At 33.8% G+C, this 121,896-nt stretch overlaps 1 protein-coding gene and 2 pseudogenes across 1 annotated transcript; all 3 read right to left on the bottom strand.

Moving 5' to 3' along the window:
• The window catches only part of LOC139707798 (primary cilium assembly protein FAM149B1-like), a 9,864-nt pseudogene extending 7,691 nt beyond the window's left edge, over positions 1–2,173 (bottom strand).
• Positions 2,174–20,962: 18,789 nt separating this feature from the next.
• LOC114082217 (primary cilium assembly protein FAM149B1-like) lies at positions 20,963–23,308 on the bottom strand (annotated as a pseudogene).
• Positions 23,309–35,766: 12,458 nt separating this feature from the next.
• Cfh (complement factor H) lies at positions 35,767–121,152 on the bottom strand. Its single transcript, XM_071600201.1, has 22 exons — positions 120,970–121,152; positions 102,771–102,956; positions 102,175–102,280; positions 99,582–99,658; positions 98,006–98,197; positions 95,102–95,272; positions 90,759–90,932; positions 84,674–84,868; positions 84,084–84,257; positions 62,899–63,081; positions 61,437–61,613; positions 56,100–56,276; positions 55,157–55,339; positions 54,873–55,052; positions 52,259–52,435; positions 47,112–47,294; positions 46,512–46,721; positions 45,638–45,811; positions 44,781–44,957; positions 43,459–43,635; positions 40,290–40,472; positions 35,767–36,018 (listed from the first exon to the last, which is right to left on the bottom strand). The coding sequence occupies exons 1-22, from the start codon at positions 121,025–121,027 to the stop codon at positions 35,810–35,812; spliced, it is 3,723 nt and encodes a 1,240-aa protein (XP_071456302.1). The 5' UTR covers positions 121,028–121,152; the 3' UTR covers positions 35,767–35,809.
• Positions 121,153–121,896: the final 744 nt, after the last annotated feature.

Here is a 121,896-nt window from a genome sequence, read left to right on the forward strand (position 1 = left end):
GTTTACGTCTCCTGGCAGACTGCACTTTATATGACAGACATGATGTACCAAGCTCCAAGGCTCAGTTTGGCCAATTTCGGGTTGAAAAGATGGTACTGCACCCAGGCCTCATGAGTAGCTTGTCATCAAGATCTAGGAGCTTGTCAATTAGGTAGAGATTTCTTGGCGGTAGAGGCATCCCAAGTAGCCTATCTGGAGGCTGCTGATGGTTAGGCTCATCCACCACTGCACTTCGGGCTCGAGTGGAATCACCATGGGGTTTCATTTGCCTTTGTGGCCCCACAGGGCTCAGGTGTTCCACTTCACTTGTGCCAATTGGTGGCAGCAGATTATTTTGCCTCAGGGGTATTGGTGAGCTTTTCGCGAGCCAGTCAACTGCCAAAGGGACTTGTGATCCTCTGAGGATTTCTTCCACAGTTCTTGGTGTTCCAGTGCGTAAGTGGCTTGTGCTGATTGGAGGAAGGGTACTTGGTGAGGGATTACGTCTCCTGGCAGACTGCACTTTATGTGACAGACATGATGTACCAAGCTCCAAGGCTCGGTTTGGCCAATTTCAGGTTGAAAAGATGGTACTGCACCCAGGCCTCATAAGTAGCTTGTCATCAAGATCTAGGTGCTTGTCAATTAGGTAGAGACTTCTTGGCTGTAGAGGCATCCCAAGGAGCCTCTCTGGAGGCTGCTGATGGTTAGGCTCATCCACCACTGCACTTCAGGCTCGACTTCAATCACCATGGGGTTTCATTTGCCTATGTGGCCCCACAGGGCACAGGTGTTCCACTTCACTTGTGCCAATAGGTGGCAGCAGATTATTTCGCCTCAGGGGTATTGGTGAGCTATAGGCTAGCCAGTCACCTGCCAAAGGGACTTGTGATCCTCTGAGGATTTCTTCCACAGTTCTTGGTGTTCCAGTGCGTAAGTGGCTTGTGCTGATTGGAGGAAGGGTACGTGGTGAGGGATTACGTCTCCTGGCAGACTGCACGTTATGTGACAGAAATGATGTACCAAGCTCCAAGGCTCAGTTTGGCCAATTTTGGGTTGAAAAGATGGTACTGCACCCAGGCGTCATGAGTAGCTTGTCATCAAGATCTAGGAGCTTGTCAATTAGGTAGAGACTTCTTGGCTGTAGAGGCATCCCAAGGAGCCTATCTGGAGGCTGCTGATGGTTAGGCTCATCCACCACTGCACTTCGGGCTGGACTGGAATCACCATGGGGTTTCATTTGCCTTTGTGGCCCCAAAGGGCTCAGGTGTTCCATTTCACTAGTGCCAGTAGGTGGCAGCAGATTATTTCGCCTCAGGCGTATTGGTGAGCTAGAGGCTATCCAGTCACCTGCCAAAGGGACTTGTGATCCTCTGAGGATTTCTTCCACAGGTCTTGGTGTTCCAGTGCGTAAGTGGCTTGTGCTGATTGGAGGAAGGGTACGTGGTGAGGGATTACGTCTCCTGGCAGACTGCACGTTATGTGACAGACATGATGTACCAAGATCCAAGTCTCGGTTTGGCCAATTTCGGGTTGAAAAGATGGTACTGCACCCAGGCCTCATCAGTAGCTTGTCATCGAGATCTACGAGCTTGTCAATTAGGTAGAGACTTCTTGGCTGTAGAGGCATCCCAAGGAGCCTATCTGGAGGCTGCTGATGGTTAGGCTCATCCACCACTGCACTTCAGGCTCGACTTCAATCACCATGGGGTTTCATTTGCCTTTGTGGCCCCACAGGGCTCAGGTGTTCCATTTCACTAGTGGCAATATGTGGCAGCAGATTATTTCGCCTCAGGGTTATTGGTGAGCTAGAGGAGAGCCAGTCAACTGCCAAAGGGACTTGTGATCCTCTGAGGATTTCTTCCACAGGTCTTGGTGTTCCAGTGCGTAAGTGGCTTGTGCTGATTGGAGGAAGGGTACGTGGTGGAGGATTACGTCTCCTGGCACACTGCACTTTATATGACAGACATGATGTACCAAGCTCCAATTCTCAGTTTGGCCAATTTCGGGTTGAAAAGATGGTACTGCACCCAGGCCTCATGAGTATCTTGTCATCAAGATCTAGGAGCTTGTCAATTAGGTAGAGATTTCTTGGCTGTAGAGGCATCCCAAGGAGCCTATCTTGAGGCTGCTGATGGTTAGGCTCATCCACCACTGCACTTCGGGCTCGACTGGAATCACCATGGGGTTTCATTTGCCTTTGTGGCCCCACAGGGCTCAGGTGTTCCACTTCACTTGTGCCAATAGGTGGCAGCAGATTATTTCACCTCAGGTGTATTGGTGAGCTAGAGGCTAGCCAGTCAACTGCCAGAGGGACCCTCTGAGGATTTCTTCCATCGGTCTTGCTGTTCCACTTTCGGTTTTGTTTGGCGTCATCTTGTTGGGTTGTATTATAGTAGAAATACAGGATCAGAAATTAGTAAAATACAAACTGAAAGAGTGTTAAGTAAATTGTTAGAGGAAGGAGGCATCTCAGTAAAATGAAGAACAGTCAGGGCATACGTTGATACAGTACAAAAATGTAGCCCATGGCTTTTTAAGGCGGAGTTGTTAAATATATCACAATGGAACCATCATGGTGAAGATTTAAAAAGAATAAAAAAGAAAAGCCCAGGGACTCTTCCAGGTGGCACATTGCCATTGTGGACGTTCGTATCTTGTTTGCTAAGTCCCAAGCCTTCAGTTCAGACAATGGTAGAGGAAGGAGAAGACATTGATTCAAGTAAAAGAGAAGGTCTCTCAATTTAGTCAGACAGAGGAAAAGATTTAAGTATAGAGAACGCCTCTCAAGCTTGTCAGACAGACAAAGAAAATGTAAAACAGAAAAAGCCATAAGGGGCAAAGTTACAACAGGAGACTGCTACTAACACCTTTCTATCACCAGAGGGTGTAAGTGTCCAACCAACAGCACCACCTCTACAGGAGACTGCTACTAACACCTTTCTATCACCAGAGGATGTAAATGTCCAACTAACAAGGCCACCTCCATATGCTGGGAGGCCCCCAACCCCTGCAGTTGATAGTTGGGATCCTGAGACAAGATCTCAAATATTAACATGCCCTGTATTTGAGGCAGGAGGGCAGCGAGTTTACCATGTTTTAAATTTCAAAACAGTGAAGCAGCTAAAAGAGGCTGTAACAACATATGGTCCTCAAGCACCCTTCACTGTAAGCATGGTTGAATCCATTAACAACTTGAACATGACGCCAGCAGATTGGGCTAATATGTGTAAAGCTGTGCTAAATGGAGGACAATACCTGTTATGGAAGGTTGCCAATGAGGAATTTTTCAAGGAGACGGCTAGGTGAAATGCAGCAGCTGGTTATCCTCAGAGAAATCTAGATATGTTGTTAGGAAAGGGACCTTATGAGGATCAGCAGCAACAAATTGCGTATGATCCTGGTGTATATGCACAAATTGCTGTAGATGTAATTAAGGCATGGAAGACTTTACAAGGACATGGAGGTTTACAAGGTCAATTATCTAAGGTAATACAAGGAGCTAATGAACCTTATGCTGAATTTGTAGATAGGCTTATTCAAACAGCTACCAGAGTTTTTGGAAATACAGAACAAGCAATGCCATTACTAAAACAACTGGCTTATGAGCAAGCGAATCGTTGGTGCAGAGATATCATTAGACCATGGAAAAATGAAGATTTAAACACATATATTAAATTATGTAGAGATATTAATGAACAAGGGCAAATTGTGGCAGCTGCAGTAAAACAGGCTTTAGATGCCAGGCCAAGAACATGCTACAGTTGTGAACAAACAGGACATTTTAAAAGGAATTGCCCCATAGGAGGAGGGTTTAACAAAACTAGGTATCAAAGGAGTAGAATACCAGGTATTTGCCCACGATGCCATAGAGGGAGACATTGGGCTAATGAATGCCGTTCTCAAACCACCATAGAGGGTACTCCATTATCAAAAAACGAACAAGGACCAGGTGTTTATCCACGATATCATGGAGAAAGGCATCGGGCTCCATTGCCAAAAAATGGACGGGGGGCCCAATGCTCCGGGTCCCAAAACCACAAATATACGGAGCACTGGAGGAACCCAGCAACCCCATCAGGGTAGTGCCCAGGACACATTGTCCTTCAGATCCCTCATCAGACAAACCAGAGGGAGTGGAGGGTTGGACATCTGCGCCTCCGCCAGAGCAGTACTAACTCCAGAAATGGGAGTTCAAATCATTCCCACAGGGGTAAAAGGACCTCTTCCCAAAGGAACAGTAGGCTTATTATTGGGACGCAGCTCTTCTACTCTAAAAGGACTTATGATAAGTCCTGGGTAATTGATCCCGATTATGAAGGTGAAATAAAAATTATAGCCAGTTCTCCAAAGGGTATATCAGTAATTTCACCAGGAGATAGAATAGCACAGTTACTAATAATACCCAGCCTACATGATAAATTTTCCAGTCGTGCTGTAGAAAGAGGTTCCAAGGGATTAGGCTCCACAGGTGTAGATTGGGCTATGCTTTCTTTAAATTTAGATTCTCGCCCCATGCTAAAACTAAATATTCAAGGACATGAATTTAATGGACTATTGGATACAGGCGCAGACCTTAGCATCATCTCTCGTCAAGAGTGGCCAAAACATTGGCCATTACAACAAGCCACTCAAACGCTTCGAGGTCTAGGAGTGGCGACTAATCCCCATAGAAGTGCAATGGTATTAGATTGGAAGGATCCTGAAGGATGTGAAGGAACTATACAGCCATATGTATTGGATCATCTTCCCATAAATTTATGGGGACAAGATGTCCTAGATCAATTAGGTTTGACATTAACAAAATGCACCCACTCTTATGGCTAGACAAGATTTTAGAAAAGGAAAAAGATTAGAAAAACAAGAACAAGGTATAGCAGCACCAATACAAATAGATCAAGGAACAGACAGACATGGGTTGGATTTTCAGAAAGTGCCACTGAGACATTAAAAATTACTTGGAAATCAGAAAGACCAGTATGGGTTCCTCAGTGGCCCCTGACTAAAGAAAAGATACAAGCAGCCCATGACCTGGTCAAACAACAATTAGCGGAAGGACATATACAACCTTCTGTATCTCCCCATAATACTCCCATTTTTGTCATCAAAAAGAATTCTGGTAAATGGAGATTATTGCAAGATTTAAGAGCCATTAATAATGAGATGGTTATTATGGGACCTGCTCAATCAGGGATTCCTCAATTGTCTGCTTTGCCAAAAACCTGTTATGTTTTAGTTATAGATATTAAAGATTTTTTTTTTCAATTCCAATTCATCCTGAGGATAGTCCACGTTTTGCATTTACTATCCCTGCACTGAATCATGAAGGTCCTGATCAGAGATATGAATGGAAAGTACTCCCTCAAGGGATGGCTAACAGCCCAACTATGTGTCAAATTTATGTTAACAAAGCAATCCAGCCACTTAGAAATCAAAATCCTGAACTACAAATATTTCACTATATGGGTGATGTATTATTAGCACACAAAGATAAAAACACATTGCTAGAATGTTATGCCACACTTACAAACTTATTAAAAAATTATAATCTAGAGATAGCAATAGATAAAGTACAATTAAATTTTCCAATTAATTATTTAGGAGTTCTATTATCCTCAACCATGGTCCATCCACCAAAAATTCAAATACGAGTAGATCAACTCAAATCACTTAATGACTTTCAAAAGTTATTAGGAGACATAAATTGGATAAGGCCTTATCTAGGTATACCAACAGGAGAGTTGGGACCTTTATTTGATATCCTAAAAGGTCCATCAGATCCAAATTCACCCTGAATGTTAACGCCTGAAGCAAGAAAGGCATTAAAAATCATTTAAACATGTATGGAAAATATGCATTTGGATAGAATTGATATAAGTTTGCCTTTATTATTTATTGTACTACCAACAAAAAATATTCCTACAGGAGTATTTTGGCAAGAAGGTCCATTATTATGGATACATTTATCTTATTCTCCTAACACTATTCTTACTAGGTATCCTGAGGCTGTAGGACAATTAATACTCAAAGGAATAAAAGCAGCAAAGGGAGTGTTTGGAATTTCTCCCAATAAAATTATTAGTCCATATACTATGAATCAAATTGATGAGTTAGCTAATGAGTTAAATACTTGGGCAATAATCATGTGCAAATCTAATGTTTCATTTGATAACCACTTACCATCTAATCCTTTATTGTCTTTTTGGTCATCGCATCCTGTAATTTTTCCAAAAATGACAAGAAAAACACCTATCATGAATGCTCCAAATATATTCACTGATGGATCAAATAATGGTACAGCAGCAATAGTTACACCTGATCAAACTTTTACATTTTTAGTACCCAAACAATCAGCTCAAAAGGTAGAGCTTAATGCAGTATTACAAGCTTTTGTGATGTTTAAAGATTCTGTATTTAATTTATTTTCCGATAGTCAGTATATAGTTAACGCTGGTAGAAGATGCTGGTAGGATTTCCCCTTCCTCTACTGTTTTCTCTTTGCTTTCCACTGTACAAAGTCTAATCTGGGACAGAAAAGATCCATTCTTTATAGGACATATCAGGGCACATACAGGATTGCCTGGAGCCCTTAGTTTGGGCAATGATTTAGCAGATAAAACTACACATGACATACATATTTTCTCTACACTAGAAGAAGCTATAAATTTTCATAAAAAGTTCCATGTCAATGCTAATACTTTACAAAAGCGTTTTAAAATAACTAAGGAACAAGCTAGACAAATAATAAAACAATGTCAAAATTGTGTGACCTTTTTACCACAAGTTAATCTTGGAGTCAATCCTAGAGGATTGATACCTAACCATATTTGGCAGATGGACGTCACACACTTGCCAGAATTTGGAAAATTAAAATATTTGCATGTTACAGTTGATACTTCTTCTGGATTTTTGATGGGCTCCCTTCATGCCGGAGAAAAAACTAGATGTTATAGCTCATTGCTTACAAAATTTTGCCACTGTGGGTGTTCCAAAACAGTTAAAAACAGATAATGCCCCTGGTTATACTTCTACTTCTTTTAAACAATTTTGCTCAACATTTGGCATTACTCATATAACTGGAATCCCATACAATCCACAGGGACAAGGCATAGTTGAAAGAGCTCATCAAGCTATTAAAATGTACTTATTAAAGCAAAAAGAAGGAATTGGGAAGGGGTATATATTCCCCATAGATAAACTTAAAATAACCCTTTTTACTCTAAACTTTTTAAATTTCGATTCATCAGGACTTAGTGCTGCGGAAAGGCATATGTGTCCAAAAAATATGCATAAGCCCAAGGTACTTTGGAAGGATATTCTAACAGGACAATGGAAAGGTCCTGACCCAGTAATTGTCTGGAGTCGGGGGTCTGTTTGTGTGTTTCCACAGGGAGAACAGCAGCCGATTTGGATTCCAGAGAGATTAACCAAGGTCCTGACCCAGTGATTGTCTGGAGTCGGGGGTCTGTTTATGTGTTTCCACAGGGAGAACAGCAGCCGATTTGGATTCCAGAAAGAATAACTAAAGCGATTTCTACAGACCAAAAAGAAGATGATTTGGCTCAAATCCATAACAACTGATATCCAAAACTCCAGTTTGGCTATTCTTACATCTGCAACAGAACCAGGATGCTTTTTTCAATATCTATTTTATTATTGCCATTTGCCATATCATGAAGTTCTATTTTGTTTTTTGAGCTCTTACAGACCTAGGTTAATGTTTTGCTGATCAGTTCTATTTTTTTTGACTATAGAGTTTTTAAACATTGCAATGGAGATTTCACCTGTAAAAAGTTATAAGGCCTTTACTATAATGTTATGTGTTGTATGTATTATATTATGTGTGCACACTTGTGTTTTGTGTTATATGTTTGAATGTACGTATGTCCATATATCATATATGATGAGTGCTCATGATAAAATGGATCCAAATATTTTTTTTCACGTGATTTATATGGTTTAATTTAAATTGGGTAAACAACTGTTGAGGATTGTTTTAATATGTAAACAAAAAAGAAGGTTAACAGATCTGTTTGTTTACTTTCACCTTTCCTTTTCATTATATTTAATAATTCTCTTAAAGACAATGTAAATTGTTAAGAAAATTGTTTTCTTTTAGTGCCTTCTGTAATGTTACATAATTTTTTCTTTAGCCATTATTGCCAGAATTCCTATCTTCATCCCAGTGCTGGTGAAGTCAAAGATAAAACCAATCTACAGCTTCTGCAATAGCCATCACTGAACTGCTTGTAGAACTTGCCTGGACACATTGTGTACTCACCTGTATGCATTGTGAACTATCTGTTGGTGCAGCAACTTGTGGTAGTGTTGGGGTATTTTTGCTGATGATGTCATCGGTGGTACAATTTTTCCAAAAGGAGCCGTCAATTGGCTTGGTGTATCTTCCTCCCTTCTGCTTGTCATGATCGTCCAGCTAAAATTTGGGGGCCAACAGAGGTGAGGCAAAGAACCTCACCCCCCCGCTGGTACAAAGACCCCTCCACAGGTGTGGCTGTATACTGGACCGGTAGTCAGTGACGGGTAAGATCCAATTGCAATGGTACCAACCTAACAGGTAAGGACCATATGTACTATTGGACAACCTAAGGCAGGCACGGTCCCTAAGCCACATGCTTGTTGTTTAAACAGAGAGGGGGAGATGTTGAGAGCCACAGCCGAAGGGGCCCCAGCAAACTTCCAGCTGCCAGCAAACTTCCAGCTGCTGGCTGATGATTGGCTCACAGCGGCCCCAGCAACATCTAGCTGATTGGCTCCTCTGCGATGATGCTCATTGGGCTGTTTCCCTGCCCTTTCAGACCACGGAGCTGCTCATTGGGGGACTTTTTTGGCTCCGCCCACGTGACCCAGCCAATCGGCCTCAAGAGCAGGAGGATTGTGGGAGGTGGAGAGAAGCTTATGTTAGAGAGAGAGGCTTGTGGGAAGCCGGTGGTGGCAGTTGAGGCTCTGAGGGTTTTTCCTGAGAGGCTGTTTTGTTTGGCGTGTGTGGTTCTAAAAATAAAGTTAGTTTCTTTTGACAAGTGGCTCCTGATTGTGCCCAGCCAGACTGCGGTTTCTTCCCGTAGTTGGCTTGAGTGCACCCACTGCAGAGGGAAATGCCTGCTGGGGATATAAGAACTTTGATATCTCACTTTAACTTTTCTCAAAACCCTGTCCTCATTATTAAATTGGCATTAATTGGCTTTGGGGATGGGAACTGAACTTTCAGTCATAAATTTTGGCACCCCAGAGGGGACTTTAGAGGAGTCCCCACTCTGCCTTCTTGGGGAAGCCTAGCAGTTGAAACAACTGCAAGCAGAGGATGAACTTTTTGGGAGCTGACTACTGAAAAGTTAGGAGATTTGAAAAATGCCTGGTGCCTGGGGTCAGACCAAACCAGAGGAACTAATCCTGTAAGTAAAAGGTGGGACTAAGGGACTCCCAGTATCTGCCAAAGCCATTTTGCTTTGGGGAACTCCCTCTTCCTTACCTGCACTTTAAGGATTACTCCACCTCTGTCTACTTAAAAAAAGGGACAATGAATGCAGTAATGTGTTGATATTATAGATTGTTTCTTGGGGATGATCTTGGCTGAATGTGTATCTAAAAGATGATTTTTTTATTGTAACAATCTGGTATCTGAATGGGTTTCTAAAGCATTGCACAATCTTGCAGTTAAAAGTTGGGTTTAAGTAATTGTTTAGTTTGTGATTTCATGCTAGAAAACTTAAATACTTAGGATGGAAAATTAAAGAACTCTACTTCCAAGTTGGCAAGTAACTCCCAATCATTTAGTTTTATTTTTTCATCAATTTTTGAACTGGGTAGCCTGAAAAGATTTCACTGGGTATACCAGTACATTAACTTGGGCAAGGATAATAAATTATGATATGATATCTGTTCCCCTCAGTGTGTAAGATTCAGGGAAAAAAAAGTGTTAAATTAAAACATTGGTCTGGCTTATTGAAATGACATTAATTAGCAACAGTCTTGGGAATTTTCAAAGCTTAATTTTGGATATACATGGTAGTGTGTGGTTCTCTTTTAAAATTTTTTCAGGTGATTTAATGTAACTTAATACTACTTTAGGAACTTTAGAACAAAGAAAGTAGCTTAATGATCCTGAAGGAACTTCTTCTGATGGTGGCTTTTATATTATCAAGAAAGATCCTATTTTTAGTTTTGTGTGAGCAAGTTTTTCTAGTGTAGAAAGATATAAAGATATAAAATTTTGAGAATTGCATCTTAAACTTGTATCATAATTTTCAACATCCAAACCTGAAAATTGAGACTTATAGTTAAAATGCCTTAGGCATGAGGTTTCTGCTCAGAATTCCAGTTTTCCCAGTTCCTTCCAGACCTCAGCCAGGACTTAAGTTGATATGCAAATAGAAGAAAAATCTTGGACTCACTGAGAAAAAAGAATCAAGAGAAAAATTTGGGCTGATCAAAGTACATACCCCCTTCCCTCTTCAAGACCTAAGGCAGATAAAAACTGACTCTATTGGAAAGTTAGGAGATATGCCAGATTGCCTGGGATTGGATCTATCCAAAGGAGCTAATCCTGTAAGTAAAAGGGAAACTGAGGGACTCCCAGCAGCTGCCAAAGCCATTTTCGCTTTGGGGAAATTCCTCATTCCTTCCCTGCACTGTAAGGATTACTCCACCTGAATGCAGTAAAGTCAGTCACACTGAGACCCTTGATTTTACACCTATAGTTGCCCCTATGTGAGAACATCTGGTCCACTCGTGGGGAAATCTATGGTGCCACTGATGTAGAAGTCATAATTAAATGGGAGTTAAAAACCTGGAGAGATTTTTCTCTTATCTGGTCTGTCTGTTTTGATTTTTTATTATAACAATCTGGTATCTAAATGAGTTTGAAGCATTGCATAATCTTGCAGTTAAAAGTTGGGGTTAGGTAATTGTTTAGTTTGTGATTTCAGATAATTCATGCCAGAGAACTTAAATACTTAGGATAGAAGATTAAAAGAACTCTACTTCCAAGTTGGCAAGTAACTCCCAATCATTTAGTATTATTTTTTTTTTTCATCAATTTTGAACTGGGTAGCCTGAAAAGATTTCACTAGGTGTACCAGTGCATTAATTTGGGCAAGGATAGTAAATTATACGGTATCTGTGTACATATGTTTTTTTTTTTTTTTTTTTCCCCTCAGTGTGTAAGATTTAGGAAAAAATGTTGAATTGGAACGTTGCTCTGGCTTATTGAAATAACATTGAATAGCAACAGTCTTGGAAATTTTTAAAAGCTTAATTTTAGATATACATGGTAGTGTGTGGTTCTTTTTAATTTTTTTTTCAGGTGATTTAATGTAACTTAATACTACTTTAGGAACTTAAGAACAAAGAAAGTGGTTTAATGATCCTGAAAAAATTTCTTCTGTGGTAGCTTTTATATTATTAAGATCCTATTTTCAGTTTTGTGTGAGCAAGTTTTTCTAGTGTAGGGAAGATATAAAGGTATGAAATTTTGTAAATTGTATTTTAAACTTGTATCATAATTTTCAACATCCAAACCTGAAAATTGTGACTTATGGTTAAAATGCCTTAGGCATGAGGTTTCTGCTCAGAATTCCAGTTTTCCCAGTTCCTTCCAGACCTCAGCCAGGACTTAAATTGATATGCAAATAGAAGAAGCCTGGAGCACTCAGTAGGAGACAGATCTGAGGCCCAAGAAAAAAAAAAGAGTAAAAGTGTCTTTTTATGGGAACTCAAACTAGATTAAACCAAAGAGTAAATTGTATGGCATTTACTAATTACTGGCCGGTCAGTTTTTTCTAGGACTTTTGCCTTTTCTTAGATTCTGTATTTTTTTTGAGCTCATGATTTTGATCCTATAGACAAGTTAATGTTTTTCTGATAAATTCTATTTTTGATCAGCTGGAGTTTTTTTTTTTTTTTAAACATTGCAATGAGATTTCACCTGAGAAAGCTACAAGGCCTTTACTATTGTGTTGTGTTACACTTGTGTTACATGTTGTATGTCAGTATGTCTGTATGTGTGTATGTCCATATATCATGCAGTGATATGACAATTGACAGATGAGCGCTTATGAAAAATTTAAAAAAAAAATGGATCCAAATATCTTTGATTCACGTGATTCAAATGGCTCAATTTAAATAACTAGATAAAAAAAGAGGTCTTAAATTAAGCTTATAAGTTTTTCTAGGTGTTCAAAAAAGGCCCTAATGAAATGTTAAATCTGCTTAAATTCAAAAATTTACAAGTATTGTTTCAAAATGTGAACAGAAGGAGGTTAACAGATAAAAAAAGAGAAACTAGAAGGTTCTATGTATGGATTTAATAGAGGGAAAATGTGTTTCTGGATAAGAGTCTATATGATTAAGTAATTAAGAGGGTTTAAGTAAATGATATAAAGAAGGTCTGTGTAAGTTGCTTATAAGTGTAAGTTTTTGAGCAAGTAATCTTAAAGAAATTAAACAGCTGGTTAAACAAGTGCTGGTGTTTTCGAGAATTGTGCTATGTTATTTCTTTAAAAGCTAAACTTGGTTAATATAAAAACATCAATGTAATTGGTGCTATTAATGTGTTCATATCGTCCAGGTATACAAGTCTGTAAGGTAGAAGCTTTAGAAAGAGCATTATATCAAGCTGTGTTCTAAAGTTGTATGGTAATTTTAGGCTTAAAAAAGAAAAACATGTTGGAGATTTATTTATATCATTTGTGTTCTGTAACTGAACTTGTTATCAATAAGTTATGTAAAGTTCCATGTTACTTTTTACACTGAGATACAATTTAAATGTATTTTTAAGTTAATGAGAGCCTAATCTATGTAAAGGTTTTATTGCAAAACACGAAAGTACTTTGCTACTTTTCTACAAAATGTTAAAAGCTTTCAGCTTTTCTTTAATTCATGTTTTAGGTGTGATATTATATTGTGTTAGCTAATATTCATGTAAACTTCAACAACAATTTATGTCGGCTTTATAAAATGATGTCTAAAAAGCAAAGATCAGCTTCAGAGCTACAGTATTTAAGATTCATGAAGAGCCCCGCCTTACCTGAGATAAGGCTCTATGTCCCATCTCACTACATGTGAAAGTGACTATGAAAGAAGTAGGCCAGATTTCAGTACATTTAAAGTTGTGTCCAAAAGTTGGTTTTTGTCAAAATTACTAGGATCTCAAACAGGGGATTATAATGTATAACTCTGCCAAAATTCAAGGTAGCTATTACATGAACTAAATATGTTTTTACTCTTGTAATTTTATCTTGTAGTTTTCTTATAAATGGCTTAAAGTTTGCCTGTTAATGTTTTGCAGAGGTACTGATTTAAGAACACACAACCTGGGTTAATTTAAGATAATGAGTTATCACCTACAGGATAGAGAGATAGACATTAAAGCCCAGTACTCTTAATATAAGGCTGTTGAAACTTATTTGCTAGATGTTTAAGATTAAGTTTTAAAATTAGTTAAATTAAAAGGGCCAAGAAAACCAATATTTGGCTCTTGCCCTCTGAGTCAGTCTGAATCAGGGAATAGGGGACTTCTCCGAAGAGCTTTGCAACTCTGGGCCACATAACCTCCCGATCAGGGAGATTAATGAGACCAGTGGAGGTCAGAAAGCCAATCAGTGCATTTGCTGTGAAGAGGAGGTCATCAAAGAAGGGAGACATCCCTGATTCTTCCAAGGGAAGCCACATGGTCAAGCAAGGCTTGGACCCATCCTAGGGCAAATGGCACTAGCAGAACTGAGAAGCTGCTGTAAGTTCCCCGAGGACTCCCAGGGAAACTCAGCTGACTGTTAACAATAGATAGAAACAAAAGTCAGTTTGACTTGCTTCATCTTAAACACTTAGCAAAGACAGTCAAAGCCAAAACACAGCTATTCCTGGGCATTTTAAATAATAGTTAAATGTAACTTCCATAAATAAGTAAACTGGAGGCTGCAAAAGAGATTTTCAGACAGGAATGCCTGATAACTATCAAAAGGAACTGCCAGAGTAGTTTTTAGTTTAAGACCTTTATTTCTAACCTACACAGGTAGGCTTAATGTTTGCTAGTATGGTTATCCAGCCCTAAGTAACAGAATTAAAGATTTCTCTATTAGACACAGAGGTCATACTAGTAAAAGGATTTTGCAAGATCAGATGACATTAAATTATTAAACTGTATCATAAGGGAAAGGACACCTGTAACCCTAAAAGTTAAATGTTGTGTTTACATCCCTGACATTTCTGGCAATGTGACAAAGATCCTTAAAGATTTACATGCTCAGACAGAAGCCATGTCCTCAGCAACTTTGTCATGGAAACAATATCTTAGCTCCTGGTTCTCTGGTACTTCCTGGTGGAAAACATTGTTAGTCTTTGTCTTTGCCATCATACTCATTGGCATATTCCTGTGCTGTGACATTTATTGCTGCATCAGTGTGGTTCCAGTGCTAATGAATTCTTGTTTCTCTTATAGACTACCTATCACTCGAATGGCCCTCCAGCCTATTACTTCTCAATTGGACTTTTATCATGGACACTCGATAGACCCTATTTTTAAAGGGGGACTCCAAACTGCTTGCCCCACACCGTCCCTTTTCAGCCTGAAGAAGCCAGAAAGATCCTCTTCGCCCCCCTTCCTTACAGCAGTAAGGAGTTCCCAAATTAGAGGGGGGAATGAAGCCAGATTTAAAACTAGGTAGTCAGTGTAGTTAGGTAAATGGGGTCTAATACCAAATGAAATCTAAAATGGAGGCCATGCTGAGAATGATTCCAGGAAAAGCAGGACAACTCATGGAATGTTAATGAAGTCCTGAAAAGGCCCTAGGCCAAAGTCCATCCCAAAGGAATGTTAATGAAACCCAGGAAACAGCCCCAACAGATTTGGAGATAGCCCATCACAGAGAAGTGATAATCCCATCCCAAAAGGTGGTAATTAAGCCCACCTGTGTCCCACCCCTCGGGCCTTCCAACCTACATTCCATCACCAAAACTATAAAAGGGGGAAACAACCGCACTTCCATGGATTCCACCTCTTGGGTCCCCTTCTTCCTCCGGGAGAAGTCTTTTCTGCTGTCCTTTAATAAACTTCTAATTTCTACTCTGACCTTGCCTCATCGTGTGCTTTTCTGGTGTTATTCTTCAACATCGGGGAAGCAAGGACTCTTCACCCGGTCAACAGCGGTAACAAAATCATTCAACAGACCTTACAGATTTAAGACAGGATGGAGGACCCCAAGGGTTATTTAAGCCTGAGTTAATTCCAATCCATCTCTTGAGTAGTCAGCATGGGGGCAGGGACTAAGCAAGCTCAGGCAACCTATGGGCTCCATGGGGCCTCCTGGAAGTCAGGCTGGCCTCCTGGCTTCCCTCCTTGACTCCCCTGGGGGCAGTGCTGTGAAGACACACACCACCAACTGTGAACTCAAATCATGAATGCCAAACATATAAATGGGAAGAGTTTTTGTATTTAGAAAAATATGATTTGGAACATGATCTGCCCATGTTGCCTTTAAATTCCCCAGGGGGCCACATGACTTTATTCTCAGCATCCTTTTCCTCCTTTCTTCTGCTCCCAAAGCCTTGGGTTCAGAGAAGAGAAAGCAGCTGCCTGGAGGTAACAGGCTCCCATGATAACTAAGCAGAAAGGGAACAGAAGTGAGAAACAGAGCATGTTCCGTTTCCTGATGTCTGCTGGTGATTTATTTTAGAACCTCTACAAGTGATCTTGTGCTTATTTTTAAGCTTGTATCCATGGGTAAAATATAAATGTGGTCTAGGCTTAAATTCTGAATGGCGTTCTGTATGTGAACACAAGGGATAACATATTGAAGAAAGACTACAAGGCCAAAGCTATTTCCTTGATTTTGATAATCATTTATTATAATAATATGAATTACTTATGTAATGTAAATCTCCACTTTTTTTTTTAACAGAGCGATCACAAACTGTGCCTTGTTTAAAATAAGCAATCTTCATTATGTGTATTTTCTTACACATGATACTTGAAGCAAAACAGTGAAGAGGAATCTAGACAATTGATTTTCCAAATAATTTGCCAGGATCTTTGGGTATAATTTTTTTCTTCTCCTGATGAGAAAGTGCACATACTTGCAATTTAGTCTATTTGAGCATAGCTTTTTTTCTTCCCTTAAACTGATCATAAGCATATGGGAGTGGGATTCAATTTGGTACAAGCTGTTGATTTATATTGAACACTCAAAAAAAAGTAAGGTATCAAAAAAAAATTGTAAACTAACCAGTGATGCACTAAAATGTATTGAAAGTTGGATAAATTATGCAAAATCATTCTGATGTGGGGCTTATGGGAAAAAATAGGGTCATGGTTAATTTTGTTTAGTGTCTACAGTTATACAGTTTTCAGGTAACAGATTTAAGAAACTTATAGAAAAAAATAAATTCACACAGTGGCAGTAAGATAATTATTATCATGTCTGTCATGTCAGGACACTTACTATCTTGGGGTTTGTTATTTTTGGAAACACACAATTAGGCATAGCATATTTAGAGCTCTATACCTGTAAGAAAGATCTTGAACATATATTGAACATAAACTTGAAATGTTAAGTTTTTTAAATGATATAATTAACAATTTGTTCTATCTGTCCATAAAATGGGCTTCTGAGAAATCAAGTGGTATACTTTAAAGAAACAATCAAGAATTTAGAGACCAGAGTTTCATTTCCATGCTTATGATTTCAGGGAAGCAGTCACACACCTGATGCTTATTCTCTTGTGAATGGGCTAGACTATGGAAGGAGAGTGCTTCTAGTTCTGGGTGGTCTGACTAGAACAAGGGACAGGTGGGTCCTAGATTCTTTGTCACATCCATTCCATCTGTCCTGGGTACCTTCCCACCCTTCTCACCTGGATTCCATTGCCCTATGTCTTCTTGGTCATCCTTTTTCTGCTTAAGACAGCCAGGCCTCAGAGTTCATAATATTTTCTACTGCATGCTCTCCTTCTTGCAAAGTATTGTGAGTTTTATAGCTTGCTGTTTAGTTTCACCTCCATTAAATTACCCACATCCTGTTCAATCAAACTTCATTTTCAACTAGTAATAAAAAGTACTCAGATACAATCTGAATAAGAGATGCACGTGGTTCTTAAAATTTAGTGTATATTGCAAGCATCACCCAGATTACCTGTTGAAAATTCACATTTGGATCCTGCTCCTGGAGCTTTTTAGTGTCTTTTTGGGGGGCGGGGATTATAGATGGAAATTGGTTGTGATTTTATATAGATAGTAAAATAATGTACAATAAAATTCTGTGTGATTTTACTCCATAGCCTGTTTTTGGTCTCTTGTGGAGAGTGAGAGCTATATGGATTGAACGTGCTTTCCATGTGTTGGAAGCTTCATCCTCAAGGCAGTGACATTGGAAGGTGGACCCGAACAGGAAGTGATTATAGTCCATGCTAACTTCAGCCTAGTGCATGGATCAATTCAGATTGTAAAAGGCCTTGCAAGGGCCTACATACTCTGTCTCTTGCTCTCATACTCTTGCCCTTTGCCTTCTGCCATGGGATGGATGACACAGCACAATAGCTCTTGCCACACACATGGGCCTCTGCATTTTAGACTTCCCAGTCTCTGATATCATCAGAAATAAATTCCTTTTCTTTATGAATGACACAGACTATGATCATCTACTGTAGTGACACAGAACAGACTAGGACAGGGACCTATTTACCTGTAGGATAATTCACTGGTACATTTTTTTTGGAGTTTCACAGATGACAACTCACTTTGGAATATTTAGAATTCATGAATTGAAAAAGAAAAGGGGGGATCATAATAGAGAAAAAGGAAAATAAATGAATTCTAAAAGTATAAAGATCTTTGAGTAGAACAGAAATTTTGCTTCATCATAACATCTTATCTGAAGGAATGTTTTTAAAGAATTATAAAAGCATGGGGCTGGGGATGCGGCTCAGGTGGTAGCGTGCTCGCCTGGCATGCGTGCGGCCTGGGTTGGATCCTCAGCACCACATACAAAGATGTTGTGTCCGCTGAAAACTAAAAATAAATATTAAAAAAAAAAATTCTCTCTCTCTCTCTCTCTCTCTCTCTCTCTCTCTCTCTCTCTCTCTCAAAAAAAAAAGTATTATAAAAGCAAATCTTCCTTAGTAATTCCACACATAAAAGGGTTTTACGATTTTTAATTATTAGTTACTGTTGATTTCTTTAATTCTCCTCATATCCTCATTTACATGGCTTATAATGCTCTGCTTATTTAATTAGCAATGTTGTGAAATTCCTTTGACCTATTACTCAAGTGTATAGTACTAGGTGCTTATGAATGTCGACTTTCTGGGCCCACTGCTGACCTAACTTATTTGTCTGTTTTAAAGTTTGAGAAGTTCCTTGGACTTTATCATGAAAAACCAGCCTCTACCACAGAGTAAAGCCTGTCCAAGGAAGGGACATGACCTTTGTCCTTGGAAAAACCCACAGAGCACTCCTAGGCACATTCCCACCCTGCTAAGTTGTTTATCTACAAATAACAGGAGAGATCTGCTGCGCCAGGTGTCCCTGACTCAGTCAGGCTGGGTGGAGATCCATAGCAACCCCCTAGCAGCCACCAATCAGCATGAGACAGGGAAATACCTGGGATGACAGATGACCCTCCCAGTAGTTTATGGTAGTTGATAACCTGTTGGGAAACCATGTAGTTCAGCACGTACACCCCTCTTGGCTTAAACCAATCAGTTCAAACGAATACCCCTTTTGTACTGACCAATCACCCCTATCCAACTTGTTCCTGCCAGTGAATGTGCTAATCATGTTTTAGAGTTGTTATTTGATTTTCCCGTGGTGTGTGATGATTTGCTATGATGTATGTGAAGTCCCTGCCCTCTCCAAAGAATGTATAAAAATGCTGCAAATCCTGGGCTCGGGGCCTCTCAGCGTCACCAGTTGCTGTGAGTGCATGCGGAGGACCGAGCTAGCTTGCAATAAACACCTCTTTGCTGCTTACATGGATCTTGGGTCTCTGGTAGTCTTAGGGGGTCCCGAATTCGAGCATAACAATCACACTGGAGCTCATTTCTATTTTTTTCCCCTTATGAAATAGGTAAAACTGATTCTTAACAGTTTTGAAAGATAGCTGTGTTATTTTGGTTTGAGTTTATTGTATTGTTTTTGTTTGAAGAAAAGGTCAAACAGGATTTTGCTGAAATGGATTAAGTCTGTACGTAATATTTAAAAATAAAATTAATTTTTCTAACTTTTGAATTCAGAGTTGATAAAAACAAAGAAACTTAGGTGAAATTGAAGGTATTGATGAAATTGAAGTAAATGTTTCTTTACAAGAAGAGCTATTAGATTTTTCAAGTCTTCTAAAATGTAATTACATTCTGAGATGGATGTGTTTCAAGTTCAGACATCTCTTGCCTATCCAATGAAGGATGAGGAAATATCCACACTGCCTCACACTCCCACCTCCTGGTTTTGTTTCTTCAAAACAGTTTTTTATAGTGCAAGTTTTCTAATGTTCACATTCCATTATATGATCATAATTTCAATCATTGTGTAAGCTTATTTGTATATCTAGATGTATGATTGTCACATTTGTTGTACTTAATCATAGTATGTCCCATCCTGAGATTTAATTTGGAGTCATTTCTTCAATACAAATATTTCACTAAATATTTTTATTCTCTTCCCAAGCATAGTATAGTGAGTATTGTTTCCTCTAACTTGAATGCTAGAGAAGGTAGGCTGCCTTTATACTGGAAAACCAGTGGTGTAGGTATGTAATTCTTTTGTTGCTCTTTGTTTAACAAAGTTATATATAAGACTGCATTTTAAGCATTGATTATTTCCTTCAAGAAAACTCAGATCACTCTGATTTTCACACCCTTTCTTTGCTGACTGTACATTATGTTCTTTTTTAAAGAAGTTTACTTTCTTTTCCAGATGTCTTAGTTTTATTATCAATTTTTCATCGTGTATAACACGTTATAAGTTGGTGAAGATTCTATTTTTTTTTCAGTTTGTGAGTACAAGCAAGTTAACAAATACTCTTTTAATTGTATTAAAAATGTAATTCAGTGCAAGTTGTTTGAAGTGTCTGTCCTCATGTGATAAAGTATTACGTTGATATAATTAGTCACCTCAAATTATGATTTTGAATTTATCCACTCTGAAAATTAACAATAAGATCTAACACTGGTAATGATAATTAAGGTAAGTTCAATGAAATTTAAATACATTTAAGCCATAGTTAAAACCACTACTGTATTTATGAGTACCCTCAGGAAAACATTCATGGTAAAATCTGAAGTATGCCAAGGTTCTTTTCTTCTGCTGTTAGGATATGTTTATATTGCATCAATTTCTTAGTCCAAGTTTCTTAGATTCTTAAGGAATTTGTTCTTTGGTGGCTCAAAAATAGTTTCTATAAATTATTTAAAAAATAATGCTAACTTTTCTAGAGCTTCAGGAGAAAAGCTTGCAAGATAAGTTAAATATTTGGGAAAAAACAGAACCAGTAAAATACTTTAAGAAGTAAATTAGCATAAGCTTACATCACACAAGCAAGGTTGAGCTGTTCTAAAAAAATACGTGGTATGATTGGTTATATGGGTTACTTTATACCAATGCTGAGGCCTTTAATTACTCAGCCCTTCCATTTCATTCTCATTAGAAATCTAATGAGAAAGCTTTAGGAATGGCATTTATTTTATGAGTAGCTCAGATTTTTTTGTAGCACTATCTCTTAAAAATGACAAAACTGAGTACAACTCTCAAGAAATTAATACAAGCTGAAATATTCTGAAGCCAGTGATATTGTTAATATCAAATCATTTGCTACTTATTGTTGTATATATAATCTCATCGAACCCTACAAATGTACTAATCATCTTTAACAGAAAACATGAGCAGTGATTTGGGGGCAATTATTCATTTTTACATCTTTGGGGTACAGTGTTTACTGTCGAGTGGAATAGGTTAACTTACACTGAAAGACAATAATTGGAGATAGAAACATTACCCGTGTAGTCAGTCTTTTGGTGGGTAGTCTATTGTTTTTCTCAGTCAGTTTTACCAAAATAACTCTTCATGAAGATGGATTCTAGTTGATCTTGTATACATGCTCTCCATCATTTGATGGTCGAACACTGATTCTTGAAGTCTTCCCACATGTTTGCTGCAGCCTGATAGGTTCTTCTCATTTGCCTTCTGGTCCCTGCCTGGTTTTAGAGATTGGCCACCTCTGCTTTGAGATTTTTGTCGAGGCATGCAAATGAGGACCTGCAGATCCCCTACTGGGTCCAGCTCCATGAGGGTACTCAAGTGCATGTGAATGATGATACTGTGTTTCTGGCATAAATGACCGAGTTGTATTGGGCCTGGAGAAGAAGTTAGATAAAAGGAACCTATCTTGAGGCTGCTGATGGTTAGGCTCATCCACCACTGCACTTCGGGCTCGACTTCAATCACCATGGGGTTTCATTTGCCTTTGTGGCCCCACAGGGCTCAGGTGTTCCACTTCACTTGTGCCAATAGGTAGCAGCAGATTATTTTGACTCAGGGGTATTGGTGAGCTAGAGGCGAGCCAGTCAACTGCCAAAGGGACTTGTGATCCTCTGAGAATTTCTTCCACAGGTCTTGGTGTTCCAGTGCGTAAGTGGCTTGTGCTGATTGGAGGAAGGGTACGTGGTGGGGGATTACGTCTCCTGGCATACTGCACTTTATGTGACAGACATGATGTACCAAGCTCCAAGGCTCGGTTTGGCCAATTTCAGGTTGAAAAGATGGTACTGCACCCAGGCCTCATAAGTAGCTTGTCATCAAGATCTAGGAGCTTGTCAATTAGGTAGAGACTTCTTGGCTGTAGAGGCATCCCAAGGAGCCTATCTGGAGGCTGCTGATGGTTAGGCTCATCCACCACTGCACTTCGGGCTCGACTTCAATCACCATGGGGTTTCATTTGCCTTTGTGGCCCCACAGGGCTCAGGTGTTCCACTTCACTTGTGCCAATAGGTGGCAGCAGATTATTTCGCCTCAGGGGTATTGGTGAGCTAGAGGAGAGCCAGTCACCTGCCAAAGGGACTTGTGATCCTCTGAGGATTTCTTCTACAGGTCTTGGTGTTCCAGTGTGTGAGTGGCTTGTGCTGATTGGAGGAAGGGTACGTGGTGGGGGATTACGTCTCCTGGCAGACTGCACTTTATATGACAGACATGATGTACTAATCTCCAAGGCTCGATTTGGCCAATTTCAGGTTGAAAAGATGGTACTGGACCCAGGCCTCATAAGTAGCTTGTCATCAAGATCTAGGAGCTTGTCAATTAGGTAGAGATTTCTTGGCTGTAGAGGCATCCCATGAATCAAGAGATCATTCGCATTTGGCTGATGACCACTTGCTTGACAGAGACTCATCAGATTCGAGGTGACAGACAGCACCTTGGCCTGTGGCACTCAAGGTAACACCAAAGTATGTGGTTCACTCAGCACATAGAGACTTTCTGAATCTGGTCTGGTGACTGCAACATTACTCTCATCATCAGAAGCAAATCCCTCCCGGTAACTACGTGTCAATTGCTCCAAAGAGCTCACAGTTTTGCTCCACACTTTGTGAAACACATAAGCAAGAATGTCCTCTTTCATGCAGTAAAATGGAGCAATGGGAGGGTACCCTAATTTCTGTTTCTTTGTAGCTGCTTCTGATTTATTTTCATGAAATCCCTCTTCCATATCTGCATTGTCGAAAGCTAGGTATTCCTCAACTATTCCTTCTGAGAATAGTCTTCTTCTCTTTCCACAGCACACAAACCAGGGGATATTGCTGAATCTCTTTCTTGAGACAAGACTGCTTCATGTGAAGCTGAAATAGCAGGTGGGGATCTAGGATATAATCCATAACCTTCACTTGGAGTAATTATCTGTTTATCCAGAATCCTGAGGTGAGGAAAGCTAGATGTCCACTGTTGGCACTCTTCTTGTAGACTCTTGGTATGCACACTTGACTTTTGCTCATATAAGAGCTCATCAATGGCTGTGAACATGGCCTGGACTTTTTCAGTGGCATTTTTATCAAGTTCACCATATCCCCAGGAGAAGTCTGAGCTGCCTTCTGTAGAGATCCCTGTGCCACTATAACTTGGAAAAGCAGATCCTGAATTCCCAGTGTTGCCTGATGTTAAAGGTGATTCTTGAGTGAAGTCAGACTCACTTTGGGAACTTGTGTCTTTTTCATGGCCATCATTAGTAGAGGAAATTTCATCCAGTTGCTCTGGAAGGGGATGATGATTAAGAGCATTTTTTGTTACTCCTTTCAGCTCCAAGGTCTGCGGCACCGCCTTCTGAGTGTATCTGGAGATCATCCTCCTCCTCTGCCTCCTCCTCAGCTGCGGCCAGGGCAGGTACGCCAGGGTGGGGGCCTCCGGGCCTGACCCTCCAGCTGGCTCTGGCTGGGCCCTGTCTCGCCCCGTTGCCTAGACTAGGGATCACTACCGTCCCAGGGTTCCCACCTCTCCTCAAGATTCTCAATTTTAAGAATAGTAGTTTTCTTTGATAATATCTGTAATCATTTTCTGATTTTCTTTTCTTTATTTCTTTCCTTCCTTCCTTCCTTCTTTCCTTCCTTCCTTCTTTCCTTCCTTCCTTCCTTCCTTCCTTCCTTCCTTCCTTCCTTCCTTCCTAAGAAACTGTGTGTTCTGATTTGTTTTCTTTTTACTATAGAAGTAATAAATGGCAAATTTCATCACTCAAGACGCTAATACTTATGTTTCCTTCTTTACTGCCACTGCCTTTCAGGAATTACCATTGATCTTCTGCTTTGGAACTTAATGAGTTGTTATGTTAGGTGGCCACCGGGTATAATCAAAGCTGATTTATACTCAGAATGATGGGAATATATCCACTGAGAATATAAATGTCAAATTGCTGAGCACTATCACTAGAAGGCCCATATGCTGCAAAGATGATAAGAGTAACTAATTATATTTCATTTCTTAGGGGGTTATATAGTTTTCTCTCTGATAGATACAATGATATAACACTAAAATTATGAGGGAGAAAAGAAAAAATGGGTAAATTTGACTTCTTTAAAATTAAAAACGATGACAGCAGCAACAAATTTTTTTCTCAAAAAAAGTAAAAAAGCAATTCACAATGTGGAAGACAAAAATTCTTTTTGTAATTGTGAACACAGTGTAAAATACTAATAATTGTGAGATATTTTTCTATAAATGTTTCATACATCCTTAAATGAGTGAAACATATTCAATAACATCACTAATGATACTTTTTATTTGCATAATAATGATTTAAGAACACTTCCTCCTCCAATATTTTCCAGTTACCTATATAATACCAATACATATGTGGCGCTCGATATTTATTGGGTGAATTAATGAATGGAATCTGTCCACATACATTGCTTTTGCAATGAAAATTATTATTTTCTCATATCATTTCTCAATAAACTAGTATTTATTTTTATATCAGAAGAAACTGATTTATCATTGATAATTTTTACTAAACTATATAACTTCTTTTTCTATATTCATTTCAAGTTTTTGTCATCAGAGAAATATTTAAGAACAGTTTTCATGAAATGCATGAGAAGACCTTGCTTAGACAAAATATAAAACTGTACCATAATAAAACACAAAGAAGGTAACATCATTTTTTTTCTTTGAATTCAAATAGAGATATATTTCATGGAAAGTCTTATTTCATTTTTCAAGCACTAACCTTCTTGGTAATTTTAAAGTTAATTTTTTAATTGGGTGATGCTAGGATACTAAGCAGAAGTTAGGAAATTTTAAGAATAGTTAGAGTAAATACAGTCAAAGAGTCCATTAAAATTTTTATGATTTAGTGAAATCGAATTGTAATATGGCTTCCCATTATGCATAGTCATCAACTTTAAATGATCATTTCCCCATAAATGTAATTACCTGTAGGAAAGGCAAATAAAACAAACAAAATGAGGATGATTCCAAAAATAGATTAGGGGGAGCTTCTTAATGAGGCTAAATTGGATTAAATTTCATTACATTTTCTCAAATATTTGTTAGAATGATACCTAGTTGTCATTTTTGGATGGGCTTGTTGTTAACTGATTCAGGCTTTTTCTTTCCCCCAACCCCAGCCTCTTCCATCACCTTCCAATATCCCATGTGCCACTGAGGCTACCTTTAAATGAGTAGTGCCTAGGAAAGACATTACTGCACATAGGTAACAATCAAAACCTCATCCTTTGGTATTTCAAAGAAAAAGCCAAATCAAAGAAAAAATTGAGGTGGGGATTAGCCACTTAGTACATCAAAAGCCTTACCTTGATCAGCCTGAGGTGCAGTGTCTTAGACCTTTCTCTTAGAAAGCTGGGCATATGAATTCATGAGGGCTTCCATAGTTGTGCAGTTTTAGAAATTATGTCTATGTTTAGCAAACTAAAGTATGACCAAGATACAAAGTGCAATGCTGAGGAAGTAGCTTATTAAATCATACGTGTGGAAAGGGAAATTGTAATCAGAACTATACTTTGATAATATGCAATCAGATAAATAAAGAAATAGACAGTGGATGATTTTGAGTGGCATATAATAGGTAGTTTCTGTTGTGACTGGTCTCCATTAGGAAAATTATAAAATACTTCTCTAGTATGGGGGATGCTAACTTGTTTTCTGGTTTTACTCTTCCTTTTTAGAGATGGTTCAGCACAAAGCATTCACTGAAATCATCTCAGTTCTATACAAAGTCTATGAATAGAATTTTAAAGATCTACATCATACACATAATTGCATAAAATTTATTCCTATGTATTTTGAAATCAACTATCTAAGAAACAATTTCCCATCTTCCCCCTCCCCATTTTAAAGGCTAAGATGAAAGCTTTCTTTTAATGTTTGTTCTACTTTACGTTAATTTACTATGAAGTAGCTTTCTTGATCTTCTCATTTCTTCTTATTCTTCATCTGAGGATAATCTGAGGACATAGGCAGTTCTGTTCTGGCACAAATAGTCTCTCAAGTCTAGTAAATACTGTGTTAATAATTATATTGTGCCTTGTGCATATTTATTGCCTTGGGTAGCATTGAAGAACAAAATACTTTAAAGTAATTTACCTCACCAGTTGGGTGCTTCTCATGCAGAGACAGTGACTTTATAGTCTGCCGCAGTCCAGCTGCAGCAAACTAACCGGGGAGTGACGAACAACTTGTGTAGATTGATACAGCATGAGTGGGAGCCATTTATTGCAGGACAGGAGCAGTATTTATACATTCCACACAGCTTTTCTAATTAGCATAAACTAGATACATCAGTCAACCAATAAGGAATCTCCACACTTAATGGCTCGCTGGTGTTACTTCACAAACCACTCCCTCTGGCATTTTGCCAGGCGCCATCCTGACTTTTTTACAGACTCTAACATTTCCCCCTTTTGTTTAATTTAAATAATGACCATAGTGGTTTTTACATAAACACCATAAATAATCTGCTACAAGCAGAAGGGGAGGATACAAAATGTCACAATACCAAGCCAATTGATGGCTCCATGCAAGAAGCCCTTGGAAAAATTATACCAGCAATGACACCATTTGCAAAGATACCGAGTTACAATTTGTTGTAGATTGCAGTTTGTTGTCTCAGTCCAGGTAAAGTAGTGTCTCAATAGATTAACTCACAGTCCAGGTAAATCACAGTCCAGGTAAGTTCTACAGGCAGCTAGCTTAAATCACAGTCCAGGTAAGTTCTGCAGGCAGCTAGCCTAAGCTGTAGCAGCAGAAACAGCAACAGCTCCGAAGTCTCGTCCGTTTCTCAGCCGAAGTTTTGTCTGGTTCTCAGCAACACTGGAAATTCTTCCACCTTCGTCTTCATTGGCACTGGGACGAAGGCAGGAACTCCGGATGGCTAAAGAAAATCCTGTAGTATTTCACTAAGAAAAAAACCTTGTGAACAATTTAGTACATATCTCAAGGTTTTTTTTTTTTTTTTACATTTGAAATAAGCCTTAATATAGTGCTCATTACTCATTAGCTTCCAGGTGTGGGAGAACCATTGTAGCTTAGTTATTGGCATTGAAAATGACCAAACATCAGGGACACCAGTAGCGTCTTCTGCTGGCTGTAGCACCTGGGCAGCCCCAGATGGCCCTGGGGAGTGTCCTGGACTCAAACTGCTACTGGGCACAGGGAGCAAGGGCCTGCGAGACTGTGCCTCCAGGTCAGGTCTAGATTTGGGCTCTCGCAGTGGTGTCCAGCTCCCAGGGCGGGGGGCGGGGAAGAGCCGGCTGCTGCTGCTTGGAAACTCCTTGCTGCGCCATGACTGGCTCGCGCACGTGGCAGCCGCCACGCGGCTTTACACACCCTCCGGTAACGAAAAGTATTCAGTAACAGCCTTTTGCTGCAACTTTTTTCCTGATAATCCTTCCTCCTCTGAACTTTTTTCTTCTTTCTGACTAGAGTTCTTGGGCTTTTATCAACACATGCCCTAACTATTCTTGGTTCCACTGGGGTGCCTCCTTCCCTTAGTAATTTACTTCTCACCCCTTCCATATTTTCATCATAAAGACAATACAATACACTGAGACAAAACAAGACACAAACATACTGTATCAATCTTCTCCATTTTCTCAAAATGGCCATTTTTCCTCTCGCTCTATCTGCCTAGGGACGAGCAGATTTTCTCCCGTCCTATCTATGGACGGGCAGCTTTTTTTCGTCACTTACCCCCAAGTGTCCCGGGGCTCCCCGTAACGGGCCACCATCTGCCGGAGTCCGGCTGGCTGGGCAAACTAGCGGGGGGGGGGGGGGGGGGGTGACGAACAACTTGTGTAGATTGATACAGCATGAGTGGGAACCCTTTATTGCAGGACAGGAGCAGTATTTATACATTCTACACAGCTTATCTAATTAGCATAAACTAGATACATCAGTCAACCAATAAGGAATCTCCACATTTAAGGGCTCGCTGGTGTTACTTCACAAACCACTCCCTCTGGCATTTTGCCAGGTGCCATCCAGACTTGTTTACAGACTCTAACATTTCTCTGGCATTTTGCCAGGCACCATCCTGACTTGTTTACAGACTCTAACAATAGTCTAGTAGGAAACTCCATGGAACATTACCTCCATATAATTTTCTCTTGGAGTTTAAATGTATTGAAGATGGTTATCTGTCAAAGCACTTAACACTGAAATATGGACAATCAGCATAGTTTTCTGAGATAGTACCTTGCTATGTCTTAAGTAAAAATGTTCCCTTCTTTCCCCTAAACCCAGCCTCTTCCATCACCTTCCAAGCTTTTGTTCAGAGGATAAGAGTATTGGGCCTTAATGGCAGATATCATGCATTATCTGAAACTTGTGACTAAAAGCCAGTTTTCAGTGAACAAAATCACTGTTTGGTTCCTGAGAAATTCCTTGGCCCAGGCTTTGTGGTAGAAGTGGTGAGGCCTTTGCTGCCTTCCACCCACTCAATATACACATTCTTTCTACTTCATGGGCTCTTCATTCATATTATTTGCTATAACTTTTAATTAAACATTTATTTCCATTTATTTTCCTCTTCTTCTGACTCTCATGTGGGTTCTATGATAACAAAAACTAGTTTGTTTAGTGCTTTAACTACACTGCTAACCACAATAGAAAGAAGTATAATATTACTGGAGGAATAAATATCTCTGCAGCCAGGTAAATATTTTTATTTTTATGTGGATTGATTGAAAGAATTGCTAGATTTCTGATCTGGGAGAATGGCTTTCTGTGAGATGAAATACCCAGAAGATTGAAGAACTTGAAAATGTTCCCAGTGCATTTTGGTTCACAGGAGTGATATCAGTTAATGCTAGTCCAACTGGTCTATATTTATATTTGCTTCTTTCTGGATCACCATTTTCTCTTTTAAAATGATCCTTATCATTATGAGACATACAGACTTCTCCTTAGAGATACATACCATGATTCTTTTTTGTAATCAAGGGGCAGTTTTCTTGTTAAACTAGAGTCCTAAGAAGACCTATAATTGTACATTGAGGAAGCAAGTTTTAATACATCAATGAGTTTCTCTTAGTCATTCTGTCAGCATCACTAAGTCTTGTGCACTAGAAGATACTGATAGATAGAAACAATGACTAAATTGGATTGTGATATCCTTAATAATCAACTTGGTCACTAAATAATATAAATTTTATTCTGACATAATTTATATTATCTTTGGTTTGCCCGGGAAAAGAATGGAATTCAATTGTGACCAGATAAGGTCTCTGTTGTGTGGTATCTTGAGAACCACTTTGCTTTTGCATTGCCACTGCTTTCTTCTAGAAGGGGCCAGTTTTTGAGTGACCAACATTTTCCTGGGAGGAAACAATGTTTCTAATATTATATAGAGAAGAAAGAAATCTGATCTTTGTTTTATTACTGTGTTTTCTGCAATAGGTCATATGGTTTTATGCCTCAGTTTATATGAAGAGCTCATTAACCTGGTTATTCATCAAAGCATATTTATAGAATAGAATATTGTCATTTGAATATCCCTTTACACATGGAAAAGTTCATATAGAGAGTGGCAGTAAATAAATTGAACTCAGCAACAGAGTCCTTAAACGTGTTACAGTGACATCAGTAGTCCTGATGATAAATTCTTGGCATATATTCACAATTTCCTCCTTTTTTTCTTTTTATGTCATTTATCAATATCATGCACATTGAATTCAGCTAGTTATGATGAAAATTCAAGAATGAAATAAGAAACATAATCTCAAGGATCATATATATGTTTTCTTTTGTTTATCTCAACATTTTTCTTCTTTTCTTGTTAATAAGACTCATTACAAGTTGGAACTTGGAAAGGTTAAAGAGTTCCAGAATATTTAAGTCAAAAAATGAAGTTGACTCTTGAATGGTTCTATTGATGTTAGTCTTGGAAACTAAAATCATGTCCAAATAAATTATGTGGAAAATGTAAATACCACATTTTTCTGTTTCTTGCTTGGCCACTGCAAGTGTTTATGAGCTATTCAGAGTCATAAAGAGTTGTTCCTGGTTGCATTTAGTCTATACTCTGATACTTTGAAAAAAGGTCTCATGGACTTAAATTTTAAATCAGAATATTATTTCTGTTGATCCTTCTTTTGCAATCACCATGAAGTAAGTAAATATGAACATGTGATAAGATATCCCATTTCTAAGAGGGAAAAACAATAATGATATGGAGGCTTTGTTTAGTTAAAAAAAAAAATGTTGCAGTGTTGAGCAAAATAAGCTAAACTACAAATTTGACTGTCTTGGTGGCTATAACCAGAACAAGAAAGTTGACTTACAGATAAGTCTCTTCCAACTACCCACTGATTGCCACTTCATGTGATTTCTGAATTCTAGGAAATACCCCTTTAGTAGTTACTGCTCAACTTCTACAGCAGGCATTTATTAATTACATAAATTACTGAAATAAAAACATCTTTCATTACTTTACAGAGAAAGACTCTCATGTCAACTGACTGGAGACTGCTGAAATAATCCCTGGGCTCTAAAGTCATTTTCATTAATTCAAGAAGCTTGCCATTTTTCTCTGATAATATCATGTGGCCTTACTGAAAGTCTATTAGCTTTTAAATGAAGCTTTATCAACCTTCTCTGATAATATTGGTTTTAAGTATATAAAGTTAGTAAAGACATAAGATAGTTGAGAAGCTTTTTCTTGTCAGTTTCTATAATAGGTATTTCATGTACATTCTCATTTTTTTTCTTTTTAACATTAAGAAGTAGGAATCACTACCTCCATTGTATGCAGAGGAAAGTGTCTCAGAACAAGTAATTCCAAATGCTTTTTGTACATCTGAATCCTGTAGTTTTCCAGTTCCTTGGCTGAATTTTAAAAGAAATCAATGTAACTACAGAGGTTGAGCTCTTTCACTCTGTGTGACTTCTCTCAACATTACCACCCTCAGGTGAACTTGTCATTTCAGAAATCTGTGAAAGATTTTGCTTTGGGAACTGCAAGAATAATCTTTTCCCTGATGGGCCTGGGAGAAAAGTATGAGTCCATCTTATCTGAATTGAAGAAAAGGACTCCAGAGCTATAAGTGAAAAATGTGTACAATGTACTTGAAAAAAATGAATGAGAAACTCCTCACTGTCTTTTCAGCAGAACAAAATTAATGAGACATGACAGTATTCAATTTGGGGGTAGCGATAAGGTCAGGAACCTATGTTTGGGCTGGGGTTGTGGCTCAGTGGTAGAGCTCATGCCTGGCATGTGTGCAGCACTGGATTCAATTCTCAGCACCACATATACATAAACAAATAAAATAAAGGTCCATTGAAAAATTGTTATTTATACTCAATATTTGGCTTTTGATTCTTTTTTTTAAAAAAGTTCTTATCTGAAACAACAGATAATTCTGGAAGTTGGGAGCAATTGAAGTCTGACTGGCTAAACTGTCTAGTAAATAGTAGTTAGAGAAAGGGTGTGATGTGATTTCTAATATGCCTATTTTTTAAATGACCTAATATCACTAGAAAGTATCTATTTGAGTTTTCATGTATTTAAATATCAAAACGTGATTTTGAAAGGATAAAAGTTTTAGGAAGTAAAATCATGGTTAAAACTTGTGATCCTGATATCAATAGGTACAATGATGTATCTTGTGTTTTATATTTATTATTTAAGTCTCAGTGGTTACAATAGTAAAGGTAGAAAATACCAATTAAAACAATTATCAGAAACTTAAAAATTTCTCTGTGTTGTTCAGTTTCTCATCTCATTGACAAGAACAACTTAGAGGAGCCAAAGTTGATTTGTGTTCCTGGATTCAGAGGTTTACTCTATGGTTGGTGGACTCTGTGGCTTTGGGCCTGAGATGATGCAGAACATTATGGTAGAAGGGCCTAGTGCAGAGAAGTTGGTAAACTCATGACAGCTGGGAAGCGGAGATAGTAATGTGGCACTAGGGACAAAATATAAATTTCAGAGTCATGACCCAATTGACCTTCTTCCTCCAGCCACACCCTACCTGCCTACAGTTAGTATTTAGTTCAGTAGTCCTTTCAAATTATTAATCCATTAAGTGAGTAAATCCACTGATTTAGCTTATACTTCTCATAATCTAATAATTTCAATTCTGATCATTCCTGCATTGTCTCACACATTTGTTTTAGGGGGACACCTCATATCCAAGCCATAACAAGCTCTCAAAAATTTCCCCAATTCTAATGTTTTCCTCCTGTATTTATGCATATGTGATTTAACCAATCTAATCCTAATAGTTTATGGTAACCTATTTTTGTTTCTATATTAGTTTTCCACTTAATAGTACATCATAAGTAGGTTTCCATTGTTCCAGTACTGTTGCTTTTTTCCCATCTATTGAATAATAATGATTTTAAAAGTTTATTCTGTTAATGTAATGGGTAATATTTAATGACTGGTATTTATTGAACCATCTCTGAGTCCCAGAAATAAATCACAGATGAGTGAGTCTTATGATCCCTTAAGTGTGCTGTTGAATTCATCTTATATTGAGGAGTTTTGGATTTCTATTCACCAGGAATATTCATCTGGTGTATTGGGATATAATTTTCTCATAGTATACTTGTGTGGCTTTTTTGTCAAGATAATGCTGGCCTCATAAATGAATTTGGAAGTGCTTACTACTCATCCGTTTTTTGGGGAAGGACATGAAAAGGATGCATGTTATTTTTTTTTAAAGCTTTATAGTTATACACGGGAGTTGGGTTCATCCAGGTCCTGGGCGTAAAGTTATCAGGTCCTGGGCTTTTCTTTCATAAAAGAATTTTTAATAACTAATTCAAACTCCTTGCTCATTAGCAGTCTGTTGGGATTTTGTATTTGTGATTCAGTCCTGGTAGGTTGCAACTTTCTACAAAGATTCATTTCTTCTAGGTCATCCAAATTGTGGGTATAATTGTTCATACAAGAATTTGTAGTACATTTTGTATTTTTGTGCTATTAGCTGTAATGTTTCTTCTTCATCTTGAAATTTATTTACTTCCATATTTTTCTAGCTAAACTTTTATCAATTTTGTTTATTGGTTAAAAAATCAACTTTTAGGTTTGTTGATGCTTAATAGTGTTTTCTGAGTATCTTCTTAATATTGTTTTTTTGTGTGTGTATCTTTATTTCCTCCCTCTTAATATCTTTAATTTAGTTACTTCTTCATTTTCTAGTTTTTTGATGTATAAAGTTTGAAGCTTTATTATTTATTTGAGATCTAAATCATGTAGGCATTTATAGTTATATACTTATTTCCCTTACAAAATTCCTTTTCTGCACCTTATATGTTTTAGTATGCTGTGTTTTGATGTTTGTCTGTAAGTGTCATTTAATTTTTCTTTCAATTTTGTCATTGAACTATTAGAAGGTCAGGAGGATGTCATTCATATATGTCTATATATTTGTGAATATATCAACATTCCCTGTTATTGATTTATAGTTTCGTGCTTTTATTTGGCAAAGATACTTGATATAATTTCAGCATTCTTAAATATTTGAAATTTGTTTTGTGGCATAACATATGACCTATCTTGGAGAATGTTGTGTATGCCCTAAGAATAATGTGTATTCTGCTATTGTGTAGAATATTCTATGGATATCTGTTAGGTCTATTTGGTGTAACATACAACTCAAGTACAAGGTTTTCTTATTGATTTTATATCTGGATGACCTATCTATTGTATTAAAGATGGAGTATGGAAGCACCCAACTATTATTATTATTTTGCAATCTATTTCTCCCTCAAGATCTATTAACATTTGCTTTTTTATATTTAGGTTCTCCCATGTTGGAAAGAATGTGTGTGTGTGTGTGTGTGTGTATATATATAATGAACTTCTTTTATCTCTGTCTTACAATGTTTGGCTGAATTCCTCTGTGAAATTGAATTGTAAACACCACTACTGCCTTTTGGTTCTGTGGAATGGACTGTCTTTTTCCTTCCCTATTCTCTTCTATGTCCTGAATGTTTGTGTCCCCCTAAATGTCACTGTTTCATTCCTAGTGACCACAGTGAGCATATTAGAAGATGAAGTCTTTTTAGGTGAATAGGTGATGGGGTTCCATCCTCAAGAGTAGAAATAGTGCCCTTACAAGGAAAGGCTAGAGCACTTCCTTGCCACTTCCACCTAGTTAGTTTCATCTAGTGAGAAGATGCCATTTGCAAAACAGAGAATAAGCCCTCCTGTGACACCAAGTTAGCTGGTGCCTTGATCTTGGACACCTCAAGAACTGTATGAAAGATATGTCTTTTAAAAATAAGCCACACTGAACAAATTATATTTGTTATAGTGGCACAATGGAACTGAGTTAAGTATATTCAGGTGTTAATATTAAACACAAGGATTACTTGCTTATTGTAACCAATTTCATTGAAATTGAAAATCTGTCTCAACTCAATTTATCTAAATCAGGATCTCAAACAAGAGGAAAGCATTTAATATAAGCCTTATGATTTTATGCAATAAGAGGTAACAATTTATCACCTTTAAGTTTTGTATATTTTTATCTCTATTTTCATCCTAAGATTATAGCTTTTTAAAAATCAAAAATGTTTCTAGCCAAAGTGATTTTAACTAAATAGTGCTGTCTAAAATGTAAAGACATAAAATTACACTTCAAAATCTTGTTACTGAAATTCTAAAAACAGAAAAAAAATTCTTGCAACAAAAACTCATTAAAGCATTATTTGACCTTGAGATCATTACCAATAAGGCCTTTATATTTCTCCACATTATCACCTAGCTTTTTAGGCATTATTGTCTTAAAACAACTTATTCTTAAAGTTCAAAACTGAGTATATTAAAGGTTGAAAAATTGTACAATATAATAAATGTTGATACTCTTCAACTTAGAATGGTGTTACATCCTGATTAACTCATGATAAATTAAAATTATTTTAAGTTGAACATGCATTTAATATACCAACCTATCATATATCATAGCTTAGCAGAACAGTACTCTGTAGTATAGTGATTGCTTACTTTGTTAATCACAATGCCAATTGGATGTGGTTAACTGCTGTTACCCAATACCATAAAAGTAGTCTACCATGTATTTCTAGTTGCAGAAAAAAAGATTAAAATACAATTTCTACTGAATACATATCACTTTCATACTACTGTAAAGTAAAAAAATCAAAAATTTAGAGACTGTCTCATAATTTAGAGACTGTCTTTTTAAAGGAATTAAACAAGTCAATCTTCTTAACTCTAAGTATAAATATAGTTTTTACAGATTTTATTGCATTTTCTGCCAATCATTTTTCCCTAGTTATATAGTAACAGTTATGATAGTTTTATAGTTATATATCCAATTAAACTTCTATTCCTCTTTATGATTTGTTTACATTGTTAAATGTACTATATTCATATGTTTTAGAAGCTCACATGTCATCTTTTTACATTTGCTTATGGATAAGTAATACTTAGTAATTGATTATATTTTTTACTAAAATAAGTCATGACTTAGTTTGGTTTTTAGATCTTTCTGAATTTTATAATTTTGAAGATGGAGAGTCTATCTTTTCATGCACTGTGAAACAGAGTCTCAGAGAGCCCCAAAAGTTATGTAGAAAACTTTAGGTTTGGAGAATGAGGGATACAGACAAACATGGAAGTAATTGCATCTAATTTCTTGCATAGATGTTTTATGAATAGGATGCATGGTACTTTGGTTTGTCAAATTTGAATGCAGTGCTTTTAAGATGTGCGGCTCTATCCTCTCAGATTCTAAACACATTAGCAGCTATCAACACAAATTCTAATTTATGAATAAAAATGAGTTAAACAATACTTTAAAATAAAATTGAAAACTAGATTAGTAATAAAAATTCTGAATTTAGGTGCACATTTTAATGAAATTAAGAGTATCTCTTAATACAAGCGGGATATTCCAGGTGACCATCAATACACCTTGTACGAAATGATTGATTTCGCTTTGATGGAGAATATCCATATTTACACACAAATTCAACTGTGTCCCCTGATGAAGAATAAAGCTTTTGATGTTCTTTCCATCTTAAGGTTATGTGATATCTTTCCATGATTTCTTCTGATATTACACATGCATCTGAAAGAAATAAATGAGTATAATATATTAAGTTAGATATGAGTCTTTTACCAAGACTTTGGAGTTTTCAAGTAGAATGTTTTTAATATTTCAGAAATTCTTCCTGAAAACTCTTCCTGAACAAATTCTGTGTGAATGCCAGATAGATTAAAATAAAGTTAAAGTAGTAAATGATGTAAGAATTAGGTGGTTAATTTGTGATAATTATATTTTATTACCAATTCTTAAGATAATTTATCATATTAAGAGCTTGGCATTTTAGAGTGTAAAACCATTATGGTATTGGCTGATCTTGTTTTTCTTTTTTGGACTGGAGATTGAAACCAGGGGCACTTTATCCCTGAACTACATCCACATTCCTTTCTTTTATTATTATTGTTAGACAAGGTCTCATTAAATTATTGAGACTTGCCTTAAAATAGTGATCATCCTGCCTCAGGATCCCATGTTTTTGGGATTACAAGAGTGCACTATCATGACTGGCTGGTTTTTCTTTAATTAAAATATTGGTCAAAAGCCTAGGGATATAGCTCTGTTGGTAGAGTTCTTGCCTTACATGCACAAGCCCTGTGTTCCATCTCCAGCCTCACAAAAAAAAAAAAAAAAGAAAAGAAATATTGGTCAAATGCTACAAATTTTCAGTTATATAATGTATAAGATAGAGAGGGTGTCACATACATAAGCAGTATAAAAGACTAATGAAACTGTTGGGAGTTGCCCAGCTCAAAAGACTAACTTCCCCATCCCCTGAGAAGAGCCGTACAATGGTGAGCCATGCTGGCTCACATGATCCTTACTCACCAATCAGACTTAGCCCTGCTGGCTCACATGATCCTTACCCACCAATTAGACTAGCCCTGCTGGCTCACATGATCCTTACCCACCAATCAGACTAGCCTGCTGGCTCACATGATCCTTACCCACCAATCAGACTAGCCCTGCTGACCCACATGATCCTTACCCACCAATCTGAAAGCACCTCATGCCAACTGTCAAACCCTTCAACCTTTAAACTGTCATAATTGCCAAACCACCCCCAGCTCTATAAATATGCAGAGCTGTTCCTCAATAAATGGGCATTTTCTCTGACGACAAGCCTTGTTTGTTCTTTCAGAAACAAAAAGTTGGTTATCATAAAAGGTAAGAACAATGAACATACCTTTAATAAGAGTAACCAAGAAAAAGAGATGACTCAAACAAAATAAGAGATGGAGAAAAAAAAAGACATTACAACCAATACCTCAGAAATACAAAGAGTCATTAGGATTATTATGAGAAAATGTATGCCAACAAATTAGAGAACCTAGAAGGAATTTATAAATTTTTAGACACATAGATTCTGCCAAAATTAAACCATGAAAACATATAAACCAGAAGAGATCAATAATGAGTAATGAGATTGAATCAGTAATAAAAAGTTGAGGAAAGCCCATGACTAGATGCCTTTACTGATTAATTTTTTAAATCTTTAAAGAAGAACTAATTCAATTTCTTTTAAATTTGTTGTGAAGATTTGAAAGAGAGAGAATCATTCCCAGCCCATTCCTTGAGGCTAGCATTACCCTGGTACCATAGCAACAAGAACACAAGATAAAAGAAACTGTAGACTAATAACCTGATGGACATAGATGTAAAATTTCTCAATAAAATATGAGTAAATATGAATGTGATTCAACAGAGAATCATAAAAATTATTCATCATAATCAAATTGGTTCCATCCCAGAGATGCAAGGATGGTTCAATATATTCAGATCAATAAACATAATACATCCCATTAACAGAATGAAGGATAAAAATCATGTGATTAATAGATATAGAAAATGCATTTGAATAATAATTTCAATATCACTTCCTGATAAAAGTCCTGAGCAAATAAGGTTTGGGAAGATCATACCACAGCATCATAAAGACCATACAAGACATAGCCATAGGCAATATACTGGAAATGAGAAAAGTTGAAAACATTTCCTCTAATATCAGGAACAAGGGTATCTATTCTCCCTGCTCTTATTCAGTAAAGTACCAGAAATTTTAGTCAGAATAGCGAAATAAGAGAAATAAAGGGCATACAAATTGAAAGGAGAGAAGTCAAATTATTTGTGTCTGCAGATGATATGTTTAAATATATATATATATATAACCCAAAGATTCCACCAAAAGACTATTAGAATGGATAAAGTCATTAAGGTAGCAAGATACAAATCAATATACAAAAATCAGTGAGATTTTTATACACCAATAATGAATCTGCTGAGAACCAAATAATAAAAACAATCTCATTCACTAATCTTTACAACAGCAAACAAAACAGCAAAGAACAAAAGACATCTACCACACACTGATTAAGGAAATTGAAGAAGATACAAAATAAATAAGAAACTTTCCATGCTCATGGATTGGAAGAATTAGTGCTGGTAATAATACCTTAAGCATATATTCCTTCAGCAATAATACCTTAAGCAATTTACAGATTAAAAGCCATTCCCATTAAAATATGAAAGATATTCCTCACAGAACTAGAGAAGAAAATTCTAAAATTCATATGGAAGCACGAAAGACCCTGAAGAGCTAATGAAATCTTGAGAAAAAAAATAAATACACAAAGGCTGTAAGCATCACAATAACTTATTTCAAGACATACTACAGTACCATAGCAACCAAAACAGCATAGTATTTGCATAAGAATAGATACAATGACCAATGCTACAGAATAGAGACACACTCTCCTTCTCTCTCTCTCTGTATGTGTGTATATATATATGTGTGTATTTATAGATAGATAGATATAGATATATCCATGCATCTATATCTGCTGATTCTTAACAAAGTTTCTAAAAAAGAAAACATTTGGTAAAGGATCACCTCTTCAATAAATGATGCTAAAAATGGATATCCACATACATATGATTGAATCTTGATTCCTCTTTCCATGTACAAAATTAAATTCAAATAGCACACAGGCTTAAATGTAAAACCTGAAAACTCTAAAACTACTAGGAGAAAATATGGAGAAATAAGAAATTGGTTCAAGCAACAATTTTCTGGATAGAACCACAAAAACACAAGAAACAAAAGCAAAAATTGACAAAGTTGATATATTAAATTGAAAAACCTTCTGCACAGCTAAAGAAACAGTCAACAGAATGAGACGAGCCATGGAATGGGAAAAAGACTTGCCAGCTATGCGTCTCACAAAGGGTTAATACCTAGAATGTATAATGACCTCAAAAAAACTAAAAACAAGTAATCCAATTAAACATTGGACAAATGATTTGTGAATAGACATATCTCAAAGAAGTACAAACAGTCAAAAATACATGAAAAAAAAAAAACCCCACTCAATATCATTAGCCATCAGGGAACTCAAGATGAAAACTACAATGAGATACCATATCGCTCCAGTTAGAAGGTCTATTATTAACAATAAACCCTAAAATTAATAAATGTTTGTGATGATGTGAGAGAAAAAGAACACTTACACTCTCTTGGTGGGAATTTACATTGGTACGATCATTATAGAGAGCAGAAGTTTTCTCAAAAAACTTAAATTAGGTATGCTCTATGACCCAGCTATCCTCCTTCTGGGTACATATCCACAGGAAAAGAAATCAGCATACCAAAGGGATATCTGCATGCCCATGCAGTGTTATTCACAGTAGCTAAGATATTGAATGAGAACATGTGTTTATCAATAGATGAGGAGATAGAGACAATGTAGTATATTTACACAAGGGAATATTATTCTACAAAGAAGAATTGGCTCTTGACATTTACAGCAAAATGGATAGAACTGGAGGACATTATGTTAAGCAAAATAGGCCAGACACAGAAAGATAAGACCCATATATTCTCTCTCATATCTGGAATATTAAAAAGGGTGACCTGAATGTAGAATAGTGACCAATAGAGGTTGAGAAGGGATATAGGGTGGGTAAATAGAGGTTGGATATGATCATGCTGAGTGTATGCATATATGGAAAATCACACTGACCCCCATTAATAAGAGCAACTATTACATGCTAATAAAAAACTTATATATATATATATATATATATATATATATATATATATATATATAATTGTATTTATTAATTATTTTAAAATTAAAAAACTTATTAATCTTTATTTCCTCACATATGAATATTTGGTAGAGAAGCATTCCACAGAATATTTATTTTTTAATATGTGAATTATTGCTATTTTACACAGAAAAGTATCATACTCAAGGTGCTGATTTTCCCAGGTCCCATGAGATTACTGAAGTACTTACGTAAACATTTTGGCGGGTTTGACCACTTTCCATTTCTACATATTACTGTCTTGCTACCCTCAAGTTGATATAAGGATTGGCACTGATATTCAACTGATGAGCCCGTAGGATATACTGGTAATGGGAATGAAGTGAGGTCTCCATTGTCAATAGGTGGAGGAGGCCCACATTTTCCTGTGGAATCTGGAAAAATATCATTTCATTTATGAGAGAACAAATCAAAATACAGGATAAAATTAAAGCCAGCACAAACATCACTCTAGATAGCATCAAGATTTCATGATTTCTGGTAACAAATGATTGCTCACAGAAATCTTAATCATAGAAAATGAGAGTTACATTTTAAGCTCTTCTTTTCATCTCACTGAAGGCCCATATAAACCATCAACAAACGTGTCTGCTTTATAGTGATTCAATACTAAAAAATGTGTCAATATATAAATGCTCAACAGGTAGATAGTGAGGACAAACTAAGAAAGTTTCTTATTATATAGGACATTACGCAGTATTTATTGTGTCCCTAATGACTTCTTTTTAATTTTCCTTTTTATTACAAAAGAAATAAAAACTCCTTGAAAAAAGTTCAAAGGAAGTAAATTTGTAGAAAATAATAGGGAAATATTGTCTTCCTAATCTGGACATGATGAGTAAAAATCATTGTCACGTATTCCTTTTTTTCAGGTTTTGTATGTTGGAGTTTTTTAAAAATATTGATTTGTTATATATGACAGCAGAATACATTACAATTCATATGACACATATAGAGAATAATTTTTCATATCTCTATATACAAAGTAGAGTCACACCATTCTTGTCTTCATACATGTACTTAGGGTAATGATGTCCATCTCTTTCCACTGTCTTTCCTATCCCCAAGACCCCTCCCTTCCCCTTTTGCTAAGCATTATTTATAATCTTGGACATAATAAATTTTAAATGCCAATATAAGAAGACTCTAGAAGGTACAGAGAATTCACTCTGGCTAGGAACTTCAGGACTCAAGGAATGGCAAATAGGTTATTATATGAGTTCACTTTTGGGCTCTTGTGTGTTCTAGATGGAGCACTGGAGAAGGATGGTAATCTCAGAAATGATATCAGGTAGAGATAAATAAGGAAAAGCTCATGCGGAGTCTCATTCCTTTAACCTAAGGACAAGGAAGGGAGCGGCCTTGCTAGTCTAAGAGATCTTTAAAACAATACATGACCTAATCTAGAGAAAATCATAAAAACATCATAAGGCACTGATGACCAGAGACCACCCACATATAGGGGTGGCAGAACAGATACTGTATGCCTGTAGAGGGTGAATGAGAAACCTGGACTTAAATCCAGCATGGCTGTAATGGAGAACTACTGAACAGGAAATTTAAATAAAATGGGGGAGTCTCAAATGTAATACCTAAAATATCAAGTGTAAAATTAAAAATTACTCATCATATTAAGGATCAGAAACATTTAAAAACAAAAAGATAATAAAAGAGAATACTGATGTGATAAAGATATTGATAGTCAATGTTTCTTAAAAGCTCAGTAGGGTTTAGAACAGATAAATATAACAAATTAAAAACAAAACAAAATGTCTCACTGTACAGACTGAACAGTTTGAGGATGACAGAAGGACAAATCCATGCACTTCAAGATATAACAACACATTGGGGCTGGAGATGTGGCTCAAGCGGTAGCGCGCTCGCCTGGCATGCGTGCGGCCCGGGTTCGATCCTCAGCACCACATACAAACAAAGATGTTGTATCTGCCGAATACTAAATAATAAATATTTAAAAAAATTCTCTCTCTCTTTAAAAAAAAAAAAAAAAAAAAAAACTTCCTCTAAAAAAAAAAAAAGATATAACAACATAAATTACCCAGTGTGAAAATAGACTGAAAAAATAAATCAATGAATCAAACTTCAGAGACCTTTAGAGGAAAAGAAAATGTTGGAGAAAGAAGGAAGAAAGGATAATTGAGTTATCAAACAAATGAACAAACTAAGGAGGAAAAAGTCTATTATATTATATATTCTTCCTTTTAGCAATTAAGTATCATTTTCTCACTCCTGTAATTGCTAAAAGGAAGAATATATAATATAATAGACTTTTTCCTCCTCAGTTTGTTCATTTATGTTTATTTATGTTTGATGTTTGAAAGAAAATTATATCATTTGGTAACAATGTTCACTGTATAAACAGGAAATACTAAAGGGTAAATGGATTTAAATGGAAGCAAGATTCTCATGTTTTGATCGAAAATGAAGTGCCATTACTAGTAGAGTGGTAAGTTGCAAATATATTATGTATATATTGTAATTCCTAAAGCAATATTTTTAAAAAGAAAGGTAGTGGGATAAGCTATCATAGAGATACACTCAAAACCAGGAAGATAAATCAAAATGAAATTCTTTTAAACTGTTCCCTGAAAAGAATGGAAGAGATCAGAAACAAGAATGAGAAATAGAGAAAATAAACAAATAAAACAAGAAACAAAAAGCCCAATATTTATTTTAAATATAAATGATCTAAATATACTAGAGGAAAGAGCAAGTAGGGCAAGATAGATACGTAAAGGAGACCTAATTCTGTGGTTTACATAAAACTGACTTTACCATTAGCCAAAGGTAGAATCAAAGTAAAGTGAGAGAAAATAAATTAGGAAACATTAATTTTTAAAAATAGAAATGGATGATATAATATCTCCATTATTCATTTCCTGAATTCTAAATATTAGAATGCTGATGACCTAATATCCAAACTTATTTTTATAAATATAGTGATTCCCTGGCTGGCCTCAGTCACATATTTTCAAATATACTCTATATACTAAAGATGCCCAAATGTATATTTATATTCTATGATCAGTCTTCAATGACCTATTTTCTGTTTCTCAAAGTAGATATCTCTTGGAGTTGTCAAAATGTACTGAGTGTCTTAACGTTTAAGATGAGGAATTTTCTCAGATTGTAACTGTTCTATTAATCTGGTTAAATGTGTCTTGAAAAAAATACACCATATTTCTTAGTTCATTTTGCCAGAAAATAAATCTTTAGCAATATCATATTATTTGCATTTGAAAAAATATAATCCCTAAGAATGACTTGACTTTATTTTTATCAACATATTTTACTCACATTATGTCCCCAAGCAAAGAAAAATTAGAAAATATGATCTTCTACCTTTGCACTGAGGTGGCTCTGTCCAAGTTCCATTTAGACACATCACTTCTACTTCCCCAAATATTTCAAAAGGTTTGATACATTCATAACGTACTCTCTCACCAGATGGATACTTAAGCATCTGGTTTGATATTATATTAGCATTTTCCACTTTGGGTGGATTCACACAGGAAATATCTGAATAGAAAGAAAAGAAAGTATCTCCACCTAGTGTTCATTTTGAGTAGCTAAACAATGAATAAGATTCTGAATACATTTTAAATTGGATTGAAGATTAATAGATACTTTGTCATGAAGAACTTTTCTGATTTTAATAAATTCACATGTAATACAAGGAAAAGAATATATAGCAATATTTTTTTGTCAGAGCTAACCTTTCATGCCTTTAAATCTCTTCGATATCCTTCACTAGAACACTGATAGATATTTTATCCCCTTAAAAGCCACTGAGAATGAAATATTTCCCCTTGAGTTGAGTACAACAAATATTACAAAGTCCATAAGTGCAACATGAATTTTAAAATTCAACAAAAAATAAGAGTAACAAGATTATATAGCATCACTCTTTGGTATACAATTATCTTGCTCTTTAATTAACATTTTAGCCTCTTAAAATAAAAACTGAAAGATGCATCTCTTTAGAGAATAAGTCAAGAATTAAAAACATAGTTTGAAGAATAATTTTTTATTCTTAAAACACAGTTTAAAGATGTTATGTACAACTATAATGCACCAATAAAAGCAAAAAAAATAGTTAAGTAAATCTTTAAAAAAGAGGAAGATTATCAATTAAAAAACTAAAGATGTGGGAAAGTAACAGAAAAGTACAACTATATTTATAGAAACATAGCTTTTAAAATTTATTTATAAGTGCTTTTGGATACTATGATGAACTATGTGTAATTCCTCAGAGAGTTTTAGGTGCATGGTTAGTAATAACAGACTATAGCAATGGTTCCCAAATTGAGGAGTATGTAAAATCCTTTGGGGAACTTGATGAATAATTTCAAGTCATATCTCAAGATTATTTTTTCCAGTAGGCCTAAGATGACCTCAGGAATTTTCATTTGAATTCATAAAAATCTGTTCAAAATTTGATGCTGCTGGTCTAGGGACCACACTCTGAGAACTCTTTGGTATACATTGAACTGTGAGATTAACCACTATATATTTAATTCCAACCTAAATAATTAGATTATTTCTAATCTTAAACTTACTTTGTCTTGGCCTGAAAATTAACCTATACTCATTTTTAAGAATGGTATAGAAAATTTAATATTTCATAAGACACTATACATAAATTTATAATGCCATCAACGTACCTTTGCACATTGGCTTTCCTATCCATTTGCCATTAATACATGTTATGGTATTGGACCCTTCCACTTGGTAAAATTTTGGACATCTGTAAGTCACTTGATCTCCTGACTTATATGATTCTTTCCTTTCTCCTAAAAGCGTGGCATCATCAAAGTTGGGTAAATTAAAACAATCTGTTCCTGAAAGAAAAAAAAAATGTATTTGTTCACTAAATTAAAAAATATGTAATATTTAATAGTAATATTCTAAAATAATACTTAGCTACCTATAGAACCAATGAATAATGAATAATATACTTCTTACACCTTGGCAAAATATGATTTTTTGACTTCAATTGAACTGTTCTAAATTTATCAAACATATAAGATAGGAATGATGCTTGAAGAAATATTAGTAGTTCTAATGCTTTAGGTCAGATTTTTACTTTCAAATTATTTTTTTGCCCACACTTGCCACATGTAAATTTATGTATTTCTACTTTTTGCCTCTGCAAATGTGAATTACTTACAATAACTATTTCAAAGTTTTATGAAATATGTATTTTGTAGTGAGATTGGTGATGAACTGAGCATGAGATGGATGAGTAGGGGCCAGTTTTTCTAGGAACAGAGAGAGATAAGAATTCTGAGAATGTACATTAGAGGATGCTAAATGTTTACACAAAATGATGTGACAATGAAACAACTTGGCTCTTACTGTCAAACATTTTTTAATTACTAGGTTATAATTCTCTGCCAGACTCAAGAAACTTCAGGTACCTTGTAAAATTCTAGAATAACAGCTTACTTTTTTATTTGTACCGCTTATACTTTGAATGAGGGAATCTATCACACATATTATAAAATTAAATACACTGTACTTATGCATTCTGGTGGGGAAGACCATTTTCCTCCTAAACATTTTATAAATGCAGGTCCATCAATCCCAAAATCTTCAGAACAATTGTAAATAACTTCTTGTCCATATGGGTAACTGTCTAACTCATGAGACACAACACCATTAGGAATGGAAGGTGGAGGTTCACAAGGAAGTCCTAAAAAATAAAATAATGAAAGAATGAATCCATGTTTTACAACTCAGAAATTCAATTTTATAGGTCAATTTTGATATTTCACAGTTTTTGAAAAGAAATAATAATAAATAAGCTATTATAAAGTCACAGAGAATGTGCATAAAGGCTTCTTAAGTCTACCTTTCTCATGTATGTCCACCTCTCATACTGTAAAAACATGAGCAAGAAATTGAAATAAAAAATGTTGATGCTTTTAAGAGATCACCAGAGCTTCTCTAATAAACCATGAGTGAAAAACAGAAACATACTCAGAATTAATAACATTGAATAAATTGATGAGATGGATTTACCAAGTATTGTAAGACATCAGAAGGAACGCTGTAAGAAAAATATTTTTAAAATATTTAAAATCTTGTTTGCAAAGCAAAAACTACAAGTTACATAAATTTAAATTCACTACATGTTTTATTCTTTTAAAAAGAAATGCCAAATTAAAAACTGACTCTATAATGAACCAATAAAATTAATAAAAATAGGATTGATTCAATAATGCAATAGTATTTTAATGGTAAAGTATTTAAATGATTAAATACATATGATAATCTATATTATTCTATACCCTGACTTTGACAAAAGCATATTATATTCAATTATTTGTACTCTCAATTATTTAAGTATTTGTATTCTCAAATCAGAATTCGAGTTTTCATGCAGTCCTCACCTACACACTGAGGTGGAGGACTCCATTTGCCCATGTAGCATGTTATCTCATCTTCCTCAGAGGTTGTGAAACCATCTTCACACCTATAATTCAGTTTAGTGCCATGTGCATACTGTCTGGATTCAATTGCTTCTTTCCTTTCTTCTGAAGATCTAGATGGACTAATTCTTCCATGGTCTATGTCAGGTGGTTGAGAACATGAAAGTTTTTCTGTATGAAAAACAGAAATCAAAGGGTCAAAGATAAATAAAATGTTTAAATTAAAACTAAAATCAAATACTATTTAAGCCTGTCATCAAAACATCTATGCTATCCTCTTGCCCAATATCTCCCTTGATTTGTGTCTCTTATATTATATGAAAAATATTCATAAATAGGAATTTATCTGCTAGTTACATAATATCCCAAAGTGTTGTCCAATTTTATTGACAGAAATGAAAGATGGTGACTGGTTTATGAACCTAGATCATAACTTACAGTTTTAGGATCAAGTGTAATAGAGAAATAGAAAAGGTCCTCATCTTTTTCATTTACATAAAGCAGAGGGGATTATTAACTTCAACTGAAAGCATGTTATAAAGCAAATTGTACACTACTGACCAACACAGCGTGGTATTGACTGCCATATTCCATTTTTGCACACAATTTCTTCTGCTTCCTTAATCAGATAATTTTCTTTGCAAAGAACAGATACTTTTTCTCCATCCTGATATTTCACTGTGGTTTTCATATCTTCAGCATTGGGAATCTGAGGTGGAGGTGGGCAGAAGTTTATCTCCACTTCTAGAAAATATTAAAATTAGATTTCTTGAATAAAAAATAGTAATTTACATATATTAAAATACTTTACAAAAAATAGAAAATTCAATAACTATGTATCACAAAATGATGATGTAATTATGTTCCATATTTATATATGTTATACTTTTCAATTTGGATGGCAGTTTAATATTACCTATTTTGATGGTCCTCCCATTTCTTCTTTTTAAAGCAAACTTCTTTATTTACAAGAAACTTATTATTTATAATCTTTAGATAATCTTAACTGATTAATACATTTTTAATCACAAGTATTAAATAAAGTATGCAATGAAGGTGATTTTAGAAATATACATGAACAAATGTATTGGGACTATAATAAAACCCTTTTGAAATCTACCAACAGAAGCTGATTAACAAGAGTAAAAATTTGCAGTCAGTTAACAAACAATTTGTATTGCTTCTAGATCATTAACCATAATTACAAATAATTTACAGTGTGCCATTTGAAGTTTCAACCTTCCTGAACTTACCATTTAGAAGCACACTCACATTGCCTAGGGGTATATAAATTGAGGGTATATATCCAGTTTAATGACTACACAGTTTAACTGTAGTTACACAATTAGTAGGGTATAAAATACCCCTTTGCAAACTTATATCTCAGTTCCCATAAAGCTAAATTCCTCAGATGTATCTTGATGGTTTATAATGTGAAGATGAACTATGTCCCTTTTGACTGGGGGAGGGCTCTGGATGAATCTGAAAGCAATTGGACTTCTGATTTCTTGAGCTTGCTTTCTCCTATTTTACTGTATTTTTTAGTTCATTAAAAGCCTTAGGCAAGTGTACACTAGGAAATACTGTAAATCTTTTCAAATGTGTGTTATGCTGTTAATAGCTCCTGGAGATAGTTTACTGAATAAACTTGATTCATGATTATTATTTACTCCAAGGTTTCTGTTTTTGTTTAAGCAATATAATCACATTTTATCAATAATGTTTTCTAATTTCTATTCTTAAATATTTTGACATATTTCTCAATGTTTTCATTATATATTTTCATAAATTTATTTTCCTCAGTTATTAATAATGTTTAATTACTCTTCCTATTTTCCTTAAGTATGTTCTTTTTTGGCTTCTAGATTGTTTTATATATTGCTTTTATTTTGTTCTTTGTTTTCTAATGTATGTTTTAATGCTATAAGTATATCTGTATTAAATCTGTTCCATAGATTTCAGTTTATACTACAATTACTGTCATTTAATTTAGAGTAATTTTTGGTAGTAAATAATTGATAATGAAGTTGTTTGTTTGTTTTCCAATTTTCCAAATTTGCAAGATGAGTATTCAAGATATCTAGTTAGCACTTTCATTGCTTTAATTTTTACTTTTAGTTTAGAGAAAATACTTTAGGAAGTTGATTATTTAAAATTCATCTAGATTTCCTTTATCACACAGATATGATTAGTTTTTTAATGACCTGGCTACCTTAAAAGTAGATAGTGTATACCTTAGGGTAAGTGTGTAAAAACTTGGAAATAAATATTTTATAACTATAAAAGGGTTACTTAACAAGTCCAAACAAATGTTGAACATATGTCTAAAAATATCAAAATACCTAAAAAATAGACAGAAATAAAGAAGAAAAAGGCAAATCCCTAATCCTACACATCAATATTGACACCATTCATGCTATGACTTACTGAAAAAATAGGTAAAGTTTTGAAACAATATGGATAAATTTGAAAACCACTATTCACTTTAACCTTATATTACAAATAGAATATATGCACATTTTAAAAAAATATTTATTTTTTAGTTGTAGTTGAACACAATATCTTTATTTTATTTATTTATTTTTTTATGTGATGCTGAGCATCGAACCCAGGGCCTCACACACACAAGTGCTCTACTGCTGAGCCACAACCCCAGTCCCATATATGCATATTTTTATGTGAAAATGGAGCTATAAATAAAATAGAGAACATACAGTCAAATTTTTTTTTTTTTTAAAAATCATAGTATTGAAATATTGCATAGTTTCCTGAGAACAGAATTAAATAACTACACAGTCTGATAAGAATAAGTTATCTACAGAAAATAAATATTTGGAAATGAAAGAGCACACTTCAAAATAATAATTGTTGATCTAAAGGATAAATCACAAGGAAAATCAGAATATATTTCAAAGGGAATACAAATTAAATATAAATTATATATAATATATATACATAATTTGAGTTTATAAATAAATACATTTTAAATAAAATAAAATACATAGTTAGATATTCATATACATATTTATATGTTAACTGTGGGACACAGCTAGGGCAGGTCTTTAAAAAGTGGAAATTTGAAGTTTTTATTTCAAATGTATGATGATTGAAATTCACACATTAATTACTAACTTAAAATGGTAGCAGTGGTCTATGAATTTAGCTCAGTCATAAAATGCTTGCCTAGTGATGGAGGTGCAAGGCCCTGGATTATATCCCCAACACCATGCACAGAAAAAAATGAATAAAATAAAGGTGAATGGTAATAATAAAATTAAACTCAAAGTCTTTAGAAGGAAGAAAACAATAAACAGAAAATTGACAAAATTAAAAAGAGAGAAGAGAGAAAGTTAGCAAAGCTTAAATTTGAAACTTTAAAAATCTAAATCTGAATGAGAGAAAATGGAAAAAATAGGGTGTTAAAGTTGGTTACTAAAATTATTAATAAAATTGAAAAAAAAACTGTTATGATTTGGCCCCAAACTTCCTGTGTTGATGCAGAAATGTTCAGAGGTGAAATGATATGTGACAGCTCTATCCTAATCAAACCATTCCAGTTTGAGTGGACTAAATGGTAACTGTAGAAAGATGGGGGAGGTGTGTCACTAGGAATATGCCCTAAAATGATGTTCACCATCCCTGTGGCTCCCCACTCTTTGCTTCCAAGCTATCATGATTTAAGCAATTCTCCTCTGCTATGATACCCTGCCTCATCTCAGGCTCAGAACAATGGATTTGGCCAACCATGAACTGAACCTCTGAAACTGTGAGCCCCAAATAAACTTTTCCTTCCCTAAGCTGTTCTCAGGTATTTTCTTCACAGCAATGAAAAGCTGACTAACAGAAAAATGATAAAGAATCATGATAGAGGACAACATATCAAGAATGTAACAAAGGAGTGACAGATCAGGAATCCTCAATCCTCCTTTTCCCCATAGACACTGGTCAACAATACATGAACCAATTCTCTTTGAGAGAAATCTACAAAGTGGTTGAAAGGCTCTTAATGCCAGGTGAGCCCTAAACAAATGCATCAAAGCCAGTAGGAAAATTCATGTCTTTCCATATCCTCTCCCCCAGCACAGAGCTACACAATTGATAATAAAGTCCAGTTTCCAGACTTTTATTGGGCAAAGAAAGGAAGAGTGGAGCTTGTGTCAAATGCTCTGAATTTTCTGAAATTTTGTGTCAATTGTCTCAAAGTCATGATGCGATGGAATATACTTCAAATGCTCAAAGACATGCCCCCAGTGATGTGCCTCCTCCAGTCATATCTTACCTGTTTTTAGTCACATGCCTATATAAATTCTTTTTAAGCTGAAAGTACAGTACAGTACAGTACAGTCAGTAGTTTTTTCATATTAATAATCCATCAAATGGATTAATCCACTGATTAGGTTACAGCTCTCATTACCTAATCATATCACCTCTGAACATTCCTGCATTTCACACACATGGGTTTTTTTGGGGACAACTTATCTAAAACATAAAAATAAGCAATAAGCCAAAGAAGAAATCAAAAGAAAATTTAGATAGTATCTTGAGACACATGGAAATGAAAATATAACTTGCCCAAACATACAATTCAGCTCAGTAGAACTGAGAATTACATCACATCATGTACAAGTAGAGTTTTTCCTCAAGAATGAAAGATTTAAGGGCTGCAGTTGTGGCTCAGAGGCAGAGCACTCGCCTAGCATACGTGAGGCACTGGGTTCAATCCTCAGCACCATATAAAAATAAAATATGTATCCATCTACAACTAAAAGCATAAATATTTTTTAAAAAGAATGAAAGATTTAAGATTTTTATATGTATGTGTGCACACAAACATGTAAAATTCACTGTATTATCAATAAAGAAAATGTATTTAGCATTTATTCAACACCCCCCAATTATCAAAATTTCTCAGCTAACTAGGAACAGAAAGAAACCCCCTCAATTTGATAAACAGCACCTATGTAAATCCCAAAATAACATGACACTTATGGTAAAATATTGAATGAAGAGTGCTGAAATAAATCAATACTTTCATAGTAATTGATTCTTTTTCATACACATTGCTTGAACAACTGGCTATCCATACAGAGAAAAAAAACAACTGCTACTTAATCTTGTACTCAAAATTAATATAAGGTGATAAAACTAAATTCTAGTACTATAAAGCTATAAAGCTTCAGGAAGAAAATGTAAAAGAACGTGTGTTCTTCACTGCATGTAAATTGTTTCCTTTTAAAAAAATTATCTCAACATATATTATATATAATCAGAGATATGATAAATTATGATATAATTGTGTATTAAGAATTGTAATGCAAACATAAATAAATAAATATTACCAAAATAAAATAGAGAAAGAAAATTATCAAGTTAAAATATATGCCTTACATTTCTTTTTTAAATTGGTATGGCCATACTTCCTATATATTGGTATGGCAGAATTTCAAAACTATTGAAGCTAGTCCTTATAGTTATAGAGAAAAAGATATAAAAAACTGAAAGACTAGAATGCTCTTTGCTATTCAATTGGAATTGCAAGTGTCAGTACAACCCAGAATTTTCAAGGCAGATAGAGACAAAAATTACCTTCCAACTTCAAAAGAAATTATATCAACACATAGCTAAATTTTTAAAAAACACAAAATACTACTTCCATAAGTGAGGAAAAATGTAATGAATTTTAGAAAACATTGTACACAAGAACTTACTTGTGCAGGTTGGTTCAGGGTCCCATCGTCCATTGACACAGATTGAATGTTTCTGCTCCAACTTTCCCCTACATGGGTAACTGAAGTTAAAATTATGATTATATTCATTTTTATCTGATTGATTTGCTTCATTTGCAGTTAGTCTTGGTGCTTGACACTTCTCAAGTTGATCTGTTGCTATAAAATGAAAATATTTCCATGAAAAGACCAATTATAAGAATCAAGTCAATATAAAGTAGCTGTACAGTCAATGTCAAATGAAATTTTGATTTGTGCCTTTAAGTTCTATCAACCAAATTATTCCTGGTCACCACTGCATGAGATGGCATTTATGTCCTATCTTTGAACTATTATAGAGAATACCTGTCATAAAGATATTTTGTACTTTGGTAACTGAAAGAGCACAAGAGACTCATTTTCTCAGAAGATTTGCATACTAAATAGTTATCAAAGAACTAAATTTGGAAAAAAATTTTAAAACACTAGATTTGGTCCCATATTTGAAACCTGTGCAAAAGATTCATATTCATTTGTTTTCCTAATTGCAACCACCACTATATTATCTATAATCTAGAATCCTTAAATATTAAAATAAAAACATCATCTATGGAAATGTAATATAACAAGTTGTTCATTTAAACATATTTTTGAGAGTAGTAACATAATATAATAAAATCTATCTAAAATATATTTTATAGGACATGAATAGTTAAGCAGATTTGTTATATGATCCGAGAGAGAGAGGAAATACTTGGAATAAGAAATTGTGTACTTTCATTAGAAGTGTAGCTTTGTGGTAGAGGCTTGCCTGTCATTTCCAGGCTCTAAGTTCAATCCCTACATCATAAAAAGAAAAAGTAAAAAAGAAATCAGGTGCTTTAAAATCATAATCTCTCTTTTTCCATTCTTAGAGTCTTTAAGAAACTATTATGTATACCAGATCATACTATAATCAAATAATATTGTAATACCATAACAACAAAATTTTGCTGACTCTGTTATGAGTTCAATAAGTACTACAGAAGCTTTCAATGTACCATATATTTCAATAACTCAGGGAAGATGAGAGTTCTTTTTGAAAATGATAAAATGTCTGTATTGGTCTCTGTAAATATTTGTTATTAACAATTTGAAAAGCAGAGTCAAGTGAGGATAAACAGAGCAAAGAAAAATCAGTAACTACCAAAGCACAGTAAGTTTGTAAACCAATCTTTAAAAACAAAACAATGAAATGGGAAATTTAAAAGTACATGAGGTACTTGAGAATTAGTCTCATCCTTGGGGCTGGTCCACAGTGTTGAGAAAGGAAAAACAAGAGGTAGAAACTAAAGGAACATCTTTGGTCAAGGGAAACTGTTTGTGCCTTGGATTTGATCGGTTTCTGAAAGGATTTCTTTGGTTTTGGGAGTAAATAAATATATTGAGAAGCATGAAAAGCTAGGGTGGTGGAAAGTACAAAATGAATATTGAAAGGGTAGAATTATAGACCAAACTATGAGAGCTGGAAGGACTTATATGAAGCGGACTATAGGCAGTAAGCAGAAGATGACTCACAGGATGAAAAACTCTGAGATCAGAAGAAATAATAATTGTAGCACAACTTTGAGTTTAATTAAAATGAAAAGTTGAGAGTTTCTGCTGCCTAATATTAGTTTTCCTCCCATATGAAATCAGATAAAACCATTTGTGTATGAAAAAGGACAAGGATAAGGTGAGGTCCAAAAGGATTGAAGACACTTTATTCACAGAAATGTGTTTAGCAAAAAATGTTAATAATCAACATAATTTATTGTTTCATTTGACAAAAACTTAATAAATGCTTCTGTATGTCAATCCATCTTAATGTCATGAGAACAAAACAAAGGTAATTCCTGTTCTGGAGGAATTCTACTCTGTTCTGAGATTAATTATGTCTAGAAATCCAATGAATAAATAAGACTGGATACCCAGGACAGACTTAAAATGAAGGACCCAGGGAAATCTAGGAAAGAACTCAGTCTAAGAGAAAAGTGAAGAATCTTTCCTTTGGTCATCAAAGGCTTGATCACCAACAGGGAAAGTGTGAAATCAATCAGTGATATTTGATTCCTGGCCAAACACCAGATATGCAATGTTGCTAAGTTACTACTAACACCTGTGCTGCAGCTCATGAACTTCAGCTTGCTAACTTTGAAACTGAGAATTTATCCTTGTCAGAATCTCTGACAGAGAAAGATTCTTATAGGAAAAGCTAGTAACAAGTGGGTATTTTGTGGACTTTATTTGTTTTCCGGGGCTTGAAAGACAGAGTGCCATATAGAACAACAACAATATCTATGTAGAATACTCATATTTTTGGAAAGGAATATTCACATTTTAATCATGTGATTAAGTAAAATCTAGCTTTACACTTATAAGGTAAATAATATTAATAGGGATAGAAACATTAATAAATTCTATCACTACTTTTATTTATTTCTTCTGGAAATTCATATTAAATGCTGAGCAATAAAATTCATTATAGTTAAGACTAGACTTTTTTCAAGAATATCTCTAATTTTATGAATAGATTGCAAATATCTTTTCCATAAAACTTAAACTTCATTAAGTGTGAATTTGAGGAGAGCAGTCTTACCAACACACAGAGGAAGTTGGGTCCACATTCCACTAATACATGTAATTGATCTGTCTCCAATCATTGTAAAGGTTTCTGTACAATTGAACTCCACTGAATCCCCATGGTGATAAGGAGGGTCAGAAGGCTGGGCAAAGCCATGGTCAAGTTCAGGTATAGCTCCACATGTTCTCTCCTCCTCTATGTAAATTTCACAAATACATGTTGATAATGAAGACACAGTATGTATGTTTAAATAAATACAAAAATATTTCAGTTTAAATTTAGTATTTTTAATATATTACCAATACATTTCGGCAAGGTTGTCCACGTTCCATCAACACATTGAATTTTATTAGGTCCCTTCATCAAAAATCTAGGATTGCAATTATATTCTACTACTACATTGTGTCCATATTCTTCTTTCTTTGTTTCTTTAACTTCCCCATTGAATAGTGGAGGAGGTGGACCACATGACTGTACTTGATCTATAGTAGAAACAATGGTTAATGGTTAAATAGTCTATCTTGCACGTAAAAAAATCCAGAAAAATGGAGAGAATGCTTTTTTAATTGATCATTTTTTCATATGATTAATTGTAAAATTCTTAATTAAAAATAAATTTTTACATTATATTCATATTTCCAAGTTGGATTAATTCTACTATAGTAACATTGGAAATATTTTAAAGCTTTGAATATTTTCAATGATGTAGATATTTTGAAGATACATACAAACTGTTAGCAAATGTGGTTGTGTAAATTATATTAATTTTTAATTCTATAGTAACATTTTATCATAATTTTTTGAGAAAGTATCATCAATGAGACAAGCATTTGATCAACATCTTTAACTGATTTTCTAATGTACTCCATTGAATTAACTATAAACTGTTTAAGTATTGTTTAGATATACTCTATGAAACTTGAGAGAAGTCCTGTACTATATAATATGTCCAGTATTAATGGTAGCAGTGTAGGAAAAATGGAAAGTAACAAAGTAAATCTCTCTAGTCTCAGCCACCATATTTGTATGTATGAATACTCCCAATACATATTTCAAGAAATAATTGGTGATTAAATTCTTAAATAAACTAGTTGTGCTTTCTGCCACATAGCACATATCAACAACTTCATTAATTAGATTACAGATACGGTGGAAGCCAATAAAAAATTAATAGAAGAAAGAAAAAAGGTTGATATTCAATATTCTAATCATCATATTTACAACAGAAAGATAAATATTCACCTTTACATATTGGGATATCCGGGGACCATCCAAAATGGTAGCATTGTACTGAATCTGGTCCAACTCTTGTAAGTCCTGATCGGCAGGAAAATTTCAACAAATCTCCAACTTTATATTTATCTTTCTTGGGATCAGCCATTAAGAATTTTCCCATTTTGGGAATCCTGCATTCCCTTTCTAAAATAAAAAATAAAATAATCATTGACAAATTACATTTTACATTGTCATTTTAAAATGAGGTAGGTGTTCAGTGATGCATATACAGGACAGTATCAGACAAATCCTCTTCCTGGAAAAAATGTTACAGATTAGTTTTATTCACTGCCTAAATTTACTCATCTAGGACTCTGAGAAATATGGTGATATTGAATGGCAATATATCTGTCCTGAAATTTAACTTGCAAATTCAACTAGTTTTCACTGAATCTGGCTTATTATTGATATTTGTAAAATTTATGTCATATTTTTGTACCCTTAAAACACAGAATTATTCTCATATTAAATCAACCTGCTTTGTATAAATTTTAAATTGTACATTTTTTAAAAAACTGGCTTTTCTGTTTAATATAATTGAGAAAATAGATTATATTAAAAAGCATCTCTAATGTATTTGAAGTTAGAGTAACATTAAAAAATTATATAATTAATATATTACAAATAAAGAAAACAAACTAAGAAATAGTTCAAAGTCAAACTGATAGGTGTCTTGAATCCTTACATTAATATTCAATTATTTTATTATAATTTTTATTAATGATTATTATTTTAATTCAAATGTGGAATACTGTATAAAATTCTCTCACATTTTTTAATTTTTTAAAAGTAGGTAACACTAGCAAATAACATTGAAAAATCATTTTTCTTATTTGGAATACCTCTTCCTTACAAATTCATAAAATTAAAGGCTGCAATTATAAAATTAGAACCATGGTAGAAAGAAAATGCATACTATCGAAATTCAAGTACCAAAACATTTATAAATTTAAATGTACAATAAAAACTATTTTTAAGAATAATGCTTTAAAAACTAAAAGTTTTTTCTCTGGGGCTGGGGATGAAGCTCATGCTTAGCAGGTGTGAGGACCTGGAATCAATCCCCAGAACCCCAATTAATTTTGTAATTCTTTTGAGTATTGCAGATTACTTGAGAAAAAAACTACACTTGAACGAGAGTCACTGGGATTCCACTCCTTGAATTATATTACAATCGTCTACATTAAAGTCATTTTGTCTTTGGAGGGGGTTTCAAGATGGCAGACTAGAGAAACCACTCTTGTGGCTGCCCAAGGCATGAAACCAAGAAAGCAGACAGGTAGCTTCTTAGCAAGGTGGGTGTACAAAAAAAAAATAAATAAAACAAAAAAGGTGGGGGGAGGCTTTATTGGAATTTAATGCTGGACATTCAAGGCAGATCAGGGACTCAGAGGTTGTATAAAATAAAATAAGGAAGAAATCCCCAGCTCCACAGCCACTACCACAGCTGGAAGAACCAGCCACAGTGGTCCCTCCATGACCAAAGTGGAGTGATAAAGGAATTAAAGGAGCCCACATTTGGGGTATACTTGAGGCTTATCTAGATATAGAAAGTTTAGAGATCAAAGACACTGCCCAACTAAGCTGAATGGGGTGCTTCACAGTATGCTTGTGTGGGTAAGAAGCCACCATCTCTCCAGACTTTATGCAGAGGACAGAGGAAAGAACCATTTTGCAGCCATGGTGTGGTGGCCAGTAGCCAGGAGAGCTGATTCCTGAAAAACCCGAGTTTGTCCCAAAATACAGGCCTAGAAAACCCACACTCATGACATAAATTGTGTCTAAGTGACCAGGAGAAAATCAAATGTGGAGAGAGGTTTACACAGAGGAGAACTGGTTGTGGAAACCCAATTGGCTTTCCCCCTCTCCCTCTAAACATGCTGCTTTCAGAACCAACTAGAAGAAACATGCCTAGCTAGGAATTCAAAAGGGTGAGGTGGGAGAGAGTGGGTTTGGAGACTGAACCCAAGACCAGGAAGCATGGAATCAACAGGTGATGTAGTGGACTTAATATTGGCTTCTCACCCACATGAGTGGAACCCAGGGGAGATCCCTAGGGTGCAGTCTTCCAACATGGATTGACGATTGCTGATCCCTGGAGGTGCATGATTTAAAGTCTCCAGACCAACTGGCATTCAGTGAAGAACCTAGAGACCCACCTAAATCTAAAACCCGCCTTTAGGAGTTCCACCTATGGGATTACCTCTCTCTCCCCAGCAATCCCACCTAACACTGCTGAGAAGGGAAGCTAAGAATCTTTTGAACTCCAGCAAACACAATTGTTAATTTTTCTTTTTTTTTTTCAATAGTTAAAATAATACATCTTTATTACATACTAACAACATTATTATTTTTTCTTTTTTTATTATTAGTTGTTCAAAACATTACAAAGCTCTTGACATATCATATTTCATACATTTGATTCAAGCAGATTATGAGCTCCCATTTTTAATTCATCAAGATCTTTTTTTCCTTGTTAAATTGTGACCTTGAGTTATTCATGGACATTTATACATATTCATATTTGTTTTTTTTTTCCTCATTTATAACATTTTTGAAACCAGTTACTTTTCATGGATCAGTATTTTGAGGACTAGGATGTTTGATTACTATATTTCAGTTTTGTTTTGTATTCTTTTAATTTTAAAAATTTTTACCTTATATATGTATTTTTTCTCACTTATCTGTTTCTTTTTATTTTCTTTCTCTCTTTTCTTCTGCTAACAGCCAATCTCCATTGTCCTCCCTTCCACTCTTCCTTTAAATTTTTACTTCTATCTTCTCTCCTCCTCCCTCATAATCATCATATCCCACATCACTTTTGTTCTCTCCAGTCTACTATTTGAAATTGTAAACCCTTTTGAAACATACTGTTTTTACTGTGGGTGATAATTGATCATATAATTTCTGTTTATTGTGACATTTAGCATTGTAGATGTCATAATAGGAACTGTCTGGTTTAAAGCTATATATTGTTTGCATTGGTTATTGTGATTATTTGCTCCCATTTAAACAGTGAGGTACTGGAAACCTTCAGGGACACTACAAGTTCACAAGGCAGAAACTCTGCTGCCTCAGAGCCATATTGTCCCATGGGTAGATACATAAACAACATGAAAAATCAAGGGGAACAAATAACCCCAAACAAACCAAGGTATTTCAATAACAGAATCCATCAACACCACAGTAGAAGAAATGTCAGAGAAGGAATTTAGAAAATATATAGTTAAACTGATCTGCAAAGCAAAGACAATATAAGAAGTAAAATCAGAAAGAAAATACAGGAAGTAAAAGATCATTTCAAAAAAGAGAGATTCTGAAAAAAAATCAAGCAGAAATCCTCCAAATGAAGGAATCAATAAACCAAATTAAAAATTCAATGGAAAGCATCATGAGCATTTTAGACCACTTGGAAGACAGAGTTTCAGGCAATGAAGACAAAATATATAATCTTAAAAATAAAGTTGACTGTGGAGAAAGATGTTAAGATATCCTGAACATAACTTCCAAGAAATATGAGATAACTTGAAAATTTAAAATTTATTGGGATAGATAAAAGCTCAGAGATACAAACCAAAGGAATGCACAATCTCTTCAATGCAATATTAGAAAATTTCCCAAACTTAAAAGTTCTTTTGTGTGTGTATATTTATTTTATGCTGTTTTATATAAATTCTATATTTCATCATATTATAGAAAGCATTGCCCTTAACAAGAAAAAAATGATTTTGACTGTTGAGTACTATCAAACTGCTATATCTATACAGAGATAGTAACTAAATGTGTGATTTAAAGAGAAGTGTGAATGGACAAACCCTGGATGAGAAATACTTGTCTTTGTCTAATAGTTCAAATCATATATTTTAGTGCTGATGAACAGAAATGTTAGTATAGATATTTTTACTCTAAGGTGTTTACTACTTTAAGATTTCTGTAAGTCTGTTTTGCTTAAGCGGTTTAGGATAATAATGTAAACATCTCCCCATAGACAAGAACTCCCAGACGTTTGAAATAAAGTTGTATATCTGTCAATCTGTGTGCAGTTTTATGCTACATGGCTGAGGCAAAAATACTAAGCTGTCATTTATTCACTCAATATATGGAGACTTACATCTCCTGGAAATGTGATTATTAGTCTTCATAAAATTCGCAATAAAAAGCTACTTTGACTGAATTCGTTTCTATTGCTATATCTCTGTCACTCTTACTTTCTCTTCTCTTCTGCACATCTTCACATTTTCCATGTCTAGTGACAGTGGAAAAGCAATGAGAATCATATATTCATAACTCTCATTCAGTGCTCAAGATTGAATCCAGGGCTTTGGGCTGGGTAAGCACTCCAGCACTAAGCTAATGCACCAGGCTTTTTTGAAGATGGACACTTAGTATTGTAAAAGCTTCTGGCTGCACACAGCATGTGTCTGCTTATAATCACATATATAAAACATACTAAAACTATTTTTATTAATTGGTTTATTATGTGCCTTAATTCATTGGATTTTGGATTGGTTCTCTGATACTGCAATGAAAAATCCAGAAAGCAGAACTGAGTTTGTGGGTTTTTTTTTTTTATCACTTTCCCCTAACTTATAAAAGAAATTGCTTGATATCCCAAATGGATTAAGTTTTAGTGGATGCTCAATCCTGCCAATCAAGTCTCAAGGTGTGGTATCTTCTACTACCATTTAAATTTAAGCCTTTGAACATTACACGGTGTTCCTCATCCTCTTTCCCTCATGCACTATTCAATCTCAATGCCCTTGTCTCATACTTCAAAATACAATAGAATCATCAGTTTCTGATTCTTTTCAGCATTAGATTTACACACCCATGTTCTTTACTTCCTCCTGTTACAAAATTGGATGGCCTTATTGGCAACCCTTACCAGTATTTCCAACAGGAGCCCCATATTGCCAATCCACCACATGTTTATAGTCTTCTAATTGGACATATCAAAGAAACTACAATAATGTAATTAGATTTCCTTGGCTGCATTGCATGACAGAAATATGGCAAAAAAAGTTATATGGACTATTTAGCCTACTAACCAAAACAATCCTTTGTATATGGCCTACAAGAGGCATTAATTTAACTCACTGCTTTAAAAATAGATTATTATCTTTAATGTTGAAAATACTCCTTCCTCCCAGTTTGTTAAATCAGGAGGAACATCATGATTTCATGTTGTTCTTTAAAAATATAGGTAATTCACATAGGTAATTCAAATTTCTAAAAATTAAACACATGCCGATTTATTTTTTTATATTGAAAACAAAAAACAAAAATTTCTGAGACAGTACTTACCATAACATGTGGGTATATGTGACCATCCATTGTCCTGACATACTATGGATCCTTTGGCACGCTTGAATCTGTTTTCAAACCCAACATTACATTCATAGTCCAACTTGTCATTGAGTTTAAACCATGTGGCGTTACTTTTGGTTTTAGCATTCTCAAATGCTGGCATATCACAAGATTCTAATGCATAATAAAATTGAGGATTTTATTTCTATTGTAATTTAAATGACAATACTAGTAAATCTCACCCCAAGAACACAGAGTTTATAAGTAAATATGTGATTAGAATTAAGTACTGTACAAAAATAGCCTAAGACCAATGATAAGTCATTTTTCTGAAAGTTACAATAAATTAAAAATGTTCCTTCATAACCTTTTTCTGATTACTTAAACTCTCTGAAAAGTTTACTTTAAAAACTTTTTAAAATTCTATTTTATTTAAGCATTTACCTTATGCTAGTAATAAAATAGTAATAAATGCTAGTAATAAAATAAATATGTATTACTTGTTTTAGAAGACTGGAATGGCATTTTGAGAATTAAGATGTCAGACTTATTAGTAGTTGTGACATAATAGAAGAAATGTGGATTGATTAACAAAATATTAATGTATTTTAAATAAGATTTTCTATTTCTTAATAAGAAAGTTTCATAATGGATTATTTATCAGAATTTAGCATATGATGAGTTTTATAAGGCAGTAATTTGTATCATTTTTTAGCTAGATGCTGTAAGCATAGAAATTGTAAAATAAGGAATAGAAATTAAGAAGTAAGAATGAATATCTTAGTCATGTCATTTAAAGTATGTTAAGTATTGCTTGCAAAATATTACTGAATAACTTTGAGTTTAATAAGATAAACAGAAATAATCATTCCTAGAAAATCTTCATTAACCTTGGGTATTATAGCAGGAAAATCTTTCAACATAGCAAAAACTGGTATCATCTTGAAACACTCCCTCCTTTCAAATACCTAGATGTTTATGCAGATGTTTAAGGGGGGAGGTTTTTCAGAAGTAGACCTATCTTACAATGTCAAACATATAAGTTATAAAGGTTAAAATATTCTGAGGTTATATACCAAGGCTCCATATTTTCACTAAGAACATTACTTTTATGTCTGGGATCGAAGTCTTTGATATAAGAGGTTGACCACCTAAAACACAGTTATACCTAACGGTGACAAAGATCTCAGCTAAAATAAATGAGTCAGCACCAGAATACACCTGAAGCTCTCTGAGTCACTTCTAAATCATTGTATTCTTTAAAATGTCTGTCAGGGGAGGAAAGATGTACTTATGTTCTACCATACTAGCAATTCTGAGAAAAAAAAATGATGACATATACTTTTTATCAAATGTTTTTGTTTGCCTATTAAAATGAAACATAGTCACATCAAGAAAGAATAAAGTTTAACGTTTGTATATCATCAGGATAATGATACTAATATAATAAATCACTTACTAACACAGGAGGGTTGAGCTGACCATCCATCTTGGAGGCAGGTAATTGATCCCGATGTGTTACCATCTTCAGTTACATAGCCTGGTTTGCACTTATATTGTGTTACTTTATTTAGATTATATATAAAGTCAGATTCAGAAATAAAACCATTCTTAATTTCTATATCATTTTTTGAACATGTTTCTAGAAGGGAACAGGATAAGGAAAAGACAAGCACATGTAATATAATTATATAAAGACTCTAATAATATGACAGTGCAAAAAATAATGAGCCATTTGTGTCTAAATATCTGGAATAATTATTAATCATCCAGGTTATTGTGCTACAGAAATTAAGCAATGATTTTCCAAAGATATTAAATAAAGGTCCTTTATGAAATGTTTTCCTTTGGTAAGAAGGTTAGAATTAAACATTTATAATCCTTTCTGAGAAATTATAAGAAGTTTCTATAAAATTAATTACAATAATGTAATTCTAATTACAATAATGTAATTAGATTTCCTTGGATGCATTACATGATAGAAATATGGCAAAAAAAAAAAGTTACGTGGATTATTTAGCCTACTAACCAAAACAATCCTTTGTATTCGGCCTACAAGAGGCATTAATTTAACTCTCTGCTTTAAAAATAGATTATTATCTTTAATGTTGAAAATACTCTTTCCTCCCAGTTTGTTAAATCAAAAGGAACATCATGATTTCATGTTGTTCTTTAAAAATATCTCTAGTAATTCAAATTTTTAAAAATTAAACATATGAAGATTTATTTTTTATATTGAAAACAAAAAACAAACAAATTTAGCTAAAGGATTTAGGGGATGAATGAATCCAGGATCCGACAGCATGCCATAACTCCATAGGCAATGTGTTTATTTTCCCTTAGGACTTGCTTTAAATCTGAAAATACCCAAGCCTCATCTAGCCAATTGGGGTTCCTGAAATCAGGTAATGATCTTAAAGAATCTGTCAGCATAGTTACTACTGGCTCCAAGAATTTAAAATGTCATCATAATTGTGTGCTTAAAACATAATGGATGCATAGAGTTCAAAGAAGATGACAAAGAGCAACATATTTCTTGATGTTCTCAGGCTAAAATAATGATTCCTCAAATTACATATAACTTAACTTGAAACTAAAAGTTAACATCTGTCAGTTATTAGGTTTCTTCCCATAATAAAGCTTCATGTGTATATAGATTAAAAAGGAAACAAAAATTAAAAAAAACATTAAATACGTTTGACTGAATGATAATAAAAACATTAAATAAAACATAAACTGACACTTAAGTAGTGCTGAAAGGGAAATTTAGCATTAAATAGCTATAATTCCATTATTAAAGAATAAAAAATCAATAATTTGTTCACTTTAAGAAATTAGAAAGAAGCAAACAAAAGCCAACATGATTATCAATTCTGGGGAAATAAAATAGCAGAAATCAATTGGAAAACAAATGAGACAAAGTAAACAAGCAAGAGTGATTTTGTACAGAAATAAAACTGATGAAGACCAAGCAAGAATAATAAATGGAAACAGAGTTCCAGCCACAAATAATGAAGAAACTGAACTAATAGTCAAAATCGTTTTTGTTGCGGACTGGAATACAAGCAGCACCACCTGAGGTCAATCTCAGAGATAAAACAGGAGGAGTTCTCCTGTAAACAGCAGACAGGAAGAATCCAAGCAAAAGATAGCAGTTTTGATAAAAAAAGGAAACAATAATCAGTGTTTTAAAGGAGATTGAGGTCACAAGAATTTTTAGGATAGAAAACCAAAGAGGAAGAAATCATAGAGTGAAAGAACTACAAATCTGCACAGCAATCCCCTAAATCCTTTAGCTGAATGCTGACATGTTGTAGGACAAAATTCCATGACACTGGGCAACAAAGAATAACTACCAGAGGGAAGAAAACCACTGGAGAATAAGGTCAAAGATTCCAGAGCACTCACACATTGGGAGAAATTCAATTTTTTTTTTTTTAAGAGTAGAAAGAGCCTTGGACTAGATCATTTAGTAAAGTCGCCTTATTAGTATTCTGAATAAACTAGTCCCGGAGTAAAAGCTCCCTGAACCAGTGTTAATAACACTAAAACAGATAAAAATGTTCAAACAAACTTAGTTTTTCAAAGCAAAATTCAAAACAGGTGATCCAGGATGGGGATGTAGCATTTGCCTAACATTTGGGAAGGCCCTGGGTTCAATCCCCAGTACTGCAAAGAATAAAAACAAAAACCAGGTAACTGTCCACGTCTCCAACCCCAAACACCAAGAAGTAATGACAAAGAAAAGCCTGTTTCTTCAGTCAGAAGATAGAAGAAAAGTGAAAGAAAAAACAATTTTGTCAATATCTACCTCCCATCCCACATACACACAAAACTATTTGGGTAATGTTCACTCTTCTCCATCCAAACATCAATGTACAAACCATATCAAAATTCTGGAGTACCACTGAAGCATTATGGAATGAATTGATGACACTAAATATCTGTACAGAAAGGATTAGGGTTCCACATCAATTACTTTAGCCTGGGGTGGGTGGGGGGCTGGAGTTGTGGCTCAGTGGTAACGTGCTTGCCTCACAAGCGTGATGATTGGGTTCGATTCTCAGCACCACATACAAATAAATAAAATAAAGGTCTATCAATAACTAAAAAATATTTTTTAAAAAATTACTTTAGCCTCTATCTTAATACATTAGCAAAAGAAGAAAAAAATGAATATTAAGTGTGCAGACAAAAGGAAAAAACAAAGATCTGAACTAAAATAATAAAGCAGAAAAAAGAAATATTACATATAATATAGAATATATACACATTACATATTATGTTATATGCACACACTATATATTCATACATGATATATTTAATATATAACATATACACATAATATATATTTATTATATGTAATTTACATGATATATAGAATATACACATACATATACACATACACATACATAAAAATTAGAAGCTGTTATTTTAGAAGGTCCCTAAAATTGATTAAACTTTTAAACAGATTTGTCAGGAAACAACAAAAGAAATAAAACAGAGAATATGCAAGTTGCCAATAATAGCAATGCTAGTAATGGCCTCACTAATTTTTATGTATATTAAAAGAACACAAAAGGAATATTTTGATTTAGGTCAATGAATATAACAACTTAGGTGAATTAATTAAGTCATTGAAAGCCACAGATTACCACAGCTCACTCAAGAAAAAATAATGACATTAAAAATACGAGTTATATATCTAACAAAATACAGATAGGATCTTTATGCTGAAACCACAAAACCAAGGTGTAAGGTTTCAAAGAAGGTATAACTAAATACAGATATATATTTATGAATTGAAACCCAATAATATTATGATAACCTATATATATGCATATATGTATTACATATACACATACATATATATGTATATATGTATATATACATATATATATGTATATGTATATATATATATATATATATATATATATATATATATATATACATACATACACACACACACACACACACATACATTGTATGTATGTATATCTCAATCTCAATAAAGAACCAAGCAGTATTTCATGTTTCTTTTTTTAGGGGGTGGGTACGGGTGATTGAACTCAAGAGTATTCAACCACTGAACCACATCCCTCAGCCCTTTTTTATATTTTATTTAGAGACTGGATCTCACTGAATTACTTAGCACCTTGCTGTTGCTGAGGCTGGCTTTGAACTTGGAATTCTCCTGCCTCAGCCTCCTAAGCCACTGGGATTATAGGCATGAACCACTGTGCCTGTCAATATTTCTGAAAAAAGCTGGTTCTAAAAGTTACATGAAAAGGCAAAGAGACTACAATATCAATACAATTCTTAAAAATGTTTGAGGAAATAGATGTGTTTAATTTAAATACGTATGGAAGTCTCACATTACCCCACTAATATGCACAATTTCTATGCTTTTATGTCTAAAAATTTTAAAAAGGAAAAAAGAAGGTAGAGGACTTATAAAGAATATTTTGTCTTATATAATGCAATAGTAATTAAAACAGTCAGTGATGTTGTGAAATTATAGAGTAATGAAAGAGAAGGTATAGTCCAGAACTGGATTTATATCATGGTCAATTGCTATTTAACAAAGGATCGAAAGCAAAATCAAATCAGTGGAGGAAACAGTGTCTTTTCAACAAATGTTACTGGAACAATCAGGCATTCAAAAGGACAATAACAAGTCTCCACATAAGCTCATACAAAATTTAACTCAAAAATTGAATCATCTACTAAAGGTAAAATGTGAACTTTGACAAAAGTATATGACCTTGGTTTCAGCAAAGAGATTGTGAATTGTACTCACAAAAAGACATGTTCCACAAATGAAAATTTTGATACTTTGAATGAAATTAAATATTAAACACTTTGCTCTATGAACTACACAGTTAACAAAGTGAACAACAAAGCTACAGATGGGACTAAAATATTTGCAGCATGTCTACCCAATAAAAGGGTATCCAGAATATATTAAGCAGTTTCAACATTTAGTAATAAAAAAACAACCCAAAGAAAAGTAGGCAAAAGCTTTTCAGAGTCTTCAACAAAGATGTGTAGATAGCAATTAAACATGGTAAAAGAAACAGCAGCATTAAAACAAATGCCGAATGTTTTCTCTAATATAAGGAGGCTGATTCATAGTGGGGTAGGGAGGAGGGAGCATGGGAAGAATAGATGAACTCTAGATAGGGCAGAGGGGTAGGAGGGGAAGGGACAGGGCAGGGAGTTAGCAAGGATGGTGGGATGTGATAGACATCATTATCCAAAGTACATGTATGAAGACACAAATTGGTGTCAACATACTTTATATACAACCAGAGATATGAAAAACTGTGCTAAATATGTGTAATAAGAATTGTAATGCATTCTGCTGTCATTTTTTTAAAAAATCAATTAAAAATAATAATTAAATGAATTTGACTTTGAAACTGAAAAAAAAAAAAAAGAGATACCACCACATATGAGTTAAAATGGACAATTTAATGGAAAACAAATCACTATTTCAAAAGGTGAAAAAGTAATATCTTCAAAAGCATCAGACAAAATAGCACTAATAACTCATATCAAGTCATCAAAAAATGGTATTCTGTGATCCATTTGGCTAATTTTTATTATATTTAGTGACGATTTTAAAGGAAACTATGGACAAATAATACTTATGTAGAACATACTAATTTGTCTACTGCACTCAACTATATTTTAATTAATCTGCTTATTGTCACAATAAGATTATGTGAGGCTTAGATTTAATTCAAATAAAAATGACTGTGATTCAATGATGACTAAATATATATTGGCAATAGTGACATCTCAATATGAATATCAATGTGAGATTGGTCAATTACATGACCACCATTGAGTCACTAAAAAACCAGAGCAAAGCACAGGATCCTGGAATTTACAAAGAAATTCTTATCAATAATTTGAGCCAGATAAACCAGGGATATAAAAGAAAAAGAAAGAAAGAAAGAAAAAAAGAAAGAGAAAGAAATGTAAGGTAGAGAGAGGTAAAGTATAGAAGAAAGGAAATTTATTGAATGCTAGCTCTAAAACAAAAGCAAGAGACAAAAAATTTGAATTTTTTAATATTAGACAAAATTTCACATCAAGAGCTGAGAAGATGGTGGGTGGGATCTAGGCACAAATTCCTAGTCTCTTCACAGCACAGAAAGGGGACAGTGAATGAACACAAGAATGGTGGGTGGGTGAAAAAATAAATGCGCTAAGACAAAATACTGTATAAAGTCTAAAACCTGGAGAGACTTGAAGATCGGTTGCCAGAGCAGAAAATAAGTACAGAGTTCCCTAACCTCCAACCTGAACCAGAGTGGGGTAAGAGGCTGTGGGAGTGGGGATAGGGTGTGGGCAACACAGAAAGAAAGAGAATGAATGGGAAAGCTCTTAAGCTCACCCATTTAAAAATATTTGGAAAGGCAGATAAAATTTGAAGGATGAGGAAAATAGCAATGTTCTTAAAGCAGATCAAACACTATAAAACCAAATTGTGAAAGGAAAGCTGACTCAGGGAGTCTGTAGCTATCTCATGGAGCCCTCAGCTGACCAATCACTCCCCTAAGTCAACAAAGCATCTTCCTATGCCCAGATAGCTGCAAATTCAATCAGAGAAAAGTCCTCTGCATCCAGACCTCTTAAAAAATCCATCTAGAAAGAAGTTCTAGAGGAACCGCTACTAGCCCCAAATTGCTAAAACCCCTTCCACTCCTTCTCCCTATGAACAAGAATGTTCAGGTATAGACCTGTGTGGGGAAGTGCCCCTAACTCAGTGCTCTGCTCAGCCTCCCTGTCATCTAGGCAGAGGGGAAATGCTCTGTGCAGCTTCCATGGGATCCAGGCAGTGACAGATCAGCAAAACAGCTTTGGCCCTGAGTAGAGGAAAGCAGAGCCATCAGACTGCATCAGCCCTGACCACCAACATTGAGAGGAGGCACCATAGGAAGCCTAGGGACTGTACCTTTAATCATGGGGCTGGAGGAAAGCTGCTGGAATATCCAGTGACATAGAAATCCAGTTTCTGGATAGTGGCAGCCACTGGAAGAAGCAGCTAAAAGAAGTTCACTGAATACCTAAGTAAACTTAATTGGAAGGCACCTAAAAATATAGCCAGAGGGAGGTCACGCAAAGGCAGAAAATTTCCTGATCCAAAACAGCAGGAATTGACTGCTCCCAGCCTGACCTATAGCACAAATGATGAGTAAAAGGACTGGCTGGCCTTGCCATCAGTCATAGTCAACTGAAGGAATTGATGCCTGCTGTTAAAAGCAGGGGCAGTGGAAACTAGAATCTATGTGAACCACCTGAGTCAGGTTACTACAGAACCTAGAGAGCAGTATGGGCAAGGGCAATGCTTCTGCACCACAGAACACCCACAGAAAATTCACAACCATGAAAAGGACCCTGCCAAGGGCAGCAGCTACATAGACACAATAGAGCCTGCATCTTGAACTCCTACACACAATAAAAACAACCAAGCCACAAGACTGTACTCTCCAAGCAGTAAGCTACAGGTTCCTGACCTGACAAACCACAACAGGCTGATGGACATTCCATAGCAAGTAGGGGGTTGGCTCCTGTGCCTCAATAACTCTGAAGCAATCCATACCCAAAAAATAATGGATATCTACTACATGTTTTTTTTGTTTGTTTGTTATCTCATGTTCTCTTTCTTTCTTGCTTTCCTTTTTTCCTTTCTTTGTTGACTAATCTTTTTTATTTCTTTCTTTTAGCCTTCATTTTAAATTATAGCAACTTTACTAAACATAATAACTACTTTTGACCTATTCCAAAACTTTACTACAAGTTTTAAACCTGGATTTGAGGGACTTTGAAGAACAATATCAGCAAGTTTTCATTTCTCATAAGGTTAAATAATACATAGCTTGACTATGAAGTAATTATAGTAAATAATAATAATAAGTATCCAGTGACATCTCTCAAAGTGGTATGATATTGGGATCAGCATATGTCACAAACTGACTTAAAGTATCAATATCTGGATATTCAACCAACACAGGTCTCTGAAGAGAAAAAGAGCTCATAAAGTAGTCCCTTGCTTAAAAGAAGAAATAAAAACTATCCCAATAGATGGGTAGACATAAAAACAATGTGAAAAAGAAGGGGAATGAATCATCCCAAACAACCCATAATGCTTAAACAACTGACTGCATTAATGCTACAGTGGGGAAATTGTCAGAGAAAGAATTTAGGAAATTCATAGCTAAATGTTCCATGAGCTAAAAGAAGATGTAAGAAGTAAAATTAAAGAAGAAAATACAGGAAGTCAAAGATCACTTAATAAAAGAGATATACATTCTGAAAAAATCTGACGTTGAAATGAAAGACTCAATAAACCAAATTAAAAATCCAATGAAAAGCATTACCAATAGAATAAACCACTTTGAAGATACATTTTTCAGGCCTTGAAGACAAAATATATAAACTTGAAATAATGTTGGCCAAAAATAAAAGATGCTAAAAGAATATAAGCAGCATATTAAAAAATCTTGGATAACATCAAGAAGCAAAATTTAAGAAGCACCAGGGAGGATAATGGCTCTGAAGTTCAAGCTAAAGAGATATAAAATCTTTTCAATGAAATAATATCAGAAAATTTTCCAAACATTAAGAATGAGATGGAAATTCAAATACAAGTCTTATATAGGACTATAAATACACAAAATCACAACCTATCTACTCCAAGACACATTATAATGAAAATGCCTAACATATAAAAGAAGGATAGAATTTTTAAAAGCTGAAGAGAAAAGTAGCTCGTCAATTTAGAGGTAAACCAGTCTAGATTTCAACTGATTTCTCAACCCAAACCCTAAAAACTAGGAGGGATTAGAAAAATATATACCAAGCTCTGAAGTAAAATGGAGGCCAGCCAAGAATATTATACCCAGCAATATTGAGCGTCAATATTGAAGGTGAATAAAAATCTTCTGCAATAAACAGAAGCTAAAAGAATCCATATCCAAAAATCCTGCTATAAAACTTATTTGATGAAATAATTCATAAAGAAGAAATGAAAACCAGCATAAGGAGGAATTACACTAGAAGAATAGATAATTAACAGAGAATCAAATCTGATTTAAATATTAGAAATAAATAAAAAATCCAGAATATAAAAATCATCTCTCTAAAATAAAATGAATATAAATGCTCTAAAATCTTCAATCAAAGACATAGAATAGCAGATTTTAATAAAAAAAACAAGACCCAACAATATTCTATCTTTATCTCATAGTGAAAGACATCTAAAGACTGAAGGTGAAATGATGGGAAAAGACATACTATGCAAATGGTACTGGAAAACAAGCAGAGAAAGCTATTCTTGTATCAGAAATGTGAACTTCAACCAAAATTAATCAGAAGAAATGGAAAAGTTCAGTATTGGAAAAGTTCACTTCATACTGCTTAAGGAAATCAGACAACAAGATAAACAATTGCAAATATTTATGCCCTCTAAAATGGTGTGTGTGTGTGTGTGTGTGTGTGTGTGTGTGTGTGTGTGTTTGTATATATATATAAAATATATGAAGCAAACCTTTCTCAACATTAAGTCAAATAGACTACAATACAATACTACTGGCTACCTTTAACACACCTCTTTTATGACTATATTACCATCCAGATATAAACTAAGTAAACATTTTATAGAACTAAAATATTATTAATAATATAGGCCTAACAGGTATGTACAGAATATTTCATCCATCAATAGATGAATTCACTTTATTCTCAGCAGCACATGGAAAATTTTCTTAAATAGACCATAACTTAGATCAGAAAGCAAATCTTAGCAAATGCAAAAATAATAGAGATAATTGTTTGCATTCTATCAGATTATTATGGAATAAAATTAGAAATCAATGATAAGATAAAAAAACAGAAACCAATATAACACCTGGAGATTAAATAATACATTTTTGGATGATGAATTGGAAAAAGAAGAAATCAATGAAGAAATAAAAAAATAATTTTAGAAGAAATCAGAATAGTCATACAACATATCAAAATCTCTGGAATAGTATAAAGGCAGCTCTAAGAGGAAAGTTTATGGCAGTTTAAAATAGAAAGATACCAAATAAAAATCTAGCATTACATCTCAAGGTCCTACAAGAAAAAAAAACAAAGCATCACCAAAATCAGTAGAAATCAGAAAATAATTAAAATCATACCAGGACTCAGTGAAATTTAGAATTAAGAAAATAAAAAAAGATCAATTAAACACAGAGTTGGTCTTTTGAATGGATAAAAAAGATTGATAAACCCTTAGCCAAACTAAACAAAGAGAGGAAACAATCAAGTTAACAAAATTTGAAATGAAAAAGAAAATATCACTACTGAAATTCAAAGAATCACCAGAAACTATTTTGAAAATTTATCATCCAACAAGTTAGAAAACCTTGAGACACAGGACCTACCCAAATTAAACCATGAGGATATAGAAAACTTAAACATTTCAGTGTCAAGTGAAGAAATTAAAGCTGCCATCAAAAGCCTTCCAATAACAACAACAACAACGAAAGCCCAGGACCAGAGAGATTCTCAGCTGAGTTCTACTAGACCTTGAAAAAAGAATTTATACTAGTCCTCCTGAAATCATTTCCATGAAATAGAAACGAAGAGAATACTGCCAAACTCATTCAATGAAGCCAGAATCACCCTGATATCATAACCAGACAAAGACATATTAAGGAAAGTAAACTTCATGCTAATGTCCTTGAACAACATAGATGAAAAATTTCTTAATAAAATGTTGACAAACTGCAAACAAATACACATTAAAAAGATAGTGCACTGTGATCAAATGGGCTTCATCCCAGGGACACAAGGTTGGTTCAACAGATGAAAATCAATAACTGTGACTTACCACAAAAAAAGAGTCAAGGTTAAGAATTGCGAAATTATCTCAATAAACGCAGAAAAAGCATTTGATAAAGTATGGCACCTATTTATGTTGAAAACATTAGAAAAACTAATGTTTTTGTAAAACTAATGTAAGAAGAAACTTACATATGATAAATCCAAGGCCAACAATATGCTGAATAGAGAAAAACTAAAAGCGTTTCTTCTAAAAAGGGGAACAAGGCACATTTACCTCTCCTGTACATCACAGTACTTGAAACTCTAGGAAAAGAAGAGCTCAAATTATCTCTGTTGCTGATGTTCCTATATTTAAGGGACCCCTCCCCGCAAAAACTACCACAAAACTTCTATAGCTCATAAATCAATTCAGCAAAGTAGCAGGATATAAAATCAACACTCAGAAATCAATTAAGTTCCTATACTCCAATAATTAATCTGCTGAAAAGGAAATTAGGAAAACTATCCCATTCCAATAGCCTCAAAAACAAACAAACAAATAAACAAACAAAAAACACTTAAGAATCAATCTAATAAGAGGTAAAGGAACTCTACAATAAAAACTAGAGGATACTAAAGAAAAAAATTGAAGGAAAACTTTGGAGATGGAAAGACATCCCATGTTCTTAGATAGATGTCAAAGTAACCTTACTATCAAAGGTTCTATTCAGATTCAATACGATCTCCATCAAAATTCTTTTTTTAAATATTGATTTTTTAGATACAGGTGGCCATATATCTTTATTTTTTATTTTATGTGGTGCTGAGGATTGAACCCAGTGCCTCACACATGCTAGGCAAGCGCTCTACCTCCAAGCCACAACCCCAACCCTCCCCATCAAAATTCTAATGATATTTTTTATGGAAGGAGAAAAATAAGGTCTGAAATTCATTTGTAAATATAGAACACCCAGAAGAGTGAAGCTGGAGTCAACAAAATAACATCACTCAAACTCCACTGCAAAGCTACAGTAACAAAGGCACATGTTTTGGTACTGGCACCAAAACTGTCATGAAGACCAGTGCAACTGAATAGAAGACACAGAGACAAATTCACATAAATACAGTTATCTGACAATAGACAAATATGCCAAAAACATATGTTATAAAAAAGCAAGATAACCTTTTTACCAAAGGTTCCAGGAAAACTCAAAATCCATATGTGGAAGAGTGAAATTTAACCTCTATCTGTCATGCTGCACAAAAGTCAACTTAAAGTGGATTGAAAGCCTAGGAATTAGACCAGAAATCCTGCAGCTGTTAAAAGGAAATGTAGGCTCAACAGTCCAACATATCAGTACAGCAACCAACTTCCTTAAAAAGACTCTTAAACTGTAAAAAGTAAAATAAAAAAAATAAGTCAGATAACATCAAATGAAAAAGCTTCTGCACAGCAATGGAAACAAAGAGTGTGAAGAGAGATTCTACAGAATGGGGGGTCTTTGCCACCTGCTCTTCAGATGGGCATTAATATCCAGAACATACAAAGAATTAAAAAAAAAAAAACACAAAAAAAGAGAGAGAGAGAGAGAGACAGAGACAGCAATAAATGGCCAAAAGAACTAAATAGACACTTCACAAAAAAAGAAAAAAGAAATACAAATGGTCAATAAACATAAGAAAAGAAAACTTCACCACCTCTAGCAATTAGGGAATTGCAAATCAAAGCTGCATTGAGATTTCATTTATAGTCAGAATGGCAATCATCAATATACAAAGAAAAGTAAGTGCTGCCAGGTGCGTTGACTCATGCCTCTAATCTCAGCAGCTTATGAGGCTGAGGCAGGAGAATCAGGAGTTCAAAGTCTCAGCAACTTAGTGAGACCCTAAGCAACTTAGCAAGACCCTGTCTCAAAATAAAATATAAAAAGGTCTGGGGATGTGGCTCAGTGGTTAAGCACTTCTGGGTTCAATGTCCAATACCCAAAAAAAAAAAAAAAAAAAAAAAAAAAAATTAAATGTTAGCACAGATGTGGGGGAAAAGGTATCTTCATACATCTTTGGTGGGCCACAAAATAGTGCAGCTATTCTGGAAAACAGTAAGAAGATTCCTCAAAACACTGGGAATGGAAGCACCATATGACCCAGCTATCCTACTCTTTGTTATATATCCAAAGATTTAAAATCAGCATTCTACAGAGATACAGCCACATCGATGTTTACAGCAACATAATTCACAAATAGACAAGCTATGGAACCAACCTAGATGCCCTTCAACAGGTGAATGAATAAAGAAAATGTGGTATATATATACACAGTGGAGTATTTCTCAGCCATAAAGAAGAATGAAATTATGGCATTTGCCAGTAAATGGATGAAATAGGAGACTATCATGCTAAGCAAAATAAGCCAATCCCAAAAAGTCAAAGGTCAAATATGTGAAGGCTAATCCAAAATAAGGGGGGATATAAAAAAGGAAGAGAGAGAGGGGGAAAAAGAGAGGGAATTTCATCAAAATAAAGGAAAGATCAGTTGAGTAGATGGAAGGGATGGAGACGGAAGATGGAAGGATGGGAAAAGGGAAGTAGAGTGGAATGAATGTGACTAAACTATAGTATGAATATAGCAGAGTGAATAACAACACCAAGTATATCCATAACACACTATTTTTTAAAAAAGTATAAGTAAAGTACAGAAAGATCAGTGGAGTAGAGAGAGAGGGGAGCAGGTGGGGGCAGAAATAGGGGAGGAAAGAAGTGTTGGGGACTGAATTAGAACAAATTATATTCCACGCTTTTGTGATTATGTCAAAATGTATCCTAATGTTACATGTAATTAAAAAGAATAAAAATATTTCATGTCAAATCAAGAAATATTATTAGGCTCTGTTATTTTTTTCATTTACCAGACAAAAAAGTAATAGGATCACTGCATACAAAATGTATGTATTCCTTACCTTGGAAGAAATCTGGTAAATTTGTTTTCCCCCAGTTTCAGATGGCTTTAACCATAATGTAATTTTAGATATAGACTTCCATACCTGGTAACTGAAACAAATTTCTCTACAATAGCACAGAGTAAATAGGTAAGAATTGCAATTTAAGGACTGCACTTAAATTAGACCCACAGGTTATATATTATCTGGTCAAGGAATCCATTTATTTTACTGTAGGTGCAATATAACAGAGGATTGAGAAACATACAATGAACTAAAGTCCTCATGACGTAAAATGTAGTTGATTGAACAAAAAATAGATTGAGAACATTTCTACTTAATAATTTGGGTGTGTGTATATAGAGGGGAGTGTTTTAGAAAATAAATGGATAGTTTGCATCAGTAAATGTGTGTTACTCAACATTGATGGATGTAAAACAGAACCACCATTGTAGAGATATTTGAAATACCCTGGGAAAGATAGGGATGAAAAGTAAGACATGATACCAGAAATTTCAAACATCTTCACTGTTTCTAAGACTTTTTAATTTTATTTTGTCTGATCATATATACCTGGGACCTAGGCTGTTTTTGCAGGTTTAGAGAAAGATCAATTGCTAAATATGATATCATGGCAATATTTCTAGTTGTTGTAGATCAAATTCCAAAAGTTATCGCATGGATTATTCCTTCTTCCACTGTTTAAACTAGAATTAATGATTTCTACTTCTTTTCTACAGAGTGGATGAGAGATTTGTAACCTTATATATATGCATCCCTGCTCCATGTAATGGGGAACACAAGGAGAAATGTTAGCCAGGTGGATATTGCTACCATCTTATGACTCAATTCTCTGCTGAACCTAGTGATCCTACATTGGTTGCATTGACATATGGAAACTAAAGAAAAAAATTAATGCTAAATGAAAAAAAGGGAGAATATTGTTGACCAAAAACAAACAAACAAACACCAATGCAGAAAGGAAAAGTTACTATTGCCTTGATACCATGTGAAAAGTTGAGAACAAAAGAATGTACAGTAATTTTATGACAGTATTTACAAATACTCAAAATCATAGCTGTTTGCCTATAGAAATCCTCCCTGGTTGGGTTTTGGTTTTTTTGTTTGTTTGGTTGTTGTTTTTTTTGTTTTGTTTTGTTTTGTTTTTCAGGTGAAGGTCTAGAATAGGTACTGGGGGATTGAAACAAATGAATGGATGCACATAATGCTTTACAATGAGGCTAATAGCACCTTGAAGGTAAACACCTGGAAGAGAGGTAATATTGTCAGGTTTTTTGGTTTCATTTTGACTGGCTATTTGTATGACAGGACTTCTTTTGGGAAGTGAATTGTGGGAAATATTAACTCCCTCAAAAACATGAGGTCATTGTTCAAAAACAAATCTTGAGAAAACCATATAACTAACAACCTAGATGAAAACAAATATCTGTGGAATGTCTAACTAGTCATATTATCATGTATTACAATACATCCAGACCCTGACTTGGGGAAAAAAATTGCCAGTGGACTAAATTTTTGCCCCTGTCTCTTTTTGTGAATAAAGGTTATTAGAATACAGCTATATTGATGATTTTCACATTAAGACAACATTCATGCTAAAATGCCAGTTGAATAACAGCAAAAAAAAAAAAAAAAAATGTGTGGCTGGGGATGGGGATGTGGCTCAAGCAGTAGCGCTCTTGCCTGGCATGCCTGCAGCCTGGGTTCGATCCTCAGCACCACATACAAATGAAGATGTTGTATCTACTGAAAAAACTAGAAATAAATATTAAAAAATTCTCTCTCTCTCTCTCTCTCTCTCTCTCTCTCTCTCACTCTTTTTAAAAACATGTGTGGCTGAAAAACCCAAAATATTTATTGTCTGTCCTTTATTGTCTTGTCTATGCTATAGATGATATCTTTGTGGATGGAGAATTCTTTGTTTTGTGGATGACTGTCAATATTCAAACTAAAGAATGCTTCATAAACTGGATCCAATTCAGAATAAGAGTTCACTATGCCTTCCATACCAACTATTTTTTTATAAATTTTTTTATTGGTTGTTCAAAACAGTACAAAGCTCTTGACATATCATATTTCATACATTAGATTCAAGTGGGTTATGAACTCCCATTTTTACCCCAAATACAGATTGCAGACTATTAACAAGCTTAGTGCTTGCCAAGGGTACCTGCCTTTGGAATATGCAAACTAATGTATGTCAGGTAAATACCACCTTTATAAAACTATATGGAAAAGCCTATAATTCAGTTACAAAACATGTTAGTCAGCTTTCCATCATGATGACAAAATACTCCCCCCTCCCCGGCAAAATAAATAAATGGGAAAGATTTATTTTAGCTCAAAGTTTCAAGAATTTAGTCCATGGTGGCTGCTTCCATTGCTATGGTCCTGTGATAAAACAGAGAAAGTGGGAGGGGAGACAGAGACAGAGACAGAGGCTAGAGATAAAATAAACTCTTCAAAGACACGTCTGCCAGGAAACTTCTTCTTCTAACCAGGCCCCACCTCCTGAAATTTCTACCATCTCCTAATAGTGCTATCAGCTGAGGATCAAGCCTTTGAGAGGCATTCCAAATGAAATACACAATGTAAAGTACATGTTCATATTGTATTCCTGGAGCAGACAATCAGGGGTAGTAACACATTTTATAGATAAATTTATGCTGAAATATTTGTTAAAACTCTAATGTTTCTGGAAAGCAATGCCTACATACCAGTAGTTCTTCTCTTTTTGCTTTTTCAATTCTATACATTATTAAAAATGCATGAAAAAGAATGACAATGAGATATTTTAACTATGAAAAGTTGACCAATAAACAGGAAGATAAACTGTCAGGACAGAATTCTTTTGTTAGAGGAATAATATGTTCTGTGGTTATCTCCAAAGATGTTAGGAATTCCAGTGTTAAACCTTGACCAAGATAAGCATGAGATGCAATATGTAGTGATTAATAGTTTTCTATTTAAAGTTCAAAACTCCCCTGGAGACACCCTTTAGAAGCTTATCTAAATTACCTAAGAATACATAGATTTATAGTATAATTAGTTACACAGACAAGTTTTAAGAATGTAATCAGAGGGATATATACTGCAAATCCAATAGTAAATTTAATAAGACCCTAATATACAAGAAACACATTAGAATCCTATGTGATTTAATAAAAATGGAAAATATAAATATAATATGTAATATTATTTTTAAATTCTCCTGCTGCCTAAGAAAAGATTTAACAATATATGTACATAACTCACATTTTAAAAGTTAAAAAGCATTAATGAACAGATTAAAGAAGACCTAAATAAACAAAGAGTCATACCATGTTCATTAAATGGAAGAATTAATATTTTTATAATATGATTCTCCCAATTATATACATATTCCCCTCAGTCTCAATCAAATCTCAGCAGAATTTTTATAGAAATCAACAAGGTGATATCAAAAGTAAAATAAAATGGAATACAGCTAGACAAGGCAGAATTATTTTAAAAAATAATGTATTTGTATTTTATTGCTTCTGCAAAAGAATTCTATTATCTTATAAATTCAAACAACACTAAGTTTTTATCTTAAAATTCCAAATATCAAAAATATGCTATGTATATACTGAGTTAAAATTGAGATGTTGTAAGAGGTGCATCCCTTTCTGGAAGGTTGAGGGAAGAATCAATTTTCTTGTCATTTCCATTTCCAGAGACTTTCCCCTTTGTTTGGCTTATGTCCCCTTCCTCCATTTTCAAAGTCAGAAACATTGAACTTCTATCTGACCCTTTTCCACAGTAACATAACTCTTTTGCTTTCTCTCCCTCCTTCTCTCTTTCTTTCCACACATTATCGTGATTTCACCCAGATGATCCAGAATACTCTCCATATTTCAAGATCAAAGTAATATCTCTAAAGTCCATTTTACCATTTAAAGTAATGCATTTCAGATTCCAAGAATGAGAACATAGACATATTTAAGGAGGCCATTAGTTTGTCTACTACACTTAAGAACAAAGGTGGAGGGCTCATACATCAGTAAACAAGACAGAGTATATTGATATAAGAATAAATACATACATCAATTTAAAAAATAAAGGAATAAAAAGCCTATAAAAAACACAAAAACTGGGCTGGGGTTGTGGCTCAGCAGTAGAGCACTCGCTTAACACAATCGAGACCCTGGGTTTAATCTTCAGCACCACAGATAAATAAATAAAATAAAGGTATTATGTCCAAATACAACTAAAAATAACAAATATTTAAAAAAATCACAAAACCTACATTTAACAATTTCTTGACAATTATGTAAATTTCTCATTGATCAAAAAACACAAATACCACTCTCCCTTACATTGTATTGTTCAAAACTTATTTGTGTAGATATACCTAAATTGGAAGGAGCCTTTATTCTAGATGTTCATGTGCCTAGACAAAGTATGCATATTCTGTTATAAGAAGGGGAAAATGGATATTTGGGGACATATGGGTATCTTTGGTACCAGTGAATAAATGCATATTCAATTAAAAAAAAACACAAGTTCTAAATTTTTTATTTTTTTAAGAATGACATCCATATAAAAGTAAATTCCATTTCATAAAAAACATAACAGTATGTCAATCAACATATGAATATGAGATATAGAAATATTACTGGAAAAATATGGAAATTTGGGGGTATATTTAGCATTGGAAAAAATGATCTATATAAGATCAAAAAATAACTCACAAAAATGATTAATTTGGATTTCATAGAAAGTTAGAATATATGTTACTGGAAACAATCTCTTAGAACCTCAGAAGACAAATCACAAAATATGAGAAAATATGTATAGACATATATCTGATAATGGAATTGCATCCTAACTATATGAAGGACTATCACAATGGAATGATAAGATAACCTACACAATTTAAATGGGAAAAACATTGAAATTTACAAAAAAAGTATAACAATGTCCCTGCAGATATAATGTCTAAGCAAATATAATAGTGCTCACCATAAAGAGTCAACCAGGCAAATAAAATGAGGGCACAATGACATACCATTACATATACGCCAATGTGGCTAAAATTTTAAAATTGGCCATCCTATTTGTCAGTGAAGATGCAAGTCAATTGGAACTCTTATACATGGCCAATAGGAATGTATAAAATATTCCAATAATCCTGAAAATCAATATAGCAAATTCTTACAGATTTAGTCACGTACATATCATATGACTCAGTAATTTCAATTTTAGAAATGTATCCTAGATAAAGAGTAAAAATATGTCTATACAAAGATTTTCCTCAAATGTTCATAAAGAGTGCAACCAAAATTACCAAAACATGAAAATACCCCAAATGTTCATTAGTAGTGGAATAGAAAACCAAATACTCATCAACTTGTATAATGATATATGACTTCGTAATGAAAAAAAATTAGTTGTTAATGCAAGAAACAACAGAAAAAAAATAACATTTTGCTGAAAAAAATAAAGCCAAATATAAATGAATATGCTGTGTAAATCTATTGATAACAAAGTTGTCAAAAGGCATACTAATCTGTAGTGACAGAAATAACATTGATTACCTATGTTGATGGTAATTGAGGGTAGACTCAGTGGATAAAGAACCAGAGAACTTTCTCATAATATTAAAACTATCTCAAACTTCATTATGTTTATGCTTATATAATTTATCAAAGTCTTTCACCTTCACACTAAATGCATGTGAATTTCTTTGTGTATACTTCATACCTAAATAAAGTTTGTCTTTTTAAAAAGTGAACCCTTAGAAATTGAAAAATGAGAAGGTGACTGGCAAGGGAGGAAGAAGGACCAGAGGAGGTAGTGGGGAATGAAACTGATTAAACTATCATGTGCAGGTATGAATATGTCACAACAAAGCCCATTAGTCTATTTATAAATACATGCTAATATAATTTTTAAAATCAGCCCTTACAAATTAAATATGCAGTTTTAAAAACATTTTTAAATATAATTTAGTTATTGAAAGAAAAAAGTCAAAGCAATCTGTCTACATAGAACATAAAAAGTGAAAATATATAGAAATAAAAGTTATATGTTCAAAGCAGATTAACCCAAATAACAAACACTTCAGATAGAAAAAATATAGAAAAATAAGAATTAAGCAAAAACTGGTTCTGAATAGAAAGTTAAAAACCATCAAATAAAAGCTCAATACAAATTTTAAGGAAATTAATAAAATAAACCTTGTAAAATTTAAAATTTCCAAAGATAAAAGAACATTCTTAGAGCTTAAACAAGTAATGGATAATCCTGTTACCTACAAAGAATAAAGTCAGAAAAACTCAAAGCCTCTCATTAGCAAAAATGTGTTTCAAAAGACCTAGATATGAAATACAGAATATATATGTAGAAATATATACATAGAAATATACGTCATTTCTAAAAGGGAAAGGTCAATATCATTAAGCTGTGAATTATTTGTAAATTATTCTGCAGACCCAAGAGAACTGCAAACAAAATCTAAACAGGGTAATTAAAAGTATGTGGTAAGCTAAATTTAAAAGTTTAGAGAAGATCAAAGTGTCACCTCCCAAAGAAACTGATACAAAGAAGATTGGGGTGAAAAGTCATGATTAGATAGCGATACTTATTATGAATCTATAGTGATTAAGGTAGAAGATTACTAAAACACTATTTGCTAATGTTGCAAAATAAAATGCACAGTATTGTCAGTATCCATTTTTATGATATATGAAAATGTACAATATTGGATTACTGGGGAAATATTGAATTTTCCCATACTGTTTTTAAAAGGAAATAATGTCATTATCATGCATAAAAATCACCTGCAAATGAATTAATAATATGAAAACAAGATATAAGTTTTAGAATAAAAAGTATGTCTACATTCTGAAGTATTACTATTAAAAACCCAAAAACATAAGCAATAAAATACAGTTAATTTTGTAGTGAAAGGAGCAATATTATTCATAGTAAACATAAAAGAAAAAATAAAAGCCACATAAATTAAGAACACATATGTAATACATATAATTGAAAAAAAATGATATTTAGAATTACTAAGAATCCAACATCAAAGCTTCCAAAAAGATAATCTAAAAAAAACCATCAAGCCGCATCTTACAGATTACATGAACTGCCCATTAGCCCATAACAATGTATGCTAAATCCAATTATTAATAAAAGAAGCACATATCAACACTTCAGTGTCTTACCACTTTATTGCCATTTATCTAGTAAATATTAAAATACAACAACACTTAGTCATTATCAAGAACGTAGAGCAAGAATTTAGCATTGACCAGAATGTATATTAGTACAAGCACTACAGAAAACCTAAAACAAAATACCCATTTCTGTAACATGTCCCAGAAATACTCAGAGACAAAGGGCAATACTGCAAAAATACCCCATCACTTCTTGACTGACATCTTTTACTCTCATTGTATTCATTTTTTATCTATAACATAATTTTTTAATAATTTTGAGTCAAATGATTAATTTCAAAGTATATGCATATGACTTAATTAAACCAAAAATATTGTATTCAAATTCTTTTTTAAATATATTTTCTAGTTGTATATGGACACAATACCTTTATTTATTATTCTTTATATGGTGCTTAGGATCGAACCCAGCGCTTCACACATGCAAGGCAGGTGCTCCACTACTGAGCTACAGCCCCAGCCCCTGTATTCAAATTCTTTACTATATTCTTGAATACTGTTTACTAAGGTGAACTTATTTTGCCACATACTTATCAATAAATTTTGATTTCCACTTTTACATGAAACATGGAAACAAATTTTTATAAATATTTTGCCCCAGTTTAATGTAGATGGGCCTTTAAAAAATCACGAGTATAGATATCAGAGCATTTTACTTACTAATCCGAATGCATTTGAGAGGAGGGGACCAGCCATTCTCTGTACATGTAACTGTGTTTTGACCATTTGAAAGACTATAGCCAGGATAACAATCAACTTTAACAGACTCATGCAGTAAATGTCTTGTTTCACGTGAGTAATATCCATATTCCACATAATTGAAAATGCATTGTCCTAAGGAGCATAAAGTGATAAAAAGTGAAAACATTAATTTGAACAAAATATTGGATTAAAAATTACCTTTATAATATTTAGAAAATGCATAAGCATCCGAAAAATGTGCGATTAAGAAAAACCCAAAACTACTATACCAAATGTTTGTTAAAAAATAAAAATCAATAACATTGAATTCATCTTTAATTTTGTAGCTAAAACATGTATAAATGACACAGGTTTTCTCGTAACTTTGGTTTTCATGTGATTTTTTTTGAAGAGCTTCTTATAAAAGACAAAAACTAATTGGGTCTTTTTGCACACACAATTCTTCCCTTGGCCCTAATTTGTCATGCAAGACTTAACTGTAAATACTTATGTGCTTCTTTCTTTCCTCTTTGAAAGATACATGTATCATTGTAAAGACATTTACTTACTGATGCATGGTACTTCTGGCAGCCACCCTTCTTTTGTGCAATAAATGTAACCCCAGTATGATTTTGAAGGAGACACAAAATTGTTATCACATTCATAGGTATATCGTTGTCCTATAGGTACTGGAAAGTATGGTCTATATCTTTCTTCATAGTATAGACGTCCATGTTTTATCTCTGGAAAATCACAAGGTTTCACTTGTGATAAAAAAATAAGATGAATAATATTTTATTTTATTGAGCAACATATCAGAAATAAACCATTTAAGTAATGAATTATGTCTTATTATTAACATAATTACAAGGTTTTCAAGAAAAGATAAGTCACAGAAATCAGATGATTATGCTCTGTGAGGTCTTTGTTAGTGAAGTCAAATGATATCTTTTCAGTCACCAGAGAAATCAACTAGAAAAATTTGTTAGTATCAAAATAGATAAGGTTATAATAAACAATAGTTTTATTCTAGTTTCAGTTGGGAAATGAGATATTTTTAATGTGCTAAAATGTTTTTCAATGAGGTATAATATGATTATATTTTATTGACTTATTCTTATATATTAAGTAATTTAACACAAATTTAAGTGCTGTTATTTATTTTGTCAGGTTTATTTTTATTTTCTTGAAAAAGTACTCTTTCATGAGATTGTTTAGAGAAAACCTAGTCCTTTTACTATACAAATACTATTAATTTTTTCCATGTAATATGATTCTATTTCAAGAAATCTTGCATGATATGTTATAAAGAATCCCCTCATCGCCTTCATGTATACACACATACAATAAATATACTACAACTTCAATTAATTTTTCCACTTTCCTTTATGTTTGATTGCAGACCATTTTCAAAAAGTTTCTACTCTTAAAAATGGTAATTCGCATTATACACTTTGAATTTTTGCTCATCTTTTGTATTAGAACATCATAAATATTGGGTTCATTTTGACACAATCAAATATGCAAGAAATTTTATTTCAAGCCCCATCCAACCTTTTCCTCCCTTCTTCTCCCTCATGTTCCCTCCTCTTCTCTACTAAAATTTCATTCTATTACACATGCAAAAGGGAAATTTCCTTTGGGATGTTTATATATGAATATGACATGATTTGGTTAAATTCATGCCATTTATCTTCCTCTTTCTCTTCCTTCTTCCCTCTCATTCTCCAATAGCTACTACCACTGATCTTCCCTATATCTTTATGATATCTGATCCCCACTCCCACTGCCTTCTTTCCCTAAATTTACTAAAACTTCCTCATATGAGAGAAAACTTTCAACCTTTGAGTTTCTAAGTCTGGTTTATTTCATTTAGCATGATTTTTCTTCATTTCCATACATTCATCAGCAAATGTCATTATTTCACTGTTATGGCTGAGTTAACTCTTTTGTATGTATGTACCACATTTTACTAATACATTTCTAATCCTTATTGATGGGCTTCTGGGTAGAATCCATAATTTGGGAATTATGCTGCTGTAAATACTGAAGTGGCTGAATCACAATAGGATGCTGATTTTTAGGCCTTTTGGAAAAACATTGAGAGTGGGATAGCTGGGTCATATGGCAGTTTAAATCCTAGTTTTTGTTTTGTTTTTGAGGAATCTCCCCATGGTTTCCAGAGTGATTGATCTAATTTGCAGTCCAATCAATAATGCAGAAGTGCACCTTTTGCTCAAAATCCTTACCAGCATTTATTGTTATTCATGATATTAATAATTATTGATTCCTTTCAAGTGTACTTTCTTGGTCTACAGTCCATATCTCTTGGTGTAGTTTTGATTTGCATTTCCCTAATTGCTAGAGATGCTGAACATTTTTCCATATATTTGTTGACCATTTGTGTTTCTTTTTTGTTATTCATTTTTATTAGTTGTTATACATGACAGCAGAAAGCTTTTTGATTCATTGTACATAAACGGAGCAGAATTTTTCACTTCTCTGATTGTACATGACGTAGAGTCACACCATTCATATATGTATCTATCTTTTCTACCCCCATATCCCCTCCCCCCTTCCCTTTGCCCATTCCAAAGTTCCTCCACTCACCCCATCCACCACCCCATTATGGATTAGCATGCACTTATCAGAGAACACATTCAGCACCTGTTTTGGGGGATTGGCTTATTTCGCTTAGCATGATGGGTTTCTTCTTTTAAGAAGTTTCTGTTTAGTTCTTTTGGCCATTTATCGATTGGCCTATTTCTATTTGTTTGCTTGTTTGAGTTTGTTTGCTTTTGGATTTGAGGTTTTTTTTTAGTTCTTTATATATTCTGGATATTATTCCCTTGTCAGAGGAGTAACTGACAAATATTTTCTCCCATTCCAGAGGCTCTCTCTTCAACTCTCTTCATCATTTTCTTTGCTGGACAGGATCTTTTTTTTTTAATTTAATGGCATCCCACTTACTGATTCTTAGCTTTATTTTGTGAGCTTTAGGTGTCTCATTCAGAAAGTCAGTGCCTGCACCGATATGATGGAATGTTGATCCTATGTTTTCTTCTAATTTTGGCTCTGACCTTCTACTGATTTTGTAATTAAGATCTTGAAGTGTAACATAAGCTTATTTATTTGGTCTCTCTCTATATTTTTAATGTAGATACTCAATGAAATAAATTTTACTCTTAGTACTGCTTTCATACTATCTCAGAGATTTAATATATCTTTGGTTTCATTTGTTTCTAAATATTTTTTATTTCTTCCCTCAATTATTCTTTGATCCATACTTCTTAAAAGGATATTGTTTAAACTCCACGTTTATGTGATTTCTGCTATTTTTCTTGCTTTTGATTTCTAGTTTCATTTTAGTATGTTCTAATAGGATGCATGGGATTATATCAATTTTCTTTGTGTATTTGCTTAGACGTACATTTTGACATGGAACACGGTCTGTTTTGGAGAAGGTTCCATGAACTGCTGGGAAAAAGAATAAATTGAGTTTGAATACATACAGTTTGGATATATCATTATTTATTTTATGTTTTGATGACCTGTCTATTAGTGATAAGGATGTATTGAAATCTTCCAGTATTACTGTATTGGGATATATCTGGGATTTAATGTCAGGAAGTATTTTTTTATTATTTTTTAGTTCTTAATAGAACTTTATTTTATTTATTTATATGAGGTGTTGAGAATCGAATCCAGTACCTAACACATGCCAGGCAAGTGCACTACTGCTGAGCCACAGACACAGCCCCTTAAGAAGTATTTTTTAATGTAATATGTTGACATTTGGGGCATATATATTAACTATTATTATTTCTTCTTGTTAGGTTGTTTCCTTTACTAGGATATAATGGCTCTCTTTTTCTCTTCGGATTAATTCTTGCTTGAAATCTGCTTTGTCAGATATGAAGAATGGCTACTCCAGCTTGTTTTCAGAGTTCATTTGCATGAAGAAAATTCTTTTCAATCCTTCTGCCTTCAGTCTGCAAGTGCCTTTACCTATGAAATGAATCTCTTGCAAACAGAATTTGGTTGGATCTTATTTTTCGATCCATTCTGCTAGTCTATGTCTTTAAATGAGTGAGTTAAGGCTATTTATTTTCAGTGTTATTATGGATATATTATTTGGATTTTGGATTATATATTTTGAATTCTTGCTCAATCTAAAGGTCTTTTTTTTTAAAACAAAGGTGAGAAAATGATTTCTTCTAAGTACACTTTATTGGTCTACAGTCCATATCTCTTATCATTGACAAATACTTCCTCAACTTTATGAAGCTTCCAGTGTTATAATTAAAGTGCTTTTTAGCATTAAGTCTTGTTTCTTTTAGGTAACATTCACTTTTTCCCCTATAATTTTTTTTTTAAGATTTTGATATTTTATATTAACCCGTGGGTTTTAGAAATTACATCATGATCTGTCCAAACCTGTATTATTCAACAAGAACTGTGCCTTGGACATGCTTAAGTCTTTTGAGTTGCAAGAAGTGAGATTTTAAGATTAATCAATTAAATTTCCCATTTGTCGATAAGAGATTTGAAACCTGGTGGTTGCAGAACAAATGTGTTTATTCACCTCCTTATCCTGTCTCATGGAACATCAATAAAATAAATTAGTTCACTCTGATGTCTTTTCAAAATGCACAAAAAGCAGAGAATTGACAAGTATAATTATTATGATAGGCCAGAGGCACTTGTCTATATTCTTCACACTCATGTGTGCACATCTAAACCTCATTAAAAGGGTGTACCTTGAAGCAAATATAATATTCCACTAAGGACTGATCAGCAGAGATGGGTGGTTCTCACAACAGCCTCATTCTACTACTTAGAAAATCCACCTGCTTATACTTTCACTAAATGTAGCTCATAGTCTCATTACCAGCTATAGTTGTTCCATCCTAGTGTTGAGTCAAACTGATCTTAAAATTGAATAAATATTCACTAATTTTCATAACTGTTGCTAATCCATCTGTCCTAGGGATGCTTATTTCTTTGACTCAAGCCCAGGATTTTAGAGTTACCATTGAAGAAGTTTATCCTATTTGATTCAATTTGACATGTACAATTTTCTTTGAATGATATGTCCTAGTGTAGATTCACTAACATCATCCTTTGTGTCATTCAAGTTGTGAATTTATACTACATTTTCCCTGAGCCATTGAATAATTTGATGTCACCAATGAGTAATGGAGTTGTCCTGAGAAGAAAGTCCTCTTGCTTGATTATCAGATAAGATTATTTAATGAAATTGCAAAGAGATAAACCATCTAACTGGTCAATTTCATTGTCTTATCCATAAGAACCTGTGAAAGTCAGGTTCAGATATATTTGAACAAATCCATATTGTCGAAGTCAACTATAAAATCACTAAACATTGACCTTATAGTTCTTATACACTTTGAAATTTGTTTCACAGTTATAAAAGCTTTCTCTGTTAGTGACTGAAATTTTGCCTAGAACTAACATTGAACTCATTGACCAATCATTCGTATCATCACATTTTTGTTTAAGTGTGATACACCTTTAAAATGTACTGCTAGATAGAAAAAAAAGGAATATGACTATGGAGACAAACTAAAACTTGAAGAGGGCCAAGAAAGCATTCCATAAATAAAATAGTCTTGACCTGAGTGGAATTTTGCCACATGTAAGATTTGTAGGAAACTACATAAGTCCTTTAGCACTCCTCCCTCACAATAGGGGAGCTTTATTTTTCTTCTTTTGGGGGCATGTTGGACTTAGTGTCTCATTTCTGAAGAACAGATGTGGTGGTAGCAAGAGTATGTGAGTAGATCCTAAGTGGTATTCAGGCCTCCACTCACTCAGATCAGTAGCTCTGGAGAAAGTTAGCTGTCATTCAGGTAACCTAAGGAGAGGCCCATGTGGTCAGGAGCTGAGGCCTCCTGCCAAAATCTATGTGAGTGAACCGTGTGGGAAACAGATCCTGCAGAACAGTCTATTACACTGATGTACTGACTGCACCACAAGAAGAAACTGACTCAGAACTACTGACTCATTTCCAAATTCTTGACCCGCAGTCACAATGAGACAACAAATATTTGGTATTAAACAAATATGTTTGGGGGGGAATTTTTTTAATTTTATTTTTTAGTTGTAGTTGGACTCAATACCTTGATTTTATTTACTTATTTTCATGTGGTGCTGAGGATCGGACCCAGGGCCTTGCACATACTAGGCGAGCTCTCTACCACTGAGCCACAACCCTAGCCCAGTAAATTTGTTTTAATGAAACAAATAACTAACATATTATCTGTTAGAAGGTAGTATTTTTACCCAATGTTTTATTCACATACTGGAAGAATTTTATTAATTAGAGAAATATATATATATATATATATATATATATATATATATATATATACATACACATATACATACACACATTTTTTTGAATTGCAAGAAACTGTTTTTAATTTACTAAGATGTGATATTCATACTAAGAGATGTAAAGAATGCTTTTAAAGGCTCTATGTACATATTATGTACATAAACATAGACAACTATTTGGTCTTGTCACTGTGTGTGTGTGTGTGTGTGTGTGTGTGTGTGTGTGTGTGAGTGTGTTTAGTAGAAATATCAATTCAGAATTACAAAGTAGCTCAAGATATAAATGGAACTTACAGCTACATCTTGGAGGAGGTATCCAGCCACTACTTGTACATTTTGCAGTATTTCCCCTGGTTGCAGGATAAAAACCACTTTTACATTCATATCTGATTTCATCTCCAGTTCTGTGCTTAATCCTTTGAGGTGAGTAAACACCATTTGGAATATAAGGAGGATTACATGTTACTTCTGGGGAAAAAAAAATAGGATGTGTGAATAGTGTGGAAATCAGTACTCATTAAAATTAAGTATAAGAAAGTAAGACTATAGGTAATATTTATTTGTCCCTAGAGGAGCACAAAATGACATTAAAATAAACATATCCTCACATATCACTATATATATATATCCTCATATATCACTCCTGTTTAACTTACTGTGGTTTTTACCAATATATTTGTGATATCATGAAGTATGTGATAGCTTTGTCTAAAGCTATCACATACTTCATGATACTCCATGTCTGGCAATGACTTCATCATGATCGTGTATAAATATTTCAAATATTTCTTCCACTTTCTTCTATTTCTTTGGACACTGTTGCTCTCATAAGGATTGTTTACAAAAATATACATAGACTCTTCTTTCCACACAACTGGTAGGAAATCACATCCATTCTTTGAATTAAATGTGGCCATATGACTTAGATAGGTCAATGTAATGAAAATAAAACAGAAGGGAGTTTTAAAAGACATTGTGTGAATTTTCATGTTCTCATTCCCACCTCTGCATTAACTGAAGAAGAACATTGGAAAGATGATGCCTGTCTCACCTGATTCTTAGAACTAGTTTACCATATTTCACTGCATCACCATTGCCACTGTTACAGGATTCTTCCACAGAGAGACCAGGAACCGGGGCATTCAGCAGGAAGCAGAGCATATTAGTGTTGGCACTGGTCCTATTCAAAGGCTGAGGTCCCAAAGCAGGAGATGTTGCCTTATATATCTCTTGTTAGTTCCTCTTTATTTGCTAGCTCTTTGTCTCCCATATAAGGTAATATACATTATATACATTCTAATTGGGCATTATATTTTATACTATAGATTTGCAACAATATTACAACAGAGTTGTGGAACGTGCATGGTGATTTTGTTGGTGTCATGTTACCTTTCCTTTGTTCTGAGAAAGTCCCTACCATACCACTGCATTAACATATGTTCATGAATATTCCGTGTGTTCTAATCTTGCACCAAGACAATTTAGTAATGAAAATTTTCAAGTATTATCTGCACAATTTAAAAAACAATGTTTCATATGTGAAACATTTAGTAGCATTTCACTTTTTGGCAAAAAAAAAAAAAGGCATAAAGTCTGCAATGATTTTTCAGTAAAATACTGTGCAGAGACCCTTCTGAACTGTATTAGAAGTGAGCACAAACCAGAAACAAAGTGTAGTTTGTTAAGACATTGATATACTGCAATCTATTTTTTGGAAAACCTTTTTTGTAAGGGGTCTCATTTGCAACTACTTAGGTGTGGCAATATAATATAAAAGTAACCATACCCAATTTGTAAATAAATGGATGTTGTTGTGTTGCAATACAGCTTTCTTTTCAAAAGGGAAGCAAACTTTATTTGACCTGTGAGCAAGTTTGTCTTCCTTTGATCTAGTCTCTTCTCACATATAAAGCTCTTTCTTGTTCCTTGCATCAATTCTGCTATATCCCAATAATGGATCAATTTACAATATTCTTTTTCTTATAAAGTGCTATACATTTTAAGTATAGTAGAAAAGTTATATAAATGTCTGTATTGATGCCATATTGTAATTTGGCCTAAAAACATGTGGTGGATATTCATCATTACTTATAATCCTTTATATGCTCATAATTCATCTCTTATTTCATTAAAATAATCCTTTATATGCTCATAATTTACCTCTTATTTCATTTTCCAATATAAGTTACTAATTATTAATACACTCTCTTCAAGCCACCTAACCCAATTGCTCTTTTATCAACAAATAATAAGTCTTTGAACTTTAGTTTACATTTCTTTACTTATGTTTTACTTCATGGTATAACTAAATTTAATACCAATTTTTTTTTTAATCCAAAAGTTACAAGTTACAAAAAACAGAAGTTTAAGAGAATGATTAAAGTGTATCGGATAATTTTGTTAAAACATTCGAGAATGGAAACACTTCTGAAGATTAATCTCAAACTGTAGACATGAATTCATTGATGAAACTTAATTCTTGCCTTTTTAAATCTTTCTTAAAATAAACAATTTAAAAATTTCCTTACTATCTATTGCTATCTAAAATAATAATATTCAAGACTATCCAAATGTATGTGGTCCCTTTTTCTCACTACCAGATACATTTGAAGTAAGAATAATAATGCATGATTAGCACCATATGTTGTAAATCAATTTTTAAAAGTTTATGAGGAAAAAAGATGAAATTGGATCAAAAGTGACTTTTAATCAATTCATTTTGGCATGTTTAATTATTCCTGTAAATGACTTATTGTAGACTGTCCTCTATTGGACAGAGAGAACCAAAGTTTTGACAACTCTGTCAAAACCCTTGGCATCTATATGCTGTGGAAGAGATGGAAAGCAATTCAATTATTTTCTCCTCAACCATTTTAAATTTTGCTTTATTACTCAATTTCTGAGCTTTGAGTTACACAATTTTAGAGAAATTAAGATTTCTGGGTCAGGAGTTCATCATATGTCAACAGGTCAATTCTTGCATTGTGCCAGGAAAACAAAGAGAAGTATTTGTAATATATTAGCTGAGGTACAGAAGGTAGAGTCCTTTTATTAACAAGAAACTCTTCTACATCTAGTCAATGTAAAGTATATTTAAATAAAATGAAACACATTTTGAAACAATGTACATGCTTATCCAATTTGGGGTAAATCTCTCTTTATTGTTATCAAAGTTTAATAAAATAACTTGTGATCAGCCAAACCCCATTTAATGTGGATTTAACATGGATTATTATTGTCTTATATTCATTAATTATTTTCTAAAATATTTTGTTAATGATGCCTAAAAATAGAGATCACTCTATTGTGAAGAAAGAAACATTTTCCATGGAACTGTTTGTAGACTGAAGCAAAATAAAATGTTTAATTATAAAATCAATTCAAAATTAACTGTACTTTTATAAAATATAACTAAAACAAGATTTAAGCATGTAATTACATACCACAGATGTAAAATTCCGAGGGTTCCTAGGAGTTAACTCTCCTTACTTCCCAGTATGGTAAAGTCTGTGAAAATCACTGGACCTATCAATGGTCCTTGTTTCCCTCACTGCAACAGTTCTCATCAAAAAGCTACCTCACTTCTTTTCAGAAATGCCTGCAAATATCTGAGGACAGGAATTACTACAATATAGCTATGTCTTCTTGCTATTCTTTTTATGGTTATGATTTCTTAAACTCTTCAATTATCTATATTCTCTCTTCTAGGTCATGATCGTTGGAAGACATCCCTTTAAAAGGAGGTAGGCAAAAAAGAACACAATCTTCAGATATACTTCTTGTGGGGAAAAGCACTCTGCCTTTCTGCATGACATCCTTCCATGAAGAAGCTGAGAGTTAGGATTTCTTTTTCAGCACCATCATCACTGTTGTTCCAAATTAAACCCATTGCTCATGAAAATCTCCACTTTCTGGATCCCTTTAATTCCATTGTCAATAGAGATTTACCTCATCTGATGTTAACATAATTTACTCTTTAGAGCCAAATTCTAGGCTTTAGAAGAGCAATTTATGTATTTGAGAATTGCAGATTATTGAAATTGGAAAGCCTATGACAGTCCTGGCTCTGCTCCTGAAATGTTTTATCACCAGGGACTAACTACTTAATAGTGTATTTAAGCCTCTGGTCCTATTTATTTTTATCTTGAGAGAATATCATACAAAGTACTATCAAAAGGACTTTGCACACTTAATACTTACAAATTTAATACTCTGTTTTTGAGAAAAATAGATTGCTTACATAAAATGATTATATTTATTAAAATAATTGTTGGGGTTGTAGCTCATTGAATGGTAGAATCCTTGCCTAGCAGACAAAAGGTCCTGGGCCCAATCTCACTTATCACAAAAAATAAATAATAAATAAATAAATAAGTGATAAAATTCTTTTGGAATTGGATACCAAGAATTGAACTCAAGGGCACTTGATCACTGAGCCACATCTCCATCCCCCTTTTCTATTTTATTTAGAGACAGGGTCTCACTGAGTTGCTTAGCACCTTACTGTTGCTGAGGCTGGCTTTGAACTGGTGATATGCTGCCTCAGCCTCCTGAGCTCTGGGATTACAGATGTGCACCACCATGTCCAGTCTGATAAAATTCTTAACAAAAGAGACAGAAAATAAAAATAACCTTACCTTCACATGAGGGAGTTGGACTCCATCCTGAACTAGTGCATATAGCACTGCCTTTTTCACTGTATTCAAAACCTTGATTACATTTATATTGAAATCTTTCATTCTCCTTATAAATTTTCTTCGGAGATATAGAATATCCATTTCTAATTTCTGGCGATGTGCAGGAAATTGCTAAATACAAGGGATTAAATTCTAAAATGTTATTACGATCTAAAAGACTATAACCAAGTTGTGTTCACATAAAAATAGAAATTTTGTTTCCATTAGGTAAATCAGCCAACCAAACAAAAGTTCTCTTTTGGCTTGACTGTCTGATTTATCTGTTATTCTTAACATCAGTTGTTATCATCTGTTGCTCTTCATTTTTGCCAGAAGCTAAAATTCTGAGTAAAATTCTGTTTCAACTTTAGTTTAAGGGTAAATTAGTCCTTTGGCAGTAATTGATAGTAATATTCACCAAATGTACATGTGATATTGAATATAGATTTACTGTGATAAGTATTTTCTCCAAGTGACCTGTAAAAATAAAACATTTTCTCATTATTGATTAGAGTACTTATTCAACAGAATCTTTTTCAAGGAAATTTATTCAACTCATTTTTCATTACATCTTTGAAAAGTAACTGAGTTCTGCTTTTGTGTCTTCACCGTCTATACAGGTTTTCTGTCAAAAACAAAATCACAATAAAACAAACACACAAATAATAACAACAGAAAACTGCCCATCATCTTTGATACCACTTCTCTCAAACACTTTTCTCTGAGATAGTGACAATGATAACTGTTTTCCCAAATCCTCTTCTTCCATCTTCCTAATCTGTTTTTCTTGCGTTTAACTATGAAAACTTCCAAATGGTCACTTTATTCCTCCGCTTGAAATCCTTCACCAGTTCCAAAATCAGTCTACATTAAAGCTAAGTTCTTAAGAATGGTGCATTAGCTTCTCAGTACCTTGTACTGGCTTATCTTCAGTTCATCACTGATTTATCACCTGACTGCATCCTATGCAAGGCCCCTGTGGACAGTGAACAAGGAACAATAGGACTTCACACTTATTGAAGCCTCACTGCCTTTCTATGTTCCTCTTCTGACCTTCCTGGGACTGGCATGCTTTTGCCTTCTTCATGGTCACCTAAAAACAGCCCTCTCTTCCTGTAAGACTTTCCTTAAGCATCTGCAATTCCAGGAAGGTTCTGCTAGTCATGACATCTAGCTGTGATCATAGAAATCCCATATATGAACCTCTAAAGTATTTAACTTAACATTATTATCACAGAGAACTATTTCTGTTAGAATACTTAAGAATTTATTTATTTATTTACTTACTTACTGTAAGGTAGACTAGATAAAAAATGTGAATAAATCAGAGATTTTAGATAACAAATAAACATGGCAGAAACTTCTTCCCAAAAAAATAGGTTAAATGAAGTATGGTACTATTAAACTAATTGGCCATAATGTTTAACTTAAAAGCCAAAATCATTGATGAATCAAGATATACAAATCAGCTATATCGTGACAAAATAAATAGAAGAAATCATGTAAAATTGACTTAGAAATTTTTCTAAAAGAAAATCATTTATTTGGTGGATTCAACTTTGTTCAGCAGTTTATACTTAACTTTCAGCACAAATATGAAAGAAGATCATTTCTTAGAAATAAGTTATCAAAGATGAGTTATTCAAACATATAATGCTATCATGATGCATCAGTGGAAACAAATAATAAATGTTTGGCATCCAGAATTAAGAATAGACTTTTCTGGAGATCAGCCCAGAAAGGGTGAGCATTCTCTTTCAACCTGTAAGAGCCAACTACAGCCAGGAGTGGTGTTACACGCTGTAATCCCAGCAGCATAGGCTGAGGCAGAATTTCCAGTTCAAAGCCAGCTTCAGGAACAGCAAGACACTAAGCAACTCAATGAGACCCTGTCTCTAAATAAATACAAAAAAGGGCGAGTGATATGGCTCAATGATTGAGTGCCCCTGAGTTCAATCCCTGGTACCCACCACCCTGAAAAAAGAGCCAACAACAATATGTTTATAGTTAGCGCATGGATTTGATGTCAGACAATAACCTAGGCTTAAATCTAGACTCCCTATGCTATGGTAATCTAGGCTGCATGATTTGATTTTTGTTGTGGTTTACATGTGAAGTAACACCCAAAAGCTCATGTGTGAGACAATGCAAGAAGATTTAGAGGTGAAATGATTGGGTTATGAGAACCTTAACCCTATCAGTGCATTAATCCTCTGATAGAAATTGACTGAGTGGTAACTGAAAGTAGGTAGGGTGTGGCTGGAAGAGGTGGGTCACTGAGGGTGTACCTTTGGGGTATGCATTTTGAATGTTGTGAGGAGAGTATCTCTCTCTCTCTCTCTCTCTCTCTCTCTCTCTTTCTCTCCCTCCCTCTCTCTCTCTCTCTCTCTCTCTCTCTCTCTCTCTCTCTCTCTCTCTTTCTCATTCCTGATCATCATGTCCTGAGCTACTTTCCATCACTTCATTATTTCCCCATCATGTCCCTTGAGCCCCAGGGAATGGAGCTGGCTATCCATGGACTGAGACCTCTGAACCTGAGAGACCTCAAATAAACTTTTCCTCCTCAAATTGGTCTTGTTAGTTTTTTTGATCAAGCAACCAAGAAGCTGACTAAAACAATTTTGCACCAAAATTTCTTCAATTATAGAGATGATACTAGTACATAAATCATAAAACTGTTTTGTAGGTAGAAAATAAAATAACTTATATAGAAAACTAAGATCAACTACAGGGATATTGTACATGCTTAATAAACATTCGCTTTTTAAGAATTATTTATATTCATTATTATGTACAATGTTTTCAAATATATATTTTCATAAGAAAAACTAAGAACAATCAAGCAAGCAGTTAAATACATCTTACCCATACATCTTGGTTTTTCATTACTCCAATGACCATCTTCTGAACAATATATTTCTTTCTGTCCTTCAAGTTTGAAGCCTGAATTACACTCAAACTGCACTGCTTGTCCAAAATAATATTCCTCATCTGGTTCTGTCGCACTACTGATAATTCTCCCGTTCTCTGGTTCTGTCACTGGCAAACACTTAACAACTGAAAAAAACAAAAAATAATTTTTTTCTAGTAGAATTTGAAAACTTTATAATGAAACTGTGTGTGTACATGTGTGTCTGTCTGTTTGTGTGTGTGTGTGTGTGTGTGTGTGTGTGTAAAATCATCAGAAAGATAAAATAGAGAAAATTACTTAGATATTTTTAGAAGCATTTGATACACCTGTTTGCAAAAGATAAAAACTAGGTAACATTAAAATTACTGTTTATCTCTGATTCTTTTCTGTGGAAGTGAACAAACAACTACTACATTGAATGGTAGTTTGCATTTTTATGGTAACAAGTAGCTCAAATTATTAAGAAATATAAGTTTAGAATGACTAAATTCAAAATTTCCATTTATGCCCTGAAATAATATAAACCAGCATTCTAAAAGATAAAAAGTAAACATAATATTTATTTCAATAGAAAAAATGTTCTTGAATTTCCTTCCTTTTCTACCTCAGTGTTCAAAATAACTTGAGTACTTATTTTGAATTTACTTAATATTTTCAAATTTCCAAGGTTATGGAAGTCAAACATTTTTACTGAAGAAGGACCCTAGATTCTTCTTATAGTGAAAATTCTACAGTGCTTCTCTCTCATCCCAAAGATACTGATTCATAGGCCTTTTTTCCGTAACCCAAACCTCAGTTTTAACAAGGATTCTAAGGGATTTTGATTTATTTGTTTATTTATTCTCTCTCTTTCTTATTTATCTATTTATTTATTTTTGAGGTAGTGGAAATAAAACCCAGGTCCTCATGCATGCTTAATAAACACACTACCACTGAGCTATAACCTCAACTCCGATATTTGATATATCGAAACACAAAATATGTAGTAATAAATTGACTTGTCAGGCGTGTTTGGTACACATCTATAATCCCAGTGACTTGGGAGGCTGAGGCAGGAGGATCACAAATTCAAAGCCAACCTCAGAAACTTAGTGAGGCCCTAAGCAATTTTGCAAGACCCTGTCTCTTAATAAAATCCAAAAAAGACTGGAAATGTGGCTCAGTGATTGAGCACTCCTGAGTTCATTCCCTGGTACCAAAAATAAATTTACACATAAAAATAAAACTGAATGACTAGATACATTGCTGCACTGGACAAGCAAGAATGCAGAAAGAACAACTTTCAGATTTTTCAAAAATTTCTTAAAACCACCTACCTGTAGGATAACAAACTAGATATCCACATTGGATATCCAGTTAAGTGGTTGGTATTCAGCAAGGGAAGTAACTGCACTGTATTATAAACCAAAAAAAAATAATTTAAATAAAAAATATTTAATTATAAACTTAAGGACGTTTTGATGTCAAACATTTTGAAAAAGCTTAAATAGTTTAGCTATCTTGACAGATTGTAAATGAATTTTATATTACCTTCACATATCGGAATATCATTTGTCCATCCTTCTGCATCACATTGACGGAAATTATTCTCACCTAACATTCTATACCTAAAAACAAAACAAAACAAAAAAACAGACTTGCAAGAGATTATGTATTTGCATGCAGTTTTTAGCTTAATCCTATTCTGAATGTCTCTCAAAAACTCCTTTTTATGGAAAATTAGCAACTAATACATTTCCTTCCTGCTTTTTCTCTTCCTTTGTTTTACCTTCCCTACTATCCTTTCTCCCTTCCTACCATCATTTGATCTTTCCTTCCTTCCTTCCTGTCTTAAATATTTTTCTCTCCCCCTCTCTGTTTTTCTTTGAAAGAACTGCAGACTCACTAAACAATTTTCATGGGCCATTGTTTTCTTCATTTGTAAATAAGGATTGTTCTGCTCATTATACAAGTAAAATAAATGTTCTTCCTCAAAAAAAGGAAAATGTTTTTATTTGTTACTAATTCTGTAAGGAAAGAAAACATTTTCATAAACCAAGTTTTAGTCACAGAGCCAAGCATTTATTCTATGTATCATGTAAAGGAAACAAAATAATTGACTACTAAGATAATCCTGTAACTTCTCTACTAGCTAGAATGTACCCTCTTAACAGAGAAAGCAGACCAGAGATCCATTTGTTTCCCAAAGATGTTTCAGATATTCTGCAACATTCTGCAAAAGCCTCCCATGGCCCAAATATTTGGAGGGAGGAGGGGAGGAAAAAGAGCAAAGTTGCCTATTTGACAGTGATTGGCAAAAAACAGTAGCTCACAATACTCAAACCCAGACAAGCAGAATAATAATAAAAAAAAAATTTTAAGTTTTTCAAAACTGCCTTCCTGTAGAATTATAAAACTAGATATCTGCATTGAATATCCAATTAAATGGTTAGTATTCACCAAGGGAAATAACTACAGACAAAAGATCAAAAAGGGTTAGTTGACTGACAGAAACTAAGGGGTTAAAAAAAATCTACTTCACTGGGCTGGGGCTGTAGCTCAGTGGCAAAGTGCTTGCCTTGCACATCTCTGAGGCACTGGGTTCAATCCTCAGCACCACATAAAAATAAACAAATAAAATAAAGGCATGCTGTCCACTTACAAATACAAAAAAAAAAAATTAAAAATCTATTTCACCATCTACAACTGGGTCAAAAGCTTTACATCTCCTTGAAAATAAATTTAAGAATTAAATTTATTTTAAATAAAAAAAAATTAAAATAACATAAATTACTTCTGTTTGCTGGATGATCTGAACACTTAATTTCACTGATAAATATCAGTGATTTCACTGACAAAATTCTGTTGGATACTAAGAGAAGAGCAGGAACTCTCACAGTGAGGCTATAGCAGAGTTACCCCTAGTTGACAGAGTGAGGTAAAGAGAGCCAGAATCAAAGGCAAGTCTGTAGTTAATTTCTTCAACAAGTTGTAAATATGAATTGTTACAATTGAGGAAATCAAGTAAAAGAAATTTATGGATTTTGATTCCTTTCCAAGTCATTGTTGGAACCTAAAAGGAAGACTTTTCCAGAAATAAAGTGATATTTCAGAGGTAAAGCAAATCGAAAAGTTCAGGCCCAGATTGGCTTAACCTACTTGGTTACATATGAAGACAACAGTAGTAATGATTGAGAGTTGGACTGAAAATGTATTTCAAAAACTTCCTCTGAAGAGACAAAACTATTAAGAACTGATACTTATTGGGCATTTGAAATATCCCAGGATCTCTTTTAAGAGCTTCAAGTATGAGTCTTATTTCTTTCTCTCACTAATCCCATGATGCACATGATATGTGTTCACTTTAAAAAGAGAGCAAAATACAAGTGAAGACCTATTTATACACACAGATACTGAGAGTTGAAGGTTTGAAATGTGGATTTAGTGTGAAGTCTGACCTTTAAACTATTACATTTTCTTGCTCCAAATCGAGAAATGTATAAGGGGAGAATAATGATTTGATTTATAATCTCTTGATACTTCTTGTTCAATATAAGATTACAGTGATCTGATCATGGCTTTCTAATGTACAAAATTTTCTGCAAAATAAGTTTTGTCCTAGAGAGGAATAATAGATAAGAGCAAATACTAAGGAGGTACTGTGATGAGAGCAGTCAGGAAACCTAATTGGTTGGTTAGAAGGCATAAAATCAATGATTCTGAAAGAGTAGTATTTTTGATATGAATGATAAGAATTTTTAAAACATGGAAATTTAAATAATAGCATTTATAAGTAAAACTTACAACCGAAGACTTGCTTCTTCTTAAATTTTATAAATTTATAATTTTATTGTATGTCCAATTATCCCCAACATAAATGACCCAAAATACCCTGCAAATAGTACAATGTAGAAAAGATGCCTTGGGTGAACACTTACTTACATGCAAACTGTTTTTCCATATACTTATAATAATACTATACAGAGTAATTACAGCTTGAATTTCTTAATGTTAAGAAGACAGTATGATATACACATATAATAATTTATATTGTACCATAATTTTCAAGTTATTTGTGTATATAAATTAGTACAGTTCCTCTTCAGTATTTGAGTTATAAACCTTTTTAATATTGACTACGTACCCCTCATCACATTTATAAACAACTTTTGCACCATATACAAATTCATTTCCTCCTTCAAGATGAAAAGAACCAAATGGAGTATCCCCAGGATGTCCACAGGGCTTCTCTAAAATAAAAATATATATATATATATATATATATGTATTAGTATGTTATACAGAGAACACATTTTATATAGGAGTTGGTGGACAAAGATATTTGGTATTTAATGAGAGGACAACATTGAATTTAAAGAAATTGAAAATAGCAAAGCTATTATTTTATAATTGAATGCATTTTTGAATTTTGTCAGATTACTGACCTCTTTTTAAAAATAATCATGTGTTGTTTTGTATTAAAATGATAAGAATGATATAATTAAACCAGTATTGTTAACATATCAAGTATTAAGCATTTTTTACAACTAAAAGATTTCATAAGTTTCACAAAAAAAGTGAAGTAGTCAGGGCTGGGGTTATGGCTCAGTGGTAGAATGCTTGCCTAGCATGCACGAGGCACTAGGTTCAATCCTCAGCACCACATAAATGTAAAATAAAGATATTGTGTCCACCTAAAACTTAAGAATAAATATTTTTTTTAAAAAGTGAAGTACTTACTCCGACATATCCTGGCTGGATTAAGAGCCACCCATTCTCCATTTCTGCATTCCTTTATGATGGTGCCAAGGGTTCTGTAGCCAGGGCGGCATCTGTAGGAAGCCTGAGTACCCTCTGAATAAGGCTGGTCAGTCCATGAACCAGACAGAATTTCTGTATCTTCTCTTGCAGGAGGTCCTTGACAATCTGCAAATAATAAAAGCAAACATATGGTATGTTGGGGTTAGCTTTGCTTTTAAAAATATCTATATGGTTACTGATCCATCCATTATAGGAATGTGTGTCATGGGTTGGTTGTGATGTGTCCCCAAAAGCTCACTTATAAGACAATGCAAGAAGGTTTACAAGAGAAATGAATGGGTTATGAGAGCTTTAACCCAATCAGTGAATTTATATGTTGATGGGGGGATGGGGATTAACTGAGTGGTAGATAAAGGTGAGTAGGGTGTGGCTGGAGGAGATGGGTCATTAGAGTGTATATATTTTGTACCTGGCCAGTGGAGTCTCTCTCTCTCTGCCTTCTGATCATCATATGAGCAGCTTCCCTCTGCCACACTCTTTCCCCCTGATGTTTCATCTCACCTCCAGCCCTGAGGAATGGAGCTGCCTATCTATTAACTGAGACTTCTGAAACTGTGAACTCTCAGATAAACTTTTCCTCCTCAACAATTGTTCTGGTCAGATCTTTTAATCATAGCAACAGAAAGCTGACTAGAACTGTGTGCATGTAAAACAGTGTGTGTGTGTGTGTGTGTGTGTGTAAAAGTAATTTGTGGGATTGAGAGGATTAAATGAATTAAATCCAAGTGAGAAAGCCCTATTTCATGCAAACATATGGTCTTTGGCTGTTTCTTACCTGGTTGTGACTGCCAGCTCTGGATATGGATTAATGATCAGAACTTCAATAAATAGAGGACTGGTAATGAAGAAAGGAAGAACCAGACGAACTTTGAGAGATAAAATTTTCTGAAACTTGTGTAGAATCAGAGTTCCTTGCAGAAGCTTTGGACTGAAATTTCCCATATTCTCAGACAAAGAGTCCCACCAGCAAAAATGGCCTGCTTTAAGTACACAGTATTTTTATTGAACATATTTGCTATATTTGAAAATCACTCAGGATCAGATTTTAGAACAGGAGACGAAGCATCAAAGAAGCAGGTAAATTTATCAGTCTTTTGGGATAGAGGAACAAGATTCTAACCATGTTCTCAATTGAAAACATATGAGTGTGCATGCACACACACACACACACACACACACAGTCCTCTCATTGCATCTTTTCATACCAGAAGTGGACTGACTCAAACTAAAGTGCAACCCAGGCCCAAATGAGTTTAATTAGATCAAAAGAAAGCAAACACTCTCTTTGTTGGGAGTAATTATGTAAACTTAAGTCATAACATTCCATCTCATGCAAAATGTGTGGACTCAAATGAAAATTAAAGCACACATGAAAGGACAAAAAGTATGTCCAGGAAGAGAAAATAAAGTTAGTAAATAGCAGACACTTAGCTCCTGAAGCTACAATGCTATCAATACCTTTAGAACAACTCTTTTAAGTATGTTAAAGAAACTATATAAAGAAGATGTAAAGGAGTAAAAATAAAAAGATAACCAAAACAAAATGACTCTAAAAATCATGTATTATTCTGTAAGTACAGAATAAATATGTGAAATAATGTCTCATGAGTCATATGGACACAGTGGGAAATATGTTAAACTTGAAGAAAGTCTCATGTAGAATTGCCACAAGTGAAATACAGAAAGACTAAAGTGCATAAACAAGAACAAATCAAACACAGTAAAAAAATGTGTCGTGCAGAATCCAGTGACACAACATATGAACAACTGGAGTTTCAAAGGAGGGAGAATTGACAGAAGCAGGTAAATTTATCAGTCTTTTGGGATAGAGGAACAAGATTCTAATAATAGCTCGATTAATTGAAAAGATTCAATTAATAGTTCAAAGGTACCCAAAATTGATTAGAGAAATCAAAACATAAATGTAAATCTTGGCAAACTCCCCGAGTATATACACAAAGGAAACCTATATTCAGACTCTGCTAAAACACACACATCAAAAAACAAAAGCATGTAAAAAAGTGGATGTGGAACCGATGTGAATCTGCAATATGTATACGGGGTAAAAATGGGAGTTCATAATCTGCTTGAATCAAATGTATGAAATATGATATGTCAAGAGCTTTGTAATGTTTTGAACAACTAATAATAAAAAAAGTAAAAAAGAAAAAAAATAAAAAATAAAAAATGAGCTTTAGTGTAGAACAGACCTATGCTGAAGACCAACTTCCACCAGTTAAAAAAAAAAGCAAAAAAACTTAAACACATACAGAAAAAACAAAAACATTTTATTTTGAGAAATCAGTGTCTTGCATTTCTAAAATTAGGTACTTAAAATTACATTTCTAAAATTAGTTAGGTGCTTAAAATTATATGTCAGTTGAGAATTAGTAAAGAAAAATATATTTTGGGCTCACTGACTCAGAGGTTTAGTCCTTAAAACTATGAACTCAGAATAAATTATTTCTTTGCTAAGTATCTGTTGTCAGATAATTTGGTCACAGAGGTGAAAAGCTGACTAACATACAAATTGATACTGAAAAGTGGGGTTGTTGCTGTAAGTAACCTGACCATGTGGTTCAGAAGCCTTTTGGAGTTTGGATAAGTTTGGAGATGGAGGCTGGAGAAAACTTCGAATACTAAAAGCAAAGCTTATTAGGTAATTCTGATGGGAGCTGAGAAGATTAGAATGTTGATAAAAATGTGAACAGTAAAAAGACTATGCTCATGAGGTTTCAGATGGTAATGAGGATTCCTAGGAATTGGATTAGAGACAAGTCACATTAGATACAGTCACATGACAGCAAAGAACTTGTCTGCAATTTGCCCATGACCTGAAACTTTGAGTCTCAATCTATAGTTGATGGACTAATTAATCTGGGGGAGGAAATTTCAAGGCAACACAAATTGAGAAAGTTGCATGGGTATTGCTGGTGGGTTTTTATCCAAATTTACTGTGATAATGAGAAGCAAAAAAAAACAGGAAAGATTGAAAAAGTTTTCAGTTTGGCCAAAGAAGTAGATGTGGTTGCTGAAGAGATTACCACCACTAAAGAGAAGCTAAGTATTTTATCCAGAGATAATAGAAAAGATTCCTTGAGGGCACCTTAGAAAACTACACCCATTGAAGTCTTAAGGGTGTAAAATAAAAATTCATTTGAAAAGAGATCATAGGAGCACCCTGCCTCCATAAGAGGGACCTATGAAGTTGCTTCCTCAGGATTCCTTAAATAATGTTCAGTTGTCTAGACTCAAGGGCCCCTGCAACCATAGTCAAGGAGCCCAGCTATTCCTTGAGTTGGCAACAGGAGTTGGCATCATCCATGTGGTGCTAGTTGTTCAAGAATGTATGATTCTGGAGTTGGGGATTGTGGAGGCCTCCACTGAGATTTCACAGGAAGTCCTGGGGGGCCAGGCAAAGTGCAGAAGGGTCAGAATCTCTTCAGGTAGCCCCTGAGACAGAAATGCATAAAAATGTGAGAATGAAGCTAAAGCTGCAGTGGAGACCTCAGGAATTAAGAGATTCTAGTAACATGGAACATCTGCCAAGGAAAGCTGTAGGAAGCAATGGGCAGAGCCATCCAAGAGAGAAGCCATGTTGGATGCAGCGCACAAGGCCAAAGGGGTGGGGCCACAGAAAAGGGATTCATATCTCACCACAATCTATGTAAGAGAATTCACATTCTCTTAAATCTTCTCTAACTATCCACTATATTTGACACTCAGTTGTTTAACTCACTAATATTTTGTGCCATTAATCTACAATTATATTTGTTTATTTTATCAATATTTTCATTTTTTCTTTTATTTTTTGAAAAAGTGATAGATTAATACAAAAATTACACCTAATAACAGTTTACAATGTGGTATTTCCCTGTTTGTATAGTCTGTATAATGTTTAAGTCAAGCTAAACATCTATCTTCTCAATGACCTATCATTTTTTCTTGGTGAAAACATCTTTTTAATTGCTACTTATTTGCACATATTTATGGAGTCTTTATGATGTTTTAATGCATGTATACTTGGCACAATGTCCAAATCAGGGCAAATATCTTTCTCCTCAAACATTTATTTCTTTGCAGTTAGAATATTCAAAATCCTTTCTCCAGTTCTTGAAATACACAGTACATTATCATAATTGATAATTACCCTACATACAATAGAAAACTGAATATTTTAAACATTATGATTAAATATCAAAATATACAGTTTAATAAATACAACAAATTTCAAAAACAATACATATATTAGAGTATTTTAAAAATTAAAAAAAACCTACTCAAAATTAAACTGAAAAATTACATTCTTCTTTCCAGTAAGAAAAGCACTAATACTACCAAAAATCAAATGTTAAAATGAAAAAAAAAACATTCATTATCTTAAGAACAGTCATTAATATGACTGTTACTTGATAGGTTTATTATGCAAAAGTAATAAAAGTGATGAAAGTCAAATTAAACCCTGAATGAGTTCACCCTGGTGAAGCCAGAATTAGCCAGGCAGTCAACATAGATAGGTAAATTGAGTCAGGTGGAATCAAGGAGGCCAATTTGAGTAAGTCCAGGAAGTTGGAGTGTGCCCACCAGGGACTTCAGAGCCCTTCCTCCACCCTTATCATGATAACCTGCCCTGTTTCAACCTGTTGCTAAGGTAATCTGTCCCAAGAATTGTCCCTCCCTACAGGGAGTTGTAAAAGCTGTTAATTAATGTGTCCTGGGCTGCTTCATCTGGCCAATCCCCCTGTCCATCTGCTTCTTACATTTTGGTCATTCCACCTGAGCATCTCCTGGGCCTAGTCACATACACAGAAAGGAGAGAGATAAGGGGAAGAGAGCAGGAGAACAAAGGAAGCCTAAGACATTTAAAAAAAAAAAAAAAGGCAGAATACCCTCACTTCTTAAGATACCAGGATACCAGCCATGGCCCACTTCTTCCTCCTGGGAGAAGTCTATGTTACCCCTTTCTAAATAAACCCTGCTTTATATGCTTGCCTCAGTGTGCTTCTCTAATGTTATACTTCAATGTGTGAGGAAGCAGGATTCCTCTTGGGTAACTGGTGGTATCACTGGTATGAATGCCTAGCTTCATTTTAAAGAATACACAGAAAACCAAAGAAAAGAGTGAAATCTTAACCTGGCCAAAGAAAAAGTCAGATTCATTTAATGGCAGTTAATGGTTAGACTTAAAGCAGACTTCTCAATAGCGGTAACAAGCTAGAAGTTGTTAAAAGATCTTTTTAATTTGGAGAAAGCTGTAATTACCAATCTAGAATTCTACATACACAAATAATTTTTCAAGAATGAAAATTTGATCAATAAAATTTGAGAAAATTGCCTCCATAAATTCACATGAAGAAAATAAAAACAAATGAACTAAAAGATATACTTCAGGAAAAGGAAAATACCCCTGGATATAGGGTCTATGATAAAAGAAGAAATGAAGAGCAAAGAAAATGATATACACAGGAGTAAATCTAAATTAACATTGACTACAAAACAAATATATATAATATATGTACATATATAATCTTATGCTGTTTACATACACAAGTGTGCACACACACACATATATAAACTACATGACAATGGTGTATAAACTGAGAAAAGGGAATTGATGTTTTATAAGCTCTCAGTTTTGAGAAGACTGGAAAGGTATTAACTAGCTGTGATAGTTTTCTTCTTTTATTTTAATAATTTTTATTTTATTTTTTACACAACTGGAGCACAACTTTTCATTTCTCTGGTTGTACATGATGTAGAGTTACACTATTTGTGCACTCATACATAGGTGTAATAATTGGTAGATGAAAATGGCTGGGCCTCCATCTTTTGTTATTCCATCAAACACTGATCTATGTGCTGCTAGGAGGGCATGCAATAAATCTATTGACTTTATTCAAGGTAAAAATTCTGGAAGAAATTTTACTGTGAACAGCAGTTGCCTTCTCTGTGAGTTCCAGTCTGCTTGTGACCTTCTCTTTCTGACTTCCCATCCTGTAGATTTCGGACTTGTATATATTGTTGCCATAATTTCCTAAGCAACTAGGAAGAAATCTCTTTTAAGAGCTAGATAGATAAATGCGTATATTGATCAACTGATGGGCATTTAGATAATCTTCTGCTGATTAGACTTTTCTTCTGAAGTCTGAATGATAAATTAGCGTCAGACTTTGATAACAAGGCTCATACTATTATATCCATGTTTGTTGCTTCCCCAACATTCATGTTTAAACCAAATCACCAATGTGTTGGTATTAGGACATGGGGTTTGGGGGAGGTAGTAGGTTGTGAAGGTAGAGCTCTCATGACTATGTTAAAAGAAGTTCTAGAGTGGTTTTACTAAGGAGGCTGCCCTGTCCATTCCACTATGTGAGGACACAAGTAGAAGGTGCTGTCTATGAACCAGAAGGTGCCCTCAGTTGATTCTCCCCTGGCACCTTCTCATACTTCCCAGCCTTCAGAACTGTCAAAAACAAACATCTGTGGTTACATAAACTACCCAGTTAATGATGGTGTGTTATAACAGTCCAAATGAACTAAAACAACTACTTTTAATTTCTAGATTAATTGCCAAAGTTATAGAAGCAGAATTGAGATGAAAATTTTAACCTAATTGAAGGGAAAAATTAAATCAAAAAATTTAACCAACTCAAAAGGCAGCAAGATAGTAAAGAGGAATCAAATATAGTAAAAGGGATTAAGGTAAAGGGTTAGATTTTAACTGTAACACATCAGTAATTTTATGATACAGAAATGGATTAAATGTTCCAGTTTCATGGGAAAACTGGCTATCCATATGTAGAAGAATGAAACTAAACTTTTATCTCTCAACTGCACAAAAATCAACTCAAAATGGATCAAAGACCTAGGAATTAGACCAGAAACTGTGCAACTCCTAGAAGAAAATGTAGGGTCATTACTTCAACATATAGGCACAGGGAAAAACTTTATCAACAGGATACCTAACATTCAGGAAAAATAGCCAATAGTTAATAAATGGGATGGTATCAAGTTAAAAATCTTCTTCACAGCAAAGGAAGCAATTAAGAATGTGAAGAGAGAACCTACAGAATGGGAGAAAACCTTTATTAGTTACTCTTCTGACATAGGTTAATATCTAGGATATATAAAGAACTCAAAAAATTTCACACCAAAAAAAATCCAATAACCCAATTACTAAAAGGGCAAACAAATTAAACACCAATTTCTCAAAAGAAGAAATACAAATACATTTGAAAAACATGTTCCACATCATTAGCAATCAAGGAAATGCAAATCAAAACTATACTGAGATTTCATCTCACACCAGTCAGAATGGCAGTCATCAAGAATACTAATAATGCCGGGAGCAGTGGAGCATGCCTTTAATCCCAGAGACTCAGCAGACTGAGACAGGAGAATCTCAAGTTCAAAGCCAGCCTCAGCAGTTTAGCAAGTCCCTAAGCAACTCAGCAAGATCTTGCCTCTAAATAAAATATAAAAAAGGGCTGGGTTCAGTGGTTAAATGCCCCTGGTATCAGTCCCCAGTACAAAAAAAAAAAAAGTCTAAAATAAAATGTGAATCACCTAATTAAAAAAAAAAAAAAAAAAAAAAAATATATATATATATATATATATATATATATATATATATATATATACACACACACACACACACACATACATACATATGTATATATACACATTATATATATATATTGTGTGTGTATGTGTGCATATACACACACATATATATGTGTGTATATATATATATATATATATATATATATATATATATATATATTTCAAAATTACTGTTGGAGACAGTGTGTAAGTGTGTACCTCTTAATAACTGATGAGAACAAAGCAAGAAAAATTCTTAAGGATATTTTGAGAAACTTACAAAACAAAAGACTTACTTTACATACAAAGAACACTGTACCCAAGAATGTTTCAAAAAAACACATAAAATATAATAATAAATTACATTAGATGATCACAATAAAAGTTCTGATAAATTTCAAAATATCAAAATCAAAATATATTCTTGTTCCCCCATGTTATAGAAAAAACCCTAGAAAATAGCAATAAAAAATAATTAGTTTACAAATACATAAAGTCTTCTATAGGTCAATGAGCAAATCAATGAGAATTAGAAAGTATTTTGAAGTGAACAATAACCAAAATTGTACACAAACATTTAGTAAAATAAATGAAAATACAGAAAGGAGGTAAAACTTAAGGTAGTGAGAATTCTCAAAAAGCTAGAAAAATAGCTATTTAGAAAGAAATTCGTAAATAATAGTAAAAAGAGCAGAAATAATAAAATGAAAAAAATACACAATATATAAAGTATTAAAGAAACTAAAAGCTAGTTTGTGGACAAAACAAAATTAATGCAATCCTGACAAGACTAATCAAGAGTAAAGGGAGGGGGCACAAATAATCATCATTAGGAACAAAAAAGAATGATTAGAATTATTTGTAATAGAATATGTTCATATTTTATTTACTTATATGTATTATATTTTACAATAAAATATGAAAGAAAAATTGACATTCTTATTTGTAAGACTAATTATATGATATACAAAACAAAAACAAAATTAATAAATATGGGGGTAGGAAGGCTAGTAGAATGAATCAGACATTATTGCCCTATGTACACGTATGACAGTATGACCAGTGGGATTCTACATCGTATGCAACCAGGAGAATAAGAAATTATGCTCCATCTATGTGTGATGTGTTAGGATGCATTTTACTGTCATGTATAGCTAATTAGAACAAACAAAAGTAAATAAAATCAAATGAAAAAATAAATATGCTGGTTATTGATTTTAATTGTTAATGATTTTAAGACAATGTGCTGTTAAATTAAGATACAATAACAGTGATATTAGAAACATTGCATCTTAGTTTTTAAAAATGGCAAATTTTAAGATATTTATTATTATACATATTTGTTAGATTATTATTTCAATTGTCAAACTTCTTTTATTACTTGGTTTTATAATACTGGTAATTATTTAACCTTCTGTTCTGGAATTTCTTTTTAAAGAGTAAGGGGAAAGTGGTTGGGGTTGTGGCTCAGTGGTAGAGCACTTGCCTTGTATAAGGCACAGGGTTCGATCCTCAGCACCACATAAAAATAAATAAATAGATAGATAGATAGATAGATAAATGTATTTGTTCATCTACAACTAAAAATATTTTGTTTAAAGTAAGGGGAATTAATAACATAACTGAGCAATGTTTTACATTTCATAAAAACAAAAACGTTTCTGTGAAATTGCATTTTGGGAAAAAATAAAATATCTGCGTAGGCTGTAATATTCATTGATTTTCTTCTGAAGATTTTGTAAAATATTTTAACATTAGTGTTAGTGATGTTGGTTAACCTGAGCTTCCTCACTAGAGCTTTGATTTTCATAATTTAAACAAACAAAATCTTCTCCACTAGGTGGTGCCAATATCCCGTTACAAAACACCACCACTCTCCACCCTTAACCACTACCAAAAAGCCTGATGTTTTTGTTTTGATATTGAAATTTCACGTCCAGGTTGCTACATGGAGAATTTCTCTTTAGTTATAGGTTGGAGTGTGTATCTTTAACTTTCAAAATCTAGATCAATTTTGTGGTGTTTCTGTTACTGGGAAAATACATTTGTTAAATTTCAAATGTAGTTCCCAACATTGTAAGTAGAGACTATTTCCACAACCTTTGCATTGTGATAAATCCAGTTCCTTTGCTTTTATTAAGTTAATGGAACAAAGTGATATGCAAAGTTTCCTATCAATTTATTTGATTAAAATCACTTTTATTAAAGGAATACCTCTACCCAAAATGTAGTTCATCTGCAAAGAGTTAGGCCCAGAGGCCAATAATTTTTTTCTGCTTATTATTCCAATTTCAAACAATGTGTTTATACTTCTAATTCTTGATCTTTCAAATTTAGTTACTTTTAACAAGATATAAAATATAAGGCCATATCTCTTCCTACCAGCTCCTCAAAAACTTACTTTGTGTATAGGTGTTATTCATACCTAAGGAATTCTCATACTATTACCTTTTATTTTTCTTTTTCTGTTTTGTTTAACCACCAATAACTTTAACACTCCAGTGCTTTCTTTCACAATTTTAAATGGCATCACTGGATTTTGTAAGAAAATAAATTATCATCCCTTCTCCATTTCCTCACATTATGTTATTGACCAGCCTAACTTGACTCTAGGCCTCAACTCTTCTGTTCTACCAGGCCATTCTGCACAAAACCACGTGATTTTTGCAGATCTGATCACACCACTCCTGTGATTAACATTCTTCTCAGACATCTCCTTTTTACTAAGGAGTCTTCATTCCTTACCTCCACCTGGACAGAAGCACATTATCTGGCTCTTGCCCTTCTCTCCAGTCTCTTCTCATAAGTATCCCATTTATTAACTGTGACAGATCTACCCTGGTTTGTTTATAATTTGTTAAGCATCTCAAAACTTATTTCTCTTTAGTTTTCTTTCTTTCTTTCCTTTTTTTAAAGATCTATTTTTCTATTTGTTTCTCCCTCTAAGAATATTTGTACTACAGATTTTTGATGACTGGCTTTGCTTCATTTTTCAAAACTCTATTCAAATGCTGCTTGCTCAAAGCCATCCACTTATTATTAGTCGGTCCCCAAGTCTAGCTCATCTAATGTTGCAGCACAGTTCCACCCCAATTTCTTTCCTTTGGCCCTTGTTTCCTTCATAACTTAGTTTATAATTCAGAACTGTTGCTCTGAATTAGGATTTTTGTCTATCACTCTCAAAGTATAAGCTAAATGAAATTGAGGACTGTCTCTGTTTATATGGTAAAATAATTTTCAATAATATTTAATGTCTTCTCTCTTCAAATACATCTTGTCTATTTTTGTTCTAATCCCCAATACATGGAATTTTTATTACTAACTTATGTCAGCAAAAATATTTCAAGTAATAATTCACCATATCAAGTTATAACAATAGTTAAGCATTTCTTATGTTAGGATGTTTATTTGCCTGAATCAACAAAAAAACTACATGTTCAAGCTTAATTAAAAACATTCTCAAAAATTTCTAAGTAATCAATAAGTTATTTTGCTCCAAATAATCAAACCATCAACATGTATGTACACATTTTCTTGAATTAAATTGGCAGTTCTTAAAGAAAATTGAGCAGGGACTTATTAAATAGGCAGTATAAAAATATTTTTCAAAGTGTGCAAATATTTTTTCATGTTTGATTTATCTTAAAACTTTAAAAAATTTCTATGTTATGCTTCCAATTACAGATTAATAAGTAAAGTCAGTGTTCTTATATCCAAGTATTTATTTGGATTTAAACAACAAATGTTTCATCCTATGCATTTAATAGTCATTTAATTATCATTTAGCTTTTTTTTTAACTTTCAAATTTAAGAGAATGGTATTATTTTCTTTGTATCTTTGAAATTTTTTATTGTTCCATTATGATTATAGATAATAGTGGGATTCAGAAAACTTTACTTAAATTTTTACCATTTTTTTTTTTACATTTGCTCCATTTTTCTAAAATCACTTTTTTTTGGGGGGGGGGGAAAGAGTAGAGAAGGAGATATTTTTAAATAGCCTACTTCTTAACTTAGATTATGGTAGAATACACTAAAAACCTAAACTACAAAACCAATTTTAACAAAAATAAAGCAAGTGAACAAGATGGAAATAGAAAAAAGCAGATATTTTGCATCAGATTTCTTTCCTATCTTCTCATGGATATACATGAGTATACTTTACATGCATATATGAGATATGATCCAAATAGCTTCTAAAAATGTTATTCAAATTATAAGTATCATGAGAAGAAAGGTAATTGGGAAAAGTGGTGTAAAGAAAATATCAGTGGCAGCAAGGAAGTTTTTGAAAAAATAAACTCTAAAAAAGGAATAGAGTTTATGTTGCACTTAATAAGATTTCAAAAAATAAAATTATATTTTTTTATATTTAAAAAGATGATTGCACAATTTCTGTGTAACATTTTTTAATAGTGAAAAAGAATATGATGATTATTCCAGGGTGGGGCTGGGGTTGTATCTCAGTGGTGAAGTGATTGCCTAATGTGTGTGAGACTCTGGGTTCGATCCTGAGCACCATATAAAAATAAATAAATAAAGGTATTGTGTCCATCTATAACCAAAAAAATTATTTAAAAAAGATTATTCCAGGATCGTAAAAAGAGAATGGAAAAACAGGTAACAGCCATAAGAAACTGGGTAGAATAATAGGTATGCCATAATTAGGTTGAAATACATTACTATCAGAAAACAGCTTGGTTCCTCTGAGATCAAATCTCTTGAAACATGTAGTGTTTGAGTAGCTATTACCTATTGCCCATCATTGTTTCAGTCTTAAAATAAATTGTTAGTATATATGGAATGAGTTTTCATAACGCTTGACTGGCTGCCACAAAAAGCAGCTTAGCCGCAGGGCAACATTAAAATGAGACCCCGAGTATCCTGCAGTAGGAATAATTTAGCATCTGAGTAATTATCAGGGAATATTGGGGATAAATATTAAGAGAGAAAGGAAGTCGGGCATGGTGGTGTGGTTCATGAGGCTGATGCAGGAGGATCATGAGTTCAAAACCAGCCTCAGCAAAAAGCAAGGAGCTAAGCAACTCAATGAGACCCTGTCTCTAAATAAAATATTAAAAAGGGCTGGGGATGTGGCTGATAGAGCAAATGGATACATGGAGACAGGTTTGCACATTTGATGTTCCTCCGTCTTTAATGTCTTCTTTGACTACTTTTCCTGGCTAACTCCTACTCAATCTTCAAAACCTATCCTGGGGAGCTGGGGTTGTGGAGCAGCTGTATAGCACTCGTCTAGCGCGTGTGAGTAACTGGGTTCAATCCTCAGCACCACATAAAAATAAATAAATAAATGTCCAACTATAATGTGTGTGTGTGTGTGTGTGTATCCATCCCTATCCTGGATACCATAACATTCTTAATGTACTTCTCTCCTTATTCCATCTTTTAAAAACCAACTTCCCAACCACACCCTACCCCATTCATACCTCCCAATTTATTTTCCTGCTTTACCTACATAGTCCTATAGTATCTTTTGTTTATGTCTGTAATACTAGTTTATGATAAAATACAATGTATTACTATACTAAAATATTCATTTCTTTGTTTTTTGTTCCACTAAGCTATCTCCTTTAGAAAGTACTTGTCATACTGCCTAGCACGTAGAAGTCACAAAGTGATCACTGAATGAATGAATGAATGAATGAAAATGAAACTATCTAGGAGATTTCCCATTTGATCTGTAGGTTTTGGCCCATAGGAAAAGGGCATATTAGACTGCAGCAAATGTAAAAATACAAAAGACGATGAGGAAACAATGTTTAGTGCACTTAGAAGCTGTTCCATGAAATCAGAAACTCTAATTTCTGTAATTCCATTGTGCATCTGGTCTATGTGTCCCAAGTCTGAACTTATGATACAGTTTTGAACCAAGTAATCACTTTAATTTAGCTTAAAAAAGAAAAAAAACTTTCAGGAACCTTTGAAGGAACATTCTATAATCACTTTTCTATCTATTACATTTCCAGTTAACAAGGTTTATGAGAAACTTGGCTTTCTAAGTTAAAATGTCAAAACAAATAAAAGTGCTCTGTCAAATCTTTATGTTCTTTTTCTTTTATTATTTCATGCTGGTTTTTTTTTTCTCCCTCTGTTCCATTAATTTATTTTCTCTGAGTTATTTTTTGCAATGCTTCTTTATATAATTTTAAGCAAAAATGTAACACATTTTCCCAATTACCTCATGCCCTTTTCATGTACAAGGTTCTGATATTTATTAAAGTTAAGAAATGGATAAAGTGCACATTAGTTAACTGAGCACAAGACAGATTGGTTGGCAGAATCTCAAAGACCTAGGCATGTGGGGGGATGGTGTGGGGGGGAGAGGCATAATTGCAAAGAAGGAAAAGTGGTAGACTGAAAAAAAAAAACAAAAACAGAGACTTAGTGGATAAAAACAGACCAATTTCAACTTTGGATCAAACCTTAGTAACCAAAGGCCAAAAATGAAAACTGTTTACGAACATGTTTTTGAACTTACATGTAGAAACTTACTTCTCCCTTAGAATGATGTCAGTTTGCAATGTGTAAATATTTAGTTTCAGTTTAAAAATGTATGCAGGAAGGGCAGCATATGCTTTGCCAGAATATGCCTAAATTTACAGTGAACAAGACCTGCCTTAGTACACCTCTCACTTTCTCACCATCTCTGAGGATGGTGTCTGTACCCCTGGTCACCCTCTGTAGTGCTTCATCCCTCTCCTCTACCTGGGAGCACCTGGTGTTCGAGAATTACTCTGCCCTTTTCTTATTCTTGTTACCATCCATTTCTACCTTCCCCCACTAAAATGGTAATAACATTGTCAGGTTGTAATAATTCACAGGATATTATGGAGGATAATTAAAGTATTGATTCAGAGTGTTTGTCATTCCATGTAAATTACAGATTGGTTGAATTTATGACAACATCAACTTGCAAAGTATTTCAAGAGAAGAGAAGATATTAAAGACAACGGAGATATTGCATGGGATTCCACTTTGTATTCTCGTTATATAGGTAAAAACCCATATACCTATCTCTGATTATGTGGAGTTTGGGCGAAATGGGGGATTTTATTTGTCACACTGAAATTAAAACCATTTGAGATGATATACTATCACTTTTTTTTAGATAAGAAAATGACATATAACATTTACATGTTTATCTTTATCAAGAGCAATTTTTATTGATGTGTATTTAGTTTTTATATGATATATAATATCAGTTTTTTTCACATTAGGGTTAACTCAAATTTTAAAATATCTTACACCTGAAACAATGTATTTTGTAACAAAACTAATTCTCCTTTTCTTGACTGAAATGGAACCTCTCAATCTTTAATCTATAAGGTCTTTCTAGGCCTCAAAGAACATTTTTTGCCCTCTAAAACCTCCAGGATCAGAAAACGCTATCTTCCAAAATGCCATAAGCCAGCGCATATTTCAGTTGGACATAGTTCAGTATAGTTTTAATCTGTTTACTTTAATGATCTTGTAATTTGGGGGTTATGGCCTAATCACAGATAGTATTTAATTGTTAGATCCTAAATTTTCAAGATCTACTGGAAAAGCTTGGTCATAATACATTCAATAAAACTGAAACTCTGGTTTGATTAAAGAACTGTAATTTATACTCTGTCTTGTAAGTCCCACCCAATTCTCAGCAGCCCGTGGTCTCTCCTGGAGCCAAGACCTTTCACAAGAAAAAAGCAACTTATGCTCCTACACAAGGAGGAATGTGAATGCAGATCAAGCACTACATTCAAAGTGCCACTTGGTCCCCAGCATAGTAAAAGGGGAGAACAAACAGAAAGCTGAGTTTACACATTTTCCCTGCTATTATTATTCTGTAGGAGTATTGGTTTTCTGAGGAATGTTCATTCTTATCAAGACAGAAGAAATTTATGAAATGTTTACATTTTGTGTCTAGTGGAGTAGAGCAGATTGTGGTAGTTTTCAGAACTATTTCAATCTCTCAATTTAGTATTCAGTATTCAATGAGGAAAATAAAAACAGAAGCAAATGTTGAAGTATATATGAATACTTTCAGCAATCAAGGCTATTCTGCTTAGTAAAATTTCTCTGAGGCATAATCGACTGATGAAATTGGTGACATTTTCAACTAATTGTTTCAGAGACTTTCTGAAAAGTAAGGAATAAAATAGGAATCCTATATCCACTGAAAATTCATAAAATTTTTCTTATTGGCTTACTATCTTACATGTGGTTTGATGGCTATTATGAGGCTGACCTAAATAACATTTTAAATTCTAGAATTTTTTTTTTATCTGTTAGGAATATAGCCAGATAAAGAGTTGTTTCTACTACAACATGGATGTGCTATTGCTCAATTCACCAGCAGGAACTGATATCACATTTAAACACACATTGAAGAAAAGTAAAATACAAGTGAAACAAGCCAGCTGGAATTGATTATGCAAATGAAGAATTTAAATCAATCTTATTGAATAATCATATATACTGTGCTGCACTCCATTTTAATAATATTTCAAATTCCACTTTGTAATCATTTAAACAACTCAATTTAACTTGGCCTTAATGACAAATTAGTAAAAAAATAAAATAAATCTTCCTTACATCGTAAATGATATCTACATAAAACTTCAGCAAACAGTATGTAATGTAAAATATTAAAAGCATTCCCATAAAATAAGAAAAGACAAAAAAATTTACTTAAGGGAAAAGAAAGTTTGCTACGATTGGTAATATTCACATTCTTTTAGAACTTTTTTGCAAATGCAATAATACTTTATTTTCAACTTCCAATTATTGTATTTATATGTGCAAGAAACTGATATCTGCATGGTTCTAAAAGTAGCCAAATTATGCTATGTACTTACTTGTATGAATATACCACAATGAATGCACTAATAAAAACATAAAATAAGTAAATAAATAAATAAGCACATAAATACATAAAGTTTTTTTTTTTTTTTAATCACTAGATATGGGTAGGGATGTAACTCTGGTAGAGTACTTTCTTTGCACTGCATGAAAGGCCTTGAGTTTAATCCCCAGTACTGAGGGGGGGAAAAAAGTGGCTGGATATAAGGTTTATGAGCTAATAAGCAATAACATATTAGAATATATAGCTAAAAAAAAGGATACAATATTTGAAAACATATTAACTTTTTAAAAAAATTCCTAAAGAACATAACTGAAATAACTTTTTAAATAACTTTAAATAAATTTTAAATGATTTTTTAAAAAATTCCTAAAAAACATAACTGAAAAAAAATCTGAATTTATTTTCTAGATTGGAAAACCTCCAAAGAGAAAAGTTCTGTAACATTTGCTAATACTCTTTATTTGGTAATACTCTTCAGGGGCTAGATACTATATTGTAGGCACTCAATCAAAATGTTTTTGATAAGTAAAAAGTTTGGGAAAATTATGAATGATATACTATTCAATTGACACTATAATGTTGCTCAGATACCTATCATATATCTAGTTACCTATCATGAATTAGGAAAGCAAACTTCCCTGAGGATAAAAATTTTAATCTATTGGTAATTATAGGTAGAATTAAATTTAATTATAGGGCTGGGGCTGGGGCTGGGCCTCAGTGGTAAAGCACTTGCCTTGTACGGATGAGGCACTGGGTTCGATTCTCATCACCACATAAAAATAAATGAATAAAGATATTGTTTCCATCTACAACTAAAAATAATTTTTAAAAAAATTTAATTATAAATTCATAATTTGTTTTGCTAATATTAGGAAAAAATTCCTAGTGCTCACATTTACTAATCCAAAAGAGTGCTCACAGAGAATATACCTTATAGATAACCATAGGAAAAAAGAAACCAAATGAAAAAGTTAAATGTTACAAATATTGTATATTCAATTGTGTTTCAAACTGATATGGTCTTCTCATTCTAATAATACAAGTAATGTTTTTTTACAAGACTTTTAAGGCCTTGGCAATATCATTTTTAAATTATTATTTTTTAGGAAGAGTTAAAATCACATCTGAAATAAATCATTATATGATTGAAGGCTTTCTTTGATTATGTATATGCACATATCTCTTACTACTTTCACATAAAGCATACTGATGAAACTTCTAAACAAAAAGAGTAGATTTTATCTTATGTTAATTTCATGGAAAATGATCATACCAGATTGAAATAGTTTCTTAAATTATACATTAAATAAAATTATGAATAGTCAGGTATGCCATTCAAATAAAGTAATTACATTTTTTAAAATATTTATTTGGTTGTAGATGAACACCAGTATCTTTGTTTTTATGTGGTGCTGAGGATTGAACCCAGTTCCTCATACATGCGAGGCAAGCACTTTACCACTGAGCTACAGCCCCAGCCCAGGTAATTACATTTTTAACGTATAAAATGTCAAAAGCCAAACACTGAGCTACAAACTACTAATTAAATCACATTTTCTAGACTAAATTTTAATTATGTGAAAAACAACATCAGCAAATGTTTCCTAATACACTTATGAGGAAAAAGCATTTTTGTTTTCATCTTACCTTCTGCTGTACAAACAGTCCATAATATCAACCAAATAATCTTTGCAGGCAATCTCATGTTTTGAATCGTTTAAGGGCACATTTAATAGCTGAGAGTGCTCACAGGGTCCAGTTCACCTCTGCTAAAAATCACAATCAGGACAGGAAAGTACTTGCTTCTAACGGAAGTTGAAAGAGCTTGGGAAATAGGGGTTACTGGATGCTCCACCCATCAGAAACTTTCGCAAAGCAAATGAGGAGAAAAAAACAAACAATCCTACTAATCCTAGCAGCGCGAGAACTTGATCCAGATTCTTACTGCACTCCCACTGAATGCTAATGCTGTGACCTCTCTTTGATTTGTTCTGGTAAATGAAGGCATGTTCTCTATTGGAACAAGCTCAGGTCTCCTGGAATGTAAAAGCAGCAGGGGGTTATCACCCACTGGGATTTCATAAACTCTCCAGTAATCCAACTCTGTTCAGTTCTATTGCATGTAAACCACAGAACAGGAAGTAATGGAATGTCTATAAAACCATTTATAGAACTTCAGTTGAGGCAGTGGTTTCTCAATCAACTCCCAGACAACATAAGCAAACAACTTAGTCCTGTCTGATAAGGGGAGCTTGCTTTTCCAGCAATTTGTGAAATCAGTCTTTAAAGACTTTTTAATATGCATGTGTGAAGCAACTGGTTCACTCTGACATAAATGAGTTTAATCATTCAAGAAAAATTGAAAATTTTTTAAAAAACTTGATAGTGAAGTATAATATGCATAAAGAGAATAAGAGCAAATGATTTGCTGAATGTTACTGTGAAGACACACAACCACCATCAAGGTCAAATCACTGAATTTCACTATTTCCCTAAAACTTCAATACTGTCTTTCATTAAGTGCCCCTTGACCTCTGTCTTGCTGGCCCTCCATATGGGGTGAACACTATCAGG

This window comes from Marmota flaviventris, chromosome 12, assembly GCF_047511675.1.
Source record: "Marmota flaviventris isolate mMarFla1 chromosome 12, mMarFla1.hap1, whole genome shotgun sequence".
NCBI classification, from domain to species: domain Eukaryota; kingdom Metazoa; phylum Chordata; class Mammalia; order Rodentia; family Sciuridae; genus Marmota; species Marmota flaviventris.

What these genes read in the sequence shown, in the direction of transcription:
- Cfh (XM_071600201.1), bottom strand. Translation starts at nt 121,027, where the DNA reads ATGAGATTGCCTGCAAAGATTATTTGGTTGATATTATGGACTGTTTGT. An exon ending in GCCAGAAGTACCATGCATCA is followed by an intron (nt 84,258 to 84,673) that starts GTAAGTAAATGT and finishes TATGCTCCTTAG; the next exon opens with GACAATGCATTTTCAATTAT. An exon ending in CCCTGAACCAACCTGCACAA is followed by an intron (nt 47,295 to 52,258) that starts GTAAGTTCTTGT and finishes AATATTTTCTAG; the next exon opens with AAGTGGAGATAAACTTCTGC.